Source organism: Phyllostomus discolor, chromosome 13, assembly GCF_004126475.2.
Source record: "Phyllostomus discolor isolate MPI-MPIP mPhyDis1 chromosome 13, mPhyDis1.pri.v3, whole genome shotgun sequence".
Taxonomy (NCBI): Eukaryota; Metazoa; Chordata; class Mammalia; order Chiroptera; family Phyllostomidae; genus Phyllostomus; species Phyllostomus discolor.
This window is the reverse complement of record NC_040915.2, coordinates 31,938,881-32,083,059: the sequence shown is the minus strand read 5'-3', so window position 1 is coordinate 32,083,059 and position 144,179 is coordinate 31,938,881.

Sequence of the window (144,179 nt, the reverse complement as noted above, 5' to 3'; positions counted from 1 at the left end):
GCAGGACAGTGACTTCCGCTGTGATGGTGACATGTGAATGGGGACAATAAAGGAAATCACGCTTAAATCAAAGTAATGATGTTATATTTTCACATCCAGAAGATAGAGGTTTTCTCAAGCACTGCTTCACTGTCATTAATACCTGGGCTTCGGAGTCAAAGAAAACTTGGTTTGAGCACCTTCTCTGTTGTGTAATAGCATGTGACCTTGTCAAGTTCGTCCAACTCTTGCAGCATCTATTTCTTCATCTGTGAAACGGGGACGGTGATGTGTCATACCTCTCTTGGTGGTCGGGAGGATGACATGAGAGAATGCTGGTGATGGGCTTATCACAGTGACTGTGCCTTAGAGAGGTGAGCAAGCCTGATACTTGAAAACTGTAGGGCTTAGTAGTAGGTAAGCCCATGCGCTCTGACACTAGATCGTGAAGATCTCGTCTCTGACTTCCTGTGTAATGGCGAGAGACTGACTCCAACTTTCTGAGTGTCAGTTGACTCATCTAAAACACAAAGATGCTGTGAGTACTCACCTATAGAGTTGTGCAGATTAATCACAAAATGCAAAGTGCTCATAAGAGCTAATGGTGACAGGCACGCATGTCACCTTCAGTAGCAATACAATGACTATACGCATAACAGAATCTTCACAACTTCCAGGCCTTCTTTTTTTTTACTATGTTAAGGGTCTTCTGGATTTGTTCCTTGTCTGTTTTCATATCTCTGAAGTGCCTTAGGGGAAAAATCCTAAATATATCACAGAGACACAAGGGCACCGTGAAACATGGGCACTGCACCTGTCATTATGTCACTCATAATCACTTTTCTCTGCTCGAATGTGCACACCTGGGGAAGGCTGAAACTTCATTCTCCGACATTATCCCCCATTACAGTTGGGTAGGGAACATCTGGCCAATTAATTGTCAGTAGTCTAGGAGGCTGGATCACCAATTATGGTGTTCAGGGTTTCTTATTTTCATTACCTTCCTGTCATCAGTGCGCACTAGACTCGGGTGGCCGCCCACCCTGAGAGCTTGCATGGCTAACATTCCACAAAAAGATACGGGAGAGGACCACAAATCATATGAGTCAGAACTGTAATTGGATATGATGTTCTCTGCAGATTTCTCTTAGAAACACACAAAGTGCCTATACATAAACCAAGTTAGCCAAGTTATGGATCTAAATACTCTGCCAAAGGGAGTAATGCATTTCTATTTAAACTAGCCATGTGGTCAGGCAGCAGGCCTCAAAACATCCTCCCTCATTCTGATTCCTAATAAAGGAAAGGAAATAGAGTTTTCAGGATATGCCAGTATCAGATGTAAGGATAGGAGTCCACCACATTTATCTTGAAGAGGGTGGTTCGTTCTTAAATAACAAACGATCCCTTCCTGTTATGCACAAAAATATTTTTATAGTAACAACAGTCACTTAAAATCTCAGTTTGGGCCCATCATTAAAGCAGAACTTTAGGGGTAGAAGATGTTTACACAGCCAGCTTCTCTTCTGGGGCTCTGTGTTCATTGTAACTACCATTTGTCCAAAAAAATTAAATCTCTGACAGTTCTAGGGGGAACTCAGCAGGGTCCAGGCTATTATTTAAGGCTTTTTAAAGAATAAGTATCAAATAATCTGTAAAAGCATCTTCAAGGGTGAAAGTGCAGCCATTTTTTTTAGGGTTGCTAGCTGTGGGGAATCAAAGGAGAATTCTCTTCCGGCAGAAGGTGGACTTCCACTCTGACTATAGGAGGCTATGAACTCAAACAAGGTCTGATGCAGCACAGCGTTTGAGCATGCTTGCTCAACACCTCATCAAGCGGAAGCAATTACAAGGTATCGGTGCTGGAATGTTGGAAGAAAATTTGGTAACTAAAATTAGGCAACAGTGAGTGTATACCTAGGCACGCATGGGTTGTATGCTGTGTGCGTGTTTACGCACATACATAAAGTTTTCGAGTAGATCAAAAGCACCTGGAATATTTTGCTTGCTGAACTAGGTCTGCCTTGCCATGGATCCTCTGGGTAGAACTGAAGTGTCTCCCCTGCCCTGTCCGTGGGTGGGCATGTCGTGTGTACCAGGCATCACTGATTTGATCCTGCTTCCTCTCATCACTGTTCTGACATATCCTTGGAGGGACCCTCCACTGGCTTCTGCTCCTGGCTGGCAGCACTCCTCTGCTTCCTGTCCATCCGTGAGCCTTGATTCCTTGTCCTTATCGCTGAGTCTGAGAGACGGCCAATGAGCTTTCCATTTATTGTTTTGTTTTTCTTTTTACATTTGTCACTACTGGTCTGTGACTTGCAACCCTGGTGGCTGATGCATGATGGATACACCTTTCATGCTTCCTGCAACTTCCTACTTTACAAAATTAGACATAGGAAACGTGTCCTCGCTTGCCCTGGCAAATTGTATATTTAACTTTTAAGACATCCTCACATTCAATTACATTAATAAAATACTCTTTTAAGTCCAATGAAAGTGATTTAAATGTGTCTTGTTTCATTTTTTTTTTTACTTTCTGAATATGAAAACCCTTTTTTTAAAAAAAAAATGGACTTCACTGATTCTGAAACATTCGTCTGTTATCAGCATTCGGACAGAACCTTACTACATGCAAATAGGTCAGTGCCTGTATCCGGACATCAGTGGCAATATTTTTCCAAGGTTTAAATCATCCACATAGCATGTTAAATGATAGTGCCTTCCTTTCTTCTCTGACAGAATCCAGCCTTTTGATTCTCTGCCTCCTTTCTTTGCAGCGGTAAATGGATCCTTCAAAACATCCAGGTGCAAATGAATTAATGGCCTTCTATTGTGAGAGAGACTGATGGCGTCCCTCCCCCCTCCTCCACATCGAGGTCCTTTCCCTTCTGAGAAACCCACGTATCAATTAAACTCACCTGCTAATCTAAAGCTTGTTTGGAAAAATCCTTGATAGTTAGAAGCAAAGGAAAGTGTAAAGGTGTCTAAAAATAGAGGCTTTGAATGTCAATTACTTCCTTCCTCCTTGGTTCCTGGTTCCTTGCGTTGAATTGAACACAGGTAAAAAGCTGGGAGAGGGGAAAAAAAAAGAAGAAGAAAAAAAGTATCTTTTCACCTATATTTCCCTAAGGGTATATCACTGGTTTAGTAACTTCAGCTCTTTGTCAGCAACATCTTTGTATTAAAGAATTTGTCAACACAGTATTTATTCGAGAGACGGAAACACCATTTCTCACTCCTTTGTATACAGCGGAGCTGATTTCCTGTATAAAGGCGGTAGAAACCACAGTTCTTCCATGTTGACTGTCAACAATCAAGCCAGAGCTTTTGCAAGCTAGGGTATCAGAGGAATACAAGTGAATGTGCAAACAATGATGCCCCATCCTCTTTCTTTCTTTTTTTTTTAAAGATTTTATTTTTATTATTTATTTTTAGAGAGGGAAGGGAGGGAGAAAGAGAGAGAGAAACATCCATGTGCAGTTGCTGGGGGTCATGGCCTGCAACCCAGGCATGTACCCTGACTGGGAATCGAACCTGAGACACTTGGGTTTCGCAGCCTGTGCTCAATCCACTGAGCTACGCCAGCCAGGCCATCCTCTTTCTTAATGACTCCTGCCTGCTCTTAGAACCTCCACTACTTTTCATTGCTGTCTGCTTTTCCTGAGAAATGTGTCCTAAGGGCAGGTAGATGGCAATACTAGGTTGTCTTCTCATTCTTTGCCGTCTCAGACCTAAAAGTTATATTGCTCTAGAGCAACAGGCTAAGTATCAAACTATGCAAAATAAAAGAAAATTATAAAAGTAGAACTCAGGAGACTGGGAAATACACACATATGAACAAAGCTTTTTTAATGTACCAGACAATGAGAACAAACTATGATCTGCCATAGAAAATGGTGGCTAAATTATCCATTTCTTTAGCCACTGAGTAGGTTTTTGTGGAAGGTCTACTCGTCACTGAGTTAGGGGATGGAGTGAGAACTGTTTCTGAGACCCAGTCTCAGCCCTCAGGGAGTTTACAGTCTGAGGAAAGAAACTGAGAGAAAATTGACATCACAATAGCTGGCAATGGGAGAAACAGAGGCTGCTATCCCAGATAAGGGAGGTCAAACAAAGGCTAAAAAAAAAATCCACAAAGTTAAGCTAGGGCCTGAAGGTTGAAAATAAGTTAGTAACAAAGAAAAGAAGAAGAGAGAAAAGACGAAGTTGCTGAATGGAGCCAATAAAAGAGACTGTGACATTTCTAGGGACCCGTCCACAGTTCCTTGGGCCTGGAGCCCAGAGAGGGAAGGGAGAACCCAGAGAAAGATCAACATACAATGGCATATCAAAACTCAGTAAAGTTTTTAATAATAGGGTATATAAATGGAAATAGAAAATGATGGTTTTCCATGTCATGATTTCCTTTATCAAGTGCAAAAAACAAAACAAGGCTTATTTAGGTGACTATGAATAACTGTCGACAAAAACATTAGGGTTTAATTGACTTCACATGATTTAAGTCCTAAACAGACATGGGACACAGAGGTTTAAAATCCACAGGAACAAGGCAGACTGCACGGCGCAGAGGAAGGGCACTATAGTGACCAACACAGCACAGCCTGGTAAAAACATAAAGCTTTTTTGGAAAACAAAAAGCATTTCCCAATATGTTTATTTTAAAAAATAGGACATGGCTTCGAAATTAAAAAAAGAGACGATGCATTCACACAATGTGTACCAAAGAGATGAAAGCTAACATGATCATTTCCCATTCAATTCTGTTCAGTAAAGAATCACTGAGGACCTACTATGTGTCACGCATTTCAATAGGTTCTGGGGCAATCACAATTGATAAACAATGCAGTCAACTCCTAAAGCTTAAAGACTAATGCAGAAGATAGGTGATTAAAAAGCACCCTCAGGAAGTGCTCAGGGTTATAATATGTTCCCTGTAGTCTATTACCTAGAATATGAGGCAAAAAACCCCGCAAAACTTTTCATATGCACAGCTGTATCCCTTTCACCTGAAACAGTGCCTGACACAGTGAGCGAGTTCAATGTATACACTGGATCTAAGTGAGCGGTTTCTGGATGTGAGGGCGTAAGCTCTAGTTTCAATGGGGCGCTACGGCCTCCAGCCCTCTTCAACTTTTCCATATCTTCTTGTTTGAGGCAGACAGGCACTGTCCTTGGAGCTGTGAAATCAAAAGTCCTTAGATACACCATGGAACTCCAAGTTGCAAATCGCCTTCTGATGGTTTTCCCACGGCAATTAAAATAAAATCTCCACTTCGTCTCAAGGCCTGTTGTCCCCCGCTTATCCCTCCTACAACGTTTCAAAATGCATGGGACGTGTTCTACACTCTAGGCACACCGGCTTTCTCCCTGTTCCTCAAACACGCCACATGTGTTTCCACTTTATGACCTTTGCCCTTTCACCTCTTCCTGAAACATGCTTCCCCCCAAACTTTGCACATCTCCCTCTTGTCATGGAGGTCTCAGATTAAACGTCCCGTCTTCAGGGAGGCCTTCTCTGACCGTGCCTCTAGAGTGGCCGTTCATGAGTATCATTCTACAGTGCCACCCTGCTCAGATGCTTCGTGGCTGTTTGTATTACGGAACATATCCTATTGAGTGTCTCCTCCCACCCTCCCCAACCAGACCGTGAGCTCTATAAAGAAAATGAAATTATACTGTTTATCATTAAAGGAGTGTTTTATGACATATAACATGCACTTAATACTTGTTTATTGCATAAATGAATAAATTATCCAATGATCAGTCCTTTAAGAGAAACTCTAGACTTTGCTATCTGGAACAGAACATAAAAGGCGATATAGTTCTAATATCGAAATTTATCCTATTTTTAACAGTACAGACTTAAGTGGTAAGTCTAAAATTGAGATCTCTCCTTAAAAAATAATTTGTCCCTCTCCACCCCCACACATCAAAATGGGCTTTCTTTTAAGGTGAATTCTATTCTGGCAAAAAGTGCTGGTCTGACAAATGAGCCAACAGGCATAGGCTGTAGAGGGTAAGAACTTCCACCATAATTTCCCTCAATATTTTAAACTTCAAATAGTTTTTTGATTGAACATAAAATACCTCCACTCATACAGGTTATAAAGAAAAAATACAGCATGAGGAATGTCATTCTGCAAGATCTATGGATCACTCTTTTATTTTTTTTTTTAAGGACTGAAGCCTAGGTTGGACCAGGGATCGCATCATTGTAGGACGCCTACGCACAATCTTTTCTACATTAGCATTGTGACCTGGGGCAAATAGTATTCTGAAGTAGAGGGAAAAAAAGATTCCCCAAAGATTAATATTATATAAAATCATGAGTGAGCTGTACATTATATGTCATCCAAGTCCTTCATAAGTAATATATAGGAGCACATTTTAGGTTAATTGTTCATGTCATTTCCACAGAGAGGGTTTAATTTAAATGAGGAAGAAAGCATAGGATAGTGATTAAAAACATGGGTATTGGAATTGTAAACCCCTGGTTTCATAACTCACCCTCTTGCTATCTATGAATCCTTGGGCCAATTGACTACACATTTGTGGGTCACAGTTTCCTCATCTGTAAAATAGTGATTCTCACGTCCCTGGAGCCATGAGTATAAACGGAATAATGAATGTGTCCAACACAGTACCAGACATGTAGGGAAAGCTCAATAAATGGCTTATTATTCCATTAGTATTATTTTTAGGGAGAAAATGAAAAAGTGAAGTGACACTGTAAAATGTAAAATTAACCTTTAAGTGAAGATATTTTCATTGACCTCTGAAATTTAGATATCTGAAAATGCAGACTTCCATTATATTCTCCCGTTGTTAATATTTTATTTAACTTCTGAAGCAATCAACTTGCCTGCTCCATGTCGCAGCTTTTATAATCTGCCCACATTTTCTGATGGTTTGTGAAAGAGCAATGTCAGATTTCATTTTAGTTTTTATTTTAGGGACAGAGCCTATAATCTCAACATTTCTCTAGGATACGTACAGTGCCATCTCAGACCCTACGTCTCTCTTGGAAGTTTCCTAAGACATTTTGCATCTAGTTAGCAGGAATTAAAGTGATTTTTGTTGATGTCATCATTCTCTTTATTTAGCAAGTCTGAGGTACATCCAAGTTGCATTCCAGGGTGCTAACTTACACTCGGTGGTGAAGGGCTACTCTATACCTGCAGAAAGCAATCAGTGAGTCAGATTTAATTATACACTTGCATATAGTATTGTTTTCATCTTATCTCCTATCTTTTTCATTTACCTGGTGTAGTCCTAAATGCCCAAGTCAGGATATGTGTAGTGCATAACAATGGGATGCAAAACTTGTTAGTCCTTGATTGTCTTTGAAATATGAAAATTCACCTTTTTTTCTCCTGTACAGTAAGGATATTCCTGGTTTTGCAAAAATGTGTAATGTTTTCGCAGCCTTGGAGCCTGAGAAAACCAACCAGAGCAGGGTTCTATATTTTTTTTATTTTTAGCTATTTGTACATTATATAATTTTTTAAGTTCGCCATCAGCTGGAGATCCAGAGAGCTGAATTATGTGCTAACTACTCTGGTTAATTAGAGTGCTATTTAATTTTTGTAATTCAGCCTGAGCCTGAATGGTGCAAAATCCATTTGACCTGTGTCTCACCGTCCTCGGCTTGCCACAAGTCTCAGACCTTTTTAATGATGAACTGCTCTGACTGGTAATCACCTTTGGGCCTCCGGTTCCTTCTCTTTACAAATTAAAAAGGAGCCTGAAAACAACATCCCGGTGCAAGGTGCACAGGTAATGCGGTGAGGTTGCAAAAGTAGAAAACTAGAAGCGTTCCTGAATACTGATGACTAGAAAGTGCAGTGAAGCCGCGTCCAGCCCTCCTCCACACTACTCGTGCATTTAGTGGGCGTGGGGGGAGGTAGCAGAGAAGCACACTGAGCTCAGGGGAGAGTGACAGGGGATGAACTGGACGAGTGGATGTGGGCCATGTCCTGTAGGGCATGGGTTCACCAGGGAGAGGCGCTGCCCTGATCAGAGTGCAGTTTTTTAAAAAAATGATGGTTCATGGTTTTTTAAATTTTTAAAAAGATTTTATTTATTTATTTTTAGAGAGGGAAGAGAGGGAGAAAGAGAGAGAGAAAGAAACATCAATGTGCGGTTGCTGGGTGCCGTGGCCTGCAACCCAGGCATGTGCCCTGACTGGGAATTCAACCTGCGACACTTTGGTTCGCAGCCTGCACTCAATCCACTGAGCTACCCCAGCCAGGGCCAGAGTGCAGGTTTAAAAGCTCTCGGGAACAGAGTGACTTAGAGGGGCAGAACATGGAAGTGAAACAGACAGCAAGCTGGCTTCTTGTATTCCAAGCAAGAACGCATTGTTGAGTTGGAATATAGGAGGGTGGTATTAAAGAGTCATGGATTTAAATTTTATTTATTTAGCAACTACTATGTGTTAGGCTCCTTTTGGACCTTGGGGAGAGTTTTAAATACCAATGACAAGATTCCCACTCGAAGGAAGCTTACTTTCACACCATTGCCAGAGCGAACTTCCTAAAACCCAGGTTGGATTGTCCCTTCGAAAACCTTCAGCAGCCTCCCTTTGTCTGAGCTTCCATGAAAATTCCTCCTTCAATGCTCAGCTTGAATGCATCGGACCCGCCCAATGGTCTCTGATAGCTCCTGCAGAATTATTCTTTCTTCTGCTGTTTCCGTTGTACACTGCTTGTACCTATACATAGTACTTTTTAAATTCTGCCTTGCGATGTTTCTATTTCTGTTTCCCCACTACACTGAAAATACCTTCAGAGAAATTACTAAAAATTTAGGCGGAAACACCAACAGCAGCAACAACAAAACAAAACAACACTAGCAGGAGCACCAGGCAAAACAACCATTAATATTTAAGTGCTTACTGGGTGCCATGCAAAATACTTAGTACCCCAAATAGATTGCTTGATTTAATATTTCTTAACTTTGGCGGGGGGGGCAAGTACTAATGTTATTCTAACTTTACAGATGAAGAAAGAAGCAGAAAAGGTAAGTGACACTGTGAGATCACAGGACTATCATGTATAGAGCATCTATGCATAGAGCAGGATTTGAAGATGATCTTCTCCCAAGTTCCCACGCATTACAAAGGGCATCTTCCCATTTGTTAATACACAGAACGGATCACTGTGCTGAGAACCAAAATGCCTCATTTCAGAAAGGTTAGAGCCATTTTTAACTTCATGGCCATATATTTTTGGTTAAGGGCTTCTTTGGCTTCCAAATCAATCAAAACATTCTAATGAGTGTACATGGGGCTGGAGAGGGGGCTGAGGGGGGGGAGGTTCTTTAAATTGGCCATGACCCACATACACCTTTAATTGAGGTCCGTTCATGAGGACCGTTCATTTAATTACCAGGATCCAACTCGCACGTGTGTCCAGAGCATGGCAAATAAGGCCAAAGCTGGCAGCCTACAAAAAGGAAACAAAAGAAATGCATGCACCAGACCGATGGGTGACGGAAGCGGGGACTTAGGGAGCACTTGCTTTAAGGACCCCTTAACACAGCACGGCGTGAAAAGCTGCTGGGCTTGGCCGATTTCCTATTGCTCAATGAAAGGAGGTTTCACTTCTAATTACGGGTGAGCTATTTTTGTCATATCCCCCTACAGGGTCACTGCCTCCAGTTCTGCTCTTATTAATTTGGGAAACATTTTGGAAAATAGTTGTGATTAAGACTGATGGGTGCTATTTTAAACTATACTCCAAAGAGAGGAGCTGAAATAAGCAAGTCAGTGCATCCTTTGGTAAGTTGACAGGCAGTGAATTTTAGCAAAAAGAATTCAGCTCCCGGCCAAAATCAAGTCTTTTGCAGCATAGCTTTATAATCACTTCTGTGGCTGGGAAACGTGGTTCCGTTAGCACCAGCATGTTACTTTCTAGAGAAATTTCGTTGAATGCCGCTGTGTTAGGAAGCCATGCAGTTAAGAGCTGTAATCGCGTGTCTGTTTTTATTTTTATTTTTTAAGTTTTGGACTCATCTCTTCCTTCCCTTGGGCTTCACCTCAGACCCAGGTCACGATCGTCTCCGCACTGGCCTCTTCGGCGGCCATTCCTAGGTCTGCCCCCTTATGCAAGCTGTGACCAGTTTTCCTTTGTGAAATGCCACTCATACCGTGTCCCTCGCTGTCCTCTGGTGCTTAAACATCTACAATGTCCCCCTGCGGTCCACCGAGTAAGTTCTACGTAATTCAACTTGACAGTCCGCTGGCCCTACCCTATATATTGAATCCAAAAATAAATCCTCTCAGTCTTGCTGATTCCAAATTGCTCCGTATCACATAGACATACATTCTTGGCTTTTCCTGTTAGCTCTTCTTTCACAATTCATACTTTCTGGTTTTCAATGCATAGCACCAAATAAATAAATAAATAAATAAATCACTCCCTTAATGAACCTCTTCCAGAAAACCACCTCCCCCTTTATTTAGCTACCTAATAACTCAACACCTGTTTGCAAGGCAGTGCAGACTCCATGTTTGTTAACAACCTTAACTAATTGCCTTGCAATTGCACTACGTTTTTTTCCTGTACATATATTGTCTTCTCAATTAAATAATAAATTCCTCGGGGGGAACACTCAGGTTTTTGTTGCTGCTGTGGTGGTAATGTGATTCCTTACATCCTAACACAGTATTAGTCGGGCAGAGAGAACTTAGTAAGTACGTGTTGACGGAAGTGCACCCTTTTCCACACGGCGGAGTGGAAAGTGCACCGGATTAAGAAGTTGTAAAGCAGGTTCTGGTCCTGGCTCTCGCACTTATCCACTGTGAGCTAGTGCACCAATCCCTTAACTCCGCTAAAACCCAGCTGACAAATTTGCAAGCTAATGATAATGATAGTACCTTCCCTACCTACATAAAAGCAATGATATGAAAAAGCAAGGAAACAATGCATGTAGAAGCCTTATTTTTCAAAGGATGGCATTTCTATATTTTGGTATATTTCCACATACGGCATGGAAAGCAATCTTCCTACATCCTGGAGAGATTACTGAAATTGATTTTCACTTGGTTGACACAGTGAACGAGGGTGAACAAATGGTATAAAATGATATGAAAACTGAATTACATTATGATAAAACAAAAGTCTTATAAGCAAGGGTTCATACTAGCTTTATTTAGAATAGCATATTATGAATAGCATAATCACACGTTTGTCCAATGAAGTACTACTTAGGAATAAGGAAGGAATATGTTAGGAGGACTGGATCTTTAAAGTATAAAGCTGAGCAAAGGAAGTCAGACCCGAGAGAATGCAATACATGTTGTACACCTCCATTTAAATAACAAAGGCAAATTTAATTTGTCCCATTAGACACGAAGATCAATGGCTGCCTAGTGCCAAGGGTGAAAGTGGGGATCCACTGGGTTGGGGCACAAGGACCTTTTTGGGGGGACAGATCTTGATTGTTGTCATGGGGGTACCATGGGTATATATATATCTGTCAAAAGTCATGGTCATATATCTTAAATAAGTACATTTTATTGTGTGTAAATTATATTTTGAAAATAGGAATTGCATTTGAAATTGATGCACGACTTGATTGTACTTTCTGCAGAAAAATAAATACTGACATGAGTATTGCATATGGCCTTATTCTGCAAATGGAGAAAGAGTGAATTACTTCCTCTTTCAAGGGGCGCTGAGGATTTTAGCCTAGGTCACTGCCTTGGGAATGGAGAAAGAAAAGTGAGATGGTATTTGTTCATGGGCCTTGGAGATCGAATACATCTACCAACTTTAGAAGCATTACTTTCTTCTTGCTGATGAATTAAATCCCTTATTTTTTCCAGGACTAAGAGAAGTATATTATTTTATCAAAAACAGAAGTATTTATTTTAAGTCAGATTTCAACAGTCCACAAAATGACCAGCCCCCACACTGGAGGATTTGCATTTTTAGACTCTCAAAAATCAGCAAAGGCTGATAACTATACAGCTTCTGTACTCTCCAATTATCTCCTTTCAGAGCCAGAACACACAAACACTTTCTTGCATTTAATTAAGTATTGCAATTCCAGATTATCTTTGATTAATGAAGAGCAATACAGCATATAGCTAGAATTATGTGATTATTTCACAATTGATCTTTAATTATTCCATCTGATAATTTCAGTAATTTTTCATAATGTTCTCATCTAACTTCTTGTAAGCGAGCTATAACAATTAATAATTTTTATTAATTTTCCTTGAAAATGACATGAAGTTTCAGATGGAACTCTTAACCTTCAAAAACTGTTTTTAAATTTTTAATTAAAGGATAAGCTGCACTATCACATGAAAAAAAGATGACTGCATGATGTCTTTAGATAAAGCAAATCAAGTAAACACTCCAATATTTCCTCCTTTGGTTGAGTTTGGAAGTTGGTACTTGGGTGATTGGTACAATGTCATTTGCTTTTTATCCCCTCTCCATCCTGCATCCTTAACAACCTAGAATTCAGTGTCAGACACATGTTGGTTTTATGCCCATTTGACCCTTTCTACGTGACTTTGGCCAACTTGCTTAACCTCCCTAAGCTACGGCTGCACTGTTAATAAGCTGGAAGTGACATCTTTCACTGGGAACAAAGTGGTGTCTTAGGACATGGCCTTGGTTGAGGCCCCCTAGGGGACGAGTGTAGATGGAAACAGGGACCAGGTCAGAGCCATCAGCCACTCCATTTCCAGTCAAGCAGAGCCAAGATGGCCAAGGAGGCTGAGACAGAGCAGACAGCGAGGCTGGAGAAAACAGAACATCATGAGAGGCAAAAGAAGGAAGGAATGTCCTTAACATTCAATATTCCGTTTAATCCTCTCAACAGCCCTCTGAAGTGCATATAAGGTCATTAACACTTTAAACAAGAGGGAAGGAAAGCACACCAAAATCATCCACCTAATGAGGGCAGAGCCAAGACTTGAACCTAAAGCTATCTTATTGACAACCCATTCACAAACACCATGCTAACGACATGGTGCACCCGTAACACTCATCCTGGTGCCCAGTCCATAGTACGTGTTCATTAAATGGAGACTTTCTGTTCCTTACTCACTGGTTCTAACACAGAAGGTCCTCCTGGCTGCTGTTGCTTGCTGTGTGGATTGAGGCTGTGTATACGCAACTCTGATAGGGCCTCGGCAGAGGACAGCACGGTGACTTGGACATCATTTCATCTTCTAGCAAGTGGGATTTTTGGAGACTGAACTGCTGGTGATCATGAAGGGCCAGGGGAGTATTAAGGATGACTGATGGCCTTAAACCTTTGTGCTGAGAATTTCATCCTTACTATGTTTAGAGGGCCTGACTTAAAAGTTGCTGGAAAATATATTGCCATTAATTAACATTTAGAAACTCATGTGTTGCTTCCAAATACATTTAAGGTAAAATATTAAAGTAAAAAATTCTTCCATTTATTACAAATGTCCAATGTGTCAGGCACTAGGCTAAATTTTCAATGCACCTTCCTCAACACTGTGAGGTCATCATTAATATCCCCATTTTTTTACATAGGGAAAATGAGATGTAGAGAGTTTGGGTAACTTGCTGAAAGTCACATGACTTCAAACTGGCAGAACTAGCAGCGGAACTCTGAAACTTCTACATTTATGTCCAGAATGCACTGTGTATTTGGGGAGCAGCAAACTGGCTTATTGGGCCTTGAAAGTTGTTCTAGATAACTGAGTTCTCCCAAGTAGTTCATTAATAACTCTTCAGGGAATCAAATTTTAAAGCTGTCAATTGTTGGGGGGTAGAGATCTTTTTAAAATTGCTGCACACCTTTCTGCTCGTTTTGGCACAGAACGAGACAGAAATTTACACTTTCTTGACATTGGGCATTCATTATTCTCATCAGTCACGGTCCGGTTTCCCAGGTGTAAGACCCAGTGGGTCGCAGAGTTGAATGAATAAAACCCCTATGCTAAGAGCTTATTTTCTTAAAAAAAAACCCTTTAGTGTTAGCGTACTTTATTTAGGATACTTGCCTCTCCCTTAAATGTGGAGACAAGGGTATTCATGTGTTAGACTTCTGAAATGACATAACATGGCCAAATTTGTACAAACTATGTTAGCAAGCAAAACTCAAGTATCAATCTCCCAGGCCAAATCCTCCTCCTCTAGAAAGTGGTCTCGTTCCTTCTTGTCCTTTGTCTTGTCAACAAGAACCAGGGGATGGTGTAGGATTCCTGCACATACCGCACGAGGACTAAAACCCTCTCCTTACAAGTCTACACCTACAGGTCTTTCAGGCTCACCGTGAACCCACAAGTGGTGACAGAGTGTGAAAAATCCAGCACCATTCAAGGACGCTTTAATGAGGGGATCATTTAAAACCTGCATATTGTTCATACTCAGAAGTTGATAACATAGAGCCAGAATGCAAGCTTACAGTTTTTTTTAAAGGACTCCTGAACACTCAGAGAGATCTGAGTGTAAGAAACATCATCATTTGACCTTTAAAGTTACAATGGGCCTCCACATTCTTTCAATTTAGTACCTCAACATTCTGATTACGATTCTGGTGCTGTGGTTAGATCGAATGCATAGGAATATCAATACCAATCAAGAAGGTTTTAAAAAATGTGCAGGGCATCATCTCTGCTCCCACTACTCTGGATGACAGTGTATTAGCTTTCCTCTCTTCAGAGAAGTCTGCCATGCTGAAAGGATCATTTATTAAATGCACCAAAAGGTCAATGAATTGGCCAGAACAGTATATTCTAACTCAATTTGTTAAATACCTGGCATATCAGAGAGCTCAGGGATAATAATAACTCCCAATTACTTATTATTTTTATAGAAATCTAGGGTTTATGGAAGATTAACTGAGGTTCAATTGGACCGGTTTAACATAAAAGAGATGGGTTTAATCAGCCATGTAAAACTGTTCAAGTGTTGTTTCGTTCAGAAGTCTTTGCTCTGAAACGCCCATTAAATGGCTTGGTGACTCCTGCTGGTGTAGTTCTACCAGTTGTATCTGACTTGCTATCATGTCTCAGGTAACAGCACCAAAGTTAATGGAAATGCAATGCTCACCTGCTCACCTAAGTAGTTATTTATACATGTTTGGTCCTTCTTTCCAGTGCCCACCCCACCACTTTCTTCCTTGCCACTTTCTGTTCCTCTTTAGTTCCTCCTTCTCCGTCTCCCTCACCTATGGAGCATCAATTATATACCAGGTGCCCTGCCTGGATTTGTTCGAAGATAACATTGAAAGTAATTTCCTTAGAAGGAAACCCTATGTTTTTCCTTCAAGTTTGGTACTACATGCTTAGGGATGTATTTTAAACCACAGATTGTATATGTTTTAAGTTATAACTTGTATATTCCACTATAAACATAGTTTAGTTTTCCACTGCAGTGGAATGGAGGATTTCACATCGTTCCCAGTTAAGCCTTCCCATCATCTGGCCCGATGAATGTAAAGTGGGACAGGGTAAAAATGGTGACTCATGCTCTCCGAGGCTCAGGCAGAAAGGGGGGCCTGGCTGGCCCTTTCACTGGATGTCCCAGCAACTGCTGCCACTGCCGAGCTGTTTGGCGACAGGCTTATCTTTCAGGGGCATCTGGTGTCCTGGGCGGGGACGGAGATGAAGCGGTCATTACAGAGCTGTCGCTTCTCCCCTGTCCTTGTAGCTAACACCTCTCTCTACTCTCCAGACCGGCCAGCTCCTTTGCACCCCCGTGCCTGCTCCTCTTCTCTGTAGCTCCTCCTTCCCATTCTCCTGGAACCTCCTCCACTCCTGGGTTTCCCTCGCTTCTCCCATGACTCTCACCTTCGCGGCTCAGTGACTTCATTGTCGTAACAGTTAAAGGGTGCCCTTCTATTCCCTTTCAGTCACATGAGCAATGACACTTTACGTCTGGCAGGCGGATATGTGGATGCCTAACCTTTCGGTGTGCCCAGCTGGGAGGCTGTGGCTGCAGCAGGGGGGACGAGCTCAGGCCATGGACTCAGGTGAAATCTTGACTTCCCCATTCCCAGCCGGATGACCGAGGATGCATTGCCTAATGTCTCTGAGACTCAGGCATTTTTTTTTTCTTCCCCTTTTCTCTCTGAGAAATGAGAGTAGCAGTAGTGGCACCTACCTCCTCAGGGCGCTGCAACAATTACTTGAAATGATAGAGGCGAAAGCACTGAGAACAATGATGGTGGCATGGTGAGCCCTCACGCAGTCCTTGCTCTTTTCAAATTTGTATTATTGCAGCTGCTCAAGACTTGTTTTCTCTATGAAGGGATCATTTTAAAAAGACAAGCATCTGTAGGTTTGGATTTCCCAATGATGCCCGAGGTCAGATCTTCAGATACTCTCAGTGTCTGTTGCAAGTTTCCCAATGATATTTGACCATATGTCTTATTTTTAACATGGTGATGCCCTCAAAGAACAGCACATGCCTGCGCACACCCTCTCACTGCCCAGTGGTGTTCTCGGTTACTAGATGTTACCTTGTTACTTTAAGTCCGAATGGACATGTGCATCTTCTGTAAAGATGGTAAGCTGGTTGATGGAACAAGAAAAGCATTCATTTAGATTGCTGTTTAGCAGCAGAGTGAATTTAAATGTATGGGGTTTTTTTGTTTTTCATGCCATAAAATTTTTCATCTGCCATTTAATAATATTGAGGAATTTGATCACAACTTAGGCTTAGTGCAGATGAATGCTAATAAAAAGCATCCAATCCCTTATAAGTGCTAAAAATGAACTGAGGGCAAAGGCATGTCGGGAGAAGCAAACAGCATGGGGGTCATTCTGTTAAGAGTGGCTTGAAAGCCCGCAGTACACTACTGACATGGACGGAGGGGGAGGCTGCTGCCGAACACTTGGCTGAAAGGAAAATTGGTTAAACTACAAAAAGCACGGCAGCTCCTTGTGAACATCTTAGAGCCCCAAGGTCACTGACAAAAGGAGGACCAGGTGGTGAGACACAGCGGAGGCAGAAATTATAGCTCAGCCTTGATTCTGGTTACCTTCGAAGAAGATATAAATTTTACCATTTTCAAAAAAACAGAGACTTTCCTCTGCATCTGGATGCATGCTAAATGTCAGAAAACAGGTTAAGAATGTTTGGTTAGTTAGTACGACTTTTTCTACCCTGATCACCTCTCTTCCTCTGCCTGAGAATGACATTTGCGTCAGAATAATTCATACTCCAAGACACCAAATAAATAAATGCTACCCAGTGGGAATCTTCCCAGGCCCGGGTCCAGTCTGGCTCAGTTTGGAGATATTCTCCATGTGTTTCTTTTTTAAATCTTTTAAAAAATTCTTTTAAGATTTTTATTATTTTTTTTTAAATTTTATTTTTAGAGAGGGAAGGGAGGGAGAAAGAGAGAGAGAGAAACATCAACGTGCGGTTGCTGGGGGCTGTGGCCTGCAACCCAGGCATGTGCCCTGACTGGGAATCGAACCTGCGATGCTTTGGTTTGCAGCCTGCGCTCAATCCACTGAGCTACACCAGCCAGGGCTCCATGTGTTTCTAATGGTCACCTCTTTTAAGTCACTCATGTAATCACATTCGTTTTACAGACAGCATAAGAAAAGGCCTAGAGAATGGGGGGGGGGAGGAGAATTAAACATTTTTGATCATCTATACCAGGGGTGTCAAACCCACTTCCCCCGGGGGCCACATCAGCCTCTCAGTTGCCTTCAAAGGGCCGAACGTAATTTCAGCGCCTTAACAGTTAAGGAGTAGTTACATTTATACAATCCTAAAATTATTTCAGTCCTTTGAAGGCAACTGCAAAGCTGATGTGGCCCCCAGTGAAAATGAGTTTGACGCCCCTGATCTGTATATTACATAGAGAGCCAAAATGGAGCAGTGATTAAGAACACAAGTGCAAATCCCATGGTCGCTAATTATTCCCTCTGTTTCCTCAGCAAAGTAACCATTTTTCTGCCTTCATTTTCCCACCTGAGCAGTGGGTGATACTTCTACTTAGCACGTGAAGTCGTTAGGACAGTTAGCTGAGTACAATGCAAGAAGCAGCGCTGAACAAAGGGAGAGTACTCAACAAACCACAGCCGAGTTTATTAGCCAACAATCCCTTGCTGACATTTTGCATGTTACACTGTTTAATCCTCAAGTCAAGCCCTAGGCTGATATCCCTGTTTTACCAGAGCCCACCCACCAGGGAGCCACGAGGTAGGCACCCAAACCCATTTCTGCATGGCTCCGAAAACCCGATGCCATGACACAACAGCTAGCTCCTTCGTCCCATAAACCATACCAATGGTTTGATTGCTTTTTTGGTATTTGAAGAAATGAAAACGAACCAGTCTTTAAAAGGTTATGGTTTACCTTGTCTTCCTTGCAGGCTAGAAGGGGCCATTTTCTACTTTTGCATTCTATTCTCAAAGGGATAGTACAGAAATGACTGTACCTAACGGGACGGCGCTCTCTCGGGCACACAGAAATGTCACTGGCAGGAACTGCATGAGTAACTGTGACTATTTTGGAGAGGAGATGGAGAAGAAGAAATAAATGAACACCCAAACCCACAAGTGTAACTGATAGGTTGCCATCTGCCTTTAGGTGAAATTCTGTAGGATTACTCGGCGCTCCCATTAGCACCAGTTCCTGCACGTGCCCAGAAGACCCCCAGACCCCCATCACCCGTCCAAACTAGAACTGACCACATGGGCTCCACCCAATCTCAAAAGGACCCTGAGCGATGACGAACTTCAGGTGTGTTCCTCTGCATCGGCGCTACTTGACTGGACTTCCTCCTTACCCATCGCAAACTCCAGAGACAATGGGCGTACAGGTGAAGCCGTGCGAGAATTTTATCAAACCAAAGGAAAAGACTAGCAGTGCGTGGATTTCTTAAGTCCAAAGGGAAACTTCATCCTGTGGAAACAAGCCACCCATGCAAACCATCTGTAGAAGAACCGCACAACAGACCCAGTGGTGATTTCACAGTTGCCAATAAAACAAGCTCAGAAGCCTTCCAAGGAGACAAATGCTTCTGAAAAATATCTTCCACTGCTTAGCATATGGGTCTGTGATTGCTGCCCAAACAAAAGGATAAAGCAAAGTAGGGTAAGGCTGTCACTGAAAAATGTTTTCCTTCTCGCTTCTGTTATCACAAGGAGATGCTTTCCTTTTCGTGTCTTCTTCCTTTTCAGAGCTCCCACAAAAGATGCCCAGTCTTTCTGACCAGTGTTGGGGTTTGATGCCACGCTCTCCAGGGCTCAGGGGAACTGGACTTATTCAGGGAGACACGGCCCCTGATTTTCCTATCTTTTTAAACTCCAGCAGCTTGCTATCTTTTCCTGCTGGAGGAGATAGGACAAAGCCAACAGAGGAGCTGGCAAATAATTACTGCATTTAAGTCTTTTCCTGTCGTCCCTGCTCTACCAAGGCTACTCGCCCTCTCCTCTTTGCACAGGGCTGTGGAGTTGGGGAACCAGAAGGTCTAGCCTGCAGGGCAGAGCAGCCTCGTGTGTTACCCTGCCGAGCACGCTGTGGCTGACGGGCAGGGAAAATCACAGCCTTGGAAGGGCTTTGAATTGGAACCTCCTTGGCCAAAGGCATTGAGAAGAAATGTCTCACTGGCAAGAGTAGCAATGTCATCCTATCCTTACCCTTCTTCCATCTCCCACCCTTTGGCTTTTTCCTCTCCCTCTGAAGAAAAGAAAAATGCATATACAATAATTGAGTTTCTAGAAAGGCAAGGTGAGGGAAAGATTTGCTTCTCCCCTATCTTTAAAACAACAAAAGACAATGCGTCCACGAGCGCAAAATCTGTTTGGATGACCTCATCTAGCCTTGCCAAATGCTACTGAATGAAGCACAATTAATTGGGCTCCTAATAAATTTCAGTGAAGAAAATCAGGCATCATGTGATGAATAATTGAGAATCCTCAAGAGACACTCAAAAGGGAAGCCAACGACTCAACCTATTTATGAGGATACATTTTAACATTAAAATTTTGTTTAAAGTTTTGGACAAAATAAACCAATGTTGACAGTAAAGTGTAGACATCTCTGTTACCAAGAGTAGCACAAACAGCAACCTCAAGCAGTGATATCACAGGTAATAAACACCTGTTAAAACGGGCAGCGCATGACCACCTCCCCTGGATGATGGAGAGTACGCCATCGTACTGAAGTCTTTACTAAAGGATCAAAATCAGGAGAGAACCTGGGATCAGGAACAGTGTCGATTTTGTCTGCTGAAGTGACCACATCAGCCAGCAGATAGGTATTCAAAGTGATGGACAGTATTTTAGAGAAAGAAGCTGTGTAACCAATAGGTCCCACCATTCCTCCCTTTCTGGGTGATCCCAGTCTGGTTCCTAAGACAAGACTTTTAACAAGGAGATAATTAGAGAATACAACCAGATCGTGTACAGCTAGGTGCAAAATTACATGAGACACTACAAAAACGTTATTGGTACTAAAGCAGAAGGAAACATCTGGGGGGTCTACCTACAGTTCTTAGGGAAGACCCCGTAGAGGTGAAAATTGAGAAGACTCTAGAAGTTCTGACAGCATATCACTGAAGAGAGTGAGGCGAAGGTTCTCGGATCAGAGGACGCTCAGAAGCAAAGACATGTTAGTGGGAATGAGCAAGTGGAGAGCAGGGTACAGTGAGACGTGGGGCACACCACAGGGGGATTTTGAAAGATTAGGGTAGACCAGTTGGTCATACAGTGGGAATACAATTGTGTAGCTTTGTCCTTTAGGTTCTCTGAAGCCACTTTATAATATGAAGGTCAGTGTTAGTACTAACAACTTTTTATTTATTGGGTAATCCTTAATGGATAGGCACTGTCTAAGCATTTTACATGCACTATTTCACATAATCTTCACGACAATGCTACATGGCAGGAACCATTATTATTTCCACATTAGGATGAAGTATTGAGAAGTCCAAGAATTTCAGAAAACTCTCCAGATCCATCCAGCGAATTTGATTCAAAGCTGTTTTACCTTGTGAGAGTAGAGAGATGGAATCTAGTCTTTTCCTCATCAGCAGCAATTATTGGCTGCATATTAGTTGATGATGCTCTTAAGGTTACATATGGGAAACATGTTGTCTGATCTCCCCAGCAGAGGCATGGCATAGTTCTTGAGTCCCTATAAGACCATGCTAGCTGTTTACCTTATCACTCATCAAATGTTACCTGACCCTGCAAGTAGGTATTCTCTCTCTTTCTCTCACATACAAACACACATGCACAATTAAACAATTAAACTAATTTCCAGAGATGCTACATTACCTGCACCCAGTACATGGTAGAGCTCTGACTCATGTCCAAGTCAATCTCTTTCATAAACAAGGGGTTGGCAAACCACAGCCTGCTCGCCAAGTCTGGCCTGCAGCCTGTTTCTGTATGACTTATGAGCTAAGAATATTTTTACATTCCCCAATGGCTTAAAAATCAAAAGAAGAATATGCCATGAGACATGGAAATTATAGAAATTCCAATTACTGTGTCCATAAATAAAATTGTATTGGAACACCACGCACATTTGTTTAGGTATTGTCTATGACTGCTTTCATACTACAATAGCAGAGTTGAGTAGTGGTGACAGAGACTATCTGGCCTGCAAAGCCTGAAATATTTCCTATCTGGCTCTTTACAGATAAACTTTTCCAACACTGTCCTGAATCATGATCTTTCTACTCTGTCAACCTGCCTCTCATTATGTTGTGCTATCGCTAAAACATACATGTCCGACAGCGTGAAGACAGAAGGCCAGGCTAGGTACACGAACACCACAAAAGCAAGGGACATCCCTCCATCACTTTTAATTTCCAGTTTGTAATAACTGGCATATGGAAGGCTAGTTCCCCCTACGCTGTAGACCTGAGACGCAACTGCAGAGTGACAGAAAGAAAATGTGTTATATGAGTGTCTTACGAAGACTTTTCACTTTTCTGGAAAAACGAAGTAGTAAAGTGGACCAGAGACATGAAGACACCTTGGGGGATGGGTCCAGCGAGTCAGGCATCGGGTGCCAAAGTCTCAAGTAGCTGGGATATTTGTGGAACGATAGTTACACTCACAACCTGAGTCATGCAACCAAATGCTTCTCAAGAAGGCTATTTGGGAGCAAGTGAAAAGGGCCTGGTATTCTGTTTTGAGTGCTCTTTATCACTGAAAACTATACACTGGCCCACCCGAGTTTTGAACAACTGGCCACTTACAAAGATGTTGTGACCCAGATATGGAAGCTCTTCAGCTTTTCATATGAACCCAGACATTAAGAGGACCATTCTCTGAAATCCTTCAACTTCCCGTGCTGTACCTCTTGTAACCTGACTCAGAACCATGCACTACAAAACTCTTCATTCGAGTGGTTGATGCCCTGGCATTTTGGAGAAAACCTCTGCCAAGATTTCAAACGTTAGCAACGTAGAGACATTAGATACGATTCTCAGTTTTGTGTCTACTGTGTATGATGTTCTCAAAAATTACCACACAGGCTGGACAGAGCTGTACCTCACTGCCGCATGGGGAGTAAAAAGCAAAGCTTAACATCCAAGGTGCTGATTACCAATCGCGATTAATAGAGTATCAGAGTCTACCCCAAAACCTCCTACAGAGAGCACCTCCTAACATCAGCAACCTGGGTCCAAAAGAAGAGAATAGTGCCTGGTATTTAGGGATCTGATTCAGAGAAAGCTTCTCCTCCTTTTCTTTCCCCTACTTTGAACTATGTGTCACATTGTCAAGACTGTGTCAACTGTAACAGTGATATGACAAAATGACAATCAGTTTACTGAGGCACAACTAAGTATGTTTTCCCCCAAACTTCAGTTATTTTAACTTCATTTGAAGAATAGACTGCCTCAACCAGGCAGAAAGAACATCTGGGCATTGTCAGTTGTCCACATGTGAGAACTACTATCTATAAAACCACACACCAGCCCTGGCTGGGTGGCTCAGCTGGTTGAAGCATCATCCCACACACCAAAAGTTTGCAGGTTTGATCCCTGGTAGGGTGTGTATGGGAGGCAACGAGCTGAAGTTTCTCCCTCTTTCTCCCTTCTCCTTTCTATAAAATCATAAAAACTTATCCTCCAGCAAGGATTACACACACACACACACACACACACTGCAAAGGCTCTAAGAAGGTGCTTTTTCATGAGGTAATTGCCCCCTGAGAGGATGGTATGATAGTCGCCCTCTGTTTCTGTGCTAGAGAAAGCCATGGAACCACCCCATGGCCAATCGTACTTTCTGTTTTTAAGCACAGTTTTTCCAGTGTCAACTTATGCCCCAGCTTCTCTGTGGGTTTGAGAGCCCAGACACTCTTCCCCATCAGGTCCTCGCATTTCAGTTCAAGGTTCCTACTGAGCAGAGTCAAAACAGCAGCCTCCATAGAGGCAGGAAGGAAAGAGGGAAGAGGGTTTTAGAATAAAGGGACCAAAGGATCTTGCATTTATTGGAAAAGGGCCACAGGTCAAATTTTAGGCATCATGAGACAAATATGCTATACCAAGACTTCCTCCTCTGGCCCACATATACCTGGGGCCAGACTGAACAGGATTAAGTCATTTATGCATAGATCTATACAAATATGGAATAAGTAATAGTTTCCATATGTATGGAGATTAATTTGTCAAATGTTTGGAGATGCTATGATCAATAAAATGGAATTTTATCACATTTTAAACATTTTATTTAAAATGATAGATTCACAATAATTTTACCTTCATGTATTTTTTAAAAATGTTTTTATTGTTCTTCAATTACAGTTGTCCCCATTTTCCCCCATTATTCTCCCCAGCCCTACCCCCTCCGCACCCCCCACACGCAATCCTCCCCCATTTGTCTTTGTGCATGGGTCCTTTATACATGTTCCTTGATGACACTTCCCTTTCTTTCCCCTGTTATCTCTTCCCCTCTCCCCTCTGGTTACTGTCAGTTTGTTCTTTGTTTCCATGCCTTTATGTATTTTCTAAATATGCAATAACTACAAAAGTACAACCATAAGCCATTAGAGGTCTGAGATAAATATTGGTATTTTAAAAAGGTACCCATACTCAAAAATCTTGGGAATTGTGTGCCTAAAACTTTAGAAAGAAAGTACAAAAAAGATGAGAGGGGGGGAAATGCAAATTATGCCATGGTTAAGGATGCAAAGAGCAAATGAAATTTGTCTTCTAAACTAGTCAAGTTTCTATCGCGGATTATTAACCAGATGGTTTTACAAAAGAGATGATCACTGTGAACCAGAATAAATTTACTACAAACAAACAAATCTAATTTCCTTTGACAAAAGGATTACTAGACTGACTGGCCAATAAACTATTCTAGAAATTCTATACAGAGATTTCAATAAAACAGATGACAAAGGCTCCCATGATATTCTTGTCGCCAAAAGGAAAATGTGGACTAGATGATAATGTGATAAATCAGTTGGAACACTTGGCACATGACAGAAACCGAGTGCCAACTGGCTAGAGTTGAAGAGTTCATATTATAGTATTTGTAACAGAAAAGTCTAGACCTGGCTTTGACTCTGGAACAGCTGGGGAAGGGTCTGCCCTCTTCCTCTTTATCTCTTGGCTCACTTTCATCCATTACTTGAATGTGTAGCTAGAGCCTCCCTACTCGATGACTCCCAACAATTCCACTCTTGAGTCTTCCCAGTTTCAGTTCTACGTAAGACAGTCTCTCCTTCCAACACTGCCCTAAAAGGTCAAGAATTTAATATTACTAGAGGGACTTAGGTCATGGTTCCAATTCTGTAGCCAGCAGAAGTCAATGTTCTCAATGACCAAGTTTGGTCACATGAGCCCCTGGGATAGACTTGAGCCCTCAAAACATGTAGAGTGAAAACAGCAAATGAATGGGTCCTCAGGGAAAATATATTGCCTGAGGAAGGAGAAATGGATATTAGCACAAATAACAATTGCCTGCTACATATGTTTAGGTACTGAAAGATTTTACTTATGAATCAGTATATCAACGTTGAGAAGTCTTCAATGAACACATTTGGTCTTGTGCTTTACTGAATTCACTGAATGATGTGTATCAGATTTGCAGCTCATACAAAAGTTTACATAATATGTTGGATGCCTTAACTATTTGAAGTGTTAAATTCCTGAGCCAAAACCCGTATGAAGGAATTTTACATGCATAAGTGTATGGTTTTGTGTCAATGTTAAAAAATCAATTACATGAGCAGAAAGTAGGGATAAGATATTATAACAGAAGTTCATTCAAAAAAGACACAGGGGTCTGAGTTAACCACAAACTCAAATGCTAAATATATTTTCTGACTTCAGTATCACTTAGTCAGATCAAAATTGGCAATATCTTTTCTACTTCTGCAGGGATCACATCAGATCCAAAATTGATGTAGCATTTTGGATAATCCATTGTAATTTTAGATGATCTCCTTTTTTTTATACTTCCCCAGTTCATAATTCTGCATTTGTGGTATTCTTTGATACATGTTTGCTTGCCCCTTTAAATATAAATTTCTTGAAGACAAGGTCCATTGATGCATGTGTTTGTGTGTGTTATCATAAGATCACCGTGTGACAACCTAAGTAATATGTTTTATAGAAAAAAAAAAAGAAATTTGAAAGTGCCCTGAAGAAGATAAGAATGATGGATAGGAAGATAAGAAGTTGAAGAGAAGAGATGAAGGAACAGGCATGCTAACCTTGGAGGAGGACACTGAAAAATGGTATGTGTCTTTAAAGTCCTGAAATGCCTGTGTATGAGTAAGTAGTGCTCATAGACTAGGACCCTCTCTTTTTCACTAACGACTCAGGTTGAGCCTAGATGAATGTCTCCTAAGGATGTTGTACAAGGAGTCTCCGCAGAGTGAGGAGAGACATGATTAGCGTTGAAGGTCCCTTGCAGTTTTGATAAGATATTCTAATTTCACTAATACTATTAAACTCCTGGGATGCTCTCTCACTGCCTTGCCCAGCCATGTCAAATTAGCACAGTTCTTTGGAGGCAGGGTCATTCCGAGCCATGCAGAAGGAGTCAGAAGCTCCTATCTGACTGTGCCAAAGGTCATCGTTGACGGCAGGTTTGCCTGCAGGGCTTGCGACCGAACCCCGTTCTTTTCAATATTGAGGATTGAGACAGTCACACCTTGGCCCACGTGGAATGAAGAAGCATCAGGCACTGATATACAGCACTTGCAGCAAATTCTGCTTCATTGTTCTTCCTCACTCCTTTTCTTCCCAACAGTAGAGTTCCAAAACACCTTTTGGGATAAATGAGCCATTGTCTGGCTTTTGGAACACTTCTTTATCTATCTATATATTTTTAGAACTGCATATGGCTTGAAGTAATTATTTATATAACTGGTTTTACATTTGCATGTGGACTAAAGTATGTATAAATGTATATGTAAATGCACATTTTAAATTATTTATATTGTGAACAGAATTAGGCTTTGGTATATCCCATATAGTCTAAAGAAGACAACTCTAATCTTCCATTCAAATTCTTCTCCCATTTGAAAGGCTATATCATCTCTTCTTTAGAAATCTGGAGAGGGCAAGGGAGGGTGCAGAGATTGAGCCAAAAAGAAAAAGAGGAGAAAGAACTTGTGGATATGGACAGCAGTGTGGTAACTGCGAGGGTGTGGGGAGTAGGTGACGGAGGAAGAGGGAATAGGGAGACAAAAAGCGATGGAAAAACAAGCAAACAAATAAAAATAGCCTACCGATAAAAATAAATAAATAACACAGAAATCTAGGTTATATCCCTCCTGCTCAAGTTAAGCCTCACCATGTTTAGAGCTCTTACTCAATTTTATTGTCTAGTCTTTTTTTTTTTTTCACCTCTTTGACTGTGTAAACCCACTGTCCTGGGCAGCCCTGTGTGCACATCACTGGAGTACAACACTGTGCTACAGTCGTCCTAGGTGATGGCAGGAAGGAGAGGTGGCCAGGGTCGCTGTCCTCTCTGTCAGCCCAGGAAGAGTCCAACACAGTTTGGGGGGCATCATGGTTGCCTAAGTTTTAAAATCTAAGCTGAGCTTTTTGGGAGAAAAGGATCCTCTTTTCTTGGTAATTGTCATTGTTTCTTCAAATGCATCTGTGGAAGCCCCATGAGCTTCAAGACAGTGCTTAAATTCTTTTAAAAGTGTTTTTACAAAGGAAGTCATCTATAATCAAAGCAGCAATAATGAGTCAACCTGGGAAACATGATAATTTCTCCTAAGGGTTAAATTGTTTCAAATCAAAAGTCAAAATTATATTTATACTAATGACAACCTTAAAAATGTAACACAGCATCCAATTTTTGCATAAAAATTACACATTTTAAATACCAGCGCTTGATGTGAATCTTACACTCTGTTTATGTTAAACCAAAAAAGTGAACTTAAAAGTAATCATGTAAATTGAATGATAATAAGAGTTCTTTTATATTTTTAGACTACTTCAAATGAATAATTTAAAAGGCATCAAGCAAAATATTTTATTAACATAAAGTTAATGGTATATTTTTATAGTACCTGATTTTCAAAAATTTGCACTAAGACATTATCATAATCAGCTCATGTCAGTTGTGTGCCATTTTACATGCACTATTTTTGAATAAAGTTAATGCACTCATTGGCACAGAAGAAGTTCAGCTTAAATCTCATTCCTGAACTACTGCTGCTAGCCTTATTAAAACACTTTTAATTTGCCAACTACTATGTAAATCTGAGGTGAAGATGGCTTGACTCCTTGAAATGTAATTTCTATCAGCAGTGTTTCCGACTACAGAGCAAGGTCACATAAAATATTTGAATCATCTGGTTAAAACAGGAGGGAAATTGGCAAGTTATGCACCATGAAATGGTGCAGAAAGTATTTTTGCTCAGAAAGGACGTCATGGTACAAATAAAACTTTATGGTGGTTACTCTCCCGAAAATGAGACATTTATCCCTTTCCCATTAATGTGACTTTTCTCAATATGCTGGCATGAATTGTAATATAAATCTGTAAATTACATGTGCCAAAGGAAATTGGCTTATTTTCTAATATAAATTTTCATGTACAATAATTTTATAAAAGATTTTAGTTCCGATACAAAGTGGGCAATTATTCAGTAATTCCCCTTTTATATATTAAAAGGGATGGAAGAAAGAGCCTTTGACACCACAGACTGTCTGCCCTCCTGACATCTGGCATGTAATACTGTAATTTTACAGATTTTACAGTAAGGAAGAAAAGACACTTGCGTTACAAAGCCAGTTTGGAATTTGATTTAGGAGACTGGTCCCTTTCTCTTGAAATCAGTTAGCTCACCAAGTTTCAAAGCATCCAACAATTCATTCCCTAAACGCATCCCAGTAATGGACACTATGATCTATGGATATTTTACTGGGTAAGCATCAGGCACATTTTCTTGAGTTCCTGGGAAAGAAAAGAGCATTCTCCTGGAGATTTCTAACACCCCTGGGGTCCACTGATATCCCGGTTATTATTATATAACCTTTTTGCTTTTGCTTTTGCCTTCCACCCAGAGTGCCAGAATAAGTGTCATATAGCATTCTTGATTTGCCACATTGAGGCTCATGGTGTTCTATACCAGAATCAAAGGCCTAGAATAATCCTTTAGAAGTCTTTAAATAAATAAATGGACTGAGAAAGGATCTATGTATCTACACACACACACATACACACACACATTCTCATCGGTTCCCCATGAACAAAGAACATTTTTCTATTGCTCTGATATTTTACACTTTGCTTTCTTAGCATCTAGTTGTTTTTTCCCCTCTAGTGTATGTGTTTTAGTCTAATAGTGCTTCTGAGTGCCCGGGTACTGCTGTGATAAGTGCCACCGAAATACTTATGTAGAAAGATAGATTACTCTGAACTAGTTTCCATTTTTCAAACAAACTTCCAGTGATGGAAAAAAAAACAAAAATGCCACTACTTTATAAAAATCAATGGTGTTTCTGTCTGCATAAGGAGTATGGGATTATGTCAAAAGGAATAATTCAATCAATACCTGAGTTCTAGAAAACAGGCTCTCCTCTTTAGAAGAAAAATTGTGAAGCAAAACAAAAAAAAAAGAGGAAAGAAAGAAAAACAGAATAAAAAACCTTGGAAGCATGATATGTCTTTGGGAATTCCATCCACATAATTTATAAGCGATTGGGGTTCCTTTTTCTCTAGGTTTGGTGCTAAACTTCCCATATTCAAAAATGAAAACTGTCTCAGACGCTCTAAGGCTAATACACAGAAGGCGGCAAACAAAGGCACATAACCAGTGGATGAGAGACGGCGCTGCAGACTCTGGGCTCTGGAAACAAACGTGGCATGTATCACGCCCCCTTATCAAAAGTCTGGGATAATATAATATGTAAAATCGCAGTAACATTTGAGAATAGCCAGAATTAAAAATTCCAACTGATGATGCGTCAAAATAAAAGATGGTGAGGGTGAATATGGGGTCCCGAGAGCTTTCAGTCAGTACTTCGATGTGTCCCCAGTCGCCCGGCAAACATTGGAAGCCCCAACATGGCCAATGATTAATTTAAAAAGGAACAAAGCAAGAGGAGTCTGGTGTGTGCAGGCCAGTGACCGGCTTCAAAGGTTCCATGAGAAGACAAGACTTTGTGATGGAAATTCTTGTCCTCTGGGGTTTCCCATTGCCAGTGGATATTTTAAGATGCCTTCCCCATATTTTTTCCTGCCACAGGAAAGCTTTTTCCTCTAAAAAGGGCAGACGATTCTTGAAGAAAAGAGAGAAGATGAGAGAAACCATTACAGACCTTCAGTTTCATGGAAACCACATCACCTTGGGGAACAAATTCTATGTCTATGCTGTAGCAGTCGGCACAGCGGTGCGTTGCTTTGCATAATGTGTGTGTGTGTGTGTGCTTCGAAACCGAAGAAGAGCATTTCAATTAATTTCAAGTTCTGTTTTTGCTCATTCTAGTCACCCGCAGACTATTTATGAACCTGCTTTAAAAGCCAGCTTATCCTAGGAGCAGATCTAGTCCTCCCAACTGGATTTGAAAGTTGACCCCGAATCCCCAAGCCTACCTCGGAAACTCTCAGTGTGTTTTTTGTCACTTCATCATTATGCGGCTGATATCCAGACCCTGTGACAACTGTGTATCACCTGCCTTGACTCCTCTGCTAGATTCTGAGCTTTGAATAACTGCAATCTTCTCCCCCTGCAATCCCTGTCATTCTGAACTACTCACTGGCTCAGACCTCAGCGATTTGTTTCTTGACTGTAGGAGAGTAGATCACCTCCTTCTTCGGGAGCATTTTCCTCCTTGTTCACCTGGAAGTTCCAATGATCTTGGGGAATTTGCCCCAGCCCCACTCCACCCCAGCCAATACAGCAGGATGTCACGTGTCATTGGGAATGCCGTGGCTGTACTTTGCATGTATCTTCCATTCAGCACACATCATGTAATAATCTCAATCACCCTGCCTCTGCCATTCCTTAAGCACGCTGTTTTCTGTGTCTTTATAACCAAGCCTTTAGCAGAGTTCTTGGCATAAAAACAGATGCCGGATAACTGTTTGTTGTTTGCCTTTGTATCTTTCACTTTGCCTCACATAATTCTTTGTTTCCAACAGATACTGAGTAAGACTGACTAAACAGAAGATATATTTTTCTAAAATTATCTCTACAGTTGTGGAATAAGCATTATGGAATACACGTATTAGGCTGTTGGTTTCTCTAACACATTCTCTCACACTGAGTGGCTTCAATCAACACAGATTTGCTATCATCGTACAATTCTGGGGGTCAGGAGTCTGGCACGGGTCTCCATGAGCTAAATTTGTGGTATTAGTGGGACTGTGGTCCTTTCCGGAGTCTCTGGAGGCTGCCCCCATGCCTTGACCCCTTCCTCCATCTTCAAAGGCAGCAATAGCGGGTTGAGTCCTTCCTCCATCATGTCACTCTTTCAGCCTCTTCCACCCCACTCTTCCATGTTTAAGGGCTACATGATGATACTGGGCTGTCCCAGGTAACCCGGGAAAATCACCCTATCTCAAATTCCTAATGGAATCACCTCTGCAAAGCCAGTTTCCGAAGGAAGGAAACATATTCACAGGTTCTAGGGGTTAGAATGTTGACATGATTTTAGGGGGAGCCATTATACTACCTCTTAACCCCCCAGGGTATACATTGTTACTACTTGCTGTGTTGTATACCCCAACTCCTCACACCCTCAGAACAACCAGCTAGAACCTAAGTTCTATAAAACTTGCAATCTCTCTTGCTTATTGCCATTTTCCACAGTGCCTTCAACAAGAGCTGGGACAGTGTAGGTATCCAATAAATATCTAATAAAATAAATTTAATCAGTCCCTCCATAAACTCTGATACTTTTCCTATCCTTCATTAGAAAAGATTTATAGCAATAGCCTATCAGTAGGTGATTTCTGCTACTTAAGGTCTCACCTTGTTGGAAGCCTAAATTGTCTACGTGAATGGGCTTTGGGGTCAGGCAGAACAGAGTTTAAATCCTTTCTCCATGGGCTCATTATTTCCCTGCATAAAACAGAAAATGAAAAACACCCAGCACGGCTTCACAAGTGCCAAGCACGGGTTTAACCACTTTGTGTGCATGTTCTCATTTCATTCTCAGCAAGGAGAAGAATATCTCCAAGGTGAAGTCATGGAGGACTTCCCAGGGGAGGTGAAGTAGGATGTGAGCACGTCCTGAAGCCTACTCTGTGGGAGGCAGAGTAATGCCTGGCTCCAGAGATGCCCGTGTCCTAGTCCCCACGAATGTCCCCAGACCCTGTGAATAAACCGGGTTACATGGCAAAGGGCATTAAGATAGCAGGGGGAATTAAGGCCAGTAATCAACTGACTTTAAAGAAGGAGATTACTGTGAATTATCCAGGTGGGCCCAATGTAATTGCACAGATCCACAGAGAAGAAGAGGGAAGAAGAAAGGAGAGTCAAAGGGCAACATTAGGGTGAAAGACGGATCAGGGAAATTCGACATTGCTGCTGTGAAGGTGGAGGAAGGAGGCCAGGAGACAGCAAATGTGGGCGGGGTCTAGAGTGTGGACAAGCACAGGCAGTGGATTCAGCCCTTCGGACCTCTAGAAAGGAACAAAAGCTCTGCCAGCACCTTGACCTTTATCTCCGTGAGACCCATGTTGAGACTTCGGACCTACAGAACTGTTAGGAAATACATCTGTTTTAAGCCACTGAGCTTGTGGCAACTTATTATACCAGCAAAGAGAAAAGTAATATTAAGCCATTTCTAATTTCCCCTTGAGCATATTCAGTAGGTTATCCACCTTTTAAAAAATTATCCTTTTTCATCTTCTCATTTTAAGTGAAACCAAACTCCTCCTAATATGATTTTCTTTGAAGCAGTCATTGCTGAACTCCCCTTCTCTCATTTCTCTTGATTCGTGAGACAAGGAGAAGTTAGCACACACGTTCCTTAGATGCATCATCAGTCTCTCCTCTGTGAATTAAAATCCTATCATTCTCCTAACACGTTGGCTTCACAATCTCTCAAACTGCACGCTATACAGTTGCTTCAACAGTTCCCCTCTCTTTCAGAAACTGACACCAAGGTATTAACTTGGACTCAGAAACCTTACAGTGTAGTCGAAGGTGGGGAGAGGGTAGCCAGAATATTGATTGTAAGAAAGTATGCGCTATGGGAATTTCCTATTCTCATTAAGTTTCTTTCCTGGTAACAGAGCCTGATTGAAAAGGAGGTAAAATGACTCTTCTCTTCTCCCTAAAAATCCCTCAATAGTATTGTCTACAATAGTAGTCTTTAACCGGTTTCTTCAACTGATTTACCACAATGTGTGCTCTCTCCCCTCTCCCTTCCCCTCCCTCTCTCTTTGCCGCCTTCTTCTACTGACATGGCTCCCCAACTCCATGGGAAAAGGGGAAAAACAACCTTGTCCAAAAGTTCATTGATGTTTCAGAACCGTGGACAGTGTTATATTTTGTTCAGGAAACCACAACTTAAGTTACAATGATTTTAAAAACGACTTTGAAATTAATTCCTACATTTTACTTTCCCTTTCCAAACCACCTGTCTTCAAACCTTGTTTCTTCACACATGTCCCGCCCCCTCACAGCAACCCTCTCCGGCTTCAAAGACTGCGTTACTCCTATTAGCACCACGGGTTGTTTGCTGCTTAATATTTTGATCTGTCCTCTCGCCATGCTCATTTCCCGGTTTCTTCTGTCTGTTCTTGTGTGCTGTTTTGTTCTCAAAGAATTTGAGAGAATATGCATGGACCACAAATGTATGCAGTTCAGCCTCATTTGGACCCCTTTTGTGAGTCCTTTATATTATTTTTTAGAAGTCTTTATTTATTCATTTTTAGAGATAGGGGAAGGAGAGAGGAAGAACAACGTCAAATCTCTGGCCGGTGTAGCTCAGTGGATTGAGCTCAGGCCTACAAACCAAAGCATCGCTGGTTTGATTCCCCATCAGTGCACATGTCTGGGTTGCAGGCCATATCCCCAATATGGGGTGTGCTAGAGGCAACCATACATGGATGTTTCACTCCCTCTCTTTCTCCCTCCCTTCCCCATCTCTCTAAAATAAATAAATAAAATCTTTGAAAAAGAGAGAGAGAAACATCAATGTGTGGTTGCCTCTCATGCGCCTCCTACTGGGGACCTGGCTCACAACCCAGGCATGTGCCCTGACTGGGAATGGAACTGGCGGCCCTTTGGTTCACACAGCCTGAGCTCAATCCACTGAGCTACACCAGTCAGGGCACTCCTCTATACTATTAAACCATATGGCACCTTTACATGTAAAAATAATACATAGTTAAAATAATCAAATTATAAACAATTTTATGAGGTTGAGTTAGCTGGCTTTTAAATTTCATATATTTCCAATACAGTTTTTACAAGTATTTTCACCACCCTCAAATTAACTCCTTACATAAAGTTATTTTATTTTTATTCACTGGATAGTTTGGGTGATCACATGAAAGCAAGTCACTCAATTCTTCCTCTTTCTTCTTCATAAGTTCTCTATTTTTTTCCTCATAAGTACTTCTTCTGTGATCTCAGGGGAGTTTCACTGGTCTCAAATCCAACAAAAACTACCCACACCTTTGATTCTCAAGCTCCAAAATCTCAGCTGGAATGTTGGTGTTTCACTATCCTTCATATTTACCTTCGATACTTGACTATGTCCTGGATCTCTGCCTTCAGTTCTGCTCAGATCCCTGAGACTGCTACTGCTTACTGAGCTATCTGCCAACCTGAAGGTTACAAAAGAAAAGAATATTTTACATCCTCCGCCTTCACTTTTTGAAACCCTACCTAATAGGGCTTCGCCCTTCACCACTCAAGCAGAGCATTATCTCAAGGTTCACGGAAGACTCTTTAATTGACAGACTTGATGGTATTTTTTCATCCAGAGTCATCCCCACTCTTGCCACTTCCACAGCCATTTCAGTGTCTGTTCACTCCTCAAGGCTTCCCACTCTCCTTTTCGTTTCTCCACTCCTCAATGGCCTTCAGCTGAGACGGGACCCAAACCTTTGCTCTCGTTGTTACTAACTTCGAGTCTATTCCTAGTTTCCTTCTTCACTGTATACTCTCTCGTTTTCCTTTTAAATTTCTGTATTTTCCCCAGGTGGACTTGAAAATTCAACATTCACCTTGCTCTTTCTCACCATTACTTTCTTTACATTTATCTCCCTAATGTTTCTTATGCCTCGTCTCTCCTTTTAAAACATCACCTATTGGGTGGAATAGGCCCAGGAAAAGTATACTCAAGGATCAATACTCTTATACCATACTCTGTGTATGCATTGGGATGGCTGTGGGGTTTAGCAGTTAAAAATGCAGGGTCAACATTTATACTATATTACTTTTTGGGACTTTTTTTTGCATATTAGCATATTGAAAACCCTAGAAAGTCCTTTAGGTAATAAACTGATTAACTCTGTTCAACCCAATGTTCCCAAACTGATTTGACCTTGTAAACATTTTGCATGTCATTTTTAATAACATCTTGTTGAACACACAGGGAAATGTTATCAGAACAGAATAGGCATTTTCTTTGCCATCTGACAAGCATGTTCAAATTCTGATTTTGCTACTTATTAGCTCTGTGGGCAAGCTACTTATCCCCTCTGAGCTTCTACTTCTTCAGAATTAATAACAACTATCTTGAAACCATCTTGTGAGGATTAGAGAGAGTGCACATAGTACACACCACATAGTATCTAGCACTCAGTAAGTGCAGCATAAATGTTTGCCTCATTATTACTATTTATGCATGTGTCTTATATATGCTTCATCCCAGCATATTTTGAAGTCTCAGTGACTCATATATTCCTGGTACAATGTCTCATACATTGTTTTACTCCATAAATACTGGGATGATTGCATGGTATGTATATTAGAAGGGTGAGATAAAGCCAAGGGATGAGTTATTCAAATTACTCTGTTATGTCATTCACATAATGACCCAATCTGAGTTGAAGAGGTGAAATTTCTCCACCAATAAATTAAAACTCAAGCCTGTGTCTAAAAATCACATTGATTTTTCAGTGGCAAATTCCCATCATTAATAGATGGTTTATAAGCCATTTGGAAAATAACTCAAAAATTAAAATGTATTATTTTTATCCTAAACTGCTGTTTTCAAAATAGTTACTAAAGTAATTCATTTCCCTTTCTTTTATTGCATGCTATTGTATTTGGTATCCTTTTTATAAAAGATGTTATTCAATTTTAGAGAGAGGGTGAGGAAGAGAGAAGGAGAGGGAGAGAAACATCAATGTGTGACAGAAATATCGATTGGCTGCCTCTTACACACACCCTGACATGGTACCAAAACCACAACCCAGACATGTGCCCTGACTGGGAAATGAACTGGCAACCTTCTGCTTTGTGGGATGATGCCCAACCAACTGAGTCACGCTAGTTAGGGCTGTGTTTGGTATTCTTATCAAACCAGTGTACATCAGTGGCCCCAGAACAATGGACTTCCTACTATGACTTTCAACAACATTTAAGAGATTTCAGTGGGATGACATCACTTCTGACAGGGCAGCGATCCACACACCTTCAACACAAAAAGGGAGAGTCCTACAACCTCTTTACTTTTTGCGTTGATTTGAGTTAATAGAACCTTTGTGGCCTAGGTACCTAGGATATGAACTCATGCCAGGAAAATAATGTCATGTTCTAATAACACTAGAACTGCCTTCTTCATAGGATGGTTTTGTGGATTAAATGAGTTGATGTGTGTAACACAGACAGAACAATATCTACAAAGAATAGCTTTACAGGTGTTTCCTTCTATCATCATGCTTATCGTCACCATCACCATCATCACTATTTTTGCATAACTGTCCCCTTCACATCCTCAAAGCCTTGCCTGATATGTTTCCTTCCCAGAGAGGCCTGCACAGACCAACGTATTTCAAGAGGTCCCTAAACCCTTCTCTTTCTAACACTTATCACTTTTCGTGTTTTCCTTCTTTTCCCTTCACAGAGCAGGGTCCTGTTGCTTTGTTCAATGTTATATCTCAATGCCCAGTACAGAAACTTGCATATAGTAGGTCCTCAGTAGATATTGAGCCGGTTTCCCACGATATGGCCTGGTTTACAGAACTCTTAACTAATAGTACCTTTATCAGTAGACATGACTCTTTCTGAGATTTTGTCTAATTAATATTAGGCACTGGTTGGTTGTGAGCGAGGGAAGAATTCAGTGGGCACTAAGACACAACAAGGTGTGTTGAACCACACCCTTGAGAAGCCTGAGCTTTTCAGCTACAGGAACCTCTCATATGCATCCTCACGGTAAATCCCCATTTAAATTACATTGGTCTGATTGAGTCTCTGTTCCTGTCAAAGATGTTCAGAGAACACAAGTTCTTCCTTCCAGAACTCCAGTTTGATACTGAATTTGTGTAAGCTGATAAAAAATAAAATACCTAATGTGTTCTATTTACCCCAACACGAAAGTCCTTTTAGAAATTTGAAATTTGTAACCAGCGCAGGTGAACAACTTAAAATATGGGAGAGGAGTCAACAGTTTCCCATGGTCTCATTGGCTCTTATATTTGTCAGTTAATTAAAATGACCTAAAGTATTGAACTTTCTTTCTCTAGGGGGTATTTTAAAATGCATACATTTCCCAGAGGAATGGCCATATTGTTTCACTCTCACTTTTTGGTGGGAAAATAGAGACATGAGCAAGCCATTCAGCACTCCTGGGTTCAGGGCCTTTAGAATTTTAGAGTGGACCTGGCCTTCCACCAACTTTGTTTTAAGGGTGAAGAATGAGACTTAGAGAGAAAAATGCTTTAGTCAAATGTACATGCAACCAGTCTTTCTCCTGAAATAGACTGTATTATCTTTCACTACAAGCTCCAACACTAAGTCCACAGTGGGAATTAGTTCAGGGTCACTCACCTAGAATGCTGTTGCACCAGTTGATGAAAACAAAAACTAGCAGTGGTACCAGTGGTCAGTAACTGGGACCTTGTTTGATTCAGGAACTCAGATGAACCCTTTGTGCATACTAAACTGAAGACACCCTCACAAAGCAGTCCCCATTATCACCGTTTGCAGATGGGGAGAAAGAGGCTTAGAGGGATTGCCTCGAGTGGTCACTCAGCTGGTAAACTGTTCAGCCTGCAGTTGCCTCCCAGTGTGACTGTAAACCCCACATTCCTAACCACGGGACCAGCTACAGCCCCGGGAACTGGCTCAGACCCACTGCCTGTTTTTGTTTGGCCCAGGGTTAGGAATAGTCTTTATACTTTTAAATAACTGGAAAAGGTATTTCATTTCATAACACTTGAAATGCCATGAAAGTCAAATGTCAGTGTCCATTCCTAAAGATGTATCAAAGCTAAGCCTTCCTCCTAAGACATGCTTATCCTTTTCACTCTCATTCCCTTACAGCTGTGGAGTCTCCTAGAGGCTGCATGAGCGACACCACAACACATTGAACGTGGACACAGAAACTGAGCCACATATCAAAGAGAATTGCAAAAATGTAAAGCAGTGCCACTCTTTTTGCTTGTTGAGTTTTGTTTTAGAAAATAGTCATAAAATTATCTCAATGTGTAATTTTTAAAAAATTTTTGATATATTAATAAATTATTTTTAAATGCCCAGGTTTTAATTGTCTAGTTGAGTAAATATTGATAAAAATCTCAGGTGCATAAAAGTTCTTAACCACCTTCAAAGAGACTGTGATACTAAAAAGTTTGAGAACTCCTGCTATCCAAATTATTTCACCCTCCTGTGTTCAGTCCAAGCCTGACCATGAAACTATGTCTTTCCAATGATTCTTGACTATGTATGAGGGGTTTCTAAACCTGAATCTACAACAAAATCATCTGGAAAGCTTGAAATCACTTCTCTGTGTTCCAAATTCTCTAGGAGCAGAGCCCAGACTGCTATATTTTATCTTCAAATGGTTCTGGTCCAACTAGTCTTGGACCAGTGCTAGGGAACCCTGCCAGAGATAATGCTGATGTCTTGTGTTATGGACTGAACTGTGTCTCCCCCAAATTCATATGCTGAAATCCTAATCCCCTAGTATCTCAGAATGTGAGTGTATTTGTAGATACGGTGTTTAAAGACGTAACTGAGTAAAAATGAGATCGTTAGGATGAGCCATAATCCAATATGATATGTGTCCTCATACAAAGAAGAAGTTAGAATACAGTCTCACAAAGAGAGGAAAGACCACAGGAAGACATAGGAGGAAGACGACCACCTACAATCCAAAGAGGGAGGCCTCAGGAGGAATCAACCCTGGGAACATCTTGATCTTGGACTTCTCTCCAGAGCTGCGAGGAAATAAATTTCTGATGTTTAAGCCAAAGAGTCTGCAGTATTTTGTAATGGCATCCCTAGCAGACAAAAGCAATCCCCTTCTCTGAAATTCTACTCTTCTAGTATATTCTCAATTTTTATGTAATGGTTTTTATAATCTTCCCTTATTGTTATGTATTTTTTCCATCTCCTCCACCATAATATAAGGTCCATGAGCACTGGATGTGCATCTGTTTAATCCATCACAGTGTTCTGAACTCTGAGCACAGTGCTGGTTCATGGGAGCTAGTCAATGAATATTTGGTGCCTGAAGATCTGAATGAATGCTAACATTTACACATCTATTGACTTAACTACTGTAATGTTTCTATTACATGTGTGTCCTTTATTCAAAGAAATTATAAACTTCTGGGTGTCAGACATTGTGGCTTATCCTATTCCCTTATAAACTTTGCAGGTTATGTTTCAAAGGGAAAACTGCTGAATAAATGACTTACACATGATTGGAGAGCCAACTTTCAAGTATCTATTTCCTGACTTAACAGTAAATGAGAAAATGAATGTTTAAGTATTTTTGTGTATATCTGGCTGAGTATAAAAAAGTTGAGATTTATCTGAATAAGTGCACTGATGACTAGTCGGAACTGCAGGAATGTGTATATATTTGCATGCGTTGATTCGCCTGGAGCCTATTGGTTTTTGCCCGAATGCTGAGTAAGAAGGTTTGTGCATATGTGAGCATACCCTGGGGATCTCAGGAGACCACTGACAGGAACGAAGCATCACCTTTATCTTTCCTTTATGGCTAACTCAGGGTCTCCTGACCTTCTGCAAAGTCACCCCTCCCCCACTGGTATTTATGGGGTTCCTCCCTTATGCCCCATGGGACCTGATGGGCGGGCTCCTGAGGTGATGCATAAGGCAGAACACAGGAAATGCAAATTGTTGATTGGAATGTATCCACAGTCTCTCGAGTTGTGGGGGCATCTTTCCCCTTGTCATGTAATTCTAACATAATTCTCTCATCCAACCTAGAGGGTAGGTGTCGTTATCCTATTTTCTATATTTGGAAAGTGTGATTTAGAAAAGCTTAGTTCGTTGAGAGGTAGCATTGTAACAGAGTCAGTGGTTAGCCACTGTTGTTACAGGTGAGGGCTGGATTCAGTTCCAGCTTTGTTACTTACTAGCTGAGCAAGTTACTAATACTCTCTGGACCTTATTCCCTCCCTCACCAAGTGGGGATAATGATACTAGTTGTGCTAAGAACTCGTATCTGGTAGAGTTGTTCTGAGGATTAAATAAGTTTATGTGCATAACTCTCTTAAACAGTCCCTGGAACAAAATGAGAGCTTAACAACGTTTTTTTCCCCCTATTATATTGGGCCACAAGGCAAGAAAACCGTAGTATGGGTTCAACACTCTGATCTGTCTGACCCTACAAGTCTGTGTTCCTAAGAGTTATGATATTATATTTTCAAAAACAACATCAAGGACCACAACTCCTTCTTCTCCCTTTTTCCCTTCTTGCCCTCTCCCTCCTCTTCCTTTGTTTTTTTTTCTATTTGTACATTCCTTTCCTGTTTTTTTCCTATTTGTACACCTATCTAGTACTTGGTAAAGGACTCAGAGGTCAATGGCTGTTGCTAAGACATGTTTTGCTAAATGACAACGTACATTTTCATTTATGTCATTCATTTATGCCTTTCCCGCAAAATACAAGCCACTGGAGCTCTCAAAATAAATAAGTTGCAATCATTATGTTAGAACACTGCTAGTCCTTAGAAAAATCTTTTTATCCTACACTTGAAGGCAGGAGGGGCCCTCCCCTCTCCTGTATATCTCCTTTATATCTAATGGGAAGAAGCACCTGACAAGATGATATTCAGGTAATCTCCAGCTTCAATGCAATAAATGTGTAGGTACTGAACTTGAAAGCGTGTGACATTTGACAGAATATCAATGAAATTGTTATACACAGCTATAGCTTGGACTATGTAAAATTACATCACAGAAGATGAATGGCAACATTTCGACAGCTATGAAATGATAACCTTGATGGCAATGTTTAAGTGTGTGAGGCGCAGAAAAGTGGAAAATGCTGCCCCTTGGAACCACTCAGAAATGCAAGCAGGCATATTTGCAATTGCATGCATGTGGCTTCCCTTAAAAACAGTATTAAAATAGAAAAGCAAGGGAAAAGAATAAAATATGAAGATGCCAAAGTTTATCAGTTTGTTAGCTATGAATAATAATCACTTTGTTCCTGCTTTACTAATTGAATTGTCATCTAATTCCTTACTTTACAGGGAACCCCTAAAATTGTATGACCATACATCTTAAAGATGGTACAGAGAGAATGTAATCATCTTATGTCAATGGATCAAGTTCCTTTACATATTCTAAGATACCAAAAATAAAATAAGTAAAACAAAAACCAAAGCCATTCAATTCCGAACCTTATATTCCAAAGTTTGTCCTATCAACACAAATCACTTACTTAAAGCCCTAGGATAGGCCTTTGGATTTTGGTAGTTAAGAATCCTTGATTAATCCTAGATCTTTTTGTGGCTGCAGCTGACAACATATAGACCTGAGTTCTTCCTCGGAACAGTGTCAAATCAATAGCACTTACTTCTGGGAATGTATGCAAGAAAGGCAATTCTTATGACCTGAGAGGTTTCTGCTGCACACTCTGTAGGAAACGTAGTCACCTAGCATAACTGGCAGGGAGATTGTTCCAAAAGAACATTGATGCAGAAAGGCACCATTAGGAAGTGAAAAGGTTACGGGAGGCACATGGACCTTGGAACTTGGGAATATGAACCAATGAATCTCTTAGACCAAACCACGCCTCTGCCTGGGTGAAACTGAGCATATTTACTCAAATGGGCGTGGCAGTATGTGGGCTATTTTGTGAATCAAGGGAAAGACAGAGAAGTGGATCATCCACGATCATCTTATTTTAGGAAGAGACTGTCAAGTTTATTGTAAATAAACACAAGGGAGGAATATGTTCTTTTCTCTGTGTCATCAGAGCCTCTGAAAGAAAATGTGATTTTGTTTTGTGGGGGTTTGGGGATTTTTTTAAAGGAAAATTTTAAGACAGAATATAGGAAAGAACAGTTTCAAATGTGCAATTAGAATGGGTAATTAGCAAAAATATGGATTTTCTTTCTATGATGGAAGAACTTTTATTAATGTATATCTCACTTTGGGGGAAGAGGGAAGGTAAGGAGAGCAGGTGTGGAGGGTTAAATTCAGGGATTCTTTTTATGAAAACAGAGCAAAGCTGTGTCATGGGAGATGATGAATCCCAGTCATTAATGCCTTCACATATAGGACAAAAATTCAAGTTACTGGGAATTCAGCAGAACTCAAATGATCCTAATAAAATACTGACACTAAGAAAGCAAAATTACATAATTTCCTAGCTGATATTAGACTAGAGACCCCCAATGAGTCCCTCACCAGAACATTTACTTTAGGGCATTATGGCTGTGTTTTGTGACTATTGTTTTGGACGCTAGGTGCATGGCCTGTGAACAGCCCTTGTCTCAGCTCTGTGAGAGACATTTCACTTTTTCTGGGATAAGTACTCAGAAATACCCCTCTGAGATATAAAATATAGAGAAGCTTAAATTCACTAGTTGCTGCCAGCTTACTCCATCTAGACTTTGCTCAAACACACGAGACAGGAGACGAAGGATTCTGTTTAACAACATCCTGTCCAACATTTTTTATTTCAAACCTTCTAACTTTTTCCAATCTGATGGGTGTAAAGTGTTATTTAATTTTTATTTTAATTTATAACTTCTGATAGGTAACGATGATGAAATTTCTCCCCATACAACCAGTATGGTTTCCCCATATGTGAATTGCCTCTTTTTATCCTTTGCTCAGTTTTTGATTGATTTTCTTTTCCTTGTCAATTCTCACAAATATTCCTACAGGTATCAAAACAGCGGCACTACATACAAATGATCCAGAAGAAATAAAAATTGTTAAATCGGTATTTTTTGATAATATAAATAGAAATGCAGAAAACTAAACCCTTCTTGTCAAAACCAAAATGGATAATAAAAACAGCTAGAGGCATATTTTGGGCCAGGGATTAACAAACTTTTTCTATAAAGGGCAAGGTAATAAATATTTTATGCTCTGCAGGTCAAGATCTCTATCACAACTATTCACCTCTGCCGTTATAATCTGAATGCAGCATTTCCATACACAAACTGCAAAGGAAATGACCTGGCTGGGTTCCAATGAAACTTTATATACGAGAACAATCAGATTTGGCCCCTGGGCTATAGTTTGTCAACATGTGATTTAGACAGAATAAGAGCTTTTTCTTGCTCTGTTTTCTTTTGTTTAATGTGACCTATGTACCTGTGTGGTCTAATTCTATGTACTATTTTTTAGAATCATGAAGAATGTGACTTATGCCATCATAAGTAAATTGTCAGCATTCACTCCAGCCACATTTCATTGGGCAGCATAGGGGGAAGCTGCCTGGCCATGTATCTCTTTCTTTTTGTTGTTGAGGCCCATGTGGTCACATTGTCATGATTAAAATTTAATGTTCTTTTAATTTCTAATTTAATCTAGCCTTCCCCCAAATTATATATATATTACTCATGTACCACTAGTCACCCACATTAGAAGGCATAATTTTCAACTACAAGTGAAAAACTTCCCATGATATAATGACTTGACATTTATTATAGTTTTATTCTTCTATGATTACTTGTAATTCTAAACTATATCAAGCATTATACTTTATTTGCTTAGTATCGCTGAAGTTCTATGTGCATTTAAGGGCCCCAAAGTTTATTAAAAATTTAAACCTACATTGCTAAGTGACATATTTACATACTCTCCATTTGTCGGTGAATAATGTATGATACTGAGTTTATGAACAATTACTTCTAAACTATATTACTAAGAATTTCTATTATTCTTATAATTATAAATTATAAGGCATAATGAATCATTATCCAAATAGAAAAGAACTCCATCTACATTTCCCTTTAGATTCTTAATGTTATGTCACTTGTTCATATCCTTCTGTTAGAGTATAAAACCTTGAGGCCAGGAGATTTAATTGACAAGCAATTAGGAAGTCTTTTGTAATAATCTGAAATGCTTGACTAAAACAAGCAATTTTGCCAAGCTGTCTATTTATGTGTCCTCATACATTGAAATTAAATGGTTCCACAAAAGTAAATTTGAAAAATAGGAATTCCTTATATTCCTTGCACTCTCCTCCAAGAATGTCCAATGAGGTAAAATTGTTGTGTCTGCAAACACCAGTCAAAACGTATGCACTGAAGAAAAAAGACAAGACCCATGGAATATCTATGTGCCTACATTTCTCTTTACTTCAAATAGGAATAAGTGCATAATTTTCCTACATATTTAAGAAAAATGTAAGCTAATGCCCTTACTCCAATGAACATTGGCTCTTGCATCAGTCACACCACGGAGGTGCCAGTGGACACGGCCTCTGGGTCTCCTCCCTGTCCAACATCTACACTGTATTAGCTTATACACACTTCACATGGGGCCCACTTCACGTGTCACGGCATAAGTGCCATGTCAAGCTTGAGCCCTTGACACAGAAAACCAAGGGCATCCAAAGCTCAGGGAATTAGACCCATTTTACTTGGAAACAGAGAAAGACAATCTCTGTTTCAGTTCCTGTTCAGCATATGCTAACAGTGTGGAACTGCATTGCTTTTGGAGAAAGTTCATCTCTTCCTCGCTGCCTGATGAACAGAAGTTTCAGCTGGACTAAATGAGGTGTCATGCATTCTAACCTGGACACTGTCTGCTGCCTCCCTTGATTCCTATCGTTCTACGACAACAAAGCAAATGGCAGGGAGGGTTTAAATTGGTGATTTAAATGATGGAGAGTTATTTGTAAACAAGGTCACTTTTACCAGGTAGTTTATTTGAAACTATAAGAATAGTATGGCATGCATCCAGATCTTTAGCTTTATCCATTATTCTCTTAGAAATCTCCTTTCTCTGGACCAGGGGTTGACGAAGTTTTCCTATGAAAGGCCAGATAGTAAACATTTTAGGCTGCAGTCCATAGGTCTCTGTCACCATTGCTCAGCTCTGCCTTTGTAGCGTGAACACATAGACCAATATGTAAATAAGTGAACTATGTTCCAATAAAACTTGTTTATGGACATTGAAATTTGAATGTCACATTTTCATGGATCGTGAAATGTTATTTTTCTTGTGATTTTTTCAAACATTTAAAAATGCAAAAACTACTCTTGGCCCATGGGCTATACAAAAAACAGGTGACAAGCCAATGTCATGAAATGTTGTTTGCCAACCTCTGCTCTAGACTGTACTCCCCATATGTCACCCCATATGATTCCTTTTTTCTATTGTTGTTCAAGTACGGCTGTCTCCCTTTTCCCGCCACCACTTTCCCCGGCCCCACCCACCCCTACCTCCCACCATCAATCCTACCCCCTTTGGCTTTGACCATAGGTCCTTTATATGTGTCCCTTGATGACCCTTCCCCTTCTTTCCTCTGTTATTCCCCCGCTCTGGTTACTGTCAGTTTGCTCTTTATTTCAATGTTTCTGGTTCTATTTTGCTTGCTTTGTTGATTAGATTTCATTTATAGGTGATATCCTATGGTATTTGCCTTTCACTGCCTAGCTTATTTCACTTAGCATAATGTTTTCCAGTTCCATCCATGCTGTGGCAAAGGGTAGGAGCTCCTTCTTTCTTTCTGCTGCGTAGTATTCCATTGTGTAAATGTACCATAGTTTATTGATCCACTCATTTACTGATGGGCACCTAGGTTGCTTCTAGCACTTGGCTATTGTAAATTGTGATCCTTTTATTTTAGCGGATTGCTGTTACCAGCTTCTATTCTAATCCTGAAGATAATATGTACCTTCTTTACATCTTATGCTCCTCTCCCCTCCCTCTCTCTCTTTCCCTTCCTCACTCTCTCTCCCTCTTTGTCATTTTTCCACCCCACCTAGATCTGGTGATTATTGTGGCGAGATTGACCTACACCACGACCCATGGTCCAATAGTCTCTGTTTCTGAATCTTCCCAAATGGTGAAAGGACTGTTCATTCACTGTCAGGAAATCAACATTTTAGAGGGAAAAACCTGGCTTCCAAGAAGTATCTCCAGGAATACAAAGCTCCGGGAAACAAGAGTGTTCCCTCTATGGTGCTTCTGTTCCTTTGATTTAAAACATCTTCCGCCACACTAGAGTGGCAGTACTTCAAACAGACTCCCCTGGATATTGGGCGCTTTCATATCTAACCCTGCGCAGTCCACTTCCTGTAGTTACACTTGCAAATAGCCTCCTAAATAGAAGGCAGGAAAGCTGACTCTGAAAATTATAGAGGATGGGAGTGTTCACCTGGCGGGGATTTTTAAATCTGTGAATGATATAAAACTACTAGCATTGTTATGAGGATGTAATTAATCCCGCATACAAAACGTATGAGGGAAAAAACGTGGGGCTGGCTAACACTGTGCTGGAAACAGATGCGGCCCAACTAATCAATCTGCAGAAAGGAATTCTGCAGCCTCTTCTATTTGTATTATTTGAAATCAGTGGTTCTCATCAGACATGGAATAAAAATTTCATCTTTTCCTTCCCCTCCCCCCATGACAATTCCTGTGTGGCACTGGAATAATGTGCCTTATTGAGCAGAAATGGCAAGTATTAGTTAAACTATTAGGAGCTAATATAGTTCATCTTATGAAGTGCTTAATTATTACATCTTTAGATCTTTTATTTAAAATGTTTTCTCAGATTACATACTAATTGATAAACGACTTATCTTCTTGTCTTGTCTTATTAGCTTGTATTACCCATGTTACCCTTTTCTATTTGAATAATTTGTTGAACTTTTAAAATATCACATCTCAAAGCTACAGTCTTTTTTTGCCTATTCTTTTCTTTCTTTTTTGGGGGGTGGGTGGGCGGGTGGGTGAGGTAAAGAATCCTGTGTGGTTTCTTCTAATTTTTTCTCAGGCAATTTTTAGATTGTCTTCTGAGTAGCCAGAATATATATTGTTCACTTCTTTTACATAGAGTTTACAGCAAGTGGCGTGATTTGCATTGTTTGGTATTTGTGTTCCCCTAAATTGCCACCTTCCAGACAGTTTACCAGTTTAGAAGCTGTGTTAACACTGTGCACAGGGGTTAAATTGATAACAGGTGTGCCCGATATACTTCTGTTGTTTGGGCCACTCACCACCACTCACCGTATCCCCAGCGATAACTCCTCCTCCTCATGAAGGGTCCTCCCTTCCAGCACTTTCAGTCCCTGCCCCCTCTGGGTGGCTGGGTAGGGGAATCCAGAACCTCAGTGTGCTATTAAGATTCCACGTGATAGGAAATGCCATTCAGCTGGTCACAGCCATTGACTGGTTCAGGAATGGCCATGTGACCAAAACTGTCCAATGAAAGGGAATGTCAGGACATTTGTGTGTGTCATTGGAAAAAAGATTTGTGTGTTTCTTCTTGAGAAGAATATGCCCAGGGCAGCTAATACCTGTTATTATCACCCAAGAGAAAATCCTGCCAGAAACTGAAGCCAATCCATAGGAAGGAGAACGAGACCAAGACATCAAAGATCAAAACAGAACAGACCTTTCTGATGGGAGGGCCTGGAGCACTTGGAGCCACGGAGAGCCCAGGGTACTTGAAGCTGAACGTGCTGTAGGACTTTTCAATTGAGTTACTCAGTAAATTCTGTTTGTCAGTTTACATTGGGTTTCTCCTGACTTTCAACACCTATGACCACCATGCTTCATATCTACAATCATTGGTTATAATCTTCCATTTATCTATGCTATTATTTGACCAGGCAAGAGTATTTCAGAGCATTTCAGGGTCCTTTTAAGAGTGTCATATGCTGAAAGCTGTGTGCTGATGAGACTCGTCTGGCAGAGGTGGGCAGCCTGGGCGAGGCCAGAAGTGGCAGCACACAGATGCAGCAATCTGAATCAGACGTGATTAAGATCAAGTAAGACAGAAAACATGACCGTTACCCCTCTCAGCTCAGAGAAAGACACCCAGGAAGTTGTCTGAGGATACACAGCAATACAAACCTGAAAAAAGAACACAGAGTCGTCCTACCCACTGCCTTTGTGAACATCCAGGGTTTTCTTGTGGGGAACAAGCACTGACCGGGCACCCACTAAGGACCTACGGAGACTGTGTGACATTTCAGATGGCAGGAATTACACTTAAAGTGCATCTTCCATTCCCAAAGCTGTCTCATGTCACTTCTCCCCATTTAGTATCATCTGCTAATATGCTGAAGGCACAAAGAAAACTGGAGAATTATTTCAAATGTTATTCTATAGATAACCACGCACGCTGACCTAGCTGCATATTTACAGGACACTGTTGGATTCTTTACAGTAGCGAAATTATGAGTTTTCTGTTATTCAATTAGTTCACACTGACTCCTAGGAGCCAGAGTTCAGAGCTGAAAGCGTGGTCAAATTCATGAGATATTTACATAGACTCATCACAGCACACCCTTTCAGATGACAGTAATTAGAGTAAAATATCTGCATCTCACTGTGCTATGACTAGAGACACCAAATAATGGAGACTGTGGCGCAAGGGTGGAGACATCTGCAGCCTGGTAACACTCTGAGCCCTTCCAGAAGGCCAGGGTAGGCTCCCCGAGAGGAGCTCGGAAAACTGATGACTTTGTCTTTTCTCCGCGGCCGCAAAGGGGTCAGCATCATTAGCAGTAACTTCAGTGCCCACAATGTGGTGCTCAGTGAGAAGCCCTTGTCCGAGTGACGGACAAAAGATGAAATATAATGAAGATCATTCCTGCCTATGCTTGTTTAACTTCTTTAGGAGCTCTCCTAGAATTTCTGATAACTAGCAGAAATTCTTTAAAAACCGACTCAAGGGTATTTGCTGTTTTGTTGAAGTATCATTACTTAGCAATAATAACAACAACATTTTCATGGAGTCCTTAAACTTTGCATATAGATATACTGTGTAAGTACTTCTGTACTTCTCACTAGCTTTATTTTACAGGTGAGGAAACAATCTCAGAGGGGTTAAGTTATTTGCCAGCTCTTGCAGAGCTAGTACATGGTAGGACTAGAAATTCCTAGTTTCTAGGGCAGATCAATTTTCAAGTCCAAAGTGTGCCTGTGTGTGAAATTAGTGCACGGTTGTAAATCCCAGATGGAGCATCCGGCCTGGTGCACTCTCTCCACCACATTCAGACTGAGACCTCCATCAGGGCGGGGTTCGGGGGGGGAAAGGTACACTGGCCATCACAGGGTCATCACTACACAGCAAGCACACTCTCTTCCTCATTCTATATAACCACATTACAGAGTAGGTGCTAGTATTCACGTAAAAAATGGTCAAAGAGGCTAACAAGTTTGCCCATGTCAACACGTGATGGTTTGAATTCAGGATGGTAACGCTCCAAAGCCGAAGTTTTCTCCACCAGCAGAAACATTTTTGAATGAGTCTGTGACAGTGATTCTGACTTGCCTCACATCCATCACTTGGCATCTCCAAGTCTGGTGACCTTGGCTCTAATTTTGGCAGGGTTTCACTCTCTCGCTAGTGGGGAGGAGAGAGATGCGATTACACACACACACACACACACACAATGTGTGTTTGTTCATTTACACTGCGTCACATTTCAAATAGGATTCTAACTAGAAACTAAAATTAGCTTCTGCATTTTCAACGACGCCTTGTGCTCCTCGTACTCTTCAAAATAACTTCACCTAAACTGTTGACAAAGCCATTGAGCTAGGTATTCTTCGATGATGGGATCCGTAAAAGGGAATCTTGTAAAGTTTAAAATTAATACCCTATTGGTTTGCTACACGGAAAAGGAACAGAATAATGCTTCATCAGCAGAAATGAGAGAGGGTTCTGATGGTAGCCCCTGCCAGCTTCAAATTACACTTGATGATTAAGCATGCTTCTGTTTTGCTGAAATTAAATATTGAAATAAATTTTGGCTCTTGATCTGCTAACTGAAAGATGAATCTTTAAAACAAAACAGGGAAGTGATAATGATCAGAGTCCATATCTCTGGGGTCCTTGAATCCTAGGGATGCATGTTCTCTCTTCCCCGCCACTCTACAAAGTTAGCAGTCGACTCAGTACACACATGAGGAAGCCGAGGCTCCCTATGGGGAAGCCAACCGCCCAAACTGATAGAGCTAGTCAGAAAGAGCGGGTAACAGGAGCCCAGGTATGCCTGTGTCCAAAGTCCATTTTTTTATATCACTACCCTTCACTGGAGACTATATTGTAGTATAACAGGCAAAAAATACTTTCTCCTTTCCTTTTAAACGAAACCAAACAAAATCAAAACAGAAAGTAGTAGAAGTGATAGCTAGATTCCGACTGGAGATTGTAACTAGAGTATAAGCCAAGATGAACAGAAAAAAGAACATTGTCCGCAGAGTATCTGGTTATTTGAAAAAAATAAAATCTTTCAGAAAAAGGGACCATCCCTTGGGCTAGGAAAGGGAAAGTAGGGATGGCATGAGAAGATGAGGGAAGAGAAGATACTTCTGCCTGCTACTTGGCAAATAGAGACTTGGGGAGAAGCCAGGAAAATAGATTTTAGGGATATTAGCAACAAATCAGCAAACACTAGCAAATCAAATCAAAATCAGCAAATCAATATTGAATATACAATGTATAAAATGTATCATTGGGCATTGAAATTGAGGTATAGTTAAGATAGTTGCCTTCTAAAACAATTGGAAAAGCCTATGGAAATGAAAAGATCAAAACTAATTTATCTACCAGCTTATAACAATCTTATAATAATAATAAATAACATTCACTGAGCACTTTCTGTGTGTCTAGCATATGCTAAGTACTTTACATTTGCCCTGGCTGGCGTAGCTCAGTGGATTGAGCATGGGCTGTGAACCAAAGCATCGCAGGTTCGATTCCCAGTCAGGGCACATGCCTGGGTTGCAGGCCACATCTCCAGTGGGGGCCACGTGAGAAGCAATCACACATTGATGTTTCTCTCTCTCTCTTTCTCCCTCCTTTCCCCTCTCTAAAAATAAATAAATAAAATCTTAAAAAAAGAACTTTACATTCACTCATTTATGTATCACAACAATCATAAAGAGGAAGTAATGGTATTTTCCCAATTTTACAGACATAAACTTGTCCAGGATTACAGAATTAGTATGTGGTTAGCCTGCAGTTTGAACCCAATTACACTTTCTCTCCCATTGCGATGCACCTGTGACACATACAGGAGTCTCTGCTCTTAAGATGTATTTACATTCATTTTTAAAAAGTTTTCTGCATCCTACTTTATAGTCACTGTTTAATGATGATGATCCACCACTTCAAAGAAAATGCTCAACTTTTATCTGCTCTGATTTACTGGGTTCCTTTACACATAGAAACCTTTTTTGGAGTAGAAATTTTTTCCAAAAAAATGTCTGAAAATGAATGAAATATGTAGTTCTTAAGGTTGCTTACTCATATGAAGAGTACTTTACACACTTCACAGAACTCTGCTACAGACATACAATAGGAAATATATTTTCATTTAAAATGCTAATCTGTTAATCTATGATCTGAATCACGTTAATTCACATTCTGCCAATTGGAAATTCATTGACTTACAGAATTTTAGAAATGAGCAAATGAAAACGACCAGTAGGAGTAGAGTGTGAATATTTATCCTCCACTGGAAAATACGCGGAGGCACTTAAAAAAAGAAACAGAAATCTTGTAGCTGTTTACAAACAGTATGCCAAGCTTAAGTGTTTGGGGTTTTTTTTTGCATCATTAAAAGTAGTCTAGTGGCATCTCTTCTTCCCCCTGCATTTGGGTCTCATGAGTACCCAAGAAAGATGAACATATATTTTACCATCAGCATACTTTAGCTGAGACTTTTTGTCTCCATAGATTTGTCTGAAAGTGGAGAGTCTAGGATGCAGTTTAAATAATTTAAAATAAGTAGTTTAATTATAAGAACACACAAGATCCAGGAAGTCCTAGGAAGCACCGTTGCAAAAATGGTATCAAATATATTATTCATCCTGAATGGTCTCCGAAATTCTGCCTCTGACTTCTCAGGGCAATGGTCCTCACACGCTGTTCTTCTGCAACACGCACATACATATGCTTTGAAAACTACTCTGCGTCACCATCAAGTTTGGGAAACAGGAGGTTAAAAGAAGCCAAACACCTTTCTTTCAGGAGTTCTGGGAACATCTAATATGCTAATGTGTGTGCCGAACATCCAAGAAGTGAATTTTATAGGCACTCTTTCCCAAGCTTAAATGTCATTGTGCACATCTATTATTATAATCTGAAATTATTTTCCACAATATACTATTTTGGCAACGGCTGCTCTAAGCTAACCATGACTTGAGAGAGAATTACAGTTTTTATTTTCACTTCGCCCCATTCTCTAAAGAAGCAAGTACTTTTCCAGGATAATGACAGAGTTGCTTGTGATAACCTCCTTCCCAAGTGGCCAGTCTGATGCTTGCCATTGGCCATCATTGATGTGGTAAGAAAAAATAACTAATTGCATTTAATTGGGTTTTGAAAACCTTTGGTATTTCTCCTTTTAGCTTTGAGAGTTCCGGAGGAGCTTATAGATTAAGGTTTTAATGCTAAACTATTTTTAACATTCTCGTCTACCTCCAAGACACTCAACAAAAGACACTCTGACTCTCCGGCCTCATTTCCAACGATCCACTTGCAGGACTGCACATTCCAGCAGTAACGGTCTGTTGGTTGCATTTCATTCATTTATTCATCTGTTCATTAAAACATTCATCAGTGCCCACAATTTTCAAGCACTGGATCACACCCTAATGATACGAGTGATGCTTATGATGGACACAGCCACTATACACATGTCGTATCGCCCTTGAATGGGAAGAAACATGTAATTAAAGTAAGGTATTTAAATCCAATGAAACCAAGACCCTATTAGTGGCTGGATGGATGCAAATGGGGTAATCCATCTGGGTGATTCAGGCAAGGCTTCCCTAATGTGAGTAACATCCTGAGCTGGCCATAAGATGAGCACCATTAGTACACATTTCTCAGTCGAGTGAAAGATGGTAGTTCAGGGAGAGAGGAATGGAAGGGAGGGAGGGCTCCAGGCAAAGGAAATAACACAAGCAGAGAGAGGTGACAGCTTCCCCTGTTTGAGAAGTGGAAAGCCAATCCCTAGATGGGGAAGAGATCAGGAAGGGACATGGGGATATGTCTGGAGAGGTAAACAGGGACAGATCTTAAGCCAAACGATTTTAATCATTCTTCTCTTCTTTTTTCCCCAAATGCCAAGCACATTACATTTACCGTCTTCATTGTTCTTCCATTTTCCCTTCCACAAATGCTCTACCTAAGTTCCATCCTTCTTTTAAGGTCTGGGGAGAAATCAACCAATTCACAGTAGTTGTGCATTTCATGGACCTAACGTAAGAATTTCTATCATCCCCACCCACTAACAACGGTCCCTGGCAACTCACACATCAACATAAAAAACTGCAGTGCATGCTCTCTCCTTCCAACCAACCTAGGTCTGAGGATGAGGGTGGCAGAGTCTTTGAAGGTGAAAAGGAAAGCCATAAATATTTAATACAAAATGACTAAAAATAAAAGAGGGGTCTGGCATATCTTGGGAAAACTTTGTATCTTGTCCACAAACAGCTATTTTAAGAATGTCTCCAGATTCTAGGAATTTATCCAAAGAAAATAATAGGACCAGTGCATAATAGTGCACCGGCAGGTTCCTTAAAGACTGCTTATAACAGCAAAAAGGCAGACACAACCTCAAGGTCCTTCAAAATGTTAAAAAAAACGATGGGTTAGTCACACAAAGGAGTACCATGCAGCGATTAAAAATAATGATGGAGACCCAAATGCGTTGCTGTTTAAAGGAGTCCATGACATATCATTAAATGACAAAAGCAGGTGACCAATAAGCTGCTATGATATGATTTAAATTATGTAAAATTTTATAAATACCTAGTCATGGAAAGATATTGAAAATAATTACCACCAAAAGGATACAATGGTCAATTCAGGGTGGAAGATTTTCAGGCGATTGTTGTTTTACGCTTTGTATTCTGCTGTATTGTTTGATTTCTTTTAAACAACGTGCATAGTGTTACATGGAGAAAAATTTTAGAATCTAGTTCAATTTTGATTTTAAAAGGACAACTCCATCTTCAGTGGACAGGATAGTTTAATAAGTTAGGGGCACGTAGCTCATTAGGCAAGCAGTTCTCAAACATTTTTTCTCCCTGCACAGGTCTGCCTGTCGCCTCACCTGGGACCTCTGTAGACATGAGACAACCTGGGTGTCCCGGGCCACATGAGAGGGGCGCTGGCTGCTGTTTCACTTTCTCCTCACCGCTCATCTTGGACATGACATGCTGTGTCAGACTGTGGGTCTGACATGCCCCTAGGGAATGAAGGATCTTCCACAGGAACTGAGTCCTAGGATTTGGAGTCACTGGGGACCACGCAGTGACAGATTTGACCAGTATCAGATGGCACAATAAAAGAGATTCCCCCCCCCATTCAGGAAACACGAGCTTAAACCTCACACAAACTTTGTTTTCATAAAAGCTTCAATAAATGTTTCCCATATCAGTTGTCGGGTTTTACGCATCAAACTGAGCTCCATGAAGGCAGACCCGAATTGAATCCAACAAATGCAACCCATTTTCACTTCTATCCCATCCATTTATGTCTGACTGACATCTGTGGTCCGTGTGCTTAACTCTCTCCTCTCAGATAATGTCCTCCGTCTTCCAGAAAAGGCAGGATCTTCAACTCCTTCAAAATCCACAACCAAATACCCTCAATCAGAACACCTCCCTTCGGGATCCCTCTGGGCTCAGTGTGTGGCCCCGCACTGGGTGTCCTCAGCACTGACCCAGTCGGTCTGCCCTCTCCCTGTTTGTGCATCGGGGTCGTGTTGTTTTCTAGGCTTTCCATGGCTACTCCATTTCTCCAACCTTCCAGGACAATGGCATGAATGCAGACTGCTGAACAAATCCTCTGCTTTCTACTCTGGTGCTTCTCCTCATCCAACTCTTCTAAAGACACATCAGTGACGGTCATGGGCTGAATGGTGTCTCCCTCAAAATCCCTATGTTGAAGACCTAACCTCCAGACGCCCCCAGCATGTGGCTATATTTAGAGATGGGGCCGTAAAAGGTAATTAAGTTTCAAATGAAGCTATTAGGATGGGTCCTGAGCCAGTCGGACTGACGCCCTCACAAGAAGAGAACATTTAAACACATGGAGAGGTACTGGGGCTGTGCAAGCACAGAGGAAAGACTACGTGATGTCGCAGCGAGAAGACAGCCTCCTGCAAGCCAAGGAAAGAGGCCTCAGAAGAAACCAAGCCTGTTGACACCTTGATTTTGGACCTTCCGCTTCCAGAATGGTGAGAAAACAAATTTCCCTTGTTTAGGTCAGCCAGTCCGTGCTATTTTGTTATGGCAGCTCTCACAAACAAATATAATGATCTAAATCCCAATCCCCCATTATCACTGAAAGTTATGCTATACGAAAAAATAATGTCATCAGTTAAATTAATTCAAACTTATTTATTAAGCAATCAATTTTGAGTCCTTCTCAATAGATTAGGGAGAAGTTTGCCCCAGGCATGCCATATAAGGGAAACGGAAGTTGAACTTGGAGGCACAAGAGTCCTGTCATTTCTGTCCCAGTGAAAATAACATTAAAATGAGGCAGAGCCCTTCTGATCACAGATGTTCTTCCCCAAACATTCAGAAAACTTCGGAGGATGGAATTAAAGGACAGATGCTCAATAATGTAATACACAGCCGACTGTGGGCCAATTCAGTTCCCGAATAGATGCACTTACTTAACAAACACAGAAGAGGCAGAGCCTTCATCCCCCTCCTATGGCTGAAAATGTCTCCAGTTGCTCCGGATACATCCCACCCACGGGCTGTGGGCTGTAGGAAAGGCGCACGGAGACTAGTCCTGTGGAAAGGTATACTGAGACCAGTCCAGAACGGTTGAGTGAGCAACCCAGCCTGAAAAGTTAGAGCTGTGCCAATAATTACATTAAAGGGTAGTGAACAGTAGTGATAAGATCTAACATACTTCAGATAAATCTTTTGATTTGGACTAACAGGTATGCACGAACTTTTGACAGGTGTTTAATCAGCGGCGTTCCAAAAGAGCCATCTCAAAAGAATCGATGTATCAGCTGAGCTACTTGGATAAGCTAAGTTTCCTTAAGTCCACAAAAAAAATCATTAAACATTTCATAAATTGAAATTCAATAAAATTAAAAATTTCCTTTTCAAGGCACTATTGAGAGAGTGAAAAGACAAGCCTTCGACTGACAGAAGATGCTCTCGATTGCTTCTAGAATATAAGGGAGCAAATTCAAAGGAGAAGGCAATTAACCAAGTCACCCATTTTTTTTAAACAATGAGCTAGAACGTTGAATGGCTGTTTCAGAAAGGAGTGTGAGGGAATGTCCGAATGACCACTGAGTGCAAGACAGTGTTAACCCTTCTACCTCCCTTACATGTGAGCAAAACAAATCAAATCATCCGTGGGTACTAATATATCCTTCCCAGAATGTCTACATTTAAAAACTGGGGATATTAAATGTTGGTGAGACTGTGAAGCAAGAGGAACTCTCTCAGACCTTGTTTATAGATGACTATCACAGAAAACAAGTGTTGAATGAAAGAAGCCAGGTACAACAGAGCACATAATGAACAATTCCATTTATGTAGAGTTAAGAAAAGGCAAAATGAGTCTGTGGTGATGGAAATCAGCACAGTACATTGGGAATGGAGGTCAAGGGACATAGACAAGAAAGGGGAAAAATAAATTTCTAGCGTGACAACAGATGGCAAGAAACTATGTATCTGTGTTTTGGGATCACCTGTTATAAGCTAGGCCTGCACGTCAACTGCTAAACGAACAGTATTTGTCCTTATCCTCACCTACTTGGGAAGTAAGGAACTTTATCCAATTTTTATAGGTAATCCTGTCTTTCTATTTGTAAGGCAGTACTTTTCAGCATACTATATGGAATACTATTTCATACTATATACATACTATATATAATAGTATAGAGAGTATCATGCATTGCTATTGTTTAATGTTTTGCATTCTCCTCTAGATGTTAAGCACCTCCAAGGCCACAACTGTATTCTCTATTTCTGTTGTATTGCTTGACTCTCCTTGAGTGGGAAATCAGATGCAATGGGTCTGAAATTAATGATGGGAACAATGTCAGGAAGCTGCTACCCAGAAGCAGGGATGTGGCCAGTTTGTACAGTGATGGGAGCTTCCAGCTACAGGTCACGGTATAGTTCATGACCAAAATCAAAGGCAGACTTTTATGAATCATGTAACAAGGCCATTATCAAAGACAAGAGCATCAAGCTTAGGCAGAACGAAAATGTGCTCAGCAGTAGCACAAAGAGAGAGTGATCAGTTTCCCCAAATGGCTTGCACTTTAGAAAGCACTGAGGTACCTGGGTGTCTGAGAAACAAGCACGAACGGATAGAGGCAAGTGACAAATGACACTGTCTTTCTAAGAGGGAGGTTTTAAAACTGACCGTCCCATACTTTTTATATCGACTGGAAAATGGAATTTTTAGTTTTTTCATCTTTCCCAAGAACTCTTACTTTGAAATATTCCCTTAAACTCTCCCTTCATGACTGCTCACAAATAGCATCTCATTTCCCTGTAGTTCTCTGTATTCTGACCAGTGGTGGCTGAAATGGTGGAGTAAGCAGGTTTGGCCTCTGGCTTCCTCCCCTCTCTCCTTTTATCTTTCCTCCCCGAGATGTTCTTACACCCCTCCCCTGCTCCTCTCTCTAGTTGACACTTGCTGGTACCAGTGTGGTTAGGAGCCACACATTCCAGCAGGATTTGCATTTTAATAGATCGCTCCCCCACCCAGAGTCCTTGTCCTGGATCATCAGTGTACAGTCACAGAATAGCTAGCAAGCATGTCCAGTGTTGAAAAGACAAGCAATGACTACAAATATCGAGGCAACGTGTAAAAAGAAAAATTGAGTTTCCAGGTTCTTCTGAAAAAGTCAGAGCCAGCAACACTTGGCTTGTATTCTCAAATGCAACAATCACCTGGGCTGGCGAAGAGGCTGTCTGCTCTGCAAGCTTGCAGGGCCTCCAAGGCGCCACAGTCCCCACTCCTCCCTAACGCTTCCTTGACACAGAAGAGTAGGCAGTTGCCATTTATCAGTGTTTGAGCTGATACATTACGGAGAGTATAGAAATATTTCTGAGCCCAGATATCTAGCCAAAGTGAGAAAATAAGAGGTAGTCCGAAAAGACTTATTTCTTTTCACTTATTTTACATTGAGTACACATTACTCGTTTACAAGCCTTGACTGAATGAACCATGCAGATACTGCGCATGTGGCCCAATTTTAGCCCCCCAGGGTAAACTTCATTCATTCATTCGGGCAGGCGCCCCGTATTTACTAAGTGTCTGCCATGTGTCCGATAGGGTAATAGGTGCCAGAAATGATGGTGATGATGGAATAGCAATGAATATTTATAGGCCAGATATTGTTCTAAGCACTGTCTGATTTGATCCCCTTAATGACTTATAAGGTAGAGTCTATTACTTTCCTCATTTCACAGATGAGAAAACAGGGTTCAGAGAGGCAAAGCAATTTGCTGAAGATCTGCTAACCAGTGATCTGGCTGGGTCGTGCACGTAGCAATCTACCTACAGACTACAGCAGCCTTAACCCTAACCTACACAGCCTCTGACGTCACAGACCCACAGGGGTGGTGCCTCTGCCTCGCCTCCTGGGATTTGGTAAGAGCTCCTGCCCGAGTTCTTGTGAGTAGACAGTGAAGATAATGAGACTCCTTGCCTCGCCATATTTTTAAATTTTATGTTTGCTCTCAGAATTTCTCCCTGTTTGTTCAAACTTTTAATCTGGACCATTTACCAAATCCCTCGTTTTCCAATATTTTAATTATTTTTTTTTTCAGATCAGACACTGTTATATCCCTCCTTCTATCTGTGGCTGAATTTATAAATCCCAATAAGGAAATATCAACAAACAAACAAATAAAACCCGCACTAATCCTCCCTGGCAATTCCTGTGTTTTATCTAATGAGCACTAATACATTAGGATAAACAACCATTTCGGGCTATTTGGTCAGAATTTAGAGAATCAATTTTTTTTAAAGCTTGATTTGATCAGACCCTCATGAGAACGGCCTGTCTTGGAAAGCTCTGCACGCTAGAGAATTGTTGAGGCTGGGCCGCCCCACCTCACCCCCTTGAAACGGAAGGCCAAGTAACCCGTTCCACACGACATTTTGGAGGCTGTTTTCTGGTTAACTCCAGTGCAGATCCCTAAGCAAATTTAATATTGCGTAACAACGAAAACACCCATTTAATCCAAATCCTAGTCTGTTTTTCATGTAGATGGAAAAACTAGCTTTCTCAGCCCTTCTGCTTGCCACCATTTTCCGATTTCTCTGCCTGTTTTAAACTTGACCTTTGTGAAAGGATCGTACCCTGAAGAGTCTACTTTTCTCCTTCTTCTTCACCATGGGAAACTTACAAGCAAATGAAATTGTTTTGTGAGCAATTGTCTCCCGTATTCTCCTCCAATAGTAGTTCTCTTAATTAAAGAAACACAATTTTTATGGAATAGCATCAATATTTCACTTTATTTTAGCTGGAAAAAAACCCCAGAATCATTTAAGGAGTTTTCACATAAATATGATAAATAAAAAAAGGAATGGGAAAAATAAGAGCTGCCATTCAGTGACCTCATCACCTTCGTCAGCAGTCACAGCTGACACCAGGAAGTCACTGGTGGCGAAGGACCCACAACTCACCCAAGTCCCAAAGACATCTTTGGAATACTGAATCCTATAATCCAATTACATTTGGTTGGTTGTAACCCACTTGGTTGTCTAACTCCACCATTCAAGGCGTTTCCATGTACCAGTGAAAGTTAAACTTCCCTAGTTAGGTGTATTTTACATTTTACTAAACACTTACTCCATCTGGTTCAGACCCATTCTTCTTGAATTGATTACTGGTCCTGCTTCTTCTCTTTGATACTTCTATTATACTCTTTTAAAGCTGAAACATACTCCCAAGATTTTCCTCATTCATTCCCCTTCATGCCTTTGCCTAACACAGATTTACTGAGCACTTACTATGGTCCAGGCCCTATTTTCTATGGTATAACTATAGTGGACAACAAATCAAAGTTCCTGCCCTTGTGTTCACATGTGAGTGATGGGTAAAGTATTCAACAGCTGAGTAGTTTTATGTAAACATAGTGCCAGGAGGAAAAGAAAAGAGGCTAATGTGATGGAGAAGGATTAAAGGAGGGAGTGACTTTAGGTGGCAAGGAAAGGACTCACTGAGGAAGTGAAAGTATAGAGAATGGTTTTCTTTCTCTCCTTGAAAACCACATATCCTGCTCAATTTCTTCTAAAGGTAACTCATTTTCTCAGACCTGAGAATGAGGACTCAGCATTGGGATTGTATATACTCCCCACTCCTAATTCCTGGTTCTTTTCGCTATTGACTTCAACAGTTCCAGCTTGTTATGAGGACTGCACTATTTGATTTTCATTTCATTTGCTATCATATTTTGCCTACATCCATGACATTTCCCTAATGTTCTTTGACATCTTTATTCCCTCGATCAGGGGTCCCCAATCTCCAGGCCATAGACCAGTACGGGTCTGTGGCCTGTTAGGAACCGGTTCCACACAGCAGGAGGCGGGCTGGAATGTAATGCACTTGAATCATCCCCAAATCACCCTCCTCCCACAAAATGGTCTGATCTGTGGAAAAATATTCTTCCACAAAACCAGTCCCTGGTGCTAAAAAGTTGGGGACCATTGCTAGATCACAGATTCTCTCTTTCGTTTCTTATGCTGCGTGTTCAGCTAGGATGGACACACCACTCACAAGAACCAAGTAAACAACACCCTGGTGAATCAGTCCCTGGATTTATTTCTACTCCAGTGACCTTCAGCCCCTCTTCACTGGGCAACCCGTCTGCACAGCCACACCTGCACCTCATTAGCACTCTCCGATTATAACTTTAAATTTCTTTTCTTGATTTACAGGCTTCCATCATTTCACTTGACACTAACCACACCCTTCTTTTCATTTGGATCTAGACACTCATTCACCTCCAAGTCTACTTGCACGTCTCTGATTGACCCCTGAGCACTGACTGTACGTGGGACAGACCTGAGCTCAAACTCCACACTCTACTTGGAGCTGTAGGACTTGAAGGCAAAGTTACTTAAGGCAAAGAGAGTCCTAAGACTCCCTTTCTTTTCCTGCAAAACAAGGATATCACTTGCTTATATATATAAAGACTTCATGTTTATGTATATAAAGACTTTATATATATATATATATATATATATATATATATATATATAGAGAGAGAGAGAGAGAGAGAGAGAGAGAGAGAGAGAGAGAGAGACACTTTAGCAACTCCTTGGCACCTACAAACTGTTAATTCAAAGGTTAAGATTACCGTCATTCTCTTTCTACCTACTCTGGCTTCTCTTGCAGGTCTTAACTATTGATTAGTACCATCTTATGCTGCAAAATGTTTGCCAGTTATCACCATTGGAATAAAATTCTCTATCTCATTTACTGGTTTACAGCAGCAAAATTCCCATAATTGCATTGATGGCTTGGAGTTTATATTAATGTTATCAAACCTCCTGATTGTTATTCACCAAATCTTTTCCTCATTGCTAATTGACTGTCTGCCTCATTTACTGTGGTCCCTACTTCTCTTTTATTAACCACAAAAATCCCTAAATGCCCTTGTTCAGACTCAACAAATGATCTAATCTCCCATTTTACTAATGTATCAGGATGTAAAATTCATCTCTTCCTGTTGTCTTGAATTTTCTGCATGGTCCTTGGCTGAGCATAACACAATAGTTGCCAAATACCCCCCCGTTCTGAAGAGTGTTGCTAAACCAGCTACATAGGACTTGCAAAGGAGATGGCTCAAAACCAAGTCTGCTAGCACGGGCCCATCACTACCTCTGAATGTATAAGATGTTAAGGCTTCAGGGGTCCTGAGGGAATTTCACTGGGGGGAATAGTTGAAATACCACTACATCTTGTCCTTGCTCCTCACCTTATTCCAAAGGAAAAACATTTGAAGAGGACCTCAAGGAGACCTAAATGTATATCCTTGGAAGTAGAGAACATAAGATTTTTCCCTCTGCTTCTTGCTGGGGACAGCTGGTGTCTGGAGCAACCAGGAAGAAACTGTCCCTCCACCAGTAGCTGGAAACGCTGTCACATCTCCTGGTGGATGAAAGGCCCTTGAGATAGAGTACCAGCTGGGGATCATCCCAAGGACTGCATAGTGGGAGGAAGTGACCCAGCAAGAAATGGACAGCCGGAAAGCCAGAGGATGAAGGTGGAACTGAAATCAGCCAAGCAGACAAGAAGCTTTGCTTGCATCACAGAAGCTGTAAGTGGTGCTTCCCAGTGGGAGAATGTTTGAAAAACTCAACAAAAGATTCTCTTTTGAGAAGCTCAATGAAATGAACATGGAGCCAGGAATCGTACATTTATCTCAAGAGAATAAGGACAACAGATGGCCACTGTTCCGGTCATATAGCCTGAGCAATGTTCCCTTTAGCCCACTCTCTACCTCACTAGGTCCTGGAGGAATGGAAGGAAAGGTAGGGAGTAGGGAATCAGGTGAGTCAGGGAGAGAGAACAATAAGTCCATGCATCCTTTCCCACTGCAAGCTTCTAGGCCTAAAGTAAGCCTGAGCTGGGGGAATAGAGACGGCTTTAATTTGAATGCATTTGAGATGAAACAGTACACTGGTTGGGAATATTCATTTAGCAAAATAAGGCTGTTCTTGGGAATTAAAGAGGCCAGAAAAGCTGTAGTACCTGGCTGAGATTTTGCCCAGATTATGAAAGGAGTCTAGCGATCCAGTTTAAGGGGCAGTGAGAGAAAAGATGAACTCACTACCTAGCTTCACCCACGCTCAGATCTATCAGTGAAGTAATAACACTGAGGCCCTTTCATATGGACTTCTTCAACTTCTCTCCTCGTCTCTTTAAAATTTTACTCTTTGCTCGTTTGTTCTTTCTTTATGTTCTCATGACTCATAAGAAAAATTCTCTCTCCAGTAAGATAATTAATTTTCACCAGCCTCATCCTCATTGTCCTCATTTATTCTACCATTGATTTTTCTTTTGCATTTGAGACTCCCTCATTTTCCATGACACTGCACTCCCGTTATTGCACATTGTAATAACTTCTTTGTCTCCACTCCTGTTTTCTTTTTCTGTCCATAATTGATGATTCTTTATATTTTTCCTTCCTTCTGTCCATAGTGTCTCTCTATGCTTTATAGATATTAAATATATATATGGTTTCACACAATATCATTATTCTTAAACTTCCATAGCTCCACTGCCAGCCTTGGTCCTTTGCCCAAGTCTAAGATACAGAGTTTGAAAGGCCTGCAAGACATCTGTGTGTTTTTATTTCTAGGGTACTTTCATCTTCCCTTTATGTTTTCTTAACAAAATCCTAGTCATCAATTAAGAGCAGCTCAAATGTCACTTAGTTTGTGACTTCTTCTTCCCTTAGAGGAAGAAACATAGAAAATTTCATTAAATATACAAAACAGATAGTTATTTAATAAGACTCCCTCATGTGCTAGGATCTCTATGAACAACCCTGATGTCCTTCCATTTTCCACTTTCCAAAGCATGGAACACAGTCCTTCCACAAATTAGAACGTTGTGGATCACTGCTAAATTGAACTGAAATAAAGAGGAATGAATAAAGAGGGCCCCATTGGAAAAAGCCTATTAAGATACTTAAAGTTAAAAACGTGGAGGAGGTGTACCAGAATGCATGGGAAGACAGATGCAGGACATGAGGCTAATTCCTTCTATAGAACCATGTATGCTTTCTAGAACATTTATTTTTTAATGTTTTTTATTTCCTCAGATACATCCGAAACTCCTTGAGAGTTGAGATTTTACCCAATGAAGAAGAAAACTTGAATATAAAGAATCCTTGAGCTGGGTTTTAGTCTCAATATCCAGGATAACAGGAAAATTCTAAACTTAGCCAAGTCAATGAGGGAATAATATAATTAGCCATAACTGAAATGCACAAATATGTGCAAAATGCATATAGATATCAACTCTCTCTCTATATAGCAAACATATGTGTGCATATTTAGATATGTATAGAACCATATTTGCTTAATCAATTTTCTTTGAAATCACAAAAAGAAAATTTCGATAGACAAGTTCCCTCCCAAGAGACTTATTGTAAAGAAAAAAAATGTATTATAAAACTGAGCCAAGGTCAGATGCCTATACTTTTCTGAGTTTTGATTCCTGATTCTTAATTGCTTCCATGACAACCACATCAGTTTATTGACAGAATAGCTTATAAACAGTTAAGGTGAATGGAAATATATGTATCCTTTCCTGAAATTAATTGTTAACAAATCAAGGAAAGAACTCAAGTTGCTTATTTGGTGCCCAACATTCTACGTTAGATGGAGACTATTTTCCCGACTAAACCCTCTCCACATGGATCAAATTTCACGTGCTGTTTTCTCTTACTCCATGCTTACCTGTAATCATACCCTAGTTGTTTCTCAAAGGGATGTCTTGCTTCCTTCACGAGAATGTGTATTCTCGCAGCCCTAATCTTGTAACTTCTTCTTTTATTGAGCTCTTGCTGTGTACCAGACACTGGTATTCCCTTCCCTGATGAGATCAGATTTAATCTTTACAAAAACCATTGTTACAAAGAAGAAACCGAGGCACCAAAAAGCTAAACAGTAACTTCACATTTTATAAGAGGAAGAGATGAGTTTATAGTAAGGTCTAATGGTTCTGGCCATGGCTCATGCTTCTTCTTCGCTGATGCCTCTTAGGGAATTTACCATATTCTGTTACTTATTGGAAATTCTATTATTGTTCTCAATCTCAAAGGACAGAGAATATACCCTTCTCTGTATCTGTATCTTCTTCTATGTGACTTTGTAGTTCTTCCATTAAAGGCAGAGTCTATTTTATCACTCCAATAATGTTGACATTGACTGTGACTTCTTTTGTCAGTATAACATGGGTTAAGTGATCATTTCTTTGCTATCCATCTCTTCCAAAAGTGGAACTTAAATTTCTTTTCCTTGAGCATGGTCTTGCTGGGCACCTTTGGGGTGAGTAACTTATCTCACCCCTTTGCTGGGGTGAGTAAATTATAGCAAGAGTGATCGGTTATCACTGTTGAGATTAGGTTATAAAAAGGACTGTGGCTTCTGTGTCTGGTGCTTTCTCTTGTTCTTGAGCTCTCACCCTTTTCTTCTCACATCACTCGTTCTGGGAGAAGCCCTCTGCTAGGGAGTAGACAACAGGACCACAGGACGGGGAATACTGCAGCCTCAGGCCAAATGCCAGGAGGGAATTGGAGCTCCCCAGCAACCACATGAGTGAGCTCAGAAGATCTCCAGCCTCCACGGATGCTACAGATGACTGTAGCTGTGACTGGTGTCCCATTGTGATTGCATGAGGGATCCTAAGCCAGAACCGCCCAGCTAAACTGCTCTGAATCCTCACCATCAGAACCTGTGTGAGATAATAAATGTTTGCTGTTTGAAGCTGCTAAATGTCAGGCACCATTTGTTACGTGGCAACAGGTGAGTAATGCAAACAGTCCTGTACAGGTATACCTTATTATACTCATTCTATACATAAGAAGGCTGAAGTATTGACATGTTAACAGATTTTTCCCAAATCACACAGCTAATAAACGGCAGGATAAAGATTTGAATTCACGTCCACGTGTCTCGGGGGGGGGGGGGAAATACTTTGTATAAATAAAAATCAGAATATAACGGAGCCGCAATCTTATAAGAATGTTTGGGTTAAAGCAGAAGTTCAGTAATGACATACAAAACCACCATCTGCTTAAGGAGTAACTGAGGTGTTGGACAGGCAGGGGAATGTGCATGAGATGCTTCAATCCGCACACCACAGGGGCCAGGACATCTGGTGAAAAGGAGGCGAGCCATTTCTTCTTGATTCCAGCTTTCCCAATTATGTTAATTGTAACAGAACTTGGTTTCCTGGCAATGCAGAGCTAGTGAGGCATTTGACACACTGTAGAATTTAAGTTCAAAAGTAAAATTGTTTAATGAATGCACACCCTACTCCTTATTCATTATGCAAAGTCGGGTTGTAGAGTTTTTCAATATGTACTCTAATTCCCTTTAAGAAACGTGATTCCACATCCCTCATATTAGCGCAGGGGGAGAAAAGATATTCTGTTGCAAGAGGCTTCGGGGTCAGTTAGAAATTCTCAGCTCTGTTTTTGAAAGGAAGATATAATCCCCTTTTCTCGGCTATTGTGTTTTCTTCTGTTGAGGGCTGGTGGCGGTAAAACACAGCACCTCCCCTTCAACTTTTCCGTATAACTTGATTAGACAGGAATAATCTCTTATGCTTTCATGCACAAATTTAGGAGTGACCCAGAACAAATGAGTTTCCTTCATCACCATAGCAACCAGGACTATGGAAAAATGCCACTCACTAGGCAATGCAAGTCAGATTCCATTCCTTTGATGTTAATTAACAAATTGCTTTCAGAAAATCAATGAGTTCCCCTGCTCCCCTCTAAATGTTTGTGATATTTTTTTTAATACTTCCTAAAGGGATGGGCTGTAGGAACAGAGGGGAGAAACGGTGAGCAAGGCAGGGCACTCCCTCCGCCCGGTGTAACACACAGGTGATTAGGAATGCAAGAGTGCATTTGGCCAACACTGGAATCCACTTGGTCCTCTTGGGCATTGAGAGACAAACCTAAGTTCGTGTTTTCCAGCTGCACAAGGTTCCTTCCCCCGCAGCAAATGGAGGCAGCTCCCTTCCCACAAAGAGAGACGCGAAAAGCTAAGCAAGAGGGCTTGTCGCAAAGAAAGGTTGTTTTAATAACGAATATTTATTACTTGTAGTCTAGAGACTGGAGTGCTTCTATAACTTAGCTCGTTCAATCTCGGATGCCATATAAAGAAAAGGAATATCAATTGCGATCACCATTTATCCGTCAGCATTATGGTGAAGATCAAAAGGAAATATTGATAGTGACGCACGTTGGGAGCTGTAAGCATAAACCCGAAAGCAAGTCTATTTTCTTCCCTTTATTCACCTGGATCTCACGCCGGGTCCTTTCATCTCCGCCCCTGCACACGCTGCGTCGTCTGTCTGAAATGCTTTTCCCCTTCGCTTCTGCAGGCTCTTCGTTGTCCTTCACGATTCGGCTCACAAAACGATTGTAAAGGGGGAACAGATTTTTCCCTCTGAACGTGTTTCCCTCCTGAGCCAGAATATGTCTTCTTTTGGCTTCTTGGGAGAGGGAGAGTGCTCACCCTCTTTTCCAGCCCCGTTTCTCACGTATGTTCCCGCGAGGCAGAATGACAACTTTCGTGGTAAGAGGAAAAGTGCCACCGCACATTTCCTCTTGGAGGCTCCGGTTCCCTGGGGGAGCCACCCCAGAGCTCCGCCCCAGCCGGGGAGACCAGCACAGGAATTAGTTCATCGGGCTGGCCAATGGGACGTGGGGGGGGGGGGGGAGAAACCCATGGTGGCCCCTAACCCCAGCCACATTCTCCAACCAGCTCCCCTGTGACGAAGATGACCACTTCATTCGCCTCTCACTTCTGTACTCATTTCTGCACTGGTTTGGAGGCCAGAGAGAGGAAGGGAGTGGAGAACAGGCGTGTCCTGAAACAATCCATCCTGGCCGCTGCTGCCTCCTTCAGCGACACAGGGGTGGGTAAAAGTAGGTTTACAGCTGTTCATGTGGCAAAGAATATAAAAATGAACAAATAATAACATAAGCACACGCTCTGGGTTTCATGCACTCACAGCTGTAAGCCTCCTTTTGCCCACCCCCAACGTTTTCAGGGAACAATGAGGGCACCCGTTGTCCGGTTTACCTGCCTGCTCTTTTCATGCAAATGAGCAGGCGGGGAGCCCGTGGGTATCCCTATTCTCAGTATCTAGCGGTGTTCGGTACACGGTACAGAGCACTGTGTGCTGAGCATTTTGTGTTGAGCAGTAGTAACTCCTTAGTAAGTGAAGGAACCTGAGTTACTCCCGGAGATTCTTTTGGCACCTTCTTAGTTTATCACTGCAGCGGTAACATTTGCGTCTGCACCCCAGCCCAGATGCGGTGTAATACGTGATGGGGCTGGCTGCACCAAACCCAGTGCAAGAAGATCGCATTTCCCTGGGGAGGCTCGGTGGTTTTCTGTTTTCCTCCTCCGCAAACAACGAGGCGTCAGGAGGACATTTCGGGATGTCAGCCATTGGCTTGCGAGTCATGCCACGAAATGCTAAAAAGCGAAAAGCCAGTTTCTCACCAGCGATGTTGCCTTTTATGATATTAAAGGTGTCTGAGTCATCAAGGAAATCCAGATGGCGACAAGGAGCAATTCTTCCATCTCCAAGAATATCGTTACACCAACACACCGACGAGGTGGGCGAAGGAGGGCACCCTCTAAGATGCGCCTGACAGGCAATCCTGATTCCACGTTCTGCCTTTCTGGCTTCCCCCCTTGAGGACCAGAACCACATCCTTCCATAAGCTGCTGGAAACATAGAAGTGGGCTTTGGTGCTCAGAGCTTAACACCAAGCCTTGTCCTTCAACTTGGAGAAATAGGCCTGAGCCCTGAATAGGAAGGTAGACTGTGATGGCAGTTTCCGAGCTGCACTTTGACCGTGTGAGTGTTGGTGTGTAGCTGCTGTGTGTCCCATGTTGCCACGTGCCAGGGGGTTTACATGTTGCATCTCATTTATTCCTCGTGAACCCCCTGGGAGGGAGATAATATTATTACCAGTATATAGCTGGAGAAACTGAATGAACTCACTCCAGTTAAATTTCTCAGTAGAGTAGCCAGGATTAAAACCCATATTTTGCTGATCTCCAAGGACAACTTGCCTCTCCCCGGCTAATTTCTTAAGAGTAGCGTATGCCGTGTGCCAACTTTTCAGGGGGCCATATTGGCAGATACTCGAACTGGGTAGCTGAAAAACTCTTTCAAACATTCAAGTTACCATCAGTGACTTGGACTATGCATCCATGGGAGGGGGGTCCCATAGCAGGATGGGTACATGCATGGATTCTATGCCCTGGCTGGCCTGGGTTCGAATGATCCAGCACAAATGACTTCCTCCTAGGAAACTGAAGCTCTTTCAGCTGTTAAAATGGGAATGATCATAGTATTTCCTTTATAGGATTTTTGGGTGAAAATTAAAGGCAATGAAGAGTTTAGAAAAAGGATCGCCCCCTGAGAAAGATGTCAACAGATATTAGAAATTCAAACCGTGGGTCTTAAATGAAGAAATCCCATTGTAATTCTGGTGGTTTCTATATAAACTCTCCTATGGATGGGTGCATTTTTAATATCTCAACTGGTAAAATATATTTGATGAATGTTATAAAAGACAGACCAAGAGCTTTTTTGGAACTTTGTATAGAATAACAGTCCCCACAAAAATGCATCATCTATTTTCCTGAGCCCTGCCCTGATATACAAAGAAACCATAATGCCCACGCTCATGCCTCCTCAAGCAGTGGCATTTGGACATTCTTATGGATTCTAGACCGTGTAACTTCTCGCCTTGTAATTTGAAGAGTGATCGGCTCCTAACCTTGTTGATCAGCTGCTATCGAGGTTAGAAAGTACCCCGTGGAGAAGGAGAAAAATATCTTTTCCTAAAGGCTCAGAAAAAATTATCCCGACACATGGAGGCAAGCACACTTGTTATTTACCAGATTTCCCCACACCTGCATGCATATAACACATCGCTTTAAAAATTCACTAGCAACATTTGAAATTGGATTCATTTTAACTTGGGAAAAAATACCAAGAAAACTGCTAGTTACCAATGGCCAAAAAGGAAGACTTTTCCATACAAGGAACAATTCTGGAGTTCTGTGAAAAGCTAATTTTGTTCTCCTTCTTCTTTTATTTATATTACAGATATTTTGCAAGTTACCATAAGACTTCATCCCATACAAGACACTGAATGTAAGTGTCTCAGAACACTGAATTTCCTCAGGATTTCACAGTTATCGAAACACCTGTGCTAAATACTTCTCTGTGTATCAGCTGTGAAAACTCACTCTTCAATAGCCCTCTAAATTTCTCATCTATTCCCCACGGTGGGGGATTCGGGGCGCCTCACAATGGGTTATTGTTAAATGCTTGGAAAAATAGTGGCTCAAGAGCTTCATAATGGATTTTAAAAATACCAGCAAATTTCACCTACACTCCTCACAGACACCCGCTTCTACCTCTTCTGAGATGCCGCCTTATCTGGAAATTAATTAAGCAGAAACTAGATGGGTACAAATACCATAACATTCTGAGGCTTAATTAGCAAATGCTTTTTAACTTCACAACAAGTCTTAGCCTTGTTGGTTACTTTGTCTCTTAAGAGAGGAGAAAGCCAAGCCATATTATTCTTTGCTTCTTTTCAGAGGGGAAACAAGCGTGGAAATTTAAAAATAGATCAAGGGGTGCACAGAGGACAGCTCCCTAGCAACCTGGCCGCATTGCTGGTTTGCTAACACGAGTGGCCTGCAATTCTGCCAGGTATGACAGCAAGCCACTCCCACCGGCAGGAGAAGCTCGTAGGGAATGGAACGGGGACAGCCAGGGAGGGGACACACGCAGGTGCCAGGAAGAGCCGCAGATATCCTCCCAAGTCTCCTGCCCGCCTGTCTGATCAGTGGAAAGGCCGGGGACTGTGCCCAGCACGAGTCTCAGGGACTCCCCCTAGGGAAGGAAGCTTCCCTCCCATCCCCTGGGGTTGAGCCCGGAGGCTGGAGGTAGGAGAGCTTCTGGCCAACCAAGACCCGAGAGAAGAGAAGTCATTTCTGAAATGTTTACTGTTTGACAGTTAAAAAATCAGGGCTCTGCCTTTTCTTTCTAAAATAACAAAGGAAAAGATGAAAAGGTGGAATGTTTATTGATAGTCTTTGTGCCTGGTGCCGTGGAGCTTGTTTTTGAGGCTCTGATGTGAAGGGGAAGAGAAAAAAAATTGACTGTGTGTCGTATAGCTGCAGAGCACCGGCGCCCTGCTATGCACCGTGAAAATATCAGAGACATGTGACATCAAATTGTCTGCCTGCGATGATACCATTTCTTATTAAAATAAAAAGAAGAAAGGTAGAGAGACTAACAATGCACTTCCTTTTCTCGCTCAGACTTCACACAAGGAGAGTTACCTGGATGCTGAAGATGTTAAAACGTGTCCTTTGTCAAAAGTGGAATAATTAAGTATTAAATGCCAACCCGACAACCAGATGTGCTGCCCTCCCCCAACTTTTTTTTTTGGCTTACTTATTCAACATGCCTTTTATTTAAAAAAAAAAAACAACATCTTTTTCAAGATGCCTTTTGAAGGAAAATATCAAACAAATCATTTGTATTGAAAATTTCCTTCCTTCCTTCCTTCCTTCCTTCCTTCCTTCCTTCCTTCCTTCCTTCCTTCCTTCCTTCCTTCCCTCCCTCCCTCCCTCCCTTCTTCCCACACAGCAGTCTCAGAGCGTTGGCTGTTCATGACTTTTTATTGCAAATGTTTTTCTTTCTTTGACTCTCCTTAAGAGTGAAAACTACGGCAATAGAAAAGTACAAATAGGAATATAATGACCTTTCATGTTTCTACCATTAAGCTTAAGAATGAAACCTTACAAACACTGTAGAGGTGCATGTTTTTACCTCCGTCTGCATTCCTTTCCCACACCCTGGGAGGGGACCCCCCAGAATTTGGTACACACCCTTCCCGAGCATGTCTCCCTGCCTTCATTCCATGGGCACCTATCTGTAAACGATTTTACATATATATATGTAAACGATTTATATATATAACGATATATAATAAACGATATATATATATATATATATACGTTATATATATATACGTCATATATATATATATATATATAACGATATATATATAACGATATATAATAAACGATTTATATATATATAACGAAAGTTATATATATATATAACTTTCTTTTTAAAAAAATCCTACAGTTTTAGCCAGAGGGACCTGGGGTTGGCAAGTAGGTGGAGGTGGACAAAGGTGGGAAAATGGGGATGGAAAGAGACTTTGTTTGGGGCGATGGGCACACAGTGCGGTGTGCGGATGAGGTTCCACTGAGGTGTACACTTGAAACCTGTGCGGTTTTGTGAACCAGTGGCATCCCAGTAAATTCAATTAAAACATCAAAATTGTGTTTCTGAGATATATCCATGCCCGTACATTTGTTTTCATTTCATATACTGTCTACCTGAGGAGATATACTGCAATTTAATCGTGCACTCTTCTCAACTAAGTGCCAGATTCTATTCTATTTTTGGTACAATTATAAGCAATGCTGCTATGACACATGGGCATTATCATTCCTTTGCAGGTATATAGATAAATTACCATCTACATGGGATAACTATGTGGCCACCTCCTCACATGTTCCGTGACAACTTACAGAGGTGTTTTTAAAAAATATGTTCAGTGAACCAAAGTGTCACAGGTTCGATTCCCAGTCGGGGCACATGCCTGGGTTGCAGGCCACGGCCCCCAGCAACTACACATTGATGTTTCTCTCTCTCTCTCTTTCTCCCTCCCTTCCCTCTCTAAAAATAAATAAATAAAATCTTTAAAAATATATGTTAAAATGCATTGCACTCTTACTAGGTATGAGCACTGTGCCATTTTATATAACAGGCCAGTCACTGTGGCACTCCGAAGGAGGTTATTTCACCTCTGTTGTGCAGAAAAGGGAACTGAGGTCAGGAGACTGAGAAAAACTGGCAAGATTGGAGTAGGCCTCATCTGCAAACCCAGGCGCATCTGACCACCCTCTGCCGCAGCCCACACACAGGAAACTCACTCCCATGGCCTCTTATTCTTTTAAACTGAGCATGTGTCCCCACAGCAATTTGTTGGGTGTGAACATAATACTCCTATTTAAATGCACATTACATATATTGAACACTCCACCAATTAACATACGTTATGAGACACATGAGAAGCAATATTTAAAAGGAGGAGGTAAGCATAAAATATAATTTTATGTTATATAATTTGTATTATTTAATTACATTACTTAATTTATTAGAAAGAGTATCATGTTCTTCCTAAAATATATTCCTAACAGTTATCATTATTGTCACTTACATTGCAGACAGTAGTAGTATTTTGACAAATAGACATTTTATTGCTTTGGTGTTTGATGAGAACTTTAAGAATGAGGGAATGGTTATATTTGGAGATTATGAAAACAAAGACATAGAGCATGGATTGATTCATTCAATATCTATTCTACTTGTTGCTCCTTCCTGTAAATATTATTTTGAGTATTTTAAAATAGGATTGAAGATGCCACTGTCAGGTTTTCAACAGCTCAGATGATGAGTTGTTGCTGTTTTTAAGTGGGACACACATTGTTTTCAGCAACAAAACTGCCTTTCGGTGTAAATTTCGTCAAGCATTGTATTTCAAAATGTATTCCCAGAGTGCGGTATTTTAAAAATACATCCTACTTTCACACCCATTGTGAATATATCACCAAAGAGACTGCTTACGTGGGCCTTTTAAAAATATGTATCTTCTAGGCAGCACACTAACACATAAGTCACCTTTGAATTCAACAACGCTTTTAAGAAATTTGCGAAGAGAAAATCTGAGAATCTCTGAGGGACAAAAGTCTTTGTAATCAATCTCCATTTCATTATAAACTGTATGAAGAGACTTCTATGTTTTCATAGTCTTGCTTTATGAAATTAGCCACATTGCTTGCAATGTGTATTCCCATGAGCATTTCTGGTTTACACCTGGATGGAGTGGTGCATGCATTTCATTTCTGGTGCATTTTTTCATAGACTTAACACTGGAATCTTTTTTTAAACTAATTCCAGCCAGTGAAGCTACATCATCAATAATTCTAGTTACTGATACAGTCCCACTGTTTTCCATAAAATATGGCTTGTATTAGAGAAACCCTGTAATAGTGAAAAATATTTTCTTGGGAGCATCTCTCCTAGTGGCTTAAAAAAAGTTATGTAATACATTGTTGAATAAAAGTTCCGCAAATACCATACATTGGGATCGTTTATAACAGTTGTAGATTTATTAAACAGTATAGATATGTTCCATATTTCATAATTAAAAATTATTTCTGTAAATATTTACTGATATTTTTATGCATTGTTTTACACTATTTATTGACAAATGTAAGTATTTTAGTTTATCCTCTATATTATTTCCTGTATGCTATTTTAGCAATTTCTACAGGAGCAGGAAGTACAAGTATGTGTTTTTTTTTTAATTTCTTGCTATTAGGAAACCTCAAAATAGTCTTCTAGACATTAATCATTCAGTGTAGTAAATTTGTAAGGTACTAAAATGAACATTACATGCCTTTGCATATTCCTGAAACAACTTTAGGGTTTGCCTTCAAGCAACTCTAGGGTTTGCCTTTAAGCTCCGAAAGTTCCGATGCTTAGCCGTTAAATGTCTTGCTAATTGTAGTGACTTCACTCCAGCTGAGATCTCAAGGTGCCACACAGAGTGCAAAGCTGACACTCGACAACAGTATATAAACCCTTACATCAGGTATCCTTCTCGAGAAATTAAACCCCTGGACATCGACTCTTCCATCAGACAAATGTGATTATATAAACATTATTTGGTTGATTGTTACCTGGTTTCCTGATTTTGGAAATTTCATTCCAGCACTAGAAGCGCTGGTTCTTCCATTTTCAGTTGCTCACTTACGCTTCCATTATTAGTATTTTATCATGTCCAATCTGCAGTTTCTTTGCAAGTGTCTGTTTAAGCTGTGTGTCCATCTTAGTTAGTTTCATTAAAACCTGGTAATATAGTCTGTGTATCCGCTGAACAAAGCAGATGTAAACTGCAAGGTGCCTCAATGTGTTCAATGAAGACAGAGGAGTGAGGGGACCTCTGTCAACACCCCACCTTATGGACTTCCCACGCTTCCCCGGGAATATTTCAGGTTCATTTGTAGATAAAAATGTAATTCAGTTCATTCAATCCTCTAATTCATATGCAGAGTAAATAAAAGTATAATTTATAATATTTCTTTCCTATACCTTGGGGTGCATGCAGCTATCTTTATATTTTGACTACAATAAATCCTACACCAAGTTTAAGGGGCTCAAACCCAGGTTAAAGTTCACTCACACTTTCAACAGGCATTTTTTGAGTCCTTACCCGATGCCAGGTGCAATGCTAAACATTAGGAACCATGGAGAGTAAAATAGAAAAGGACCCATGGTCATGGCATTTACCATCTAGTCAATGAAAAAACAACTAAGCAAAATGACATATCCATATTCACGTTGTGAATGGTGATCCGGCAGAAATGAACTTGAGTGGGAGTACAGATGTCATTTGGGTGATGAGATCAAAGATCTTCAAAGAGAGTTGTGAGATGAGGAGACCGCATTGTGAAGAGTTGGAAGAAGCGGAATTCAATCAACAGCTACTACAGTCGGATCACAGTGGGAAAGGAAAAAAGCCAGTGTCAGTGTTTCTGTGGATACAATGTTGGTGCACGGATAGACAGGCCTGAGAAGGACGGGATGCTGGGGAGCCAGTGAAGGACCCACCGAAGGCATCTGGAGACGGCACTGTAGTGGGGTCAGTGGGGACCCTTTTGTAGCTCCACGGAAACAAGGAGGGGAGACAAAACCTACATGCCATGCAATGGCAACAAAAACTGTCTCAGGTGCCCTGGGAGAAATGCCTGGGAATTTCTAAAAATACTTTGAGTAGCTTTGATGAGAGAGAAAGGTGGTCTAATGAGACTGTCAAAGCAGGGAGAGAAACATAAAAAAATAAAAAGTTACACAAAAGGTTAGGAGCAACAGCTGTTTCCTATTTATTCAGAGCAGAATGGATAAGACATTGGCCTTGATGTTGGACACATCAAGTACATCAAGGTTTAAATGCTAGCTCTGCCACTTGCAACCCAAATTATCCTGAGTGGTGTGCTTTCCCTCTCAGCATGTCTGTTTAATATACCCCCAAATATGAATAAAACCAGTACCTGCCCACATGAGTTGTGTGGTAAACATGAGACTAACACATTTATAAAAGGGCTTAACGCAACACTTGGCACATAGAAGGACCTGATGCATTTTAGCTATTGGTACTACTACTTTTTTTTTGTCACTTGGAAACCTAAGAGATAGCAAGCCCCTTAAGTGCAGGGATCCATTCTTCCAGCGCTACCTATGTGATTCTGCAAATAAGAAGACATTGTTTTACAGACTGAGTCACCTCTTTTGAAAGTAGAACCTCGTCATCATAGAACAAAGAGCACCGAGTCACTGAGGGAAAAAAGGACACCCACAGTTACTATTTACAGTTTGTTAAAGGAACAGGCTGCCCTCATTCACTCACACATTAATACGTGGTTAATTAAGGTCCTCTTTCATATGGCGATGCTGTATACCATTGACTCTTTCCAGCTCTACGAATGATAATGTTAAAGACAATGTGTTTCATAGACAATAAAAAAGCGTAAGATAGACACAAGGTCATAAATGACCATTTACACCTGAGCTGTAACTTTAGAGGAATGGGGCTGCCTTTAATTCTGAATGTGTCTTTCACACCAACCACCGTGTCTGAAATCCTCCTGTTGGATTTCTTTCTTTCAACCCTCCTATTCTTCAGTGCTTTACCATTATGAGAGATGTGATAGAGTTTTCAGACAAAACTTCAATAAGAAATCACTTATAATCTTGTTGGCTTACAAAAAGGCAATATATACACCTTATAGAAATGGGAAAGACGAACAATGAGGTGCCAGTATGGGCAAGAGGTATTTCAAGAAAACCTATTTCCTGTTGTATTCACCTCTCCACTTGGGAAAAGATAAGAAGGCCACCTGCAACACCTCGAATCCTGGATATCCCAAACCCTCTGCTCCAGTTTTTTCTTATGAAGAACTTTCGCCTAAAGCACCAATGAAAATGGATCATTGTCTTCAGTGTCTGGAAGGTTCTCTCTGTCGCCTGGGACAGAGCCACTTAACATGGCATTATCTGCATAGAATTCAAAAACAGAGAACAGTTTTATAGAATGACTGGTTTGTTTGTGGGTTTATTTTTATTTTACTTTAATTTTTTTGCACAAATTCATATCCCGAGAGCATCTTGATGAACAGGATATTCCCCTATGCCCTTTTCCCCATTTTTAATAATTGGATAGTATATTATAGCTTTGTTTAAAAGTAATATTTGTCTGTTAACATACATAAAAATAGATGATCCATAGTCACACAGTATAGCTCTCCGCTGAAAGTACTTTGTGCAGCTGCTATGAAGCATCACTTAAGATGATGTGTGCGCTTGAGGAAGAGATAATCTTTTGTGATTCCTGCTCGCTCAACGGACAACATTCAAAAAGCCTATTAATTTTGAAAATTCCTAATACATCGTTATAGTCTTTTCTTTTGGTAGTAATACTAAAGCGGAAATAGTGGCACTAACATTATAAATTCCCAAATCTTTCTTTGTTAAGTGTTTTGAAAGCTTTACACGAAACTGGCTATATTTTTACTAACACTTGAATGTTCAGCAAACTGGTCCCAGGAGCGGAAAAGATGGTGCATGCTTAGCGCAGCCCACCTCACACTGTGTTCCGCTACAAACACCAGACAGAATGCATGAAGCAACTATTTGAGGACTCTGAAATATAAATAGCAGCAAGCAGGCTGGGGAAGGACATGAGAATTCACAGTCCCCCTGAACTGGCAATGAGTTTACCAACTTTTTGGTTCTTTCTCTGAGACCGATCTCAATGTAACCTGAAAAACCCAAAAGCAGCAGGGCAGTGAAACACAGACCGATTGCTCTCATTCTGGCTGAAAGAGCAGAAGAGGAGCTCCCAGCTTTAAGAGAGTGGACAGAACTTCCCGTCTTTCTACTCTCTTAATTTTCTACACCTGCTCACACTTCAGGCCCCAGGCAATCCTGCTCCAGGGCAGTTGTGGTAGAAACGGGAGCCTGTAGGAGCCAAAAACCTGAGAAGGCAGCACCTTCCTCTCTATTTTTGTGGAGCTCTGGTTCCAAGACAGTGGGGAGAGCATTGGGGGTGAGGGGAGGGTGTGTGTGTGTGTGTGTGTGTGTGTGTGTGTACGCATGCGCGCACATGTGCGCAGAGAGGGATTTGTGTTGCTTTTTGGTCTGTATCTCTCCACTCTTGTAACCTGGCCCTGGATGCAGGCTTAACCAAGGTAGTCCACAGCAGAGCTGGGTGCTGGCGGGTCACCAAAGCCCCAAAATCGTGGATGAAGAACTGAAAAGGGCACTCCAAGGAAATGAAAAATACTGGGCTGACTGTGGAGAAGTTTGGGACAGTAACCCCATGAAATTCTTTATGAACTATTGGACGACACACAGAGATCTGATTCTAATGAGTACAGTAAATAATTCAAAAGCTGAACTAACAAATATACCAAGATGCAGATCCCCGACTGGCCACTGTCACACGCAGGTGGCACAAAGCTGAATACTGCTGCAAAGGACGTGAACCCGGAAGTGACACTGAGGCAATGGCCCAAAAATGGCACATGGTGACTCGCAGCTTGAACCTGACCTGCTAAATAAAAAATGTAAACATTCTCCCTGGGATGTGACAAGTCTCGCAGTCCTATAACATAATACTCCAAGTGTCCACCAAAATTACCAGGTAATCAAAGAACTAGGAAACTCTCCACTTGTATGGGAAAAGACAACAAGCTGACATTGCTCGCCAGAGGAGAGAACTGTTGGAATTATTTTATAAAGAATTTAAAGCATGACAATTCTTTAACAAACAATTGCAAGTACACTTGAAGCAAATAGAAAAACAGAATGTCTCCTCACAGAAAAAAGATGCTATAAAGAATTAATTGAACTAATGAATTGAAAAAGTATAATAAATATAATTAAGCCTCACTTAATGGGTTCAGTAGCAGCATGGAGATAAAAGAGAAAATAGTCAGTGAATCTAAAGATAGTACAGTAAAAATTGTCCAATCTGAACATCAAAAAGAAAAAAAATAAACAGAGTCTCAGCAGCTTGTAGGATAGTAACAGATCATCTTTCACTGCCTTGGAGAGAGGAGAAAGAGTACACTATTAAAAATATATATATTGAAGAAATATATATAATCGCTGAAATCTTCTCCACTTTAAGAAAGACATGAACCAGTAGATCCAAAAAGCTCAACAAATTCCAAACAGGAAAAAGTTGGAAGAAACCCATGCCACCAAACACAATTAAACTTCTACAATCAAAAGAAAAAGAAAAACCTTAAAAAGTGACATGTTACCACACAGAGAACTAATGGGTTGAATGATTGTAGATTTCTCTTCAGAAATCATGGGAGCCAGAGGGAAGTGTCACAGCATTTTTAAAGTATAAAAAAAGAAAAATACTGTCAACCCAGAATTTGATACCAATGAAAATATCCTTCAGGAATGAAGGGTAAAAAAAACAACAAAATAAAACCCCCCAAAAATCAGATGATGAAAAATGAAACAAAATGAAAAACTGCCAACTAATTTGCAGTTAGGTAAATACAGGGATGCCTCGATACCCATTGACGCATTCCGGAGCTCATGACAAGTGCCAAAACTGACAAGTACTGGGCGAGCGACAAGTGATGGAGCATTTTCTTTTGTGGGGGGAGCCGGCAGGGGGCGGTGGTGTGACTCATCAAGTTCTGGCAAGTGCGGCAAATCCCGAGCCAGTGCTGAGTGCTGAAACATTGTTTTCTCATCAAAATGTGGCAAGTACAGGGTTGGACGAGTTCCGAGGTACAACTGTGTATTAGAATGGCAAGGCAGTTTCATTTTGATCACTTGACAATCCATTTCCCTTGCTTCTCAGTTTCTCTTCACTTGGCCCACTGCAATGGTTTATATTTTCTCTGCAGCTCAGTCAACACTAGCCTGATACGGTTAAGAACAAAAACATGTATTCTTTTCCTTAGGTGGATGTTTTAACTGATACCATGTCCACGTGCCTTTTTTCTTATATGGCCATGAACAGTGCACGGTCTCTTTTTGTGGCACTCAGTTTTGAGTTTCTGGTTATAACAACAACAACAACCAACAACAATGAATAATACCTAGAGGGTATTCTTTGAGTATTCGCCATAGAAAAGGATATGAATACATTTGCAGGAACATAAAGAAAGCAGAATATCTATGGATTTGTTTCGTTATTTATCAAAAGCTCAGCAGTGTGATCAGGATGGCTAAAAAAGCTAAACTGGCCAACTCTAAATCCCACCTGAGTCCCCCACACTCCTTCATTTCTCTGAGACGAGAATAAATCTAGAGAGTCCCTCTTGGGCTAGGCTTGATTTCCTCGCAGAGATATTGCTAGTTTTAAGGTTTCTACATTTACTTGAGTGTCTTCAGCCAAGGTAAAGATAAAAATCGTGAGGAAAGAGAGATCTGGAATCATCTTCAGGAAGTCTCACCCACACACGTAGATCCTCTATTAGACAAACATCTCTGGAGAGTTCACGTCCCTAACCAAAGAACTCCACTTTGGCAATAACAATCTCCTAAATAAAGCCTCCTACCTCTGGGTGGCTCTATTCTGTTTTAAAGCTCGTGTCTGGAAACAGGTTATTTTTCTTCATTCGCCTGTAGTCTGCTGAAGAGTTTCTTCTCCATCTGCTCTTAGTCCTTGTTTCAGCTTCAAGGGAAGAGCCGCCTAAACTCAGTCAATCACTAGTCAGCAGCTAACACTGCTGCACTCGTTATCATGTTAAAACCTTGTTTCCTGCTAGTCGGTATGGCTCACCTGTGCTTTCATGTTGGCTGCGAGGGCCTGGGAGAGCTCATCCTTCTCTGAAATGCTTTCCTTGTGGAGGACTTTGCCGAGATGAAAGCACAAGGAAGGGGCTTGGTCATTTACCTCGAAAGGTCCGGAGCTCCCAGTTTTGTTCTCACCCATTCAGCAGGATTAACAATAGGTAAATGTCTCCTTGCATATTAAGCGCTTAATCAAAATCCTGTTTCGGCACAGACTTCTCAGCCAAACGGGGCAGTGAGAAATGAACTTGCGAATAGATGTTGAGGCTTTGTCGCTTTCTAGCAAAACTGAAGAGCTGGCTGTTTTACTTTAGAAAGGTTTGTAATGATCAAGACCTTCCGGAGTGCTTTAACACTGTTTATTAAAATCCCGCTGATGAGAGCTACTTTTGCTTTTTTCTTTGTGACAGAATGGGCTGCCCTCTCCATGACTTGGTGGGGTGGGGGACCCAGCAAGGAGAGCTGAGCACAGCCTGTGCCACCCTGAGCGGGAAGCCAGCCAGGAGGTGGACTGTTAGCGCTGGTCTCCTCTGCAGCTCCCAGTGGCGAAAGTCTTTTTAGCCTTATTCAGATCAAGTGGGAAATAGAAACACATTAATGCCCTCCAGTTAGATACTTGCCAAGATAACAGATGGCCAATACCACTAAGCAACCTTGACCTTGTGGTCAGCTGCTCTGTCAATCAGACGCAGGATCACTTCTCTGGGGAAAACACGGTCTTCTGAGCAACACAGCATGTTCAACCATCATTGCAGATTGAATAAAACACGTAGTCCATGCCGCAAATACGGGCACAGCATTTTCCCTCGTGTGAACTAAACTACTGGCATGCTACATAAATTCCCTGAAGCCTTCCACAGCTTCCACATAAATACAGAAAATGGAACACTGCTGAGCCAAAATCAACAGTTATACTCAACATCTGCAATCAAAAAGCTCCATTTGGGGCCAGACAGAACACTGAGTATCATATACCACACAAGAAGGCTCCTGCCTACATAACAGGAAACAGCTATGTCTACAGATGATGTTATTAATCAATGTGCTCAGATGCATCCATTAGGTGTGAAAACCCAACAAATATTTCAGAGAGCATTTACCATTTGCTGGTAAGAGAGAGATTGCCTTTCCCAGCGTTAAAACTCCACAGTCCCAAAGGCTAACGTAAAGAGGATGTCTAAATAGACACATGGGTGCTGACATGCAGGGCCCAGCCATAAGGCTCTATCAAGAGTCCAGTAGGGACCTAGCGTGGCTATTTCTGCCCAAAAAGGCCTCCTCTCTGTGAGGTGCTATCCACCTGCAAGCTATGTGGCTGGACATGTGATAGTATCACAAAGCTCAGTGATAGTATCACAAAGTCTCCCTGCCTGGAACCTCAGGGTTTCAGGGCCTAGTCTGGACCCTACTCACAACTGGCTATGGTTGGGGGAACTCATTTAGCATAATGAGCAAGAACATGGACTCTCGACCTGGGATGGGCTTGAGCCCTGACACTGCCCCTTACCACTTCTGTGTCCTTGAGCACGTAATCTCTCTGTCTGCATTTCCTCATCAATGAACTGAGGATAGGAACGCTCCTCCGAGGTGGTGGTGTGGTCCTTTCAGGAGCTGACATGTGTGAATCCCTTAGCGCAATGGCCGGTATAGACCGGGGCTCACTGAATATAAGTTATTATTAATATATGTCCATTGTTACTACTAATACTTTCGCAAATCTTGGGAAAATGACCTAAGCACTGAGCCTACTTTCTCCTTTGTAGAAAGAGAAGTTGGCATAGAGTGTGATGGTACAATGCTTCCAGCGCTAGTGTTCTGTAGGTTTGCAACCCTTCTTGATTGATGGTCAATATGGATGCCTCCCACGGACATAAAATGGGATGCTAACACACTTTTGGAACATCAAATTGTTTAAGCTGTCATTTCATTTCCTAAAAGGTCCAAAGAAATACCTCATTTAATCCTTACCATTAAATCAGTGAGCCATTAAGAAGGGAGGAAACTGAGGCCCCAACGAGGAGCTGCCCGGGGTCCTACAACTTTCAGAACTGAGAACCGAGGTGGAGGGAGAACAGGATGGAGGCACGAGTGTGGGCCCACAGTGCTGAGAGGCAAGCCTGTCCGAGGACCTGGCAGGACCCACATCCACGCCAGGGCTGTGCCTGGGCCCGAAAGGCGCGGGGTGTCATCCCTGGAGATGACAGAGGCTCAGGCTCCACACGCGGCCAAGGGTATGGAGAAGAGAAGTGATGTCGGGTTAATTTATTTAACATAAATAATGTATTCCTTAATTATCTGCCACATGATTAAGTAATTCTGATGTAAATAATTGAAATCAAGGGAAGGAGAAGACACCCAGCGTCGGAAGCTTTGTTTTTAGAAATGTACTTGCGAGGTGGAGGTCAATGTGGGTTTCAAACAAAGGCTTCGTTGGGTGCTTCATTCGGTGACACCCTGAGTGCTGCTGTGTGCTGGGCGTTGTGGAAGGTTCTGGGAAGATCAGGATGAACACACTGAGTTCTTAACTTAGAGCTGCACACAGTCTACTGAAGGAGATGCTTTGTGACCAAAAATGACATTGGAGCTATAATCAGTCCCTCTGGGGAGAGCAGAGAAAGGAGAAACCACTCGTCAGGGAGGTGAAGTAAGGATGGACTCTAGTTGAGACTTAAAACAGACCAAACAGCAGACCAGCTGGATGCCTAGGGGTAGGGTGGGAGGAGGCGTCTCTCACACAGTACCTTCAGATTGGGCGCTGTTATTAATTCAAGGAAAAAAGAGGACTTAAGTTGGCTTATTGTTTATTGTTCTGAAAGAAACAAGAGTACTGTTGTTCTCAGTACACATACACATATGGTATAATGTAATTTATAAAATTTATGGAATTTGAAATTTATTTCAAACTATAACAAGTATAGAAGTTCTGAGTGTTAAGAGCAAGGACTTAATTAAGTATTTGTACTTACTAGCTTTCTTACTTTGAATAAATAATTTGCCAAAGGCACTGATTTTTCTCATCTGAAAAAAATGGGCTTCTTTACATTCTGGAGAGCCGGTCTGTGGACAAAGTCCACTGTTGCCTTTGGCTCACCAAGTCCTACCGATGGGTGGATCATTGGCATGGTTTCTCCTTTCCCTTGTGCTACTTTACTGGAATAACTGACTGGACTACAGTCTTGTACAATTTACAACGGGCCTCCCTCTCATGCACCCTGAAACTCAAAATGAATCAGTTCAGTAGTCTACTGGCAGTTGCCTGGAGGGTCAGGATCCTTGTGAAAAGTACAGAATCCAGCCCTAGACAATGTTCATGTTCAGGTCATTGTGCTTCCCAAAGGATGCTCAGTGATCAAATGGAAAAATGTGCAGTATACAAGCTGGCTGTCTGCAGTGTCACTTGCGCCATTTGGCATGAAGATCAGTTGGAGTTTGCTCTCAAGGAACAGAAACTAAGTCTGGCTAACTTAAGCTAATTTTAAAAAAAATCTGAATGCAAAATAGAACCAGAGACATTGAAATTAAGAACAATCTGACAGTAAGAACAATTAAGAACAATCTCCCAGTCTCCCAGGGGGGAAATGGGAGGAGATAATGCAGGGAAAGGGAGGAAAGGTTTTCAGGAACAACTATACAGGATTCACGGACAAAGCCAAGGGGAGCTGGAATCAGCGGAGGGAGGCTGGGATGGCTGGGGTGGGGGAGAGCTGTAAGGGGTGAATGCAGGCAACTGTACTTAAACAACAATAAAATAATTTTAAAAATCTGAATGCAATGAAACCCTGAGCAATCAGGCCTCTGGAAAAAAACGGTAATGGGGCGGCTCTGAGTACCAAATAGCAAGAAGCAAATGGGAATCTCTTCATGGCGCTGCAGTTGAGATGGACCGCCGCCAACCACTTCCTGCCCATATATCATCCATGAAAGACTTAGATGCCCAAGGGAGAGTTTGGATGGCCTACCGGGGTCGGGCGCCTATCCTTTGGCCAGTGGATGCCAAGACACCTTGAATGAATATTACACAAAGATTATATGTGTTGGGCAAATTGTCGTGTTTGAAAGGAAAATTGAAATGCTGTTACCAAAAGGAGGAAGAATGGATGCTGGGCAGGCAAAAACAACAGATGTCCACTGCAGCAGGTCTATCTGGCAGGTCTTTGATGAGCCAAAAGACCAGACACCATACAAAGACACACACGGCACACACACGCGTGCGCACACACACACACACACACACAAATTTTGTGTCAGTTCCTTCAGAAAGTCCACCTCGAATCTGACTTTGTTCCCCTTTGATTTTCCTCTTCCATTTTTTTAAAAGCCTTCTTTCCAATCTCATTTCTTTTGCCCAGTTTCCCACATCAAATTTTTGCCAAAGCGAGGGTATTTTTCAATAAATATAGTCTGCTAACTATGCAATCCTCCCCCACTCCTGTTACTGAACAAATATCAAGCAATGCTAAAGACAGAAGTATTATACCTTGTGTTATTTTTAATTGGGAGAAAAATGGGAGTATTTTTGTTAAGCGATGATCTACTCATATTGTCATATTCCACCCTGAAGACATATATCTTTTCTCTAATGAAGTGTTTTCTAGAAAGTAGAATATAGTCCTCTGTTCCTAATCTTTAGATGCCACAGATTGCTATGGTAACCTTGGGTTTCTTGATTTATAAATTTCCTCCTTTGTGAAAGAAGTAAGTTCAGTTTAATTTACTAATAGATTTTGGCTCAGTCTACAATAACAAATAAGAGTGACTACACCTCTTTTTATTAAAAATAAGTAATTAGAATTTTGCAAGTGAAAAGGTTCTTTCTTAAAGCCTCTGAAATGTAATATATAGTGGGAAAAACAAGAAAATGTGAGTAAAGCAACATATGAAAGCCAAAATACGGTGGCAACTTCAAAAGCGATTTAAAAAAATAGCATTTATCTTGGAAGATCAAAAGAAAAGCTTGGAATAGTAATCAGGGTACCAAAATTTTTTTTTAAAAAATCACAAAAAGAAACACCCCAACTCATGAAGCATGTGCTCAAGAATGCATGAATGTATTTCTTCTTTGTTGTGAAAAATCCTGGAATGCAGATTCAAACAGACATATCCAAATGGTATTTTGACACATAACATCAGGGTTAAATGTGGCCCAGTTTATTTCACTTCCTGCTTTTCTTATGCTGGATTCCAGGAGGGATCCAAAAAGCTACAGAAAATTTGAACTTGAAACCAAGTGGAATGTCCCTAGAAATCTAGTTGTCTGTCATCTGGTTCTGGGTCCATCCCCTTTGCAAAATCAACACGGAGGCTTATCGGAAAGCAAGCTGTGCCAGAAATCAGATTTCAACTTCTCCTGCAAGCTATACCACCCATGGGCTGTGTGTCCTTAAGCAAGTCATGTAAACACTGCGTTGTGTCTTTAAGTCTCTGGCCAGCCTATATCTGAGGATGTTGTTGGGATTAAATGAGAGGACACAAAAGGCTTTTGAAACTATTTAGAGTTGGACTCAGATGCAGGGTACTATAATGAGCAGGGCGAAATCAGGACATCAGCTTCCTAAGCAGGAGGGTAGTGAAATTCTGAGACTCTGGTCCTTCAAAGAGTCTGGTATATCTCATGACTTTTCCATGTGATTCCAAGAAGGACAAGGGAGGCCAGAGGGTGAAATTTCTTCAGTTGGAGCACAGTATTGAGAACTATGTAAGAGTCAATGTTGTTGAAACAAAGCATGGGCTACGCAGGGAGATGGTGGGGATCTGCCACAGACCACGTGATTTATTTTCTAAGGTTTATTTTATCAATCTATACTTCCTTTTCATTTGCCTCAGTATGACCAAAATAGGTCACATTTCTGTTCTTCAAAGAAGAATAATTAACCTCTATGTTGTGTAGCTGCAGAGTTGTTAAAGGAGAAAGCTTCCTCCCTCCCAAATTATGAGCATCTTTACATTTCAACAGGTGTGACACACCCCTTTGAGTAATGTTTGTTAAAATTAAAGCACTGTGTATATTCTGAATTCTTTCTCTTAATGTGACATTACACATACTTCCCAGTTTGTTACTACTCTTATGAAATAAGTTTAATAGCTACTTAACATTCCATCCTATGACCCCACCAGGTGTCTTTTTCTCTGCCCTGGATTTTGTATTCTTAAAAACAATTATTTTAGAAACATAGTTTCAGATTTCCAAACATTGAGTAAAACAGAATTTTTTTTAAAAAAATGTAGTGAATGTCCTATTTACTCCCTATTGTTCTGCTCCCTTATCCAGGGAAAGATTCTATAGCACTTTTTTATAGTACTTTTGTAGTAGTTCTTCTGTGTGTGCACAAAAATAACTTCTGTATTCCTGCAACCCCAGATCTGCAACATCACCATTCGGTTGGCATTTGTTGGAAGGACAGAATTGCAGGTCCGGTTGGAACCTGCATTTTAACAAGATCTCAAATAATCCGCACACATACGAACATTTGAGATCTTAGTCTAGATCCAGGAACTTTGGGACCAAATCTAGCCTGCTGCCTGTTCTGAATGGCATGCCAAAGATGAATACATTTTACATTTGTATGTAGTTGAAAACAAATCAAAAGAAGATTAGTATTTCGTGACATAAAATTACTGCAGTTCAAAGTCACGTCCATAAATAAAGTTTGAATTGAATACAGCCACGTGTACTTGTTAGTGCGTTGTTCAAGGCTGCTGCTGAGCGGCAAGGACAGAGGTGAGCAGCTGTGACAGACACCTTATGGCCTGCACAGCCTACAAGATTTATTAGGGGTCTCTACAGGGAAAGTTGGCCAACCCTGACTTATCTGGCAGAGTACCTAGGACAGTGAACATATAACTCAATTTCTTTAATATAGAAGTACATGATCGAATAAACTAAAAACAATCCAAATATTTCCGGATCTGTATGCTTTTTATATTTTATAATAAATCATTTATCTTTTGCTGATACTTATCGTGTTTAATATTTGCACACTTGCTCATTATCTGTCTCCCTAGTGAGAATAAAATTTGAAGAGATCACCTTGTTAACTGAAGGCACATATTACAGGCTCTCGATAAACACTCGTTGAATCTGTAATGTTCACAATAATATCATCAAGCAGTTATAAGTATTCATATATTATATATAATACAGCACGTATTAATATAAGCACATATAATATAGCATGTATTATATATAACATGCGCAATGCATGTATATTATATTTAAATATATATGATATATTATTCACATATATTGTACATGTTATGTGTGTACATGAAATTAGCTGCCCAAGACCATGAGCTAATTAAGTGATACGGATGTTAAATATAGTCTCCTTCAGCTGTAAATTAGTTTGGAGCTTTGCTTTTGCTTTAGACAATGGCCATTCTTTGGTTTGCATTAAGAAATGAAGATTCTATTTGGTTGGTACATCAGAAAATTCTGCTTACAGAAGTTACAACTTGACATATTGGCACAGCCATTCACCTGAACTTGGATTCCAAAGCACTCGGTGTAAGTTCAGACCACACACTGCATCACCAGGCTCTGAAAGGTGAAGGATATGCGTCAAATCGCAGAAGACCCTTTAATGGTTTATTATGAAAATGTGAAATTGGCTCAAAGATCTTTGCTCTCACAAATATCCTGCCAGTCTGTGACAAATCCAGGGCTGTGAACCGAAGCTAGACTTTTGAGTCATGGAACCCAACTGTGTGAGTGGCGGACGTACAGACAAACCACGAAAGAGCCTGTGAACTGCGCCCTGAACCAAGAAAGGGGGATGTACCCGTCTTGGCTGATCCGACTTGGGCGCACAAAGGGATAGAGAGGGAAGAACAGCTGGTGAGACAGAGGGTAGATGCAGAGAAATAACTCAGAGGAAGGAAACCCGGGCTCCCTGAGCGTGAGCATGAGGGATTCAGAGGCACGGGGTCTCTGGGTCTGCGGGTTGCTCTCTCATTTCCATCCAATGCCAGCCTCTCAAGTTGCTGCAAGGGTAAGGAGAACTCCCACATCCGGAAATGGTTTTAATTCTGAAAAGAAGAATCCAGCAAGGAATCCAGCTCCCCTGGATAATCCCATCACTAAGCTCGCTGGTCAGAAACGGGCTGCTTGGAAGAGCTTGGAAACTCCGTGTTTTGATCTGCACATTGCTTCAGTTCTGCAAGGGACTAATCCCAGTGTTTTGATTGCCATGGGGGGCCAAGGAAATGATTTATATGTGCCTGCGGGCTGATGAGATTTTAGGATGGCTGCGCGGCTAACATACACGGCGTACGGCAGATTAGGGGCCTCGTGGTCGAAGAGTCCCATCTACCGCGACTGAGGGCAGGAGAAGACCAGAATGGGTTAGGGTCTCACTCTCTTGCTGCTCAAGTAATTCTTTTTTGATGTATTTTACTCATGTGTGTTAAAACGTGGTCTGGTATCTCAAAATATATTTTTATCACACTATAACCCTGAACTTCTCATTTTAATACACTGAACATTCATTAAACATTTTTAGTCACTAAAGATGACAACATTTCAGAAAGAATGAAAACAAGTGTAAAAATAATTAATGAATCCCAAACCTCAAAGTATATTTTTTTAAAAATTGACCAGAGAATCTCACTTACAAATCAGTTCTACACCATAATCTCCATATCTCTTTTATAACAAAGTTCTTATAAATTGCAGAAGATTCCTTTTTTCTTCAATAGTTATTGTTCCCTTCTTTCACTCCCAGTTTTAGAAAGAGCTAACTATGCCCAGGACATGGCACTCTACCATCATCGATCTATGCAATGCTCTCTTCTGTTTTCATTGTTTCTGTTTATCTATTATTCCATCCATTCTGATGTGCCTATCTATATCTTCTGTTTGCTTATTTAGGGTTGGCTGTTAAAATACAAGACTCTCAGTTACATTTAAGTTTCGTGTAAACGACACATATTTTTAATATAAATACATACCAAATATTGTATGGGACACACTCATACCAAATATTTGGCATACAGTTATATTAAAAATTATTCAGTTTATATGAAATTCAAATATAACTCAGCATCCTGCATTTTTATTTGGTAAGTCTGGCAATCATAGTTTGGTATAACCTGTACAATATTTGTTTGTTATTTTGTTGCATGTTATTTAATGTATTTTAACAAAGAAAGGAAAACTCTTTCACTCTCTTTCCCATATTTTATACTCAGAAAAATACATTCCTAATTTGCCTATCTGCCTTTTACTGTCCCCCTCCACCACTTCCTCCCCTCCTCTCTCTTTTTTAAAGATTTTATTTATTTATTTTTAGAGAGGGAAGGGAGAGAGAAAGAGAGAGAGAGAGAAACATCAATGTGCAGTTGCTGGGGGCCATGGCCTGCAACCTAGGCATGTTCCCTGACTGGGAATCGAACCTGAGGTGCCTGGCTCACAGCCCACGCTTGATCCACTGAGCTATGCCAGCCAGGGCCCTCCCCTTTTTTTGAAAAATCTTTTCAAGGAACCAATTCCTGTTTTCACCAGTCTTTAAGGTGTTTGACACATGGGTGTAATATCATTGTTTCTACAAGTTTGTAAAGTCATTTTTTGCTTCTTATACTATTCTTATAGAGGTGACATTCCCTATTGGCTAGTCCCCTATTGCAGCCCAGTACTGAGGATGAATTCTACGTTATTATGTGGTGCAGGGTAAGGAGTAGGGAGCATCTTACAAAGCCAAGGGTCGACAAGAGAACAAGATGGGAAGAGGATTCCCCTCCTCACATCCTCCCACGGAGGGGGCCATGGACCCAGAGCATGAGTATGTTTTTAGGGGGCAGAACTGAATCCCTTATAGAGCTCTTTTATAGACACAAACCTGCATGCAGATTTATCAATAACAGCTGCTGTCTGTGCCAGGCATTGTGAATACGGAGAACCAGGCAGGAGCTGTCTGGTTCTCCATTCTCTCTCTTCCAGCTGCCAGGGAAGGGCCACGGATGCTGTGCTAACCTGAGCTCATAGGCATGCTCTCCTTCGGGGAGAAAAAGAGTAAGTCGAGGCTGAATGCAGCTGGTTCCTTTTTTAGGTAACACAGGGCAAAATGCTGAACAAAGCTTCCCATTCCACCATTTATTTTCTTTCTTACTATATTTTGTCAATTATTAAGAGCACTATCCCATTTTAATTTTGGTTCATATTGGCCTGGTCTATATTTTCCACTTTGATTTTTAATAGCTGTAAATATTTCTGTGTTAAATGTCTTTCTTTTTTTACAAGGAATGTTTTCAAACATACTTTTTTGTTATTGTTAAAAATACAGTCTGAGACTCTGGTATTTCTCATTTATAAGTATTTGAATTATTGCTATGGTAGCACCGTTTTGCTGTTTCATTTGCTATTTTTCATTTTTGCCCCTTTTCCTGTGTTTTTCCTTTCTTACTTTCCTCTATGCAAACAAATCTTTCTCTTCCAATTTAAAAATCACATATTGCATATTTGTACTTATTTTTTCTGCGTGTAAGACCAAAGTCTCCATTTACCCTTAGGAATTTCTTAAACTCATCAATATCTAGATCATCTCCTTTATTGTTTATTTTCATTCTGGATTGTTCTGGTTATAAACATACCTTTCATTTTGTGCTCAAGCTTTTTTTTTAAAGAAGGTCTAAGCTTAATCAAGTTATTTGATTTCCCTCACTTCCCATATCACTTATAAAACCCTCCTTGGAATTGTTTTCTTTTATGTGTACACCTTTCAAGGGTATTTTTTAGTGTGTGCCTTTGTGCAGAAAAAATTTGTAGGCTTTGTATATCTGGGAAGATTTTTTATTATGTCCTCATGTTCAACGATGATTTGGCTATATAATATGTATACTTTATATGTATATGTGTACATTGTATATGTTTAAATGATCTTATTTAACTTTATTTCATCAGCCTCTTGTCTCCACTGTTATTTTGAAAAAGGCCAGAGTTTATAGGTGATTGTTCTTTCTCCCTGGAAGCTCCCTGGAATTTTTTCTTGTTCTGTCCTTAAATTTCACTAAAATATTTAAATATGATATTGTCCTCATGTTTCCTGTTTGCCTCGCCATTATCTCTCCCAGTCTGAGTCCTAATTTTCATTTGCTATCTTTCAACATTGTTTTAATTCTAGAAAATTTATCTTAATTATTTTTTCAGTATTTCCTTTTTCCTGTTTTCCTGTGTCTTGCTTATTCTGTGATTTCTATTGCCTAGATTTTGGTATTTTTTTCTTTGTCAACATTTTCATCTGATGAACTTTTTACATTTCCCGTCTCCTTTCCAACTTTTTCCAGAGTCCATCTGATCTTCTATTTTTAATCTCAGTATGTCCTGCTACTTATCCTAATTACTGAGTTCTTTATTTCTTACCATTCTGTTCCTGTTTTTCCACTTGGCTTTTTTAAGTGATTTTTTGTTCTTTCTTCATATTGCAAAGCATCATCCTTTATCTTTATTTATCATGCTATTTTAAACACTTTCTCTGTGTTCCAATTATTCTACATCAGAGGTATACATTTGTCCTCAGTGACCTTTCTTTGTTAGAAGCTGTCCTCCTCAAGTGTCTAGTTATTTTCCTGTGAATTCATGTCATGGGACCCCTGCTGCTCAGTGTGGAATTTGCAACAGGAATTGCTGAAGGGCTTGGTTGGTGGGTCAGATTACCCACAGGTAAATATGAGGTCTGTCCAAATGGCATCCAGCCATGTGAAATGAAAAACAGAGACATTTATGGAAGAAGATACAAGATACAAGAAATATTGCACATAGGACAATGATGCCTCAGTGGCCTTCAAAGAAGGCACCTTGGGGCCTCACACAGTTCTCTCAGCTGCCATCAGCTGCCCTGGTGTATGTGCCTGAATCTTATCGGCAGTCTGAAATCTCTTCCCTTTCAAAGGTGATTTTAGTGTTGGGACAAGCCAGAAGTTTCAGGGCACCAAATCTGGGCCCTTGTGGGAGGTACTGATACACGTGGGTGATTTGATGTTTCACCAAAAACTGCATGAAACGTGATGCACCCTCGTGGTACACATTGTCGTGACGAAGCTGCCAATCACCAGTTGCCCAAAGCTATGGCCTTCTGAATAACCCGAATAGTTTCTGCAGAGGAATGTTCACGTTTAATGCAGAATTTGATTCAGATTCATTGCTCTACTTGCTGAGTCATTTGGAATGTGATGGCCACACAGTACACATGCTCACTCAATTGCCTCGACTGCCCCCACTGACTAGTGCAGTGAAGTCATCATTGTTCTCACATGGGAATTGCAGTCCACTCTCCATGGCTTCCAGGTTACATCAATGTTGCACAAACCATTCTCATTACATTAACAATGTCTAGACTTTTTCCGGACAGACCTTGTATAAGGGAGAAAGCTCCAGAAACAACAGCAAGACTTCTAAGCACTTCCCTTTATTTTCAATCCACCAGGCAACACTTATCATCATCATCATTTCACTTTTAAGCACTTACAAGTTACTGGCACTAAGAGAAGGAAGGGCCCTGGGCCCTAATCTTTTATTGCTGGGGACTGGAAGAATGACCATGTGAAAACCTGAGTACACCTGTCCAGCCTGCCGGTCTTTATCCAGTCACATGAATGTAGCTGTGACACATGGTCTTGACCTCATCCCTGCTCTTATCTGACACTGGGGCCCAGAGTATTGCATCCAGTCTCTGCAGTAGAAGCACAGGAGCAAAGCTCGGTAGGATCGTCCAACCTGTGCCCTCGTGGCTGCCTCCTTTTGTCCTCGGCTCCTGACTTTAAACACCACCCAGTGGAAAGTCTCAAACAGCCAAGGCAGATATCAGACTCCTCAGGGGACTTCTGGTTTTTCACTTTTCATTCCACAAATTCATGGTTTCTGTCTAGCTTCTACAGGTTCCTGAGGGTTGACTTTAGGGGAGGAGCCAACATCCCACACCAGTCCACCTTAACAAGAACCTGTTGATGTTCTGAGTGTTCTGCCTACAACTCAAGTCTGCATCATTAACTGCCTTCGGTCTCTTCTTCAGTCAAGTCAAATTTGTGGAGTAAATATTTTTCACACCTCTTTATTAAATGCTCTCCAGTCATTCTCTCATGTGTTCTTCCAACAGATATATATGATTGAGCATTAAGATATGCTGGCACTCTGATACATTCCAGGGACACAAAGATGAGTTTAAACATGATACAGACCTTGAAACATTGAGCTCACCTGTGTAAAAGGACTCTTTGCAAAAGTGCAATAAGAATCCTTTCAAACTACCACATTAGTAATTTGAATTACGGTGGTGATTACACTGTATTTTCTCCCAGCCCACATAACTCAAAAATTATTTTTAATGAGCTATTATTTCATTTTCCAGGCATTATTTCACATTGTTTAATTCTTTTAAAATAGCACTTCCCATTATTGAGGGGAGGGTGAGTTCATCTGCTGATTGCCATACCTTCTGGGATCCCGTCTGTTCCCTAAGGCTGAGGCAAAACCCAAATTTACTAATGAACTGCCAAAAATTTCATTTCACAAATTCCTACTGATGTGCCATTACTGTAAAGGCACTGTAGTTATTACAGTGATGAGTTTATAGCCTGGAAACTAGGACAATGCTATTTTAACTAATTCATTACCTACACTTTACACATTTTGAAGGGGAAAAATGTATGTGCTGAGTGAGTGTCTATGCGTGGATGTGATGGAGAAGGAGAGTGTGACAGAGAGGGGGAGAGCCAGCCAGACAGACAGACAAGAGACAGAGAGTTGTATGTGTTTTCTCATCCGGCATTAGACCCCATTCTGCAATCATGAAGAATGATTCAACATTTATTTCATCTTTGCTCTTTGAACTCATGTTAGCATTTAGTAGGCCCTCCCCTTTCTATAGGTCATTCATTCACTTATTTTTTCATTCAGTAAATGTTAATTTAGTGACTACTCTATGATAGGCACCATCGAGGTGCTAAAAATAGAGCTGTTGTGGCAGCCCTGTAATGTTATCAACTTAGCTAGGCTGAACTACATGTCCCAGAATTCCCTACATGCATATTTCTGGTTTGGCTAGGTCACAGGAGGCATTTCTTGTGGGAACTTTAGAGGGCGGAAACAAAGCAAGAGCCTTTGTATTTTGCACACATTTTCAATGACCTACTGGCTCCCTGGTTGGTATGAATTAGAGGCTGGACCTGTAAGCCTCCACCCTCCCCCGGATCCTCCTTAAACTTCTTCAGCTCCTGGGCCATCAGTGTGTGTCTCCCTCCACCAAAGTGGGGCCAGGTTTCTGCAGGACTCCCAGAGCACCATAGTCAGAGGGAGTAAAAGTGATGTCGTTTCAGTCCATGCTTGTGGGGATCCAGCTTAGCCTTGTTGGTTCCAGCCTACTCTTCACTCCCCACCGTACACTCACCTTCAGTTCTTGTCTGCCTGCTCCTGGACTTGAAGCTTTGGCACGATACACGAAGCTGACAGTCTTACAGAAACTGCTTCCCGACTCCCACATTCCACATCGCACATCCCTACAGCAAGCCCCTTAATATTACACGGGTGTGTCTTCTAGTTGTCCCACTGACGGATGGAACACTGACCGATAGACCCATAAGTGAGGTCATTATAATTGCTGCCTCGTGGACTTCAGACAGGGAAGAATATATTTTCAAGATATCGCATCATACTTAATTCATTACATCCGTGAAAAACACCATGCACAAAAACTCAGAGTGATGGGCAGTAAGCTCTGTTGTAAATGCGCCCCGGCTTCAGCACACTTCTGCTTGCAGAAGCAGCAAGTATTATGTGGAGGACTATGCTCAGGTGCTGAAACCTGCTTCGTCCCCAGGAGGAGCACCTCACATTTAATCCACGAAATGTGTCTGTCTCTAAAATTATTTGCTTCCATGATCCAAAAAAAAGTGTCTCCCCCAACCGTTCCTTACCTAGCACCGTTCCTTGCTCAGGGACTCCCCTGGACAGAATTAAAGCAGGTGATAGACCATTTGTTCGCTCAGCGTGTGACATTCAGAAGTCACTATGCTGAGTGCTAATAAAGGTCTGATCAAGTTTAGGGGTGCTTATTCTAGTCAATGTTTTCAAAAGCAATCTTATTAACTTCCAAAGCTATACTGCGAACCGAAAAGAAATTGCCTCTCCTCTTTATTGGAATCATTGACCCGGTTGCCAACTTAATTGTTATCTTAGACTCTTTATTTCTCACCCATCACACTACGTTAGTTGCCAAGACATTTAAAAATATATGTATTTTTGAACCCTGGCTGGCGTAGCTCAGTGGATTGAGTGTGGGCTGCTAACCAAAGTGTCGCAGGTTCGATTCCCAGTCAGGATACATGCCTGGGTTGCAGGCCACGACCCCCAGCAACCACACATTGATGTTTCTCTATCTCTCTCTATCTCCCTTCCTTCCCTCTCTAAAAATAAATAAATAAAATCTTTAAAAATATATATATATATATTTTTTCCTCTCCAATCCATTCCCTTTATCCGTTTCTTTCAGTCTTCTTTACTACGAGTCTAGATGAGAAGCAAATCACCTTCTGTCTAGATTTTTTCAGTTGTTTCTTTTTTTAAAGATTTTTAAAATTTATTTTATTTCTAGAGAGAGAGGAAGGGAGGGAGAAAGGGGGAGAGAAAAACACCAGGGTGACAGAGAAACATTGATCAGTTGTCTCTCACACGCACCTTGACCGAAGTCCAACTCCGGCATGTGCCCTGACTTGGAATCGAACCTGTAACGGTTTGCTTTGCAGGGCGACCAGCCAACTGAGCCACACTGGTCAGGGCTTTCGGTTGCTTCTTAGCTGTCCGGTCTCGGCACCTTCATCTTCTGCTCTAGCTTTAGAGGGAACTCACATGCTATTACGACCATGTAAACATCCAGCTTGAAACACTTTGTGCTTCTAAGCATCAAGCATGAATACATCTCAATCTGGGTAAAATCCACCTGAAAAACTTGTTAAAATGCAGAGCGACGGTCCCCTGTGAATCCCCCATATAAAAATCTCCATGTCTCAGCATGGAAGTCAGGCTTTAGTTCGGCCACACTCCTTCTCTACTCTGAGAAAAATGTAGCCATTTACGGAACATTCTCTTTATGGTACATCCTTGCCTTTGCGAGATTTTTTCCTACTGCTCAGAACACAAAGCCTTCCCTTGTTAAGCTTCTATTGTCTTGTCAGTTCACATGTTATTCTCTGATGCTTTCTCAGATGCCCTCAGGCACAACAAGCTTTGGCTTTCTCTAGGCTTCCACTATGCGATGTATCTTTAAAAGGGTACCCTGCCATGGTGTGCTCTTGTTTGCATAGCTCTTTTCCAAACAGTAGACTTGAAATCCTTGAGAGCAAGAAACTGCCTCTTTAATTTTCTTCATTCACGAACGCATCAGAGATGGTTCAAATATATTTAGGAAATGGATAACAATAATGAATGTGTACTGCGGCTCCCTAAGGAGCTGGAAGAATTCTGGAACTGGCTTGGGCCCTGTTGGAAGGGGTGTGACAAGCAGAAAATTATCTGTTGTCCCAAGAGACTCATTTCGGCCCCTCCCAACTCTCATCACGCACTCGACAAAATAAATTCCCTTGCGTTCACCAGACTTCTCCTTTCTTGGAATGGAATTGAAGTTACTCAAGCGTTTACTATGAGGACCTCACCTACCACCAACCTCAACCCGCAGTAGTTAATCATGTTAATCCTTTCAACCGCAGAAGAGTTCTGAAAAATACAATTTCCTCTACCTTATTATTGTTGAAGCACTACCTTAGTGCCACCACGTTTAGATTAGTGCTCTGGACAGATTGCTCAACTGGCCTGCCCTGAAGCTAAGCCTGGATCTGATAAAGGCTTGAACTTTCGAAAAACAGACTCATCATAAATCCTCTACAATGTGTTCAAGAACTTGGAGGAACTAGATAAAACCCGCACCGTTGCTAGCAAGGCTTCTAGTGTCGCCAACCGCACTGAGTGAATATTTCAGTCACATCCCATTCAGCGGCTATAACACGGTGGTTAACTTCAGCAAGGGTGAAATTATAAAGAACATGGATGTTCTTTGTTCCTGGGTGATACTTCTCAAGCTGTGGACTTCGGACCACCGACATCTGAATCAATGCCGTTGTCTGTTTAACTGTTTAAAAAAGGAACATGGTCTAGCCCCGCCTACTGGACACTTTATCAGAATCCCCAGAGGCAGGACTCAGGAGTCCAAACTGATTTGTTAGAGTTGTCACTGTTGTTATCGTTGTTGTCATTTTTGTTTGCAATGAAGAGCAACGTTAGGGCCCAAGACGAAATGCAAATCGAACACAAATTTTACATGGGGTCCTTCCACCTCCCTCCCCAGATACCCAGCTGCCACCATGGTGTTCTTAGTCCAAAATCCTTATGCACGATTTTTATATTTTAATAAATGTTACTTAAATGTCAACATTACCTGCCAAATGATTTTGCAATATGAATTTCAGATGTTAGCGAGGAAAAAAAAAATCCTCTGACTTTCTTTTGAGTGTAATCAGAGACTCATTATTATTAAAAATAGTCATTTAAACTTATTAGATGAATAAAAATGACACCAAGTACCTGAAATCTTCCTGGTGTAGAGGTAAAAGTACTTTTAAAAGATATAAAAGAGCCAAGGCATGTCGAGTGTCTGAAGTTGCTCTATTTGTTTTAGACCACATCTACAAGGGTAAATGGAGCACTGCACAATCATTTAGAGAATTTGAACATTACAGATTACAAAAAAAAATCTGATTAATTGATAATATAGATTCTCTTCTCCTCCAAAAATGAGTTGCTTCGAATGATGCATATAATTGCATTAAACCTTTACTTCTTTTGACCTTTTAGACAAACAATTCCTTGAGGATAACACCCACTTCCATATTTATTTTGTACAGTTTGCATATCCTAGTTTGGGACTTTGAGTCTTTAGAGGTGTTAGTTGACAAATACACCAACTCTTATTATATTAGGCAAAAACTCAATAGATAATGCTCTAATAATTTTTTTAAATCTTTCAAGTAGCCACTATTTAACTGAATGTCTCCATTTTATACTTTTTTGGAGATTTTAAGTCTCTAAAGAGAGGGCAGTATTAAATTTGTGAATGAGGATCTTCGTTACAGGTCTAAAATGAACAACATTTACTTCCTATCTTAAGTGCCTGTGTTTTCATCCCAGTTGTCACTATGTAAAAATATTGGATAAAAATGTCCCTTCTCATCAACACAAATAGCAAGCACTCTGGCTGTGTGTTTTTGCGTGCATGCGTGTGTTTTCTGTAAAGACAGAGTGACGAAAATAAACTAAGGAGTCTTCAGAACAAAGGAGCAAATGGCAAGAAATGTAAGAAAGAAGGGGAGCATGACCTCGCTTTAATGAATGACCTTGACAATTACGCCTTGCCATCAAAGGGCATTAGTCAAGGTTCCGTCTTTAGTCCGGGCATTTAGCACTCAATACTGCACCGCTGGACTGAAGAGCTTTTCCATGTCAATTATCTATTACAAACAAACTGTCAGGTCCCTTTGAAATAGCTAAACAAATCTATACATTGATATTTGCTGGTATCTTTTTATGCTACCCTGAGCCAACTTGAGGTTTACGCAGTATAAACTTCTGTGCAGCTATTCCTGAGATCTTGAAATTGGACAACTCTCAAAGGAGATGAAGATTCTGATGGACCGCAGAAATGCTGGGTTTCCTATCGAAACGGTGAAAAACAGAGAAGTAGACTTCCAGTGTCCCAAATTAAGGCTGTTTTTTTAACCCCCATTTCATTAAATTGCATGGCTAGATAGGAGAGTCTTGCTAAAATATTGTGATTAACACAAAGGAAGCTTAACAGACAATGCAATTATAGGTGAAAGACTGCTAATTGCCATCTTCCCAATAACTTATTGATTTTAATCAAATCTTCCTGGAGCAGCATGCCAGCGGCAAATGGATAACTAGATAGAGGGAAAACACAACAATGGAGGTAGTGATATGGAAGAAATTATTCATGTTTGATTTGTATAAAATTGAACAAATATTCTTGATCAGCATTTATACAAATATAGATTTGTCAGGAAGGTGCTATCTAAATTGCTTCTCTCCCAGTGTATTAAAAATTACCATAACCGTTAGCATTTTTAATTATTTTGATCTGCTGAAAATAGATTAAACTGAATGGGAAATTGGCTTATTAAGGCTTATATATCTGAGTTAATACGAACTGTTCTCAGCCACTGCGCCTTGAGAATCTTTTAGTCTAAAAGACAGTTCGCTATCTCGGGTTGGCAATGGAAGGAGGAAGCGTGGAGGATTTAATCTTCAGAAAGTCAAGTTTTGTTTTGGGGAGGGTATAAGGCAAAACCCTTCTCACTCCCGTCACTTCATTAGGGAGCCTTAGCCACATCGGGTAATGGCAGCATTTCGTAACTGAGCAGCTGGTCTGTTTGACAGCACCGAGTTTTCATAGGGTAAAAAAAAAAAAAAAACTCTTGCTAAACTAAACTCAACACTTATAACATGGAGAACCCTTGAAATCCATCTTGTACTATAAGAGCAGTTTCTCAGCGTGTGGTTCAATACAGTGTGAAGCACTGGAGAACTCACACACTGGTCATTCACTGAAGCTGGAAAAGAAGCACAATGGCGACTTTCAATTGTGGTTTCCAGGCAGCTCCGTTGGCATCCCACTGAATGCGGGTCTTTGGGGGACGCTTTATTCATCAAATCGGTGACAAGAGGACCCAAAGGTAGATTTCATATATGGACGTGACTACACTTGGAATCTTTATGCTATTAGTCTGACTTTCCAGGGAAACTATTTCAATGCTAACAGCATAAAGATTTCCATTACAGAATTTTCTCCTTCTGTATCTATGCTAGGACTAAGTGTTTAAACAGGTTAGGGCAGAATTTGTCAGCTTCGGCATGCCTAACATGTTGGGTCTGGATAATGCTTTGTTGTAGAGTGGCTATCTTGTGTATTGTGGGGTATTTAGCAGCACCCCTAGACTCTACCCAGGAGGTACCATTAGCACTCCCCTCTCACACTCGGGACAATGAAATATGTCTCTAGACCTTGCCAAGTGTCCCCCGACAGGCAAAACTGCTCCTGATAGAGAACCACTGGATTAGAAAGGGGATGGGGCTGTAGTTCTCTTAATAATGGTGCATCTCAAATCGTTCTGTAGAAAATGTCTATGTCACTGTAATAAAGCAGAAGCAGAACAATGAAATTTGCATTAGAGCTCTGAAGTCGGAGAAGCTGCTCTTTAAATATATTCTTTCCACAATACACCTGCATCTAAGTCAGCATTTTATTTTACGAGATTACTCGATTATAGGAAATAAGGAGTAGAAAATAATCACGGTGGTCGTGTGAAAGGCAACACAGTCTCATGATTATCCAGTTCTACCTTCTGTTTGAGGTTTTAGCGGGATGCAGCCCAGTCCAACAATGGCAAATAGTTTGGAAAGAGTTGCCAACTCCAGCTGACCGGCAGTCGCGGATGGGAGCCCTGTACCGAAAAGGGATCTGCAGTTGCGTCCAGGCTCAGCAGGAAACGAAGACTGCCGTCCAGTGGCGACATCCGCTTTGGGCAAGGCCAGGGCGGGAACAGCACGTATTTCACACGCCGCCCCACCCCTACCCAGTCACGTTAACTGGCCTGCTCCCCAGATCATTCTAAGCACATGATGAGACAGACTGTGGTATGCTGTTTTTGTGTTGTGTGAATAATAATGCACCAAAGAAAAAATGAATAAGATAAAGGTCACTTCTATGTATGATGAAGCATCTCCTCCCCCCTAGGAACTGTTTGAGGCTTTGTGAGCAAGATTTCAAACAAAAAAGAGTCTTTTATATCAAAATGAATGGTCTAGTCACCTAGTCTCTAGGGTAAAAGAAACAAGCCACTCTCTTTTCTAAAAAAATGTATATATATATATATATATATATATATAGCCACAAAATATTTTTTTAGCTTTCTATTGTATTTTTTCCATTACCATGTGTCCCCCTTCTCCCCTGTTTCACCTCCAACGCCCCACCCCGCAGCCACACACTGCTGTGCCCTGTGTGCATGTCTGAGTTCTCCTCGTATCACTTGATCCCGATCCACCCACCCCCTGAACCCCCTACCCCCCAGAGCTGCCGTCTGTTCCCCATCTATCGGCCCGTCTCGATTTAGTTTGTTCATTAGACTCCACATAGGAGTGAAATCTATGGTATTTGTCTTTCCCTGGCTGGCTTATTTCACTTAGCATAACGTTCCCCAGGTCCATCCATGCTGTGTCTGAAAGGATAATTTTTTTTTTTCAGTTTTTACAGCCAAGTAGAATTCCACTGTGTAAATGTACCATAGTTGATTTATCCACTCATGTACGGATGAACACTTGGGCAGTTTCCAAATCTTGCCCATTGTAAATAATGCTGCAATGAACATAGGAGTGCTTATATACCTTCAGATTGGACTTTTAGGTTTCTTTGGATAAATTCCCAGGAGTGGAATCACTGGGTCAGGAGACAGTTCCAATTTTAATTTTTTGAGGTAGCTCCGTATTGCTTTCCACAGTGGCTGCACCAGTCTGCATTGCCACCAACAGTGCAAAAGTGTTCTCCTTTCTACACATCCTCACCATCACTTGTTTTTTGTTGATATATGATGATAGCCATTCTGTCTGGTATGAGGTAATAACTCACTGTGGTTTTAATTTTTTAAATTTATAAAGAATTTATAAAACTCAATACCCAGTAAACAAACAATTCAATTTAAAAATGGGCAAAGGACGTGAATAGACAGTTCTCCAGAGAGATATAGAGATGGCCAAGAGACATAGTTCCATGTCACTGATCATCAGACAAAATATCGACTTCCTAGGGGCACGGTTTCTTCTAAAACCCATTAATTATTTTCTAGTGTTTTTCTGTATTTCTATTACTTTCTGAGTGGTAAAGATCAAATATTAGGCCAATTTCTCTAGAAAGTGGTCTGGTTTTAGTCCTTAAGAATGCTTGGTAAGAAGCTTAAACACACGGCAACTCTTGTGTTTCTTCAGGGCTAAAAGTTGCCTAGTGAATGGCGAATTGATACTGAATGCCTAATAATCATAACAATAATTTACAAAATGACTTTCTACTTACGAACCATCCCTTTTCATACACCTTCCCATTTCAATGGCTAGGACAAACAATGAGAATCAATTAGTAAGCACTTCCAAGATGAGGGGTCTAGGTTCGCTGTTCAATGGGATGACTGTTAGGTAACCCAGCTTTAAAGAGCTCAGTTGAATTTGTATCTTAGCACAAAATATGCAAATTTCCCCCACATAACTGAAACCACACAAATTAAATCCTTAACCGCTAAGGGTGGCTCTAGATAAGGATGACCTGGAACCTGGTTGACTTGATGTGCTTGCATCAGGGTAGACATAGTTTTTCTGGTCCAGTAAAATAACGTCTGAGACAAAAAGAGACTGAACCTGAGTTGTCTGTTCCCAGGGTTAGAAACTCTGTCCCAATGCAGAGGTGAGACCTAACGGGTTGGGATTTTCAAAGGGCTACTAACTTGGAGAGTAAAGCCCTGGGAACTGATTTACATATGGGTGTAAAAGGGCAAGAATACGCCTTGTGACCGTAGCCTCCCAAAGCAGAGGTAGGGCTGCTGCAGGCACGCACCCTTAAAAGTTAACTGTAAATCCCTGGCTGGCGTAGCTCAGTGGATTGAGTGCGGGCTGCGAACCAAAGCATCTCAGGTTCGATTCCCAGTCAGGGTACATGCCTGGGTTGCAGGCCATGGCCCCCAGCAACCGCACATTGATGTTTCTCTCTCTCTCTCTTTCTCCCTCCCTTCCCTCTCTAAAAATAAATAAATAAAATCTTTAAAAAAAAGTTAACTGTAAATGTGATTGACCAGTTCAAACATCTCATTGGCTTTTGATCAGCTGAGGGTTGACTGGCTATAGAGGAGTCTGGCACAAACCAGTGCTTGAGCCTTGAGTCTGTTGGCTGAGGAGCCCCAAGTTCTCTGTTGGGCTGTTACTTTGACAACTTCTCTGAGAGGAGGATGTTCTTCCTTCTGACCACAGCGTCAGGGCTCGGGTCCATGTAAAAATCAGGTTTACCTGCGCAAGTTCAACGTCCTTGGGAAACATCCATTATCGTCCTCGTGTTAACCTGACATCCACGGCAGCTTCAAAGGAAAGAATGTACTTTACTGAGAACGCAAAAGGAAAAGGTTTCTTGACACTGAGTGGAAAAGAAATATCAGAAAGAATAAATGGTTTCCTTCATGTGAGACATATTCGGAAGTTATTTGGGGAGCCACAAAACCAATCCCAGAGAAAAGGCAGAGCACACGGAAGACAGCCACGTGGACTCCTTGGCCAAACATCCCGGGACGCAGGACGGGCTCCCCTACAAGTCGGAGCCGAAAATTAATCTGGAAGCAAGTCAAGGACAGAGCCCCTGTGGGAGTCTTAGGTATATTTAGATGCACACTGCAACTGAACTACTAATTTTAGGTAAATGAGGGAGTAAGACAAATAACACCATTTGCTATCAGCTGGAAAGACTGGGAGAGAAAAGACTCCCATTTAAAAGAACACTTTTGGGGCTTTTCCTTCCACTAGAAACATGTTTCATGTCATCCAGACACTAAGTAGATTTCTTTCACAAAGCTGTTACATTATCTGGGTAAACATGTCAATCAAAGACTACAACTAGCAATTTACAGCAATGATGCTAGATTTAACATCTAGAGAGCAAGATTCCAGTGGGAAATAGTGTTTTTATTTACCTCTTTGTTACTAGAACTATTTTTTTTTAAAAAACACATTTTTATATAAGGAGCTTTGAAAAGAGAGTTTATGATATATCCAAAACAAATCTTTAAAACTTTGAGATCTTTTTATTGGATTGCTTTCTCTTTCAATTGTAGAGATAATTTCGCCAAAATACTATTTACCAAATTTTTGAGGGTATCTCAGAACAGACACTCTTTATAATGAAGCATTATGAAAGTGGGGACATGGACTCTTATTCCACTTGCATGTTACAGGTTTAATCATCACTTATTAATTTTCCTATTTTCATGAGATTTTTCTCAAACTTAATATTCTATTAAGGTAGCATCTGTTAGAGGAATTATCTTGGTTTTTTAAAGCAAATTTTAGCTGATTACCATGAATCTACATAATTAGAATTAGGTCTAATTATGTAGTGTAAATATATGTAATATATTTATAATATATAATGACATAATTATGATTCACAATAATGTTGAAAAACTCCTCCTTAAAATTAGTAGGAAAAATATGTCGCACAACCCCTCTACAATTAATTAGCAATTTTACAATGCGTGTTTTTCTGTAGTTTCTAAAATAGAGCTTGGTAAGAAAATATAATTAAAAATATATATTTTGAAGTTATTACCCCCCAAAATACCACCAAATCTTCATTAGATTTCAGAATTATAAGTATTTTGGAATCTGTTCAAGAAGAACTTGTTTCAAAATGTGAATCCTAATAGGCACACTTTTCCAATATACCCTGAACCAGATTCTGAATGTTCAGAATGTCTAGCAAGAGCTAATGCAAGATGGCTTGAACTTTGTCTTACAAATCATTCATCAACATAATAGAAATGATAACAAATGATGAGGGCCTATACACTGATTACAAATATGAGGAAAATGGGGTGGGGGACTATTCATGTTTATATGCTAGACTAAGTATAACACCTATAGCAAAATTATAGGACAACTATTCGTTTAATCCATAAAGTTGAATGATATATTTGATACACTGTGGGAAGACCAACAATTTTTTTCTGTAGAGCAGAGGTGGCGAACACAAGGTCTGAGGGCCAAATCCCGCCCTCCACCTTGTTTCTACCCGGCGGCAGCGCCAAGCTCCTTAGCCCTGGTTAATCCCAGGGGTGTGGTTACATTGACACAGCCCTAAAACTACATCCAGCCCTTTGAAGGCAACCACGAGGTTGGTGTGGCCCCCAGTGAAAATGAGTTTGACGCCCCTGCTGTGAAGAATCAGATAGGAAGTGTTTTAAGTTCAGAGGGACACAGAGGCTCCCTGCAACAATTCAGCTCTGTTGTTGAGCTGCACAGCAGCCACAGGGCAAATGGGTGTGGCTCCGTTCCTTTAGAACTCCATCTACGAAACAGGCAACTATGGGGTTTGGCCAGGGGAGGCGCTTCATTTGCCGAGCCCACTAACATGCCTTAGAGGGTGGAAGAGCAGATTCGGAGGTTCATGCTCTACGTTCACCTCATGCTTTCACCATTGCGCAACTCTGTGGCCTCGACTACCTTGCCTCAGCTCTCTCATTTATAACATGGTGGTAACAACCATTTCCTATGTCATAAGACTGGGGTGAGGATAAAAATTAAATAATTTATATAAAGTATTTACTGTAATAGGGTATGTCTTCTATGAGGAGGAATAAATTGGTGTTTGTAGAGTGTGGATATGTGAAATGTTTGATATTCAACATTAGTTTTCAAGTTTTGAGAACATCATTTTGCACATTGAAGGCTGAGAAGCATTGGTTTAGTTATAGAAGCAAAAATGTCCATACTGATAAATTATTTTTCCAAAATGGAAAAGAGCACAATACCTTAATGAGTCTGATCTTATACAGAAGGCATAAACTACATAAATTATGTATACTTAGATAATATACTTTATAAATATAGCAAACATATCATATCCCATAGATAGAAAGCATATGATTTTGTGTTCATACATATTCAATCAACAAATAAGTATTCTATGATTAATATGCATAGTCATCATGCTAGGCGATGGTTAACCTCTGCTTTCTTGCTAGGTTTTTTTTTTTTTTGTAATTTGGTGAGAGATGCAAACAAATAGCAGACAATTAAAATGCAGTGTGATAAACTATTTTATTAGGGTACATATATTGTATATTTTCACAAGAGATCCTATAAAATTCTTCTTGACAAATCACTGAATACTTTCCAAAAGATTTTCATAAATATATGTCTCACCACTAAAAATGCAGGCTTTTAAAGTATAGGATTTATGTTTACAAATAGTGTTTCCTAGGATGTTTCTTGTGTTATTATGCACACACTATTTGTTAAATAAACATTTCTGAATAAATTAATCTTGCTACGAAGTGGGTAAGGTAGTACAAATTCATCAAGGTTTTCCTGAGGTCATACAAATCAATAGTGCGGAGGATAAGTAAGCTCCTTAAAATTAAAATATGTGAATCCTATCTGCTACCTAGCTTTCCAAAAAAGTTGTGATGCATAACTATATGATATTGAAAAAAAGCGAACATATAAATAATCAAAACACAGTCCACACAATGCCAGCGAGCTTCTAACAAAAAGCTCCACCAGCAGAGATTATTTTACAGTGAAATCAGCTTGAGTGTTGAATTCCAAGTTTGAAGACCAACTACCCAAAAATAATTTCGCTTAGCTTTGGCAGATCAACTGTCTACCTTGGGCTTCTCATAGATAAAATCAGTTAAGTGTTATGAGTTCTCAGAACAGTGCGTCTATCACACATCGGAATCCCCAACTCCCTCCCCGAGATTCTGACAATATGCCTGCAAGGAGGTGGGTGTGGGGAGGAGGTAGAAGGCGTGAGGTGGTGCCCACATGTTCAGAGCGGCCTGCCGGTGGCCCACGGTTACCGATGGGAAGCATGCCTTAGGAGCATGGGACCAGAGAGGTGAGAAGCAAAAAACGAAATCATCCTTGGGATCCCTTTTACCTGGGAAGCGGGTACAATTCCAGTCTCTCCCTGCCCACATTTCCTCTGGACCTTTTTCTCCCTGCCTTGGCCTTTCAGTCCTCGGTTTGGGGTCCCTTTATGTCGCCACACCTATTCCAGCAATTTCAATGCAGCCTTCAGCTACCTTACCCAGCTTCTGTGAACCTAAATATCCATGATCCTTTATCTCCCCACCAAACTTCCCCTGCCTTTTATCTCATTCTCTCATGTTCCTGCTTGAAGGCCCACACTTACATAAGAAGCTATTTCCGCCCAAAGTGTAATATTAAAGTTTAGCACAAAATGTTAACCAACTCAGATAATCCACGTGTTTTTTCTCACAGCAGATTCACATTCTAAAAAGGAGTGAAACATAAATGGAGAATGTATATACTTACTATCGGGGAAGGAGACGGAGAAGATAGTTTAAGGAAGTGGAATCATTTAGCTGTTCAACATGGGCTGTTTGAAATTCTTCTAGGAGAAAATACAAATTTATTTCTATGTATGGTATGTTGGGTTTCTCATGTACCGTGGATGCCATTTGTAGACTTGGCCAAGTAACCGTAGACTTTGCCACTCGGAGTAAGTCCCAGTGACCGACGGCAGTGACACTGTTGGGAATGCAGAATCGAGTGTCCTACCCCAGTCCTCCTGAACCAGAATCTGCGATGTAGCCAGAGGCCCTGGTGCTGATTCTGCGTGACCTTAAAGTTTGAGAAGTGATATACTGGTCGGGCAAAAGCCCTAGAATTATTGCCAATCCAAAAAGAGGACGAGGTGGATAACGTCTAATCACAACGGGCTGAGTTTTATAAATGGATGCATCATTATTGTAGTCAGCTCTGGGCTTCGGGAGGATTCTGGACCACCCATAGACCACTCAGGGTCTTGGCTGCTGAGACACTAAACTGACTCCCAGTCTTTGACTTGTCCTATTTTCCTGCATGCCTCAGCAAGATTTAAACTACCTCGTAAGGAAGTGGGGGTGGGATTAAACATGACATCATCCATTTTCTTTTCTTCCTGTCCCAAGCTGCTCCCTGGTTCCCTAGTAACTAGTACTCACATGGTGTAGTCCACCCAGGTGGTGCTAAGGAAATACTGGTTCAGATTTTAACAGAGAATCCGTAGGGACAAGGCTGCTGTGAAAGATGTTTCTTTTACCCACAGGAAATCTAGCAAAGCAAAGATTTACTACCTTCTCCTGACAGGAGCAGGGGCGGGGGACAGGAAGCACAGCCCCCTCCCCCACTGGCTTTCATAAACAAAGACGCCTTGGCTCACATGTATCTTCACACTCGTTCCTACCCAGGCCGCGGCTGCTTTTTGGTACCATGGGGCACTTGAGTATTGTGACACAGACCAGGTGGCCCCCAGTGACTAAAATCCATACTATCTGGCCTTCTGCTGAAAGTTTGCCAACCCCTTTAAAGCCATTCTGTGCTCCTTTATACATGGTACCACCCCTGACCTCACCAGGCTGCCTAACGCAGCAAGCACGGCCTGGATTGCATGCGGCCTGGATCGCACGTGGCCGGGATTTACTTGAGGAATGAAAAGGCCTTTCGGCGGAAGCAAAAGTAACCAGCGGTGAGTCTCCTTCCTGGTCTTTCAAGCCCAGAAATTTTTTCATGGAACGTTTCATGCAACTTTGAGTGGGACCAAAGTTGAACTGACACTTTGATGATCAAAACACATTATCCTTCCCCCTTCTCGTTTAAACTTCATGTAATTGAGTAAATTTCGGAAGAGCGTTCCTAGGACTTGTTCTGTGAACCTGAAAATTCCCCAGTCTCCTCACTGTTCTGCCCTCAAATCTTCTGAATCCCCAGAGAAAAGGCAGAACTCTCTGGGGGACGTCTCTCTCAAGCGCTGTTTAAATCAGACCTCCGGATTCTCAACAGTCACTGAAAAAGCCTGGTAGCATCTTACAAGGCAGAGCCTCCTGATGTTTCAGTGAATATGATCTTTGTCCCTCAGAACATCATTTGGGATGCATTCCCCATTTTCTTACCTCCGCATACACTGTCCCATATGTCACCCAATTTATCGCTCATGGTTCAACCACAAAAGTGGACGTCTAATATCTGATAAAACCTGTTAGTGACACTTCACCTTATGTTTCCATAAGAACTTAAGTGACCATCATGGACATTGCTGTTATTACGACTGTTCCTTTGCTGTGGACACACTGCTGATGCAGCTTGAGGGATTCTCAGGATGCACGTTCCCAGACACGAGTTTTTATTTAAAAGGACACTGGCTGTTTGTCGATTGGATGGAGAGGGGAGGACTAGTGGGAACCAAGGTCACCTGGCTGCATCAGCTCACTGCTCTTACCGTTGCCTTCCTGTCTGGGGGTGAGGGTGAGGGTCGGGGCTGCCGGTCGCACAATCTCCAGCCCTAAGAAGACACTGAACTAGTGCCTTTTGCTCCCGCCTGGCCACATTTCAAGTGTTCTAAGAAGAAGAGACCTTCTAAATGTAAACTTTCAGTCGGTGGCAGACCATTTACTTTTCTGTGTCAAGGACTTGCTGAAGACAGAAAGCGAGTTACATGAATGCTGATTTCAGTGAACATTGCCAGTGTTGGTTGTGTGGCTCTTTGTGAGTCACTTTAATTATTTTAAACGTACGTGAACTGATCAACTACAAAGATGACAGCGGATCTGCCCCCAGCTACGTCCCGGTGCCTGCCAACCCGAGCCAGGGTGATTATTCATCGTCGTCAGAGTTAGATGTGAGCTACAGGCCTCTTTCTTACACACCCAATATCGGGTTACAGAGAAAACAAGTTGCCGGGTGGAATCCAGTTCTGCACACAGGTATTTATTTGGATGCAGGCACAGGACAATCACGTGTCTGAATGCCAGGCCGTGCCCATTTAGGTGCTCCAAGACGGCCTCACATAAACTGTATCGTCAAGACAGGTGCTTTCGGAAGCACGTGGCGAACCCCCGAGGAACGAGACCTAACTCATCAGTAGCCTAGTTAGCTGGGAAGAGAGTTGACTGTTTTATCTCAATTTTTAATTCCCTGCGAGATCAGAGAAGACCTCTACACGGTTTTATCAAAGAAGATGTCTTGAGCATCACAGATTTCCCAATGACACCTTTTCACTTCCTCCTCTCCTTTTCGGTTTTTGTTCTTGTTATTGAACAAAACCTCAGTGTGGTTCGCAGACACAGACAGCTGCTCCTGCCGCGGCTGCTTCTGGAGTGCGGCGTGCTGTCTGGGGTGTGTACACCTGACCGGGGCGGCTGATCGCCCCTGGGTCCCGCGTGAAAAGGAACACACACACGTGTCACTGTCTGCTGAAATGTTTTCCATGTTAGTTAGACTAAATGACACGCTCCGCTTTGCTGATATGGCATGCTTTCATTTCTTCAAAGGAACACGCGTCAGACTCAAGCCCCATACCCCCTACTGGGATTGTGAAGATGAATGGCAGAGCCCTGCCCTGTGCGTGTCCCATAGGGGGTCTTTGCTACTCCAAGTGCGGTCCGTAGACCTGCATCCTCATCTTATCAGACATGCAGGCTCTCGGGCCCACGCTCAGGCCTTCTCGATCAGAGCTGCATCTTAACTTGATGCCAGGTGCCTCCTGTACATGGGACTATCTCAGAGGCATGGCCTTACACCGTGGAGGTCCTCAAATCATAGAGTGCACCAAAATCCCCCCCCCCCCGGGGTGGGGGCAATCCTTAAAACAATTGCATGTGTCCAAGCATTCTGTTTTCGGGCAGGATAGGGCCCAGGAGTCTGCAATTCAACAAACAGAGAACTGTTCTACAGGGGGGTCCCGAGAAGTCTTCGATAAACACGAGATGGTTGAGGGTCATCAGAGCAATCTGGGGGTAACATGTTGGGGGAGTGTACACGAGTCGATATGGAAATAAGAGGACCTTGAGTGTGAAACTGCTGAGCTTTGTGTTGCTGGCTCTGAATACTTTCTTTTGGGCGTCTGCACCCAACAGGCAGCTCGTCTGATTGCTGCTCTCGCTCTGAAGGGTCACAGACGAGAAGATCCGGGGCTGCGAGAGGTCTTTTTCACAGCTAATGTAGGCCATTTCCGTGTCTGACAAAATGGATTTTTGACAGAAACAAGGAGGTCTGAACATTAGTCATGACTGGGTGTTAATCACAGAGTATTAAGATACTTGTTTATTATTATTAAGCATCTCACTCACTTATCAGTTTTTCTAAAGTAAACCACTTTGCACTCGTGGAAAGGGGGCATGGCAGAGCGCGTCTGCCCACCAAGGCCTCTCAGTCCGCGCACTGCAGCCTAACACACAAACGGCACCCCTATTTTTTAGCAGATAAACCAAAGAAGGAAAGTTAATGATATGCCCCAAGAAGGGCTTCATATAGCCAGGGCTGAGCTACTGCCTTCCAATTCTCCCTCTAGTCTTAGCTTTTCGGAGCCAAGTTAACAAGGGAAAGGTTTTCAGGTAACCTAGATTGCTGCTTTTATAAGTGCCCGTTAGAGCGCGAGTGAAATAAAAGGAAGTGCCTGGTGGGAGAAACACATTATCACCCGTAAAGAGGAGCCAGAGAGGAATCATTGTAGGCCTGAATGTTGGATAAAAAGTGAAAAGTAACAAGTGTGGCTCTAGAAATCTGCATATTTCGGAGCCATCCCATAGAGAGGGATTTCGCAAAGATAAGACTAGTTTGAGGTGGTGGCCCAGGGGAAGATACATCTTAAGCAATGCTGACAAGGCCCTTGGGTGCTTGGCTCTGGGATGCTTTTCCAAAGGATTTATCCTGCAGAAATACACAGACAAGACTGCAAAGGGGTGTCTAGAGAGGTGCTTACTCAGTTGTATTTGCGCTGATGGATAATTGGAAACCACACAAACAGAGGCTGGTAAAAGTCTGGGCAAATAAGTTATGAAATACCATGCAATGGAACACGATACAGCCATTAAAAAGAAAGTCTAGATTATTGATGGGAAAGTATGCCCATTGCTAAAGCGAAAAGAGCCAGTTACAGAATAGTATGTATGAACCATAATGAGTGATGTTACTATGTAAACTTGAAATAAAGTCTGAAAGAATATACAACAAAGTATTGATAGTTATCTTTGAGTAAGGTAGAATTATGAGTAGTTTTCATATTCAAATGTATATATACATTGTATATACATTTATTTAATAATCATATTATTTAACATTATAAAATAAAAGGTTATATAAAGAATCCTGAGAGATCATCCCTCTTATCCTATTTATTCCAATCTTTCATGTCTTTTAGAGACGAGCAATCTGGGGTCTAGGCATTGACTGGCCTGAATTCTACGAGCGAGGTAATGATGCAGGGAGCCACCTAAATGGTCCAGGCCCACTGGAAACTTCAAAAGAGCAAACGCCTGCCTGGCTGTCTCGCGTTCTGCACCTCTCCTGGCAAGGACTGCCAGAGTCTCCAGCGCTGTGACCGGGAGCTCGAGGAAGCAAGGAGATCAGACCAACAGGTGAGAAAGCGCAGCCAGAGACCCAGGAGGGGAAGACTATGCTGTGCACACTCCTTTCAAAGTATTAATCTGGCAGCTAATTTTCCAACGAACTGTGATTTGTATGTGGCACCTTCTGTCAAAGCTGGCAACACGGAGCTGCTTCCAGTTCACACTGGCTCGCAGCTGGGAGGGTTGGCATCGCTCCAGGGGTTCGCCCTGCTCACACGGGCTGCCCTCCACTTGTGCTCTCCGGTGGAAACCCTTGGGCAAGCCCATGAGCAAGCGCAGGTGACTACCGATGTGATTTCTATTTAAAGAGACAAGGATTCCTCACCCCGCCTTCACCCAAACACCTCACCTCTTATCCAACAGATATAACCAAAGCTTCAATTCTCAGAGAAGAGTTCGTTAGCAATACGGCAGAAGGAATAGTTCTGGAAGTTAGGGTGTCTGGGTTTTAGGAACTCCGCACTGTCAGCTGCTCATGGGACTCTGAGCAGAGGCCTGGAGATGTTGCCTCAGCTGCCTACCCTGTCAAATTTCAATGTGAATATCAACTTGACCTGCCTGGTAAGCATTAAATAAAATGTTAGGTTGTGAGGTAGGGCTTCCATGTTTAGAAAGGAGATTTTGTGCAAATTAAATTGAGAATCCTAACTCTCCAGCCCCAACTGCCTCTCACAGGACACTGCTTATATACAACCTGAAGCAACAGTCCACCCAGCAAAGAGCCTCTCCCTGTCATCTTTCTCAGTAATGGAATGTGTTATTTTGCCTTATCCTCAGGGAGCACATGTCTTCAAGGGTGGCAGACTGGTCTAATCTGCTCAGGTGTTCTCTCCTCGTCACTAACCATATCTTGAAACCTGAGTACCGTCTCTCCGGCTGACAAAACCTATGGGAGGTCTTCTCAGCACATCTACAGTGTGTTTTTCCTTGTGTCGACAAGAGACTTCTAAGAAAACACTCTTTCTGCAACCGGCCATTGTCAACTGCAAACGCTGCCCGATGGCACAGAAATCTGACCGACATGAGCAGAGAACTGGGCACAGGCCATGAGGAACCGGAACAACGACACCCTTGTCCCCGGGGTGTGGGCTCCGACAATCATGACGAAGTTCTCTATCTGCCCAGCTCACCAGCCACGGTTTGTCTTGGAGGTCCCTTTTACCTGCTTTTTGCATTATTGCATACGATGGAGCCCACGAGTACAGTGAGAAGATTTCCTGGCTGGGCAACGCCTGGCAAGTTCAAGTTTCTAGAACCGAGATGTAGGGGTGAAACTAGAAATCTAATCTGTAAAGTATATGCAGGTATCAAGGACCCTAAAGGGTAGCTGGACTTCTTCAAATACATTCTGTTTCACACACACTCTACAAAATGTTAATGAAGTTTTAACAAATTAAAGAGGTATAACTAAAAAAAAAAGGTGGGTGAGAAAACTTAAACAGGTCACTTTGGTTTTTTCCCCTTTTTTCTTGTTAATTTCACTGATTATTTTATAGCAGAAATTCTCAGAATTCTGAAGATGTCAACATACACTATATATCTACAATGAAGGATATAAATTTAACATTTTCTAATTATTCTGATGATATTGCTATATTTAACTTGAGTATTTTATAGGTGTAGTACTCACCAGAAAAACAAAATAAAAGCACAAAACAGTAAGAAAAAAACCCACAAGTTTGGGAATCACTGTCCCATTGACGTACATACAACAATTGATTCTGCTCAGACACATTTCGGAGCAAATGTGGCTAGCAGGCGTTCGCTTCATTATGTCTGTGGTTTCTCTGGAGTGTTTGTGCCTTGAGTCCCCCAGAAGACTAATTTCTTTCTGAAAACTGAGGGTAAAATCATCATCATCTCCATCACTCTCAAAACCCACTCATCGCACAAATATTTATTGAGCACTTATCCCGTGCCCAACACTAGCTGAAGCGTTTGGAATGGAACACTCCCCCCCCCCATTCTCATGAGCTTACAACCTAACTGGACTTTTATTTTGCTGGGAGATATCTTTCCATGAATCTGTGACATCCTCACACACTCAGTAATGGACACCCCATATACTCTGAGCCTAGCATCTTAGAAATGCCTGTGCAAGCAGACAGCCCCAAAAAGAAAGAGAAAAGGATCCCCTACGGCACAAATGCATATGCATTCCCAGATAAGAAAAGTCAAAAGAGCGAATTTTTTCCTGAAAGAGTTAGGGACACAACACAGCTCTCCTGGAAGAATATTCGCTTACCTTCCACAGGAATAAAAATGATCTCTCTCTTTGGAGGGAGAGTGGGCAGATTTGCAAGAAGCCCTTATTTAGACTATCCTTCTGCGAGCTCAGATGCCCCTCTCTTGTAAAATGTCTCCTGCGTGAACAGGAACCATCCACTCCTCACTGCCTCGCCCTGAGGGTCTGGGTTCCAGGGGGCAGGGGTTATAATATCACTCTAGTTGTTGTTACTATGGTGAATAATAAACTCTTTGTCTCTGACCCATGGGTCTCCCAGTTTCTTGTACTCTGCATACTCCCTGATTTAATATACATACATAAGAACCAAGTTAGCACACCTTGGACTGAGTGGCCAGAAAAAATCTGGCCAAGTTGTAATGCACTGTAGCTTTTTTTCTTTTCTTTTTTTTTAAGCTTAGTTAGGAGCAACCCTGTGAGTTTCTTTGGCAGTCACGTGGGGGAAATGTAGTAATGCAAGGCCACTAGAGTAGAAGCTCCATGAGGGGGGTGGATTTTTGTCTGTTTCATATTTATTTCTGCATCCCCAGCGCCTGGAGAATGCCTCCTACACAGTAGCCACTCACTATATGTTCATGGAGAGAATGAGTGGTGGGTACAGATAGCCACCTTCTGCTTTGCCTCCATCCACGCAAAACCACTGCAGAAAACAAATAATAATGTTGCATGGTGGTGACAGATGTGAAGAGAAAAACTGCTGTATTGCCTTTGGGTGAGAAGAAAAAAAAGAAATATTCTTAATACCTGGGTAATGAGTCTGTATTAAAAAACAATTTCCTCTGGATGCTAGGTTTCATTGAGACCCATCATACCAGATGCACTACATAAATTATGCTAAAAAGTCAGTTCCAAACCAAATAAATGTACTTGTACCTGTAGGCATTCCAATTGGATTTTTTTTTTTAAACTCAAAAAGTAATTACGTCATTATCTATTACTGGGCCTAGTGAGCTGTGAAGAGATAATGGAATTCATGCCTCCTATTACTGGGTCCATTTTTTCTTGCTAAAAACTAATATGTCAGAAAAGTAGCCAAGAATAAAAAAACATTAGAAATATTGAGATTAATAACTATTGTGGCCACACAGTAGAAACAAGGAAACCGGTACATTGATAGGGACTAAAAATCTACATCAGCTGTCACTGGTGCTCAGGTTCTGAGAATGACCCCCACCTACACGAATACACTTATGGATTATGTTTTGTTTTAACACTTGAAATATGGGCCGGCTACTAGCAGAATTGATGCAAAGGAGATTTAAAGGAACAATAGCTTTTTACTGACTCGACAGTACCAATACTGATTGTTTTTTAAGGTTTCTGGCCATGGCAAAATATGTAAAAAAAAAATTTACTAATTTGCCTGGGATAAAACAATTGCATTCATTTCTTTTTTCACATTTCTGCAGACTCTCCAGTCTGGGGTTTTAGGAGTAGGAAGAAGATCCGTGCATTCTTTGGAGCAGTGAGGGGTGACAACGAACACAAAATAACCGCTGATAGGTACCGTGCACTGACCCTGTGCCAGGGGCTCTGCTAAGAAACCCATCAATCCTCAGCACCCCAGTGGGGAAGAAGTGCAATGTGCCCATTTTCCAGATGGAAGTCTGAGGTTTAAAGAGGTCAAGTAACTTGCCTACGGTGATGAAACTTGTATCAGATACACTAGGATATCCTAGTCGAAGTCACTGAAGTAGTATCAGTAGTCTCAATCCCTGCACCACCCATTCTGAGTTAAAGGAAAATGCTGTCACGCAGCGAGTGAGCACGTTGGAGGTGTCTGCTGAGTGACCACGGCCGGCGGGAATCATGTGCGGCCCCCTCCACGTCCGGCTTCAGCATGCTTGCAACTGGGCTTCTCAGCACTGGTGACGTTTGAAAATCTGAAGGCGCTGATGACAGCGGAAAGTCTATGATTTGCTCCCTGAACCAATCTGCAGTCCAAATGAGTCTTATTTGCTGCGATGTTTTCCTTTTTGCCCCATATCCGGGTCTTTTGATTCCCACCTGAAAGACTCACACCCTGAGTGACCAAGGAAAACAAACAAACCAAAAATTTAACTTTTTTCACATCATGTTTTGCTGGCCACTACTGATTCTTTCTCTTAAGAATGGCAATAGAAACAAGGAATCCATTTTGCACTGGCATTCCCAAGTTAGTGAAACATCTGTACAGTTTTTAGTGGCACACCTAGCATTCAGGTACTTAGAACTATTCTGAAAGCACTTCTGTTTAGTTCTCATCTGACTTTCCTACCTGACTTTGTCTTTGAATCCCAAATACACATTTCAGTCAGGTTAGAGCACAGTTATCACTTTACCTACGCACTTCTGATTCTCCGTGCAGGGTCCTGCTCCAGCTATACCCCTCCTCACGCCTCTCCCCAGGGGCTCGCCAATGCCTCTTTCTTATCTGGGACTCAAGAAGTTTTAGCCCCAGCCCATGGCCTAATTCTTCTGTGATGAATTCCTCTGACGGTGCTCCCTTTCTCACTGTAATGCATGATGACAGACCATGATATACACATGGTTTAGAATTGTATAAAATGTGACTGCAAAAATCTCCCCAACCACAGGGTAAAATAGAGAATTATGGCCGTTAAAGAGCCTCTAATAGAGTTAACTGTGAGCCACATTTTAAGCGATTCAGAAACATCCTTATATGATATATCAGTATGAGCTGTGGGGGTGCTGAGAATCCGTCCGAGTGCTCTGTTAACAGATAGATTATTTCCAGGATTCCTGAACTCTCCTAGTGAACACCCGTAAAATGGAAAATAAAAGTTATACAGTCAGATTAGACATTCTCCGCTGGAAAGTTACAATGCCTAGGACAGGAAAAGTCTGAGAAGCTTTTCAGGAAAAAAAAAAAAGAAACCTGCTTAAGTTTTAAAATTCTGCCCTGCCCCACTTCCAACTTGGCTTTGACCATGGACCATCTTCTTCACAGAAAACGGGGTAACAGCATGCGGAATAAAGTTTGCACACAATGCACGCAACCAGGATGTAGTCCATGGGAAAAGATTATGAGAGAAACTGAAGCTAAACCAAATTTCGACTCTGTTTATGAAACTCCTGTATCAATTTAGAAGTTCAGGTCACTGCTTTGAACAACCTGGGTGCAGGAGAGGATCCTAGGGGTCTAAAATAACAACTGGGCTTCCCTAATTATGATGTATTTATATAGTTCTCCTCTGGTTTGGAAGTTAAAACTCCCGGAGTAGATTCTACTGTCCGTGAGTATGTGGCCACCAGGGTGACTGATCAAGGTCCTCCTTCCTGGAACATCCAGCTCACTCTTTATGAGTTTCTTCAGTTGAGGGTATGACCCACTTTAAAATAACTGAGTCATGATTTGCGTCCTTTTAGCTGAAGTACTCAAGGGTTTGGAGGCTTGCAGAGCTGAGGTCCAGGCTTGAAGGCATAGTCAGTCCTGCAGCCAAAGACGTGCGTACAGAAGGGATTCTTGTAAAGAGCGTAGGCAGCCTTCTCCGCGTGCGTTGGTTCTATCACTGGGCACGGAAGATTTTTTTTTCAGTGCTAGAGCTCAACGTTAATGTTTAAAACGATTTGCATAGAAGGAGTGGCCTCTGTCATTTGCCCAGGGTAGTATAGAGGTTAGGACCCCAGCTTTTGAGTCAAATACACCTAGGATAAAATCCCGGCTCTGTTTTTGCTACCTTGTGACCTTGCGCTAATTATTTCACCTCGAAGTCACATCAGCTTCTTCAAGGAAGGTAGTTACAAGGTTTAATGGAGACAGTCTGTGTGACAATAAATATTAGTATGATTTCTATTGTTACAGCTACTAATTCTAGGACTACTCTTGCTTTCAACTGTCATGCTGAAGGGAATCATTTGTTGAATGCAATGATTATTATTAATCTGTTAGGTGCCGGGGCTGTGCCAAGCTCCAGTGACACAGTGATGAATAACATAGGGTCACTACATTTAAGAGGTCAGGGTCTTAAGGAGGAAGGCAGATAAATAAGCCGCAGATTATGCCTAGCACGTCTTGGGAACCGAGAGCACGTCAACCCAGCAAAGGTGGGGTCAGGGCGGTCCTCCAAGAGGCGGAAGCAGTTAGGATGAATATAAAGGTACAAAGTGATTAGTTGGGCAAAGTGAAAGATTGGCGGGTTGGGGAGAGGAGAAAATGCATTTCAGCTGGCGGAGAGGGCTGAAAGCATTTGAAAAATTTGCAAATCATAGTTTTAAACACAGTTGCCCCAGAGGAATCCTCAGAAAAGGAAATCAGTAGAAATATCCACGTTCACAGTAGTTGGGCTCTTTTATCCTAGTGAGGGGTTTAAGCTTTATCATGTGGGCAGAGGAGAATGCTCTATTGAATGCCTCTCATCCAGAGAATGACAATTTGATTTCAACAGATGAAAGGGACAGTAATGGAGGAGGGCACCCAGTAGCCCCTCCTGAAATTGGCAAGGTCAGCAATATCTGCATTTCACCTTTTGTGCGTAAAGTGATAAAAGCTTCTATATAAGATGGGGGCAGTCTCCAGTGCTGCCGGAAACACACATGGAGAAATGAATTGTGTCTATTTTTCCCTTCGCTATAGGCTCACTACCAGGGGATGCAAGCTCCCCACTCCCAATCTGCCTGAGGCAGCCTCACTCTCAGGTCTTGATGGTCTAGGCTCCCCTGTTCCTAAAGAAAAACAATAGAGCTTCCCCCTCTCCCTTTTTTTAAAACTTTCCTTCTGTGTTTTAAGCCTGGGCTCTAGGATGGAAACAAAAATTTGAATTGATTTCCAGAGAGAGGGCTCCTGGTTTATGCTGAACAGCTGGGCTCCAGGGCACTTCTGAGTAAAGTCTAGAGTGTTCAGGAGACGCCCGTGCCTGGGCACTGAAAATAATCCCTGCCGCCCTGAGTCCGCAGCAGGAGATTCGGGGCCAGTTTTGGCCCGCCCGAAGGGCTCAGCTTTCCATGTCCTCAGTGCCCCATCATATTTAGGACTTGGAACCTCAGAGGTTACTACTGAAGATGAAAGAACAGAAGCCCCTCCCAAGCCTCAGGTTCTTAAGGAAGAGCCCCCTCCCACTGAAAGGAGTTTGCACTTCTGGAAAATCCCAGGTGGAGAGAGAGGAGGGTAGACTTGGGGAGGGAGGGTGGGAGAGAGAGAGGGACAGAGAGGAGAGACAGAACAAAAACTTTAATTTGCATAATAAATGAATTAAGGGTTACTGAAATTTGGTGTTTGCTAGCTGACATTAGCAGGCAATAAACTAATACACTCTATTTGGGGAAGAGTTTAACATTAAGTTGGGCAGCCAGGCAGGCAGGCCTTGCCTGCCGGGTGGCAGAGGACAAGCTACCCAGGTCGCTCTGCTTGTCTGTGGTTGGAATTCACGGGCGGGCGCAGCATCTTATTGGCAATCTGTTATCAGAGCTGACTTGATCTGGTTGGGATTTTCACCTGCTGTTCTTTTCGGAAAATTACAGATTCCTCTTGGTTTAATTGTTATTGATTTAATTTGTTGTGGGTTGGCTGGTTAAGCCTGAAGTCTACAGATTGCATTGCCAGTGCTTTCCACCTATGATTCTTCAATAACCAGACTTAAAACATGTGTAGGTTCAAAGGCGAAGCACTCCCATGCTCTCGCGAAAGCATCTGTGTTGCAGTGGCGATGGCTGCCTATCCATTTGTGGCCCCTGAAAAGCTTGTGCAGTAAGACTGAGTGATAGTTCATCAGACACCGGTTTATAACCGCTACATACGACTACACTCCTGAACGTTGTATTTGTAATTAAGCTTGCACTGTTTCAGAACCAAGTAAGTCAATGACACCCAATTCACCTACATCACTGGCCAAACTTTATTGCTATTGTTTATTTTGTCCCTTTGAGCTAAGTGCTCATGAACAAGCTTATTTTCCATTGGAAAGTACCCTGGGGTAGGGACAGAAGGAGCTGACTCTTGATGTTCTTAGCCCTGTCTAAAAATGGATTGTGATGGACAAAGTCTGAGGATTTCTAGTGTGAATGTGAAGCAAGGAGAGGCAGGAGCTCCTCTGAGCAAGAGGTGGTAAATTTCATCATCACCCGGGGCCCACGAGCTGTCAGCGATTATATTAACCTTTCTGGTTAACCTGCAGTCTAGGCAGAAATGAGGAATGTTGGGAAGAGCTGCATAAGCTCCTCGAGATCACTCATTTAGCTTCCCAACCTTTTCTGTGTCTGCATTTAATGGATATAATTCTTCCCAATTTGCACCCTGCTTCCCAAAATGCACCTACTTGGATTGCAACCAATAGTCAAAGGAAAGCCCCTTTTATTTTTCTTTAAAAATCTAATGGCTTAATTGTTAATAATAATAATAATAATAATAATAATTTATAGGTCAGAAATAGGAGAAACTAAAAAGTGTGCCCTGGATAAAATAGATCTTAAGTATATCATTATGTGCCCAGAAAGCTTAATCTGGGGAGATATGCAAACCAAACTATTAACAGTGGGTAATCTTAGCCAGGATTATGGGGAATGTTCATTTTCTGTGCTACATACTTTTAACAATATTTGAATTTTGAAACAGGCAGCATGCACCCCTTTTGACCAAGGTGTACTAAAGTGTGTTTCTTTCGGTTTTGTTTTAAGACGTTGATGTCATGATAAACTACCCCTCACAATTTCGAAATAGAAAAGAAAGATCTTGAGCTAGAATCTGCATATTGTAGACTATACTCCTCCACAAACCACCTTCACGCTTCCTAACATACCCATGACCATTTGTACAATTGTTTACTTAGGACTTTAGCTTCATCCCAAGCAATGAAATCTGGGAAACCATGTGTTTGACAGCCTAGTTACATGAGAGTAAAAACCTGTTCTTCCAAGTACAGCTGCAGTCATTTTGCACAATCTCAAGTGGGAATTGCATTTTAGAACATTTCGCTTAAGGACCCCCTCGATTCCCAAGACTCTACAAATTCGGGGAAGAAACCCTTGGCCGCCTTGATGCTTTCTAGTGCTTTGGAGAAGAACTGGCATTCGTAAGTCTATTTCCTTCCCCTTGTCGACAGATTCACTCAGACTCTGGATGGTGGAGAAAGGCGAATGTGAAATGGCTCTGTTTCCCACGGATTTTAATTGTCTGGGTCATGTCTGTGTTTCCCCCCTGAATACCAGTACGACAGGCTCCTCAAAACTCTCTGTGGCTCACTCCTTCCGTCGGTGCCCAGAAGTTCAGAATCCCTTCATGAGGCCCAGTGGGGGAGTGGAGGAGACACGCCTTTACAGAGGCCACAGTGGGCTTTTAAAATGCATTTGAGTTTTTAACGATTTCACATTCATTTCGGCTAATGATTGGGGAAGTGCAGCTTTCCTTTGAGTCACCTTTCCGCTGCTGAAAGAGCATCTGCGTTTTTTCGCCTTTGTGGGAAGCCCTGAGTTTCGTGCTTCATCCCACATCAAAACTCACCCCTGGGATTTCCACCTTCAAACACGTGAAACAAATGCGTTCCCTCAGGGGGGTGTGCTGCATGCCGTCTGAAAGGAGTGAAGTTACCCAGATATCTGAGTCATTCAGATGGGATTGCCGACTTAGAGGAAATCAGTGGCTGGGAGAGAGCACTTTCAGTGGGGGACCACTTAGCACTCCATCCCCACGCGCCTCCAGCCTCTTCAGAGCCAGCCCGGCCTGAAAAGCCCCTCCGCATTAACATGAGCCAAGAAAGGTGTCTGTCAGATGCTACCACGCAGCAGGCACTGACCAACAGATTCTGATCGCCTGTATCTTAACCTTCCCAGATTGATGGACTCGCTCCCATAAATAAGCCCCGTTTCTCATAGAAATTCCGTGGAACAAAGCCTTCCTTTTCTCTTTATCTCTTCCATTTTACCATCTACCTAAAATAAAAGAGAGATAAGGATAGATGCTTCATGTTAAGAAAAAGAGAGAGAGAGAGGGAGAGGGAGAGAGAGAGAGGAAAAAGTAGTCCCATTAGCAACTTTGGTAAGAAATGGCTCCACATTGTTCCTCTGACAAGTAATTCTTCCCAGCATGTGCGCATCTTTAAAGTATTGCAAAACAATATCTTAAAATGAACTGATTAGTATGCATGCTCTGTGGTCACATTTAAGTTCTATTTATAAAATCTATTCTGTTCCAGGCTCAGACAAACAAAACTGAAATGCAGCTGTGTAACACATTGATAATTTTCATTAGTTCTAAAAGCCTCAATAGAATTTGCAATTTTATTCATTACATCTAAATAATCCTAGAAAACCTGTTGTGAAGGTGACCTTTCATTCCCCACTCCTCTCCCCCCCCACCCCCCGTGCTTCGGGGGCTTGTCTGCGTGTGTGTGTTATTTGCGTATGTGCGTGTGTGGTGTGTGTGAATCAGGGAGGGCCGGGCAGGGCGAGGGCGATTTCGGCAAGAGGGAGGCACAAAACAGGACAAGAAATCAAGGCAGGCAGAAGAAAAACGAGGTGTCAGGAATCCGGATCACCCACGTGGATTCTGAAAGTGCTTCTAACCCGAGGCGCCCAGCCATCATCGGCCAGATGTGAACGGGTCCAGGTTTCTGGAATCGCTGTGTGATCTTGCGGGCAGACGTGGCCTGCATCCTAATTCATCGGGAGGCAGTTCAATGTTTTGACCACGCAGGGATGAGGATTTTCCCGGAGTGAGCCAAAGGACAGGCCCCGGAGGAATGAACAGTGCTGTTGCTGCCACTTCCAACTCGTTCTTGCAAGGTCAAAGAGTGTGGACCCTGGAGGTGGCCTTTCTTACTGGGAATGTCTGTGAGAGTGGGCATGGGCGTGGGTCTATGAAAAATAATTTAAAAACACATGCTTCCCAGAACGCTGGCAGCCGGCCATGAAATCTGGAGAAAAGTCTCTAGGAAATTAAGATAACAAAAAATGAAATAACAGTATAGGAAAGGTAGACAATAAAGCCAAACACTGGAAATTTAGCAGCAACTGGGATGGTGCTTCGACACCGACCAGGCAATTAGAATGGTAAAACTGCGTGTGCAGAGAATGGGAAGCGTCCGTCTTGGATAAACATATATGTGTGGACACAAATGCTCTCATTCAAGGGCTTATCTGATAATTGCTCATTTGGGACTAAAGATAATGACAGTTATGAATTACCCACGATAGGCAAGTGCCACCTTGCACATTTCATCTTCCTCAGTAGGGCTAGCCAGGGCCTCCACAAGGATTCTTTCATCTCACTTGTCTATGAAGGTGTCATTTAAAATATAAAGAGTGGTGGGGAGGGGCAGTGGCAAGGTGAAAATCTTGGAAACGTGAGGTTCAGTAAAGCTGAAGATAACGATTATGTAATAGGTTTCTGTAGTCACAGTACTCTCTGGGGCTGGTGGAGCTGTTAAAGTTTGGTCATGTTGGATAAATATTTGAAAAAAATATTTTTAAATAAATCATATCTTATACAACCTTTTGAAACAAATTAATATTCTACCACATTTTTTAAAATGTCAATTATTAAGCCCTGGCTGGTGTGGCTCAGTGGATTGAGTGCAGGCTGCAAACCAAAGGGTCGGCAGTTCGATCCCCAGTCAGGGCACATGCCTGGTTGCAGGCCAGGTCCACAGTGGGTGCTATATGAAGGGCAACCACACATTGGTATTTCTCTCCCTCTCTTTCTCCCTCCCTTCCCCTCTCTCTAAAAATAAATAAGTAAAATCTTAAACAATAATGTCAATTACTACATCATTTAAAAATGTTAGGCCAAGTGGGTTATAAATTATATTACTGCTGTTGATTGTGGTCGGCTGATGAAATTATGTGGTTGTCTGACTATCCTTTTGCAACATCACGTGAACCACGCTGCTATTTACAAGTAATAGAACATCTGAATGATTGCATGTATCCTTGTACCATTATTTCAGCATTCACTCTAATTATAACTTTAAATCTACTTCAGCCACATCTGGGAAATGTTCATTTTCTAACAATGATAGTGCTCCAGCCAAAAGTAGTGATTTTGGGCAGAATGTAGGTGTGAAAAGAGCTACGAAACTCAAACAACTACCTTGATAGGCAATGCTGTGGATTTAGTAGCCAATGACTTGGCTACTCAGCAAGTCATTGGAGATGATGCTGACAAAATAAAAAGCAACTTTAATTGAGCTGCACTTTGAGTTTGCAAACAATGTCTTGTATAACAGGGTGAATAAGATGGAAACAATGCCGGTGACACAGCCACCAAATCAGCCCCTAAGCTGCAGTGATTACAGATTTAAGCACCTTGCAAATTCACTCCAATTACTCTCTATTTGTTCCTATGGCAAAATTAATGTTGAATTATGTCAGTTTTGAATTATGAGACCTTTTCAGGAATATACCTTCGGCATAAAATGAGCTTTCCCTGCACCAACATTTCATTTCTTTTCAAAGTCATTAACTATCAAGCCAGCTCAACAAAGATGTACTTGAGTGCTATTCTGTGCGATGAGAAAACTATAAGAATAGCTGACATTTATTGCTTATCATGTACTCAGCATATGCTAAGATTATAGCCACTCTTTCATGTAATTCCTAATGACTACCCATTGATGTGTCTACTGGTATTATGCATATTTATTTCACAGTGAGTTTTCTGGAGTTTAGTGGGCTGATCCACTAGCCTACGATCACAGCTTCAAACCTACGTTCCGTATGTCCAGAGCCTCTACTCTTAACCACCCACTATATTAAGGCGGAGTTAGAATGTCAGTACCTGAGAGTTTGTCTATATTACCTTTGCTTCCTGAACTTGCCTTGATGCAACAAAGCTCGTGTTTGATGTGTTTATAATGCTAAGAAAAACTGCAAATCACTGTACACACTGTTATTTTAACTCCAGAAGAGGAAGAGGATGGCAATGAGGACTCTGTCTTTGTAACGGCAGTGTGGTATTTCTGTGGGTGCTTTTCCAAGCACTTGGTGTGCGATTAGAGGTAACGTGGACGGCTCCTTGGTGTCTGGGCGCAAGCCATCCACTGGGCATTTGCCAAGAGTGCCCAATGCCTGAGCCACAGGGACTAACTGGGACATTTCGTTTGCCTCTCAAATCCGAGAGAGAGGCCTCCACAGGCAGGGGTGCAAGCCCTCGGGTGACTCGTAATGAAGATCTACAAAGGGAAGTCTCTATTACAGTTTATATGTTTTTGATTCCAACATTACTTCTTCCTTCCCTTGGACTTCTCCCCTGCACTCGAAATTGCCACAGTAATCAGGAAAGTGCCTCTTCAAACAGTGGTCCCCTGGCTCGCTCGGCTTCCCTTCTTGCTATGACTTTCACCGAACTTTTCAGAAGCTGCCGATCAACGGAGAGCTGTTCTCCCTGCCAAGGCGTTTCAGCACGGCAGCAGACGCCCAGCAGTGTGATTTCTGCCCGAGTGTCACTGATATATCGTTGAGGCAACATCAGAGCAGATGAGTCCTGGAAGAAATTAAAGGCTATTCCCAAGCCTCTCTGCTTGACCTGTGCTCCTGAAGTTAGATTTATATTGACCTTCCAGCCCTCGTCTCCCCTAACCTTTACCCATGTGTTATGGGGGTGGGGGGAAACTACTTTTTCCATGTGTCCGTTCAATAGTTACTTTTACTTTTCACAGTTTTTTTAAACTGTTTTTTTTTTTTTTTTTGGTCTCTCTCTCTTGTTTTTCTCATACCATGTTCTAGCCAAAGTAACCTGACATACATCCTTGCATATGTTTCCCTGTAGCGGAAGTTTCCGTTGTTACTTACCAAAGGAAAAAATCACATCCTATTTTACATACTGCTCTGCGGACACCAGCTCTGATTACTTGTTATTAAGTGTCTCTCACCTCAGTTGTTCTTTCGCTCTTCGTCTCAGACGCGCATTGCTTCACGACGTAATGAACTCCGATGGCAATACTCCATACAGCTGAGTTTATTCATGACATTCCACTAGCTATCTTGGCCTGCTCTCAACTAATACTGGCTGAGTGGGAAAGCAAACTTGCACAGGTAATAAATTTGCTCTTAAAGTGCATTATAATCTAACAGTTAATTTATTCAACCATCCACTCATTCAGCGTCTGCCATGTTCCTAATACTTTTCTGCAGTTACACATTAGAAAAAAGCATCTGTTTTTTTATGGGCCTTATTTTCTAGCAATGTTGCAGAAAAGCTGATGATAAACCAGAAAGTAAATAAATAAGATAGTGTCAGAGATAATACATGCTCTTAATAAAAACAGAATAATGGATAGAGAGCAAATGGTATAGTCAAAGGAGATGGCAATTTCAGCTAAGAGCTGATTGACAAAAAGAATCAGCCATGTTGAGCCCTGGCTGGTGTGGCTCAGTTGGTTGGAGCATCCTCCCGTGGACCAAAAGGTTGTGGGTTTGATTCCCGGTCAGGGCACATACCTAGGTTGCCAATTTGTCCCCAGTCGGGGCGTGTATAGAAGGCAATCGATCGATGTTTCTCTCACATCGATGTTTCTCTCCCCCCACTTCCTCTCTCTCTAAAATCAATAATCATATCTATTTTTTAAAAACTTTAAAAAGGTGTTAACCACATTGAGGTCTAGACTTGAGGGAGAATATTCAAGGCAGAGAGGCCCAGGTCGGAAGTCAGCTGAGACCGTTTGAGGAACCAAGAGAGGCCGGCAAAGGGAGAGGGGAAGGCTGTAAGAGGTGAAGCCGCTGAGACGAGGAGAAGCCTGATCGTGACAAGTCACCAAAGAAACCGCTCAGGAAAGCAACGGTTGCTAGTTACGGCGAGGATGGTTCAAAAGGCTGTGAGGGAATAAAGCAGTGTGTGTGTGTGTGTGTGTGCAAGTCTGTGATGCACCGAAAAGAGCACAGTGCACTCCCGTGGGATTCCTAGCAAGAATCTGAACCAGGAGAAAGCATGGGATTCCAAACTAAGGGCCAGTCGACAAAGTAACTGGCCTGCACTCTGCAGAAATGTCAAGGTCAGAAGAGAAACAAGGAGGAACTGCTCTAGATTGAAGAAGACCAATGAGATACAAGACTACACATATCCCTGGACTGGATCTTGGGTCTATGCAGTGCATTATTAGAACGAACAGCAAAACTTAAGTAGTGTATTGGAATTAATGGTAACATTACATCAGTGTGAACTTTTTGATCTTGAGGTATGGACTGCGATTATTCTTTTACATGAGAAATACGCACTGAAGTATTAAGAGGTAATGGGGCATCGTGTCCCAATTTACTCCCAAATGGTTGAGAAAAATGAATTCTGAGTAAAGAATATATTGGATTTCTGTATATACTTTCTGTAACTCTTACAGAAATCCATGTAAAGTTAAACTTGTTTCAAAATAATTGAACTAAATTAGTCTCTTATCATAAGACACACTGCCAGCTACCACTGGGAGAAGAAATTTGCAACACAAAACTGAGAAAGGATGAACGACCAGAGAAGGAATTCCTAAGAGTTTGTACAACAAGAAAATGATGGAGGCATTCATCCAATCCCATGGAAAAGAGGCAGCACGATGGATCAGAAACGTCACCGAATTTTTTAAATGCCCATAACCTATGAACCAAGCTTCACCCTCATTCATATTCTGAGAATGCAAATTAAAACAATGTGACTCCACTCATTCCTGCTGGACAGATAAAACCTGGGAAGTCAGAGGGCACGGGGCATTGGTGGGGAGGCGGACGCCAGAATTTCAGTCTTGTGGGTGGAGGGCAATTGGACGCAGCCACTTTGAAAACAGTCGGACGTCACCAGCCAAGTTTTACACCCACTGCGGCACACTGTGTTACTGTCACCCAATGCGTCGGCTCATTTCTCTGCAGTGCCCCCCCCCCCCCCACTTTCCATCCCACCCTGCCGAGTTCAGACATGGCGGTACGACTGACTTCAGCGTACCGAGTATGAACGGAGATTGTGTGCATCGATTCCCAGCAGAGGCTTTTACTTGCCAGTTGTCCGTTTTTCCCTCCTGCACACCCCTAGCCATGGAGATCGGTCCCGGGTGAAAGAAAACATGGAGTAGATCCCCGGCTCACAAAGGAGGCACGTGTAACAGGAGGCAGCAGTAAACCTGTGCTAGTGTCAGCTGCTGAGAATTGTTATTTAATTACATATGCAGCACATTCCTACTCTCTCTCACACACACATCCTCCAAACCCTACAATTCTATTACCAAATATGTATCCTAGACAAACTGTTGCAAATATATACCAGAATATATTTCTTCCAAAATATTTATAGCAACACTGTTTGTAAAAGGGAAAAATAGCAACAATTAAAATGTTCACAGAGAGTGCAATGAATAAATAAGTTGTGGTGCAGTCACACAATGGAGTAAAAGACTATGCAGCTGCGTGCCTCAACACTGGCGAGTCTCAAGGACTCAGGGCTGAGACAGAAGGAAATATACTATTTGGTTCTGTATATTCTTTAAAAGCAGATAAAACTAAATAATATGCTGTTTACTGATGCACAGGGGAGTAGAACTTACAGGGTGATAGGGGAGTAAAACTTACAGGAAAAGGAGTCACACAAAACTCAGGATTGCAGTTACTACGGGAGGCGGGGACAGAAGAAACAGGTAAATGCAAGAAGCAGCATATAACAACATCTCAGATACGATAATGTTCATTTCTTAGTCTTGCAGTGGGCATAGAGTGCTCATTTATTCTGTCCTTTAAATAATACACATACATTTTCATGCAACAGTTCATGTACGAGAGCATAGAACATCTCAGAATGAAAAGGGGGGTAAATCATGCTGGATAAGGGGAGTATAAATTTGCCAAGATATCAAAACTCCAACCTTTTCCTTCCTTTAAAAATTTATCTTCAGTGCAATTAATTCACGCTTTGTCAGTCTAGACCTGAGGTTCCATGGAGGATGGTTTTTCCTTGCATATTTATTTAGTAGTAAAAATTTCAAGCCATCCAAATTATTCCTGATGATTTCTTTATTTCAAGAGAAAAGGGTGTATGTGTGTGCATGTGTATAATACTGGTTTTATTTAATCTTTTGATCCCCAGATGAATAAATATCCTTTTTGTTGCTTTAAAAGTAGAGCCGTTGTGAAAGAAAGGGTAGCAGCTCAAGTACTGGTAATGCTGTGCTCACTGACCAGAGCCAGCTCCTCAATGAGCATGTGCAGACACGGAAACCACTTCAGAAGCCTGACAGAGCATCTCATGGGCTCACAATCTCTTTTACTTCAGGTCCATAGGGGCCTTGCTGTGGCCAATGCGGAAATAACACAAGCGAAAAAGAGGCAGGTGGAAAGATGTCATAATATGTGGATAGCTTTTGTTTGGGGGATCTTCCCAGACTAAGTACTGTTTTCTCATCCCTAGATATGCTCAATTATTTAACAGATACAAACAAAAACACCAGGCTGTTGATGGAAAGATAAGTTGGTGAGACTAACCGAAAGAAACTGCATTTGTTTTGTTACCTTGCGGATTAAAACCGAGGCTGACTGCCTGGGGGAATCCAGAGAGCAGACCCTTCCAAGGGTTTTTGAAGTGAGGGTCCCATCAGATTCCTCCAGTCTCAGGGAAGAATGCCTTTCAACAGTCACCTAGATGATAATATAAGGGAAATGTGACCAGCACAGAGGGAGAGCATACACAGGACACGTGACCAAACAGCCAAGAAAAAAAAGGACTTGATGTTTGCAGAGAATAAATGTCTCAAGATCTATGGTCAAGTACATGCTCAAAATGAGAGCAGGTCAGGTCAACATCTTGTTGGTGGCTTGATTACTCTGTAAATCGGATAATAAATAGCAATTCCGACTTGAAAAGAAAATGCTGCCAAGAATTGAAAAGGCTGGAAAAATGGTCCTAGATTGATCGATCGACTCATCCATCTACTCATCCATCCAGCCAGCCAGCCAGCCAGCCAGCAACCCATCAGTCATTCATTTATTTACTCCATTATTTGTTCATCATACATGATCTGGATGTAGATAAGCCTTGGATTAAACTCTGAAAATTCACAGAATTTAGCAGTGGATTGAGACACATGCCCTGCCTTCAAAGAGTTCATAGTCTACTGCGGAATTTTTCCACCTCACCACCACTGGCATTATTAGACGGACGATTCTAAGTTGTGGGAGGCAGTCCTGTGGATCGTAGCGTGGTTAGCGGCATTCCCGGCCTCTGCTCACTACATTACAGGATCACTTCCTCCTCCTGCCTGGTTGTAACGACCAAAAACGTCTCCAGATTCTGTTCAATGTCCCTGCAGGAATAATCAATCCTGGTTGAGAATCACTGGTTTAGCAGAGGGGGCAAATGTGTTCATAAATGTTTGCAATGTAGTCTAAAATTTTTGATAGTTAAGAAACGTTAAGTAAACAGAGATAACACAATATATATATATAGAGAGAGAGAGTGATGGTGAGGGCACGCGGGAGGGAGAGACAGAGAGAGACAGCGCTTAGGAGCGCCCTGCTGCCCCCAGGGCCTGAGGGAGGGCACACTGAGGGCACCGTTGAAGTGGGTCTTGGAGAAAAGCAGACTCTATCATTTTTAGGAGAAGGCACAGTTCTGCAAATAGGTGAAAATGTGAAGAATGCATTCTCTATTGCGGGTTAACCCATTTCTAGTTTCTATAACCTCTGGTTGTAAGGAACGTAATGTATCTGAGTATCTTCCGGCTGGTCGGAAAGTGTCATTAAAATATTTTCAGGTAGAAAGTGATGACCATTCATTCGTTCTTTCATTCATTCCATCATTGAACAGAGAGTTACCAAACGCTGTTTCTGATATGGCCCTAGGGTTCTAGAATACAAGATGAAAAACACACAATGCCTGCACTGTATGATATGAAAGTCTAATACAGAACAAATTAGCCAAAAACACATTTTCCAGTTCTTTATAAACTAGCTTTCTTGCTAAATAGCACAAAATCTTAGAAAGCAACTGCCTAATCCTGTCTGTCGCTGGCCTGCTGGCTGACTTTGGAGCTTGGAGTCTGTAAGCGAGGCAGATGTGTACACCAATGGTTATGAAAGTCAGCATAAAGCGCTTCGATGGTGGTGTTTAAAATCTCATCAGGGGACCCTGAGGAGGGGGCAGCTGTCTGTGCCTGGGGATCTGGAAGGCTTCTCTGAAGTCGTGGCACTTAAACTGGCCTTAAACAAGCAGATGTTCATTATTAGCAAAAGAGGTAACCAGTAGATGGAACAGCTGATGCAAGGATACAGAAGAAGTTAGAATGCTCAGGAAATAGTGAGAATGTGCTATTGACCTATGGCCGAAGTAACAAGGTTATTGTTCTGATGACTTATATTCTAATACTCTCTTACCAGATGGGAGCAGGCAGCTCAGGGAAATAGACATTAATAGGTAAGTAACCATATCGGCGTATTGGGGAAGTGTGAGCCCCTCCCTCCTAACACACACACACACACACACACACACACACACACACACTACGCATATACTCCCATAAACAAGGAAATGACATACGAATGCCTCTTTTTTCAAATGTGATGGATGACCACAATAACACTGTCAGGTCTTTTACATAAACTGGAGACCTCAATGTTTAGTTGAAACCCCCAGCCTCCCTACCACCCCAATGTTGACACTTATTTTGAAAGTCCCTTTGCCTACTCTGACTAGCCCAAGTCAGGCTGGTAGATGAAACTTCTGCTTCTCCCCTACTGCATTTTCATCTGGCCTGCAGAACATGTTCCAGAAAAGGTACAGTATTGAGATCAAAGAGGGTGCCTGGCTCACCTTAGCACAGCAAAGGGCATGCGCTGGGGGATATGGGAAGACCTGCTGACACTCGCCATGCAAAGGGCTTCAAGAAAACGAGGGGCGCTGGTAGGTCCACACAGCACCATGTGTGGCTTACTCAATTCCGGCGTAGTTGCCTGTCTCTTACTGCCCTGTCACCAAAACAGTGGGATCCCACAAGTTACGTTCACTAGGGACTAATTATACAGGCTTTTGGCATACTCCACCATATGTCACACAAGCAAAGAAGGGCCCCCCCAGAGCTGCTGACCACTTTCACAGTGAAACAAAGCCCGGGCAGCTGGAATTTGCCACCGGCCTTGCTTTTCACCTGCACCCTACTCTCCGGCCCAAACACTGCGGGCTGCTCTGGGCCCCCCAAGGCTTTCAGACCCAACATCTCTGGGTTCCCACAAGTTTCTGCCTGTTAAGAAAACTGAAAGAGAAGCAAGCAACCAGAGCGGGTCTTTGAAAATGTGCACCTCTGTGTAGGCTTAGCAAGAACAAGGCCACGGATTCAAGGTTCAAGGCAACCTTGACTCTGCTGATCCCATTAAAGAAAAGAACGCATTCTTTGGATGTGAAGAAACCTCTGTGAGGCTTGGATTGGACTTGCCTTTGTTCGCCAGCCCATAAGACCTGCAGGAGGAGCACAGTCTTATGTTTATTCATCACCACCAGATGCCAATACATTTGTGGATCGACATTTGGCTGAAGTATGAATAAGCAGAGAGAATTCACAAGCAGATACCAGAGCTACAAAGCTGAATACTACTGATGGATGGATTATGTTTTTGCGCTATTTAGATAATTGGACATACTAAGTACAGAGCTCTCTGCAATGATAATGGACCTGTCCCGTTGTGGTCTATTTAACAAACACTTGGACTGTTTTTTAAAGCTTGTTTACTTTCCTGTACATCCTGACTTTATTGATATTCTGTCCTTTGAATTACAGTGTCGCCCTAGCAACGCTCCAGAGAAAGTTGAGGAGGGCATGGTCGCTGTTAACCCACGTTTTCGAAGACAAAGAAGGCAAAACCCCTTCCAGGCTGAATCCAGAGCCGGTCTTCCTTGTGTCACCCCCACAGGCGCACTCCCATCTGACCGCTGCTCAAAGACGGGGGAGGCAGGGGGAAGGATGTCTCTGTCTCCTGTTTCTCAGCCGAAGTGTCTTTCTGTGTCAGTTTTTCACCGCAGACCACTCTGCCCAACAGGCTCTTCCCCACATCTTTCCACGCCTGCCTTCTCGCCATCCAAGTGTCAGCTTGGACGCCCCGCCCCCTTTGTTTCAAGCAGGCCCCCAGTGATACGCCTCATCCCATTCCCTTTGTAGCACTGACTCTCTCAATCATTATTTCTCTGTTGTCCATTGTCCCCAATATTAAGAAAACTTCAGAGCAGAGACCATGGCCATGTTCCAGAACATTCTGTCCCCTCAGTCTAACACTGTGCCTGGCTGGCGGCTGGTATACAATGATGATATGCACATGTGAGGCACTTTTAGGACTGCAGACTCTTATGTAGACTCAATCCTTTGCTGTGGAACACGCACATCCAAGTTGAGTCTACCCAACTCTGTGGGTGGCTTTCATCTTTGCTGCAACGTGGCGTCTGGTGCTGTAAGCAGCAGGCGTGTTGGGCCACGTTTGGACAGTTCACTGCCTTACAGGAAGGTATGCCCAGCTCGGAGCTGATTCTGATGGTTCCCATCACAAGACTGTATAGCTCTTCCAACCTCCTAAGACCTTCCTGCTGACCAGGTGAGTACATCTTGCCTGGGAAAGAAGTGTTAGTATCGATGACTGAAGTTGTCCCGTGATGTGCATTGTAACGCACGGAAGACAGTGTTTATACTCAGTACTTTCATTCCCATAGGCTTGTGTGGGTCAGTTCTTAACTAAGCAAAACATTCTCCTTGAAATATAGTTCCGGTAAACCATTTCTCCCCTAAAATGTTACCCAGGCACCCTGTGAATTACAGACATACTTACGTGGGTTTTGTATGAAGAATAGATAAAACACTGCATTGGGGATGTATAAGCAGCGGTATTTACTTCAAAATTATAGAGCTCGATATTTTCAATTTTTATACAAGTAAAGGATACCTTTCATTATGAGATAGTCCCAGGCAATTTTATCTCCTAGGGTGTTAGCATAGCAGTTTAATACAAATTCTGAATGATTTCCCTGTAATTCTCAAGCTGCTTTATGAACTTGATAATGACTTATGGTTTATATTTTTGAGATGGTAAAATAATAAAGATTGGTGAGGTTATTCAGACTTGATTTCTTGATTAATCTTTAACATTTCTTTCGTCTTTTCATCTCACGAAACTTTCAGGTGGCTCCTCCTCCCGAATAGGAGCATCATTACCATATTTATTGACTGATAGGGGTGGCATCCCATTACCCATCCTCTTAAGCAGCAGGCACGGAGGGGGTGGCCTCTCTCGCTCAGCTGCACTTTGAACCTCTGGCCCTGAGGGCACTTTCAGAATTCAGTTTCCTTTTCAATCTCATACACGAAAATAAAATAGTGGGAGAAGGCAGGAAGCTAGCTATAAACATGGCTTCAAGCATTGGACAGATTCCCTGAGCATCTATTTATTTTGTTTTTACATAGCATTTGAGCTGTCATTTGTTTGGTTGGGATTAAGAGAGGGCCACCACACAACTCCCAAAGCCCGTCCCGGGTGGTGGGCTGGCCCTCTCTTAATCCCAGTGCTCCTTACAACTCAGACACCGTGTCATCGCTCGGGTCCACCTTTGCTATAGTATTAAGAGGTGAGTTTCAGAATATTGATTTTTTTTCTTAGTAGAAGGGGAAAAAAGACTAAAATCCCCACTGGTTATTTAACACAAAAACATTGAAAGTCGACCCTGTGGAAGACACGGAGCTGTGGTTGCCTTACTAATGAGAGACATTAGGCCCAGGCCTCTTCGGTGCTGGCTCCCGAACCCGCCTGGGGCAGGGGAGCCAATGGGTGCTTGCTGGAAGGTGGACGAGGGGGTGGGTGGGAGCCCCAAGGAGTGCGGGAGTTTGGAAACAGAGAGAACAGGCTGTGTTTACTTACACTGTATGTTTATTGGAACTGATTCGCTAGGAGCTTAGTTGGGGTCTGAACTGATGGACCCTGGGAGGAAGTCTGTGTGAAAATGTAGAGCAGAGTCACATGGCAAAGCTCAGTGAATACCGATGGAGGACAAACTGATGTAATGTGCACAAAGTCCTCAGTGCCTGGCACACCCAAGAACTCACTGCTACCTATCATAATCATCACATTATGGAAGACTGATGTGTAACCCACAGGCTAACATTTAGGATTATCACTGCTCATATGCTCAATTAGGTGACCCCTCCTTTATGGCAAATTTATTTTATTATTTCATGTGCCCTGACTGGGAACTGAACCGGCGTCCTTTTGGTTCTCAGGATGATGCTCAGTCCACTGAGCCACACCAGTCAGGGTGAACTGTGCCATATTAAGTGAAAATAGAATCCCCAAAGAAATTATGGATTTCATCATTGTGTTATTTTCTTTAAAAACGTGTTTTACCCTGAGAAAAAAAGAACAATTAAGAAAAGAAAAAATCATAAGTCACACCACAAAGGTGCTCAGATGAGAATATCTGAGCTAAACTTTGAGTCATCTTGACTTATTTCATTCAATCAGCTTTTTTTTCTCCTTCCCCTAAACATCTGAACTTTACACTGGGTTCAAATATGAATCAATAGAAGATGAATGAAATATTCGTTTCATCTTTTCACCAAACTTTCTCATTTAACAGTATTTTCAAATAATCATTTCTAAAATTACATTTTAAGGCAATTTTCCCACTTGTATTATGTTTTTGAAGTTCATTGTTCTTGGGAGGTGAAAGATTCCAAATGCTATAAAGCAAAATGTCACACTGCAAGTTGTAGGCAAGGGTAATAAACTTGACTTTTCCTTGTAGTGCATTTCAATTAGGTACTTCCGTTCCTGGAGCACAAGGATTACTGCATTTCCTTTCGCCAGTGAGTCAGATCAGCGTTGAACCTTGGGAATATGAGTTTCAACTGATGATACAGATAAACAAACACAAAAATGGTGTCTTCGAGAAAGCAAATACGAGGGGTGAGTGACTTTTTAACTTTGAGTGCGGCAGCCTCATGAAAAATCTGAAATTTTAAATTTTCTCCATGTATGTTCCCTTCATCCTCATTGTGTGAACAAAGTCTGCTTGATTCTGCTGTCATTACAAGAAGCCTACTTTGAAGTTCTGGTATCTGCAAAGTCACCAGCTATTACACACACACATGCTCGTGCATGCACACATACACACATGCAAATGCTGAAGCAAATAAATGATGGCTTATTAGTAATGTTTACTTATTTAGTGATAATTTTGCTTTCAGACCCAAATGCATCTACTTGCCAAAGAGCAGAACAGCTCAGTAGTGGGAATCAGGTCCCAGGAAAGAACGGACAGAGCCTGCAAGGCTCCTTGTGCAAGGGTCCCTCCACGGTACCCTGGACACAGAACCTGGGTTCACTAACTGATAAGGGTACACTGTGTATCAACGAACTTGTAAAGCACAAAAGTCAATAAGCAAAGCAGCTTAAGTTGAAAATGAAAAAGAAAAAAAGAAAGTTCATTTTGTGATTTGCACGACGGATTAATAATAAAAAAATCTCTCTTCAAGAGATGAGGCATCTGATGTAATTTTGTATCTCAGGATTATAAGATAAAATACACAATGAAAATTCATCTAAAATTTGCTTATATAAGGTGCTTCACAATCATGTAATCCTTTCCAACCCATATAATTGAAACATTGGAAATATTAAGCTTATAAGTCTCAAATATTAAAACTATAGAGGGTTCAGGGGCCTCCTATATACTTGTCTAATAAGTTACAGAAGGAAAAATCCTCCAGTTGCAGAAACTTTTGGAGATATACAGTATTGTGTGCAAATGAAAATATTAAGTCATTTCTCTGGCCTAGCCAAGTGACAAAAATCATACACTCTACATGTACAGAGAGGCCAACATTTTCCATGACTTGATTTTGCCTTTGGGTGCGGTAACATAAGCGTATTTATCAGATTCTCCAAATATCTGTCCACGGGTCTGAGAAGCTGATTCACGATACCTTAGGTGAGTGAGATTTACATAGCACGTTCTCCGTTTCATTTGCAAACAATGTGATTTCATATTTAACACACCCTCATAAGTCAGCTGGCATTAGTATTACCAGCACCATTTAAATGCCTGAGGGGAATGGAATTGGTTGATGGGACAGTGAGTTGTCCCAGGCTGTGAGGCGAGCAAGGGTCCGAGTTCCTCATGCCCAGGGTTCCAGATGGTATCACCGGGCCAGAAAGACAAATACAGACACGCATGCACACGGCATGGAGTAAGATGTATGGGCTGCTGATGTGAGCCCCTGGTTGCTTTTTCCGAGCTTCCGTTTGGAATGCTGTTGCATTGGTATACATGGGCATTTTAAAATGCTTGATTTTTATACCAAATTAATTTCTTTTTTTGTAAAACTTTCAATGAATATTGTATGAACCTGAGGCAAAGATGCAGAATCAGTTACAAGAATATTTTGCATAACACATTTGCACAATGTAAGTAACACTACCCAGAAGGGAAAAGAGCATTTGATAACATAGCATGCTACCTTTCAGGATTTCAGCTTCTGCCTGTTCTTGGTGTCATGTACAACAAGCAAGGCCATCTTTGCAAACTTAAATGTCTCATACACGTGAACTGAGAGAATGAGGAATTCTAGTTCGAAAAAAGTGTAGTGGGTTTCAAATGCCACTTCAAAGCCATTCCCTAATTGCCTATCTAAGAAAAGATTCAATTGGAAAAAAAAAAAGATAAATTTAACATTGAATAGCTGGAGAATACTTAGATATGTAGGTGATGCTGAATAAGTTTTAAAAAATCTTTGTACAAATATAAATGTGCTAATTGTATTAACCATGAATTTTTATTAAAAAAAAAGAGATATAGAACTTATCAACTTTTGGCATTAAGAGAGGAAAAAAATATGCCTTGTGGCAGATTCTGCTTTTCTTAGGATAAACGGGAGGGCTGGAGGGAACGGTAGGAGGAAGGCTTTCTTGCCTGAGCCAGCCCATCGCTCGTTCTTCTTTCCCTCTGCCTGAAAAACTGGTGCTATTTACCTGGAGATCTCGAGGGTCATTACTAACAGAAGGAGAGGCAGGCAGCTGAGCACCGTGTGGCTGGCCTAGGTTCTCTCAGCACTCCCACTGTTTCTTCCAAGAACAGACTGAACTCAAGTTCCATGACATAAATGACTGTTAATGCAGCTGTTCCCGGCTGGGATGTTGTGTCCTGCCGCAATAGACCCAGCAAGGGCGGCGCCCGACACCTACTCAGTGAATACTGTGAATCATCATGGTGGATGCTTATACACATCTGCTTCCTACTATTATATTTGTAATTGAAATTTCCCTTTAACTTTCAACTTTCTTGTTCCAATCACCATTACCACCATTGACTGTGGTCTCTCTATCTCATTTATCTTTTTATACTGGCCCATGGTGAATGCTCACAAAGACAGGATGGACAGCTATTCTTTGTGTAGATTCTAAATGATCCATATGAGTCCTTAAACAAACTGTTTGAAGTCTCAAATTCTCCTCTCCAAGAGTAGGGTTGATTTGTAAAAATCCCGGATGGTTAAGACCTGTCTGAACTCAGCCTTTGCCCCCAAACAGGGCTGGTTTTACAACATCCCAAGGATCATCAGCACAGCCAAGAGTGTTGTTTAAAAGCAGCCCACGCCCCTTACAACAGGGTCCAGGGAGACCTTAGCTTCTAATTCCCCTTCAGCACATTCTCCATCATTAAGTCAAAACTAAGTCTGTAGTAAATTGTGCACAAAGGAGACCTAAAGAGGTGATTATTCCATTTTATGTACTTTCTCAATTACTGTCTTCCCACCCACTCAGGGGTGCAGTTCTCTGAAGCAAAAATGGCAGTGCCTTTATCTCCAACAATTTAGGAACCTGTCAGACCATCATGTCAGTTTGCATCAGCTTTCTGCTTGGGAAGAAATTCTCCTTCTCCACCAGCTTGGTGGATTAGCCCTCGGTCAGGGAGATGGGCAAGGGAGAGCATTGTCTTTGGGGAAGGGAGGGGGGAGGGAGGAGCCTTTTCAGCTAATTTCACTTCACTCAGCACTGAAAGTTTGGAGAAAGTGGCCTTGAAGTTGCATTAAGCTGGAAAGGTACCATATTTTGCCATGTATAACATGCACTTCTTGCCCACATTTTTTAGAACAAAATAAAGATGTGCATTATACATCAGTATAATGGTTACATACCATGGCTGTAATAATCCCGTGTATGGTGCACCCAAAAATGTGGTCGTGCATCATACATGGCAAAATATGGATATTTGGAACAATATCCCCACAAGGAAGGTCAGAAGTTTGGTTAAACGCACGGACATCATTATTTGGCACTATTAACAGCCCTAGGTAGCAGGCTCTTACTGTGAACCAGTGATACTCTGTGTGTAATGCCTCTTTCACTTTAATCCTTTCAAAGAAGCCTAAGAGGAAGCATTCTAAGGAGTGGAGAAGTTAAGTACATTTCTGGAACTCACCTAGACAGAAAATGTCAGTGTCAAGAGAGCGGGGAATGAAACCTATGTCTGAATTATGCCAAAGCTTATATTTCTTCCTACTTCACTCCAGCGCTTCACTCCCAACAGCAGTTATTTCTACAGAGACTACACTCCCCGCCCCCTGGCCCCCAGGGGTGACTTAATAAGCATGAATGAGTATCACTGCTCCTTAGAGCCAATAGCCTAGGATTCTTTAAGCCATGTTTCACTTTGTGAATCCTTAGGCCCAGGGGAAGAGCGTTGTGGGTAGATGGGAAATGGGTGGGTGGTACAGCTCATAGTAACAGTCACTGGCATTTCTTGAACACTTACTCCGTGTCTCACAAGAATATAAATGCCTCTTTGCACTATTTCAACTAATTTGCGATACACATCTATGAGATATCAGTTCATTCATTCATTCATTCATTCCTTAACTGAGCAAATATTTATTGAGTGCCTACTATGCTCCAGACACTCCTCTAAAAGTTGGGAAAACAGGAAGCAGACAGGAAGCAAGTCAGAGACCAGCCTTGCTTACCTCCCATGTGGGAGAGACAGACAATTAACACATAAACAAATAAGTGAATGACATAACTTAAGATAATGATGCATGCTCTAGTAGTAATTAAGCGAGGTGATGTACCAGACAGTAAGTGAGAGGGAACTGTTTAGATGGATGGTCTGAAAAAGGTGTAGTGGCATCTAAGTTCAAGTCTGCAAGTAACACAAACCAGGGGAGCGGCATTAAAGACGAAAGGGTTTCAGGCAATCATTTATATGGGAAGATAAGTTTAGTGTGTTGGAAAACATAAGGAAATCCAGCATAGTTAGAGGTGGGTCGGTGTGGGACCATGGCCAAATAAATCATTCTGCAGCCTTATAGGCCTGGATGAGGATTCAGTTTATTCTGAGTAAATGGGAAATCATCAGAGCCCTGGGTATATGAGTGACTTTATCTGATTTTACTATCTAACAATCATTTTGGCTTCGGTAGTGTCCAAAGTGCAAGGTGGCCGGGAGGGCTGCAGAAAGGAGAGCAGGGGAAGGGGAAGAGGAAGAGGCACGGAAGCATGATTTCCATGAGATGATGACTTGTTTGTTTCTGAAATTTGCCCCAAGTCCCGCGGCTAAGAGGCCGGGGGGCTGAGATCAGGCCCTCATCACTCTGACTCCAGACCTCAGCTCTGACATAGTATGTTGCCTCCCCAGCGGAGCAGGGAGAGAGCCAGTTCTGTTTCTTGGATTACCTAGTTTACTGAACATCCCGTCAAATCACAGAAAGAAGGTCATGGCCATGGCCATGATTTTGGCATCTACCACGTGTGAAGTTAACAGGACTACTAGAATGTTATCCCCACTTATCGCTTCAATCAACCTAAAAGAATTTTAATTGTACAGAAATTGCTGTTCTGATTTTTCCCCCTTTTCACACAACACTACCATTGTCAGAGACAAAGGGTAGCCTGATCTTTGAGGTCAGCCTGTGTGTTTGTTAGGTCCGTGGTCCATTATGATGACTAGAAAGTGGGGCATTGCACATGTATCACCAGCACAACTATAGAGAAAGTAGCAAAAAGCTGACTCTGAGAAGTCTTAGTGTATAGAGAAAAAAAATGAATCGAGTATGAAAAAAGGCACCACTTACCACATGACTCAACTCCCATCACTCACACTGATGAAGGCTTATGACCTTTAGATTCATATTCCTCATTTCCTGTGCAGTGGCCCGTCAATTTCCCAGCTTCTAGATCTTCTGGGTCATACCCTCTTAGACCTCGGTATCCAGTGCTGGCTGCGGGAGCCACTGACCTCTACGGTTCTCTTAACCAATCTTCCTAGTGTTCTCCTCTGTGAGTGATTCCTTTGTGCAAATGCAGTGCTTCCTCTAAGCCTCCAAGAAACGGTTAATGCTGGTGATTAATTCCACTTTCCTATGTACTCACTTCAAAGACACTCACCCTTAGTGGGTTCCATAGTTTATTATCTTTTCTTTTGAAGCTAGCAAACTTTAGTTTGCTTTAAGATAACAGTTCTCTCTCTTGAATATTAATGAAGAAGCTCAAGTTTGAAAATACATCAGGGTAAGTACCATAAAAAGCAATCAAGGATGCTTAATATCCCCAACTCTACACTAACACATTGTTTGGATCAGGAAGCATTTACTGAGTGCCTACTGTGTGCTAATTGATTTGAAGTACATGGAATGAATAATTCTTGACCTAATTAAAAAGAATTTATTTAGTGCTAAAATACATATATGGAGTGGGATACATATGTTATGGTAATTGAATGCATTGTACACTGAGTGCCAAGTAAAGAATATCACTTATTGCTGAAATCATCAAGGAGGGCGCTTGATGGAGCTGAGACCAGGCTGGGACTGTCCGTGTGTGCAGGGAGTCAGCAGGTGCTACTAACTGTCCCCTGGAACCAATATTTCTTTTTTTCCGTTTAGAAATAAAATTCCCAGTTAGAAATGTATTTGCCTTAAAGTTAGGTCACGTGACTATATTTGTGTCACCAAGCAGGTATGAGTGCAACTTCCAGATTGAACTTTAAAAGAAAGTTGTTTCCCTTCCACATTCTTTCCTTCCTAACCCCCGATTCTGGAGTGTGGACATGGTGTTGAGGGGCTGGTTTAACTGCACGGAAAAAAAAAAAACAGCAGCTCTAGGAGGTGGTGGAGCACTCAGATAACTGTAACCCGTATCCCGGACACATGACCTCCTGAACCACAGCCTCCTGAACCCCCACCCATCTCCGGACCACTACAGGGCAGATAAATACACCTTCTATGCTGTTAGAACCACCCATTTTTGTGCCCCGGGTTTATACTGACCAAAGCTATATTATAACTAATAAAGGAATGGGGGACTTCAGAGGGGAGAATGAGGCATGCAGTGAGTGCTCACTGACTTATATTTAGATAAGTAAAGAGGAAAGCGTTACAGTGAATTAATGTCAGGAGTTAGGAATACTCAGGCTGAGACATAAACACAACAGCCTGAGAAGCTGTTGAACAGGATAAACGAAATGGCCACAGGAGCTAAAGATGTCTATCTTGGATGAAGAAAAAGGAAAAGGAAGAACAGAGAAGAGGAGGAAGTGGAGAGAATAAAAGAATAGGAAGAAGAGCAGGAATCAGTCATAGCAGAGAATCTTCTAGAAGACCCCTGTGTACACCTTATTCTGTGTATAGCCCGAGTCTGCAGTAGGGGGTAAACTAGGTCATAGAACAAACAGTGCATGGTAAAGCCACTCTTCTCTGGTAGCTCTCTACGACACTGCCACCACCACACTCTACAGCGCAGTGTGCTCCGGGTCTGCGTACAGAGGATCTCTGCAAGAAGTGCCTCGTCCTGCCTGGTCTGGACGGCGGGATAATAGCCAAGAGTTCAGGGGAGAAGGTGGAAGATGAGCTTGCAAAGAGATTTAAAAGTCAGAAAAGTGACCTGAGCCTCTATTAAAAATGAAGAGCTCTGGACCAGTTTCTTGCTTGGGGACTGGAAGAATCAAAGCAATTTCTTAGAGTGGTTTATTAATCCAAAAAAATCTTTACTCAAGTTTTACTACATGGCAAGCATGTGGAGAGAAATCTGATTGTGGTCATACAGAATAAAGAGAGGCTTTTCCAATGAAATCATCTTCACGTCAGGAGACAGTGAATGAGCCTC